Source organism: Gallinula chloropus (assembly GCF_964237585.1).
Source record: "Gallinula chloropus genome assembly, chromosome: 22".
Classification (NCBI taxonomy): domain Eukaryota; kingdom Metazoa; phylum Chordata; class Aves; order Gruiformes; family Rallidae; genus Gallinula; species Gallinula chloropus.
In genome coordinates this window covers 7,666,485-7,774,021 of record NC_140107.1, presented here as the reverse complement: position 1 = coordinate 7,774,021, position 107,537 = coordinate 7,666,485, and the positions used below count along the sequence as shown (strand labels likewise).

The 107,537-nt window shown below is 54.6% G+C and overlaps 4 protein-coding genes across 5 annotated transcripts; all 4 read left to right on the top strand.

Moving 5' to 3' along the window:
* Positions 1-22,301: 22,301 nt before the first annotated feature.
* ARID1A (AT-rich interaction domain 1A) lies at positions 22,302-80,704 on the top strand (the record flags this gene model as incomplete). 2 transcript variants are annotated; one of them, XM_084274083.1, is made up of 20 exons in its annotated part: positions 22,302-23,447; positions 45,245-45,457; positions 46,456-46,917; positions 47,856-47,969; positions 62,243-62,483; positions 62,850-62,939; positions 63,624-63,791; positions 64,415-64,730; positions 65,516-65,661; positions 65,804-65,913; positions 68,170-68,379; positions 68,898-69,105; positions 72,763-72,895; positions 73,241-73,413; positions 73,577-73,727; positions 73,871-74,008; positions 74,116-74,212; positions 76,211-76,451; positions 76,763-76,893; positions 77,708-80,704. In XM_084274083.1, the coding sequence occupies 20 exons, from the start codon at positions 22,302-22,304 to the stop codon at positions 79,430-79,432; spliced, it is 6,213 nt and encodes a 2,070-aa protein (XP_084130209.1). In that variant the 3' UTR covers positions 79,433-80,704. The 2 variants fall into 2 exon arrangements, with proteins under 2 accessions (XP_084130209.1, XP_084130208.1); XM_084274082.1 differs by having other exon boundaries at positions 75,578-76,451.
* Positions 80,705-83,911: 3,207 nt separating this feature from the next.
* On the top strand, positions 83,912-87,277 carry PIGV (phosphatidylinositol glycan anchor biosynthesis class V). Its single transcript, XM_084274310.1, has 4 exons — positions 83,912-83,985; positions 84,090-84,243; positions 85,012-86,163; positions 86,921-87,277. Exons 2-4 carry the CDS (start codon positions 84,157-84,159, stop codon positions 87,221-87,223), a joined length of 1,542 nt encoding a protein of 513 aa, XP_084130436.1. The 5' UTR covers positions 83,912-83,985; positions 84,090-84,156; the 3' UTR covers positions 87,224-87,277.
* Positions 87,278-88,457: 1,180 nt separating this feature from the next.
* Positions 88,458-99,584, top strand: ZDHHC18 (zDHHC palmitoyltransferase 18; the record flags this gene model as incomplete). Its single annotated transcript, XM_084274215.1, has 8 exons — positions 88,458-88,714; positions 90,797-90,957; positions 93,386-93,535; positions 94,906-95,043; positions 96,130-96,176; positions 96,530-96,634; positions 98,046-98,155; positions 99,356-99,584. 8 exons carry the CDS (start codon positions 88,458-88,460, stop codon positions 99,471-99,473), a joined length of 1,086 nt encoding a protein of 361 aa, XP_084130341.1. The 3' UTR covers positions 99,474-99,584.
* Positions 99,585-106,563: 6,979 nt separating this feature from the next.
* SFN (stratifin) lies at positions 106,564-107,304 on the top strand (the record flags this gene model as incomplete). The annotated part of the gene is made up of 1 exon (XM_084274218.1): positions 106,564-107,304. One exon carries the CDS (start codon positions 106,564-106,566, stop codon positions 107,302-107,304), a length of 741 nt encoding a protein of 246 aa, XP_084130344.1.
* Between the last annotated feature and the right edge of the window lie 233 nt (positions 107,305-107,537).

Genomic DNA, 107,537 nt, shown 5'->3' with positions numbered 1-107,537 from the left:
CCGGCGGGAAAGGGAGCCCTTTCTGAGGGTCGCTGCGTTGCTTCCCCCCCCTCCCAAACCGGGCTGTCCCTCCCCACCCCCCTCCCCGCCGAGGGACGAAGGGCTCCTCGTGCCCTCGGCCTCCCCCGCTCCCCGGCGCTCTCCTACGGGTTATGAAGGGGGAAAAGGGGTGCCCGCACCCACTCCCCTTCCCCAGCCCGCACGGCGGGTCCGAGGGAGTTTATCCCTCACTTCTCTGCGCTCCATCTGCACAGGAAGAGGGGGTGGGGAGGGGGGAAGATCGGTTCGAGGGGTGTCAGCGGGCTCGGGGCCTGGCCCGGCTGCGTGTGCGCGTCCCCGATGAGGCGGCGGGGAAGGGGCCGTGCCGCCGCCGCCCCCCCCGCCCGCCCGCTCCCGGCCTGGGACTCTTTCCCTCCCTCCCCCCCCTTTTCGTTCCTAAGCGGGAGTTTCCAGGAAGCGCTGAGAAGAGCCGCAGCACCGCGCAGCCTCTCGCACAGTGAGCTGCTTCCGCCGAGACCGTGGCAGGAACGCCAAATAGTCCCAACCGCCTCTTTTTTTCCCTCAGCCGGCAAAACGCTCCGTCCCGCTTTCCCTTCGTGGGGGTCACCTTTCCAGAAACTGGAGGAGAAGAGTTTCTTTTCCCCGCCCTCACCCCCCCCCTCGGCCGGGATAAGTCAGGAGGAAGCGGGGAGGGGGAGGGGAGGTGAAAAAAAAACCCTAAGCGCCGGCTCCGGCGGAAGAGTCCGGAGGCGCGGAGGAGTGAGGAGGCACGGGGAGCTGTGCGCGAGGGAGGGGGGTGAGCGGGAAAACGCGGCGCGGAGCCGGGAACAGCGCCCCCCCCTCCCCCTCCCGCGGGGGGGGGGGGGCGCTGAGGGGGCGGCCGGTGCCTCACGGCTCCTCTCCCCGGGGCGAGCGGCAAAGTTCGGGGAAACTTTCCCCCCGGCTCCGGGTGGGGGGCTGGGGTCGTGTCTTGGGCACACCACACACCCCCTTTCCCCCCCCCACCCCGCCTCAGAGACCCGGCGCTCTCCGGACAGGTGAGCGCCGTCGGAGCAGTTTCCACACGGGCCCCGGGGCTGTTTCCCCCCCCGCCCCGCCTCACCGCCCGCCTGCGGGTCGTCGCCCCCCGGTTCTGCCCGCGCGCCTCAGGCTTTCTTCCCCCCCACACACACCCCCGGCCCTCGTCAGCCTGGGGGGGGGGGGAGAAGGGGGGCCGGTCTCCTGCGCCCTGCAGATAAGGAGCCGGGCTTACCCCACCCCAGCCATGGCCACGGGCAGCGGAGTGGCGCCTCCTCGGGGCTCGGCAGAGGCCTGAGCCGCCTCAGCGCACCGCCACGTTTAGGGAAGTTTGCCCTAGATCCTTCCCAACCCCTCCCCGCCTTTCCCCCCCACCCCCGGATGTTTGACTCCGCACAGGACCCCAACAGCTTCTACAGCCGCCCCTTCCACCAGCGCTTCGCATCCTCCCGTTAACCCTGCGGGGAGAGCGGGGCAAGAAACTCTGATCCCAGGCCCGAGAGCGCACACATCCCTTCCCCCCCCACCCCCCATCCCCTCCCCCTATCCCGGTTCCTCGGGCTTCGTGTCCTCCTATTAACCCTGTGGAGAGAGGACAAAAGCTAAACTATGATCCCGCTCTGCTTCCCCCATCCCGTTCCCAGCTACATGAGCTTCACATCCTCCTGTTAACGCTGAAAGGAGAGGAGAACAAGAGCTGCTGATGATTGTAAGGCCTTGCTCGGCTTCTCCCCACCCCCTCTGCCAGCCCCATCCCCCACTGCAGCTCCCATAGACTTCCATCCCTCCCATTAACGCTGAAAGGGGAGGACAGGAGCTCTGATGGGTTTTTCTCAGGCTTACTCTCTTTTCTCCCCCCCCACCCCCCAACCAACCAATATCAGCTCCACAGCCCTGCATAAGTGCAAAGCATGCATCTGGCTCAGCTAGCACAGCGACTGAATGCCCCCCTTCCTCTCAGCTCCACAGCCCTGCAAGGGAGAAAAAAAAAACCACCCTGATTCCCTTCGTTTTGCTTATTCATTACAAGGGGCTGGTAGCGTGCTTTTTTAAAACGTGTGAGCTCTTGTTTTAGAAGCATCTGTGCGCACAGAATAAGGTTTTTTTTTGTCTTGTATCATCTCGAATGTAGCTCTTCATAATAATCTCCCCAAGTGCTCCATTTTTGTCCTTAAAGTTCTATTTTATTGCCTCTTCTGAATCGGTGAAGGTCAGTTTAACCCTTTATGTATGAAAACCAGCAGTCACTCTAGCAAAAGGTTGCCTTTTTCTTTACTGATTCACGGTTACAATAATATTTGATGGAGTGAGGGCTTTTTTCCAGACCAGTCCTGATGCATGCTGCTGAAGTGTGTGCTTCAGCACTGATTAAAGTCATGTATGAGTTAATGAGAAGCTTGCAGAGTATGTGAAGCAAGAGAAAATCTTTAACCAGCTCTGCTGTTCCTTCTACATACCACAAACTTGTAAGCTGTAACCAGAAGGTGGATTGAATATGTGTGAAATGCTGCAGTAGGAGCCTCTTGTAACTGCATCACAGGTGGATGCTCACTCAATTAATGCATTATCATTCTCAGAAATACTTTAAACTTGGGTGGGTTTTGGGGTTTTAAAAGGTGTCCTGAGACTTCAAAGTATGTTGAAATCCTTGGATCTCTGATGCTACAAACATACCAGGTATTATTCTTCTAGTTTGCTTTTTTATTTTAAACAATCTTTGTCTTTTTTTCCCCCAATGCTGCTTCCTGGATTAATAGAGGCTCTCAGGTGCTGGAGGAGCAGTAGCAGCGGTGTCAACATTCCAGTTGTGGGACTTCTAATTTAAGAAACATATTGTCATAAGGAGTAAGACCAAGGCAGAATCCTGCTCACATTGAGGTCCAAATATAAAACACACTTTGGAAGGAGTCCCCAGCGAACACTAAAAGTAATTAAGTAAAAATAAAACCTTTCACTTCATCCCCTGCCTGCCCCTTTTAACACAGGAAAGCGCAACAGTTTTCACTCCACCATTTTCACTGCGTGTCCTGATTCCTCTATCGCATCTCAAATCCTCAAGTGACTTATCAATTCTGGGATTTGGGGGTGTTCCTAGACCATGCCTTTAAAGAAGTCATCTCCCTGTGTCCCAAAAGGAGTTCTTGAGCACTCATTCTCATAAAGAGGACTAGACTTCTTACAGCTTTGCCTTCACAAACACCTACCCTTTTATTTCCCCCCTTGTAATTTTCATACTTAATTGTTGAATTGCTCTTCCCTTACATTAAGTACATATTTATTAGTCCCAGTTGGATTTATTTTCTTCATCTGTTTAAAAGAACAGAGCCTTGTCACCCAGACAATCCCTTCCCACCGTGTTGAGATGACATAAAAAAGGGGTGAAGGAGGGGGTTGTCTTGTGCTGGGAACGTCAGTGCTGTTTTTGGAAGACAATACTATAGGAAATGGAAATGAAAAATAGATTTTATGCTGGTGGGAGCTTGCAATGAGGCTAAGAGAGGATTTGATGCCTCAGAAAAGCAATCACTGGGAAGGGGAGAAGCGAGACTTTATCATCCATTTGTAAAAGTTCTCTGGTTGAATTATCCTTTTGGGGAACTGAAATTTGGCTCAAGCCTGCTCATGAACATCTGTTGAATGGAATTTTAAAAAGGCATAGATTATAATCTTAGTTTCTGTTGACTGTTTAGGATGATAGAAAAAAAAAACCCAAATAAATGTGTCTGCAAGTACAGTTTTTAGTTGGTTGGGTTTTTGTTTAATAATGAGCTGGATGAATGTTCAGTGTATATACTGATTACCTGGTCATAGGTGAGTTTTCCCAAGGTTTTTAGCATATAAAATACAGCCTTAAGCCCTTTCTGCAGCTGTTTAATTCCATTTAAACTCTTTCCCAGCAAGCTTTCAGGTCCCATTTTTGTGCAACAGGAGGCTCTTGGATTGGGGGTGTCTCTGGCACTTTTCTCCCAGAGAGTGCAGCAGCGTGTTGGAGGGGAAATGCTGAGAGCTGTTGGGTATTCCCAGAACTGTGGCCGTTTGCTGAGGTTCACATCCTGCCCACCTGTCTGCTGCTGGGTTTCTGTGAATGCAATCACTTTGTGTCCACTGTCTCTGGGTAGTACTACTCCAGCATCTCTTTCTGCAGTGTCTGTGACCTCCTCTTATTCAGGGAGGTCTTCACTGCAATTTTCCTTCCTATTATTTTGCCTCTTTTTGCAGCCTGATGTGGGTTTGGGTTTGTTTTTTTTTTTTTGCTGTTGTTTTATATTCCAAGCAAGGATCCTCTGAATGCTTCAGCTCAAAATTTAGGTCACTTCTGATGGAAGAAGGAAAACCTGAAAAGTAAAAATAAGGTTTCAGTGTGCCTCCAAAAGTGACAAATCTGTAGGAAATGTACAGACTCACCTGTATTTTGTGACTGGGTGGACTGGGCAGAGTTGGGGGTGGGAGGGTGAGATGTGACATTTTTGATTCCAAAATGAAAGCTGAGTGTTTTCCTGTGAGTGTGGTTTCTTCCCCATGTGCTTTTTCCTGGTCGTCTTCATTTCCCCACCTGCCTTGAGCTTTAATCACTCAAATTATTCATAGACTTGCCCTGGAAAAAGAAGAGAGTGACCTCTCCCCATCTGGAGTAGATGGATTTACCATCAATAACTGTAAATGGACTGGGATGACTTAATAATGGGGTTTATGCCTAAAATTTTTAATCCTGTGATTTCACTGTGCTGTAAGAATCCTGCACGTGGTCTCTGCTGAACTGAGAAGATGAAGTTACACCAGAGAGGTTTATTTTTTGTGAATTATCTCTTAGCATTGGGCTCCCACCTACGAAGATCCCCCCCCATGAACTGCTGACTCATCAAAGAACATGCACAACTTACCCAGGCCTGTAAGTCACAGTCATCTTTTCTTCTGGAATTACACACAACATCTCTCATGACAAAGAACCCCCAGACAATTCATGAAATCAGGAGCCACAAAGGCAACATGGTGCCTGTTGTTCACATTGGTTATGATTTAGCAGCCCCTCAGCCTGTGGGTATCTAAGGGGACGTAGAGCCAACTGCTTCTCAACTCACTGTTGCTACCAGCAGCAAGCTGGAGTTGATAGATATCTGTTGCTATTGCCAGCAACTCTTGTTTTTCTGTTACTTGAGTGGCTTAATTTAAATTATTAAGAAACTTGTGAATCTGTTTTCTTTGTTTTCTGCTCTTCCTAGCAGCTCTCTCCAGTTTTTTTGTGTATTAAATGTGCTAAGCTTCATCTGGCCTAGATGTGTAATAAATACCTTTGTAAATGCTGTTAAGTCCAGTTTCCTCTATTAACTCAGAAGAGATTTGTTTCTTATCTGGATTGTTCCTCCATTCAGAAGGAGACTAGCCTTGTGTAGCCAGAGTTCCTCTCATAAATCACCTGGGCAAGTTGAACTTGGGGCAGGAGAAGATACAAAATGAGAGTAGTTGTGATGTAGAACTTTGTGGGGTTCTGCTGTGAAGATGTGCTTGGTGTGAGACAACCAGAGAGAGCTGACTGTGTCTTCCTGATGGAAGGGGGACCACGAGGGTGACCTCAGTGGGCTCAGCAGTGTGTTTAGGTAGTTGTCCCACACAGTGCTGCTGTTTTCTCTCAGTCACTCCTGATGCACAGAATGCAGTGGGATGTTTCACTGGCTGCTGGACAGTTTGGTGTCTCCTCATCGTGCTCTCTGGGCTGGCAGGGTAGGGTATGGTACTTAGGGTACCAAGCTCTGTTCTCTGCAGCTGCTGGAATGGCCACTTCAGAGATCAGCAGCTCACCAGCTTCCCAGCTTTTATTAACTGAATTCAACCTTTGGTGGTTAGTTAACAGACATGTTAAGAAAACCTGTGGCCCAGACATTCCTGTTTGCAGTTCCTGAGACCTGTCAACCAACCCCCCCTCCCACCCCTGCCCATCTATATTGCAGTGGTATTGGTGTTTCTGGCTTTCTTCACCTCTAAGGTAGCAATATTTGTGGTGCAAAGAAAGAAGATGCTTTCAGCTTCTGAATGCAGGAGCCAGGTTCCTTTCCAAGACCAGGTCTCTAGCTTCTTCCTTCTCCCTGCCTCCCATATTTGATAGAATATTCATTGGGATAAATTCCAACAACTGTATGTATTTCACAGGCCTGTCAATGACTAGAGGAAATCCTGCAGGAAAAGAGAAAGCTACTACTTTTTTTGGTCCCAAATGTCTATGAACTGTTTGAAATATCAATGTTTAGAATAGTTACTGTTTTCCAGCTGGTCATCTGAACTGAAGTCAGCAGCTAAGTCCCACATCTCCAGTGTGCCACCCTTCACCCTTAAATATCCTCTACATTAAAGTAGTATTTGCTGCCTTCCTTTAAATGGCATTGGTCTGTTACTGATAACTTTTTAATCAAGAGATTAGAAAGACCTCCTTGGGCATCACCCAGACTCTGCTATGATATGCAAATATGCCATAATCTACTCACTAATTTTTCAGGCTGTATTGCAGAAGACAGGGCTGCCAGACAGAAATCTGTGCAGCAACAGTAACTCATAACAACTTGGAGTGCAGGTTGTGTATGGAATGATCCTAACTCACAGGTTACATCTCTTCCTCACCCCTTAGTAACACTGTGGCTGTTTCTGGTGATGAGAACTCTTCCAGTTCGTTAGGAAGCTGCTCACTCTTTGCTCTTCTGCCCAATTTAAACAATTCATCCTGTCTTTACTCAACACAAGGTTATTTTCTACTATGAGCTCTTCTGTAATGTCTTCATTACTTATTGATGACAGTTGTGAAATACTTGGGGGTCGAGGGGGTTCTCTCTGATTCAGAGAGTGTTTGATGAATCTGTCTGCTGCCACCTGCAAACTCTGTCCCTGTTTCCTCCACCCCTTCCACATTTACTTCAAGGACCCCTCAAGATAATCTCAGCTCCCCCAGTTACCATGGGTCTTCCCTTCTGGTAGATTAGAGCTTCCTGTTGGTGTTTTGTCATTTCTGAGTAAGGAAAGGCTGGTATCTTTGAGCTCAGTTGCTGCTTCATCTCCTCTGCTCTCCCAGGGGTCCTGCACGCACTCCCAGCTCTGCCTTAGGTTCCTGACCTTGTGAGGTTCCCTACTATCCACATTTCTTCACGTATATCCTCTTCATACCATCTGCCACCTTATGTTTTTTGCTCATCTCTGAAACTCAGACACCACACTTCATGCAGTGCTGTTCCATGTCATTTTCTTAAAATTTAATTAAAAGGTTCTGGAAGAACAAAGCAAATTAGAATTCACACTTTCCATGTAGGCACCTAAACTGATGAGGGGAAAAACCCCATAAAGACCTTCAAATGCCTTGACACAAATTAATTTGTAGCCAAGATTTTGTACATTGTTTATCCAAAAAGGTTTGTTATCAAATCAGCTGGGAGAGTTTGCTTACTGACAGAAGTTAAGGTTGTTATTAAAGAAGGTAGTCTTGTCTGTAAACTCTTTTTCTTTGGAATACAGCAGTTCTTCTGAGTAGTATTTACTTTTGAGTGAGCGTGTGGCTGCGCCTCCTTTAGATAAAAGCGGTGTTACTAAGACTGTTGTACTGAACTTAGCTCCTGACCTGCCTTCTGAGGCCGTGTCTACAAAGGGACGACACATCAATCCCGGCTGTTTGATCTAATTACAGCTATTTAACTACCCTGAGCACAAGTAGGCTCACCCCACTTTGTTATGCTGATTTAAGGTATTCTCACTGTTAATCGGGTGCAGGGTTCCTTCTTGTATTAATTTCCCTCTCAAGATATCCTGGGCAGTTATCCCATGGGGTGCTGTTCTGCTGCTCAGCTGTATATTTTGGGGGGGTGTGTGGGGGGTATTTTTTTCCCCACAGTGTTCTGACAGGGAATTCTCAGGAACTTTGGGAATTCTGTGCATCAACCTGACAAATGAGTGTTCCTTTTCTCTTGGCACCCATTGATTTCTGCCCCTATGTATCTTCTTTCTCTAGGCACAGCAAGGCTGCATGAAGAAACTGGCAAATCCACGAGGATGCATTTTCCTGGGAGGTTGAGCAGGTGGAAGGATTTAACTCTGCAGCTTCACTGAGCTTTTTTGCTTCTTTGATAAGGGAAGAAATGCCCAAGAAACAGTAAGATGGAACCAACCCGCTCCTCTGTAGGGGATTTATCTGGAGCAGCTTACTCAGTGGTGTACTGCTTCTGGGTGCAGGCAGTGTCTGATAGCACAGGGGACTGGTGCAGAACTGGGATGGCCAGTAACGGCAGCCAAACACCAGGATGGCAGAGTGGCATTCCTAGAAACCTGCCTGGGTCTCAGCTGCAGAGGCAGCACACAGAACAAAGACTTCTGAACAGGCAGAAGCCCACTGCCCTCTGAGGAAGAGCAAAATCTCTGATCAATTCCACCTGAAAACCAGCCAGTTTTGTGTTGGGTATTTTCATGGGGTGTTTTTTTTTTGTTGTTGTTTTCATGCCTGTGTCTGAAGAAGGTGCTGATCTTCTGTGTCATAAAACTTCTCAGTGCATAAGAAATTACCTAGAGCTTTTCCCCAGGTAAAGTCCATGAATCAAATAAGGGTTATAGGGGTTCAAGGAGTAAACACGGTCTGTGGAGCCAGGAGAAAGGGTTTATAAACAGAGAACAGCTTCTGAATGGCTGGTTGTACACAGCCTTGCTTATCAGTGTAGGTGATTTACCATGAATGGATGTGGAAGGAGATTAGGATGGTGCTGAAAAACCTCTTCTGAACAAGCTCATTAGAAACTTGAGCTTGCCCTGATCTGTACAACACCAGGAAGGGGCAGGGGAAGGTACTGAAAGGGGGGTAGGAGCAGGAATGGAGAGACACTTCCAGTGTTATGGGTGTCCAGTGAAGAAACCTCTGCAAAGTAGCCATTTCCTGAGGTAAAACTGCACTACACTTTTATGAATGAGAGGTAACAGAGCCAATTAATCAAAGAAACAGTGTTTGGCTTTATTAACAGTTCCTGTGGGTGATGTCATGCTGCTGTGGGCTGAGATGGAGCTCCGTGAGGTCTCCAGCAAAAGTCTACCAAAGTAGTTGGACAGAGCAAAATGAAATGAATGAAACAAGAAACATTTAATCTGAAATGCCTGGTAAACTTTAAACCCAGAGTGCATGTGTATTTGCATAAGTGATGCACTTAATGCTCTCCCTCATCTCTTCTGGAGCTGGCAGTTGCTAGAAAGAACCCTCCAAGTAACTTACTGAGATGGTAGCCTGAGACAGTGGCTGAGAACGGTGTGTTCATCATCTAAAAATCCACTTGTCTAATTGAAATATGCCTTTCTCACCAGTATTTTTCTTGCTGTATCTGCTATAATAATAAAGATAGCTGTCATAGAGACATCAGGAGGTCCTTAGGTCCCATCCTGACTGAGAGATGTTGATCTGTATCCCATACAGATGTTTGTGGATCCTGTCCTTAAAAAATCTGATGTGCAGGGCATTCTGTACCTCCCCATACTGGTGTTTTCATTGATTAAACTTTGCTTTTGCTGCTCTACCAAATCTTACTGTGAATTAGCTCTGTCACCTATCCCACTGCCAGTGGATGTGAACATTTGATTGCTGGCCTGTGGTGTAACAGAGTGAACTACTGGTGTGTTATCCCCTCTGGATTCACACATGAGCTCCCTCCTTTTTCTTGTTTCTTATTTTTATTAAGCAAATCCAGTGTTTCAGTTTGTTCTGAGGGGTAGATTCCCTCAGCCTCCCAGCATCCTTCTCTTTGTGTTCTTTACTGTTGGTTTAGATCTGGGTTTATTCCATATGTGGTGCCTGAACATGAATACAATATCCCAGCTGAGATTTCACCAACACTGAGTTGAGCCAGATAATTGCCATGGGTGTCCCATGTCAAGCAGCCTTATTAAACAGTTCTGTGATGTGTTATCTTCATTGGGTTGACTCAAATTCAGTTTGTGATCCATTATAACCACTGCTGGCCAGCCAGTTACCCCCTTCCTCATGCATGTCATGATCCTTGGCTAAAAAACCCCACAACTCTCTACTGAAAATGTCACCCCTGAAAACAAGGAGGGGGGGAAAGATCTGGGGTGGTTTTCCAAAAGCACCATTCTTGGGAACTTGGAGTGGGTCAGCCCACCAACAGAAGGGGAATTGTGAGATGTTGGTGCTCAAAGTTTTGAATATTGGATGGAAATTACAGTATGTTTTGTCTTAGAAAGTCTTAATTTAATTAGTTCTGATATGAGCTGGAATAGGATTGCTTGCAAATGGGAAGCCACACAGTTACAGTAGAGTCTCAGGTTATGATTTCCTTGATAAACTTTTTCATCTCTCCCACTATTCACAAGGTGAGCAGAATAATTCATTAATGTCACGTTTAAAAAATCATAGCCATGGTTGCTAGAGTGGAGATGAGCCAGAGCTAGGACTGAAAAGCATCTGAAGGAAGGAAGGAAAAAACAACAACAGAAGTTATGGAATTTTGGGTTTGTGCAAAACACTGATGACAGGAAGATGCAGTTTATGGATAAAAGGTGTCCTCCTCTTCATCTTTCGTGCAGTTATCTGGTCAGAACACTGAAAAAATAAAGAAAAAGGAAAAAAATATTAAAAAAAAACCCCAAATCCAAAGCTGAAGATGCTTTTTGGCTCCATGTCCCTGCCTGTTAATTGTTACAGAACATAAGAGGGGGCAGGCAGATGGAAGGAGTCTGACAGCATGGAACACAGCACGTTTGGAACCATGGAAAACATCCCCAGTAGCCAAAGAGTTAAGAAGGTCCCAAGAAGGGCAGCCATGGCTAAGGGAAAGGATTGCTGGAGCAGGTATGTTTTGTCTGGAGAGATTAAGAGACCTGAGGTGGACAGAAAGAGGGGATGCACATTCCTGGTGATGGTACTGAAGATGGAAACAAAAAGCCACCAGCCAAACCTAGAGCTGTGGTGTGGGGCTCCCATGGGCATCTGGGGAGGTGCAATACTTGGGCTTTTGGGGAAGCTTCACCCTTGGAAAAGCTCATTCAGTTTTGCCCATTTTAATGCAGCTCCCCCACCCCACGATGCAGACTCTAATTACAAATCAAATCATATAACCTGCCTTCTCAAGCCCTGTCTCACTCAATGAACGTGGGGTGGGTTTTTTTGTCAGATTTCCCTTTTATCCTGGTTATTTGATGTTTGCTTACATATTTTATTTATTGCACATAATTCAAATGCTGCAGTAAATACAGAGTTACTAATTGTAATGGATTTCTGTGATGCTTTCCACTATATTATTTGAACAGTTTTAAGCCACCATAAATAATATCTTCATGATGCTACAAAGAGATTTTCCTCTCATTTCACTAATGCAAAGGAGGGAAATGAATGGCCAAGACAAACCCCCAAATTTCCAGCTTTGCCCCGTTAAACTAATTGCCAGGATCTTCATCAGTCATCACCAGGCTGCAGGTGAGCTTTCCAAAGGGGGTTGTTGATATCAGCCCTCCCTGCTTTGTGGGCTTTCCTGGCTGGGCTTGAGGAGCCTCCCTTGGCTGCCAGACCTTTGGAGGGAATTCTATCTCATTCTGTCTGGAAGGACATGGAGCTCCAGCAGAAAACCAGCGGGTTCCTTTCAGCCTGGTAAGCCCCAGCAGAAGGAATTTTTAACTAATTTTTCTCATAATAAGACATTCTTTCCTAACTTTCACCTTAAATGTACCCAGGCCTTTATATTGAGTGCCAACACAACCCTTTGGTTTAAACACCTGTTCAGGCTGTAATTATGAGTACAAACCAACCTTTCTTTAGTTGGAGTTAGCCAGAATAAATCATTGGTCTTGTCTGGTGATGGGTTCTTTGCTCTCAGACCCATCTGAGGAAGCGTTTTCCATGACCACTCCAGTTTCCACATCCCATCCTTGGGTATAAACTGACCCCAGAGCTCTGTGATGGAGCTGGTGCAGTAACACCTGGATGTGCCTTACCTGGTCCTTAGATCACCTTTATCTTCTTCACTTCAGTGATGTTTAGTCATTTCTGTGGCTAAATAACGCTGCTTCATCTTCACCCTTCTCTGTGAACCCTGATGAATTCCCAGTTTACAGGGGTTTTGGCTGTGGGTCCCTGTGTGAGCAGCCTTGTGATCTGCAGTAATCTCATTACTGCATTCCACCAGTCCGCTCCTGGGGATCCCTGTGCTGCTCCAGCACCTCACCTGCTGCTTCATGTAGGACAGTCCAGTCTTCTGCATTGACCCTTTGGGACTTTGTCAGTAACTGGTTATATGAACGCTCTTTTTCTTTCTCAAATCCTTGGGATCCTGTCACTTAAAAGCAGTAAATAGCACCAGTTGTGAGGGCAGTGCTGGAGCTCTTGCTCTGGCTCAGAAGTTCCTATTTCAACACCAATCACCATGGGGTTTTGTTGCCATTTTTTATCCACTATTCCCCAGTTTAACTGGTCTATTTGTGTGTTCCACCAGACCAAACACTTTACTGACTTCTGGGGGGTGGTGAGATCAACTGTATTTGCCTGTACCAAGAAAAATCTGCTTTCTCACCAGAGACACAGATGAGATTTCTCTGGCCTTTGCTAAACTTGCATTTTATCTGTTCATTTCCCTCCCCATCTTTTCCTCTCCAGGGAGGGGAAATAACTTTTACATCTCACTGAAGTCACACTAATTAGTCTCTACTTGTCTGGACGTTACTTTCCAAGTCTTTGGCTTGATTTTGTTTTGTTTCCCCCCTTTCTCCCCATAGTTGGGTGTCAGTTCTAGATTATTCTTGTATCCTTAGAGGTGGTAGGGAAAAGAATCCCTCACCTCACAGCCCAGCTGTGGTGCTTGGTGTTTTGTTTGGGCTTTGTTGCTGGTGGATGGGGGTTTTTGGGGTGGGGATTGTGTTTTTACAGAAAGATGCTACATCATGGCTGATGGCTACTCAAGGCACAAGTATGAGGGAACCCTTGAGGAAATACAGTCTACAATAGGGAGGTAATGAATGCAGAGGGTCGGGATTACCCAGGGAAGGCTCTGGGTGATGACATGAAGCCATGGCACTGGGAAAGCCAGGTCATGAACTGTGTTTCCTGAAGGGAGGTAAAAAGAATGTATTTAAAGAGTTTGTTTCATGATATCTGTAGTTTCCCTTCTGACCAATTCATGTCATGAATAGGATCTTTCTCAGCAGATTTCACTCAGGTACCTAATTATAAAGACAGGATTGTAGGCAGCAGCCATTGAGTGGAGTTGGGTTGGGGGGTTTTGGGGTTTCTTTATGATTCTAAAGTATGTCTGGAGTCAGGATTCTCACACTCTCTGTCAGAATAACTGATTCTATTGAGGCATCACCTGGCTTTGTACACCTTAAATGAAGGGACATGACTAAGTGTTGGCCCCATAGCAGAAGTCTGTTCTCTCCCTCTGCACTGTGTGTGCCTCTACAGGAGCAGCAAAACCTCCTGAAATCAATTTTTGCAAGAGATTTTCGAAGCATGTCATACACTTGAGTCACAGTGCCGAGGAAATGAAGCTGTTGTAGGATTTCACCTAACGAATTTCCCAAATGATGGCATTTCACAAGCAAGCCTGGATTCAGCCAACTTCCCCTAGAGATCCGAGTTCAGTTTGATCTGAGTTCCCAGCACCGACCAACTGGTGTCCTGCAGGAACCTCCAGCCCGTTCCAGAAGAAGATTCTCCTTTGTTTTCTCAGATGTGCAGATACTGGTTCTCTTGAGCTGCTGTGAGTATTCTGGGTGGATCCTGCAAAGTGCTGAGTACACGGTTAACTTTAAGGGAGTATATGCTGAAAATCACCGGGGCTGCTGATGTTTAAAATTACACATAGACTTAAGTACTCTGATGGCCTGAGGCCAGTGACTTCTGCATCTTCTAGGACTGAGCCCTGCGCAGGCTGCAGCGCACGGCTGCAGCTGAATTCTCTCTCCCCGATTTAAATATAAGGTTTAAAGCTCAGAATCTGGCAGCTGTTTAATTAAAAATACCTCTTTTTAAATAGGAGGAATGCAGTGCACAGAGCTGATACGCCTGGTTTCCTCCTGTCTCTCCCAGCATCCGCGCTCGCTCCTCTCCCCAGCAGCGCCAGCGCAGGGCTTGCAGTTTCCAGCGCTGCTCCGTTCCTGCTTCATCCTCTTCCATCTTTTCCATCTGCTTCATTCTGTTTGGAAAATGGCAATGTAGAATGTGTTTGGTGTAACCTTAATCCTGACCAGCATCTGGGCTCCGCTTAAAGGGGGGGGGGAAGAAAAAAGCATCTACTGCAGGCAAAGGTTTCTGTGGATGTTCCCAGCTTCAGTGAAACAAAGTTGGGGGGAGAACAACCAGAAATAACCAGAGTGAAATTCTATTTGATTGACACATTCATTAATACACAGGTTTTAATGGGTTTTAATGTTTTTACACAGACACGTGATGCTCACACTTTGCACCTCGCTTCGACCCTGGGGGGTGTCCTGCCAGGGCTAAAGGGGGTTTGCACCGTTGTGGAAGAGGGGAGGAAGGGAGAGGGGTGTCATGGTGAAATCTTCACAGCCAGGCTGTTAATGACTCCCGAATGGGTGGAAAGTTAATGGCACCACACGAGGTGTGATGGCCTGAAACTCCTGTGCGCTGCCCCACGACGTGTCCCTGGGTAAACTTTTCCAGGCCCCTCGGGGGTCCCTGATGGGGAGGTGGGTGCACTCAGCACCCCAGAAGAGACTCCTGGAGATGGACCTGTGGTGACCCGGCCGTGGCTGCTGATGCTCCACCAGAGCCATCCCGTCCCTATGTCACCCTCTCCCCCACCCCCCCTCCCCGTCGGACCCGGGCAGACCGGAGCCGCCAGTGAAGACGGGTGTGTGTGGGGGGCTCGGGGGGCTCGCACCCCGGGCTGGGCCGGGAGCCGCTTCCCGGGGACTCCTCCGAGCAGCCCCGGTCCCGGGATATTTTCAGAGCTCAGCGCGTCGGGCTCCCGGCGCCTTTGAAAATCTGGCGCTAGATGTCTCCAGCACCTGGAGATCGCGCACATGCCTCGGTAATTGCGCACCCCGCGGAGCATCATTGTGTTCAGCCACACGTGAGAGCAGCCGCTTCAGAGCCAGTTCCGAGCGCTGGGGTGGGACTCCTCATTACACCGCGCAGAGCAACGCTGCGCAGGCAATTGCGCTGCCCTAGTGGGTGCCCCCCTCCCCGCCCCCCTTCCCAATTTTTATTTTTTTAATTTATTTTTGCCGTTTGATTTCTTTTCCCGACCCCGAAGCCGGCGGCACCGGGCAGCATCTGCCCTGCGCGCCCGGCTCGGGCTGCTCAGCATCCTTCCCCCAGCAGCCGCAGAGGTCGCTTCTGAGCAGCACGAAGCTGCCTTTTGATTTCATTATTTTTAACGCTCCCCCCCGCCCCCAGCCCTCGCTCCCCCCCGAGAGGGGAGCAGCACGTTTCAGCCCTGGACCGGGATTTCCCACGTGGAGTCCCGCGGAGCTGCTGGCCGGGCCAGGCTGCGCTCTGCCCTGCCCAGGGCGAAGGGGCTTCTCTGCTGAGAACGCAGAAGGTGATTAACATTATTCATCAAGCAGCGTTTTCAGGACACCACACTGAAACCCAAACTTGTGTGGAGAGCTGGCTCTCCTCATCAGGCTCCTGCTCTTTGAATCCCCCACCCAACCCACAGAGGACGAGGCGATTAAAGTTCCACTCCACCTTCCACGGGTGACTGTTGAAGTGAGGGGTGTTTGCCAGCGCTGGGAGGGTTAATTCGGACCAGTTTATAGTGTTTGGAGCCCCCAGTCCCTTGTGTACGTGCAAGGACCCTGTGTGGTTCTGGAGTGAAGAATCAGCAGTGTGTTGGTGGAGACAAAAGCAATTGTCTGGGTGAATATGGGGTAGATGGGGTACGTGTGGAGCGGTACGCTGGGGTGGTGCTGGTGGTGTGCGTGGGTTCTCTGGGTGTCTTTTCACCCCATTCAGAGCTCATGGCCATAGTATGTGGTTTCGACACTCAGGGGGAGAAAGGGAAACGGAGGCGAGGCGGGGGAATACCCGACGCTGCATCTGGCCTTCAGACCTCCCCGTGATTTCGAAGGGAAGGTGTCCCCTACCTCTTCGTTATTTAGTTTACACAGCCCTGGAGCACGCCTGCTCTCCAAGGCCTTTCCCCTCGTGTCTCTAGGAGGCACCCTTCATCGAGCCAGGAGAGAAAACCTTGGCAGAAAGAGCCCTGAAGGATGTGAACCCCTCGGAAAATTCCACTTCCTGCACAGCACTGCCTGTCCTTGGGTCTCTCCCTCCTTCCCAGGCGCTTCACAAGGGGTTTCTGCCCGGGGCTGCCACACCAACTTTCCGAACAGACCCCGTGCTGCCGAGCTCACCCCAGCTCGGGGCTCGGGCAGTGAATCTCAGCTCGGCACCATCCCTCTCTCCCCTCTTCCTACTTCCCTCCATTTTATTTCTCCGCCGGTTTTTCCTCTCCAGCAGACTCCCAACTCTCTCTCTCTCTCTCTCTCCTGCTGAACTTGCCGGGAACAAAAGGCTCCGTTCCAGATCCAGCCCGCAGTTGCCGTGAGAAACTTCCCTGCGAGCGCTGTCTGTGGCTCTGCGCTCCCTCCCTCGCTCGCTCCCTCCCTGCCTGGGTAAAATGGCAGTGCGAGAGCTTTATGAAAAGGGTGAAAAAACCTCTCTCAGCTCCTGCCTCTCCCGCAGCAACTCCCCCCCCCTCTTTCCCTCCCCTCCCCACCGCCCCGGTCGTGACGCCTGAGCTCAAACTTCTCTAAAAATACACTTGAGGAGGGCAGGATTTCAGGGGAGGGGATATTTGTTAATTTTATGGGGTGGGTTTTTTTTTTTTCCCCCTCTCCTTTTTTACACTCCCTGCAGGGAGCAGCTCGGGGTGGGAGCAGCCGAGGGGGCAGCTCGCTGGGACCCGCTGCCTTTCCCCGGGCTGGAGCCCCCGCGGCTGCTGCCGCCTCCCCGCCCGGCATCGCCACTTCCCAAGTACTTGAAGCAGAATAATAGTTTTGCTTCAGTGGGAAAATCCAGGCCCAGAGTTGAGCTCTTTCTCTTTTCGCAGCTTTAAGAGCCTTTTTTTAATTTTTTTCCCCCCTCTCTCTCTTGTTTTTTTAACCCTTCCGAGCCGGGTTCGCAGCGCAACGCGGTGGCTCTGCCAGCCCACCCGACGGGTCCCCAATCTGGTGGGCTTCAGAGGGAAATTAGACGGTTGGCTCCCGATCCAGTGCAGGGGTTTGGACAGACTCCGCTCCGCGTTTTGTTCGGTGGGGGGCGGGGGGGTGGTGGTTTTTTTTTTGGGTGCAGCAGCTTTACTCTTCCTGCGCCGGGGAGCTGCTGTGTGAGGGCGGCTCTGGAGCCCGCTGGGTGAAAGAAACGCGGCTTTGCCCCTTTCCCCGCACTTTATTCTTGTTTCCCCTCCCCTAGTTGCCCCTTCCTGAACGTCTCCCCCCTCCTCTGGAGTTACTGGGTCCCAGCCCCAGCCTCGCTTTTCCTCCCTGCCCCTGGCTGATGCTGAGCCCTGCTCCCCTCCACCAGCCCCCATCCGCACACACGTGCCCCAAAACTTGCTCCTGCTCCACTTGTACCGCGCCGGGGATGGGGTGAGGGGGGGGGGTGTGGGGTGTGGTGGGGGGTGCGGACCGCGGAAGAGGGGGTGCAGCGACCTCCCTTGAGCGCGGCCCCGGCTGCCCCCCCCCCCCCCCTTCCACAGCCCCCCCACCCGATGCCGGGTGCGGGGCTCCGCGGCCCCTTCCCCTCCGCAAACTCCGCTTCGCTTTTTACTCCTCCTAGCGAGGGCTGCGGAGATAAATTGCGTTTCCTCGAGTCGGGGCCGAGGCCACTTTCTCAACGCGCACCCGAAGTTTCGCAGCTCCCGGTCAGACCCGGCTCCAGCGGGGCGGCTGGGAAGGGGCTCCATCCCTCCCCCCCACCCCCCCAATAACCTTTGGTGCTCGTGTGGGGGGAGCAGCAAAATCCCCTGTACAATCCACTCCTGCCTTTGGGCTGTGCTGCTGCGTTCAGCACAGAGTTCCCTTCTGCTGGGACTGGGCTCCAGCTCGCTGCCGGCCCCGCTGCTGCCATTGTGTCAGGAAGGGAGATTATACAAGATCTTGACTTTTTATTTATATATATATATATATAAGAGGATAAATAAGCATTGTCTCGCACGATGCCCGGCACAACAGCCCCTCGCAGCAAACAAATAATTCAAATAATATTAATCCCAGCGCTGATGAAGCTGCAATGAGAGTGCTTAACCTAGATACAAACAGGGGCTGAGATACTGGAAGGCATGGCCCGGGTAAATACAAACATATTTACAGGAAATAGGATTTTTTTTCTTTTGCAAAACCACTCTCAGATAAGCTGAGGTGCAGCCGATAACCCTCCCTCGCTCCATTCCATCTTTTGCAGCGTGCTCCATGAATTGTAATAGATGGGTCTCTTGTTCTTGGGTCCAGTCTGCATATCTCAGCATACCGTGCCTTTCAGCGACATGGAAGAGCATCCTTCCTCACCCAACTCTCGCCAGCCCTTCTCAGCTCGCTTCGTTCCAGCTGAGTTCCTGCTGGTGGATACTTTTACTCCAGAAACTCCAGCCGGTTCCCCAAGTCCCGATCCAGTCCACGTTTGTAGCGAGTTGGGAGGCTGAGGATAATGATAACTTGTGTGTGTGCGAGCGTGAGGAGCGCGCCTGACTTCAAGTCCGGTTTCCATGTCAACGATTCAGTCCATATTTGCCATCACACAGTTGGCAGAGCCTTTTTTTTCCTCCCCCCTTGGGGGGGGAAGGCACCGCTCCTGGTTCTCCTACTCTAATCTAGACCAGGTTTCCTACGCTGCCTCGGCGCTGGGTTAAATGGCACGGCCACCTTCATGAAGGAGACTTCCACTCCGGAGGAGCCAGCCCGGTGGTGGTGGTGGTGGCCTGTGGTGCCATGTGAGAGCGCAGGGCTGGTGCCCCAGCCTATCTGAGCAGCCAGGGGCTGAGCCTGTGCGGGATGGAGGGACGCGTGCTCAGCTCTGGGGGAGATGGGCACGGGAGGGTTTGCTGCTTCGCAGGGATCACCCGGGCTGAGGGGAGAGCATCAGTGCAGTGAGAAGTCTCAGCCGGCTCTGTGGAGCTGGAGGGATGGCAGTTCTGACACAGGGGGTGCAGGTGGGAGGAGGATTTTCAGCTGTGAGATGCAGAGGTTAAGGCCGGGACTGTGGTTCACCTCCCAGCGCCCATAGCTGGCACACCATGGGGTGCCTCGGGGTTTGGTGAAGCACCTCCTTGGTGAGGCATGTTCCGAAATCTGCTGCAGCTTCCACAGACATTCGGTGAAGTGAGTGTCTCTCCTCCTGGTGTGGGTGGCTGGGGAATCCACTCTGCTCCTCACAGTGCCATCAGCACCACGTTGCACAGTCTGCCATAGCGCTCTTTGACGACCACTCCACGGCTGACACGCAGGGAGAGGGGGTGAGCGTGGGGTCTTTGGCAGGAGGCACCTGAGCTGGAACCTGACCCTCAGCTCTGTGAGCTCTGGGCATTGCACTTGGTGGTGCTCAGCTGGACGGCGAGGCCCTGCTTCCTGAAGCAGCCTGTGGAGCTTTGGGGCTGGGGGGGGGGGGTTGCCTGAGGTGGTTCTGGGATTAAATGGCAGAATTCTCTCCAGGTTGTTGTTCTTTTTCAAGTTTAGCATTAATGAAACCTCTGAAGAGGGGTGTTTTGGTGCTGTGGTGCACTATACCCCTCCCCACAGGCATTAATAAACCCACTGGGCCTCGCTTGTGAGAGTCTGGCCTGATGTGCCAGAGGAGCTTTTCCCTCTGCTGCTCCTCTGAAGGGAGCACGTAGATCAACTTCTTGTTCTAGCGTGTTCCACAGTTGTCAGACTCTTCTGAAGAAGAGCATCTTGGTGGCTCTGCTGCTCTCTGAGCCACACACACACCAGGAAGGCCACAGAGCCTTCGGGTGAGATCCTAGCGCTCTACTGGGGCTCCAGCCTTCACGAAGGCCTTTGGGTACTATCACAGTGCCAGTGTCATCGTTTAGTACCCTTTTCTTTCTAGGACTTTATTTACAGCTGTGGAGAAGGACCGACTGAGACGGGATCAGCTCTGGGTTGCACAGCCCACTGTACAGACTGTAACTGGCCTTTGTTTGGAACCCACAGGGCAGTTTATTGCTCTGGAATACATTGCCAATTTCGCTATTTATTGCCCCGTCCCACCTCCCCTCCCACTTCCCAGCTTTGGAATAACTCCCTTTGTTCCACCACCTGCCTCCTAGATGATAAATATTTTATATTTGAAGTTTAATAATGAGTGTGAGGGTTGAGTTGACAGCAGTAGACACCGAAATCTTCACCTGTAACAGGCATCCAGCGCTGGCAGGGATGCAGTCCCTCTACACGTTGCCTTGCCTCTTGCTCTGGACTCAGGTTCCCCCACTGGTTGTCATCAGCCTCATTAAAATGGGATCTCTTGTGCTGTGCTGTTAGACTTGGGCTGAGCCCTGGGCCTTTTTTTCCCCATACAGCTGGTAATCTGCCCTGGTTTTTGAGGTGATGTTCTGAAATGGTAGCCTCAGAAGCATCTTCTGAGTCTCCACCCGTTGTTTTCTGGTATTTTCTCTCTCCCTAAAATTGTATTTACTGAAATTCCACTTCTCCAAATCCTTCCTTATCCCAGAGGAGCCCCCTGCCCAGGTTCAGTACGTGGCACACGGATCAAAACAGACCCATGGCCACCATTTTAACTAGGCAGCTGGGTCCTCCTTTCTGTCAGCTTGGGGTTTAGGACCCTAAGAACTCATCCTGTGTTCTCCAGGCTCTGCTGCAGACCCGTACCACTTGAAGTACCACCTGAAGTACCACCCGCAGCTACAGCACCTGCTGGCGTGGGACAAGCCGTGGCCAGGACAGAGTTCCAGGTATGTTTCTCTCCTCCCTTTCCCCGCTCTGGGTAAGGCCGTGGGGATGGAGGAGGTGGGAATCTGGGTCTGAAACAGTTGCAAGGCGAGCCTGGCCTAATTCTCAGCTCCCTTCTCGACAGGTCGGGAGCTTCAGCACCGCGTTGCCCTTCGCGATTGCCGGAGCATCCTGTCCCATTGCTCAACGTGTTGTGTCTAGACACGTCCAGGTGGTTTTGGTTCTCCCCATCCAGCCACCCCCGGGGGAGCTGCTGGTTCGGTGCCCGCTGCCGGCGCTCTGGCAGGAGCAGGAGCCGGACTTTCTTGGATGTTAAAAGAGTTCTGGCCTGCAGCCAGCCCCTTTTCCAGAGGGACACGGCCAGCGGAGAGGAAATGACAGCCGCTAACAGTTTGCCGAGGCTAACTCTAGATGGAATTTCTAGGGACAAAGAAGAGGCGCTTGGTTAACCCACGGGCCATCCCCCCGCCGACACCCCGAAGCCGCTGCCGGCCCTGCGGCCTCGCCGCTCTCCCGCAGGATTCCCGCTGCAGGACGTCGCCTCGCTGCCCTGACAAGTGGCCCGGCAAGGTGAGGCGAGCCGAGCCACCCCCCCCACACACCCCCGCCCCCAACCCCGAGCGGGGCCGGGCCGCTCCCCCGCCCCGGCGCCGCCGGCTCCCCCGCCGCTCGCTCGGGTTCCCAGCCCCGGCCCCTCTGCCTCCGCTCTCCGGCCCGGCGCCGCTGCCCCGCACGGCGGCCGAGCTCGGCTCCGCGGATCCGCTGCGGGTTTTGCGTGCGGCAGCCTCCGCCGCGCCGAGCCGCCCGCGGCCGGGGCCGGCCCGCTCCTCCTTTGTGACGGGGGGGAGGCTCCCGTCCGGGCCGCGCTCCGCTCCGCTCCGGGTTTGGCAGGCGGCCGCGGCGCTGGGTAAAATGGCAGTGCTGAGCCTCGTGTCGGAGTGAGCCCCACTCGGCGGACCAGAGTCGGGAGCTGCCGCGCGGCTCGCCCAGCCCGGCCCCCGCCGCCGCTCGGCCCGGCTCCGGGGACGGCGCCCGCCCGCCCGCCGTGTCCCCCCTCCCTCCCTCCCGCCTCTCCCGCACCGGGAGCCCCGTCCCGGGTCCCCCCCCCCCCCCCCCTCCTCCTCCTTCCCCCCCACTCCCTCCTCCTCCCCTTTCTCCGCCGGCTGCAACCGAGGAGGTACAGCGGGGCCAGGCCCCGGGAAGCCCAGCCCAGCGGAGCCCTCCCCGCCTCGCCAACCAGGCCGGGGGGGAATGAGCCCCCGCTGCCCTGAAGAGCCCGCCGCCGCCTGAGCGGGGAGCAGCAGAGCAGCGAGGCCTCACGCCGGCCGGCCAGGCAGGGAGCAGCTCGGGGGGGACCGGTCCGGGGGGGGGGTGGCTGGGTGGGGAGGGGGGGGATCATGGCCGCTCAGGTCGCCCCCGCCGCCGCCAGCAGCCTGGGCGCCCCGGCTCCATCCGAGCTGAAGAAAGCGGAGGCGCAGCAGCGGGATTGTCCCCCGGAGGAGGCGGGGGGTGAGGCGGCGGCGGAGCGCGGCGGCGGCGGCGAGAAGCAGGCGGAGAGCGAGGGCCCCACGGGGAAGGAGCTGCAGGACGGGGCCGAGAGCAACGGAGGGGGCGCAGGGGCCGAGTCCGACCTGAAGAGCTCGAACGGGAACCCGGGCCCCAGGCCCGCCGCTGCCGCCGCCACCCTGAACAATAACCTCCCGGAGCCGCCCGGTGGCGGCGGCAGCAGCGACGGGGTGGGGGCGCCGCAGCAGCAGCAGCCGCCGCAGCAGCCTCCCCCTTCCCACCCGGCCGCCTTGCCCCCGCCAGCCTACGGCTTCGGGCAGCCCTACGGCCGGGGCGCCCAGGCTGCTGCCGCCGCCGCCGCCGCTGCGGCCGCCGCCGCTGCCTTCCACCAACATGGCGGACAACAAAGCCCTGGCATGGCAGCGCTGCAGAGCGGGGGCCTGGAGCAGTCCTACCCGGGGCCGGCGGGAGCCCCCGCGGGGCCGCCCCCTCCTCAGAACTCGCACGGCGGCGCCGAGCACGGCTTCCCCAACCACCAGTACAACTCCTACTATGCGGCCGGGGCCGGGCGCAGCGCCGGCTCCTACCCGCCTACCCCCCAGGCCTACGCCCTGAGCTCCCCTCGGGGCAGCGCGCAGAGCTCCGCTCCGGCGGCCGCCGGCGCCAAGTCCCCCGCCGCCGTCGCCTTCCAGCAGCAGCGCTTCGGGGTCATGGGGCCCTCGGCCGCCGGCGGCGCAGGAGGAGGGGGCGCCACCCCGCAGCCCACGGCCACCCCCACCCTCAACCAGCTCCTCACCTCCCCCAGCTCCGCCCGCGGCTACCAGGGGTACCCCGGGGGCGACTATAGCGGCGGGCCGCAGGACGGAGGAGCCGCCGCCAAGGGCCCGGCCGCAGCGGAGATGGTCTCGCAGTACGGCGGGGGCAACAGCCAGGGCTGGGCCGCGGCGTCCGGCGGGGCCCCGCCGAGGAGCCACCACGCGCCCATGAGCCCCGGGAGCAGCGGCGGCGGAGGACAGTCCCTCGGCAGGAGCCAGCAGGTAACCGCGGGGCCGCGTGGGGCGGGCGGCTGGGGGAGGGGAGGGGAGGGGGGGGGGGGGAACACGGGACCGGGCCGGGCCGGGTCGGGTCGGGGGGCGAGGGGCCCGGGGTGGGGGGGGGGACGGCGCCTCTCCCGCGGGTTCCCCCCGCCGGGCCGGCGCTGCCGGGGAGCTGCCATTGTCTGTGCCTGCTCGCTCGCTCTAAAATGGCTGCCTCGCCGCCTTCCCTTCCTCCCTCCCCAGCCTTTGTGCGGGGCTCCCGGCGAGCGGCCGCCGTCCTCCCCTGCGGTCCCGGCCCGCTCCGGAGGGGGGGAGCGGGTCGGCCGGTCCCGGCGCGGAGGGCTGTGAGGGGCAGCCGGGGGCCGGGCGCGGGGGGCCAGGGGCTGCGGGCGGGCCCGCCCGGGCCAACGCGTGGCCCCGGCAGCGCCGCCGCCATCCGCGCCGCCGCCCCGGCCCGGTCGCCCGGGCTCCCCTCGGCGGCCCCGCCGGCCCCCGCCCCGGGGGGCCCGCACCCCTCGGCGGGGCCCGGCGAGGTCCGCCCGGGTGGCCGCGGCTCGGCCGGGCCGGTCGGGGCCATCTTCCCCGTCGGGCGGCCCGTGGGGCCGGTGGCCGGGGCCTGCGGCTGCGAGCCGCTGGTAAACAGCTCGGCGATGGGAGCAGCGAGTGCAGATCGCTTTGGTTTGGGATTTGAATTATGGAGGTAAAATCCTTCTGTCAAAGCCAGGAGACAGTTGGTCTTAGGTTGACATCCTATCTGTGATCTGATTGGCTCCCCATCTCCTGCTCTTGGCCATTTATAATTGCCTCTGATGTAATGGTACAACAATCCTGATGAGCTCATAAACTTTTACACTCGGCTTTTCTGCCAGCCCCGGACCCACGGCAGCCCAAGCCGCTCCGCTCGCTGCCTCCTCGTCCCCCCCCTTTCTCGCCGGAACCGGCCGTGACCTTGAGGCGGTTGGGTGGGTGGCAGCCCCGCACCGGCGGGAGCGGAGCCCCAGACAGCCTGCCCTTGTTGCATTGTGCCTGAAACAAAAGAGGAGGCGATGGCATTTTGTTTGTACCTTGGGGTTTATTTTTGCTGGTGATGTTTTATGCGGCCTGGAATAGAGTCTGTGTTGTCGGGACAGCGGCAGGGCTGCTCTGCACAATGGGCTTGCTGTTTATTTTGGTTATGTGATTTTTTTTATACACACACCCCCCCCCCCCCCTTTTGGCATAAACGATCCCTTTGATGGGTCTGAGGATGCGTTTTGTTCCTGGCTAATTTTGTCCCTTTTCAAAAACTGGGGCTGTTTGGGTGCTTTATTAGATGGAGAACGTGGGGATTTCTGGGGTACGTTGCGGCCTGAAGAGGAAAAGAAGGCAACCAAACAATAAAACGATAAAGCCAAACTTGTGGCTGCAGCATCGAAAATGGTGAATTACCAATTCACGTTCCATAAGGCTCTAATACAGGGTGGGCCTGAGCCTCTGGCTGTGGGGCTCGGGGCACATTTTGACTAGTTGTGAGTAAGCTCTGATATGTCTCCTTCCCCCAGTAAAGAAAGGGGTTTATGGCAGGACATTCAGCTGCTGGTGGTGGTGGGGCCCAGCAGTGTCACAACTCTTTCCTTTTCAGAGGAGTGAAGATAGAATTGAGCTGGAGAGTTCTGTTTGTTGGGGTGTGTGTGGAATTACCTGTTTGGGGAAATGTGGAGCAGAGAAAGGAGTGTACAGCGTGTGCCTCAGACATTTTAGGTTTGGGGACAAGAGGTGCTGGGCTCCAATATCTGGAAACCTCCAGGAAAAGCAGGTTGCTCTCTCTGTTCAGGTGTGCATCTCCGAGCCCGCCGTGGCCTCGTGCGGCACTGACAGGCTTCCCTTCCCGTTCTGTACTTTGCTCTAACTTCAGGCCCCGGGTCGGGGACACTGGATGCGGTGCGGTGTGACATGCAGCCTCCAGAGCTCCCTCCTTGCTCCGTCCTTCTCTTGTGTCGATTGGAAAACGGCTTCATTTTCGTTCCTTGATTACCCAAGGCAACGTCTCCTTCAGCGTCTGGAGTTACTTAATTGTCTTTTCTGTCAGATTGAGCTAGTGCTCTCCAGGAGAGTGGATCTTCTCTCTGCTGTGGTCATCAGACTGTCCAGCGGTGACCGGCAGCGAGTATTCCATCATCCTCAGCCAGGATTTCAGCCTCACAGGGACATGTTCATGTGTTCAGCCTTGTGTCCAGACCAACGTCACAGACACGTATGTGACCACAGTGTGTACTCTGTCAGTATCCTCATAAGAATTTCTTACAGGAGCTTATTTTGTCTTGGAAAATGAATTTGACTTGGTTCCACAGGGTGCTGACACGTAGTGAGTTAATAGTGTCTGAGTAACTAGTCCCATCGCCTTCAGTTGTTAATGAATAGTTGTTCAGAGAATTAGTTGAACTTCAGGTAGTGCAAATAGTGTATATAAAAAGGAAAGCACTGATACCCCCATCCCAAAACCCAAACAGCTCCCCCAGTCCTTTTTGTGGGCAGAATCACTGGACTCAAACTGACAATTTTAAATCTTTCTCTGGAAAAAGAAAAGCACAGCCTTATCTATCAAGATGAACAAAGCTTCCACGTGTCATCTGTGCTGCCCACAAGAAATAGTTGATTAATAATAATACTCCAGTCCTAAATTGCAGCCTCTTTTCACTCTGCCTCTCGTTAAGTTCCTTAGATTGGGAAAATTGAAAGCTTTGTGTCTTTCCTTTGTCTTGTACAGTGATGAGCAGAGTGGGTACTTACCACCTAACTTCTGAGAAACTCTGGGAGAGCGAGAGGAGCGTCTAATCTATCCAACCAAACACTAGGAAGAGAAGCTCTCTTGGTGCAGGCTTGGAGCAGATGATGTGGGAAGAGTCTGGGATGGTTCCGCTCCGGAACCCTTGGGATGGGAAACCTGAGGGGTTGGGGACAGGAAGCAAGAAGATGCAGAGAAGTGCCTTTAATTCCTGTTAATTTCTTAGCATTTGTGAATGCTGCCTTAAGGGGAGTTTCATCACCTTGCTGGTGAAGAAAGGAGAAGTAATTCCTGGTGGAATCTCTCTTGCAGTAAGGTCAGAGTGTAGTGACTTGCATGGGGTAGACTCGGGTCTGTGGCCCTCAGGGACAGCCCCAGGAGGGTGATGCAGAGAGGGAGTGGGTGTGCTCTGCTCTTGTAGGACCAGCAACAGAGGAATTTGCTTTTATTCCTCTTTTTTCTGATTGACTTTTATAGCTGGGAAACACCGAGTAGGATCGAGAGATCAGGATGGCAGCTCTGCAGCCTGTGGGATGAGAAACTGGAGGGTTTCTGTGGGAATGACTCCTTAGGAACCAGGCCAGGGATCTTCTTACTCAGTTTCTCCAGCTCTACCATTCATTCCCTTCCACCCCCCCTTCCCCTCAGAGCATGGGTAATACACTGGCTTCCCCAGTGTCTTGGGAGCTGCTTGAAAGGACTTCCCTGCCTTTCTTAGGCATTTCTCACAGTTCACACTTTCGCTGCAGCATCTCCTGTAACGGGAGATGTCTTGGGATCACATTAAACTTGGATAACCTCCCCATAGGTGCACTGACATCGCTGGGCCTCGGATGAGCCCAGTGTAGGCACTTTTAGAATCCTAGCTGAAACAAAACACGCTTTGGGCCTGTTGCCATACAATAGCTGGGTTTTGTTGACTTCGATCTCCACTTCAGTAGCGAGCGAGGCATAAAAAATGCTGTTGAAAATATGCTTTTTTAAACTAAATTGGCACCAAATGGCTCTGAGCTGCCAATGAGCTGCGATATCTTGGAATCGGAAATTGAGACCTGGCTCCTGTTGGCTTGTGTTGCAGGGTTTCTCCTTGCTTAGCATGGTAATGCTAGGAGCCCCTGCATCGCTCACGGGGTGGAGTACGCACTGGATCTTTCCAACAGAGAGGAGAGCGGTGCGTCTGCTTTCTCTGGGGTAGGGTTTGCCTCTGAGACAGTGGGGGTTTTAGGCCTTTTTAGAAGTAGGAGAATTCTGCTGGTTGAGTTTTGTCGTTGAGATCTGGTTAATGCTGGTGTGGATGCTGAAAGTTTTATGCTGGCGTTGCCTGTGTGAGTAACCTGTGCTGGGCTGATGGGTGCCTGATGCCTGTAAAACCTCTTGTGTTCTGAAGTGCTGTCTCCCTGGTGCTCCGTGCTGAGGTGAGTGATGTTTCCAGGCAGGATACGTGTGGCACACAGCACAGCAAACCTCAGGTCTGGCTCTCAGATGGGAGTTTTTCTGGGAAACTCGGGATGAACCACGTGGTTGCTCTGTAGTACTTCTCTTCCTGGGTGAAGTGGGGTTAGCAAGGCTTCCTACCTGCCTTTCACAGAGTGTAAATGAAATGCCCTGTCACTCCTTATTTATTATCTGGGCTAGGGGAGGGCTTCTCCATATGGTGCCTCTTGTAGTTGCAAGACAGAAATGTGATTTGTGAAAGGTTCTATGTTTAACTCTCAGGCCTCACTGTCTTTGGCTGGAATACTTTCTGGTTTCCTAGAACTGTCTGTCCAGTTTAATTCCTTTTACCTGCTACAGCTTCTGTTTCCTGAAGCAACTGCTCAACAAACAGGCGGAACCTCTTCCCTATTCTTAAATAGCACTCGAAACTGGGGCTGGGGAAAGCATGAGAATCAAATGTTCTGCTTCGTAGCCTCTTCTTAGTGCTCTCCTAAGCTTGGTGTGTTCCTAACACTTTGGGGTTTTATCACTAGTCTTATTATTTGAGAACACTGGCCAGTGAATGCTGTGCTACAGAAGTCTGACACCAGACCCTGTTGAGGGTCTTACATGAAGACTGTGTTAAAAAACCCAGCAGCTTTCCTTCAGAGAGAAACTTAACATCTAAAATTAGGCTAAATAGTGCAGCTGTTCCTTTTATCTGTTGCCTCATATGTGACTTTTCCACCATTTTTCTCCCTCCTCTTTTCAAAGGAACACCACCGACTTGGAAATCCAGTTTTTACCTGGTGAATCCGAACCTGTGATCTCAGTAATTAGAATATTAGAGGAGAAAGATGCCCTTTCCAGTTTTTACTCTGTGTATTTGAAATTCTTTGTCTAGTCAGTTTGATTTCTTTTTTGAATTGCAACTCCTGTGTGTGATGGATTGCTCTGGGGAAAAGCTCATCAGCATGCCATTGCCCAATTCCTGCCAAGAATGTTTGAAACTCTCAAGCAGTAGCAGAGGAGAAGCTGAAGGCAGCAAGCGTGATTGCAGGGGGAGGAAATGGAGAAGATAAGCTTGTCAGTGCTGAGCCTTGCTGGTACAGCTACTTGGGTTTTCTTTTGGAAGTGTCCTTAAAATCATCAGTGAGGGTGTAAAGTCAGATCTCCCCTTCTCTTCAGATGGAAAACCTTCTTTTTTGTGAGGTTCTGCGTAAGCTTTTGTGTCCTGTGCTGCTCTGAAGAAGCCCAACCTTGAATTTTCTCCGGAAGTTTTGCATGTGCAGCAGTAAAACTCGACCAGGTTCTGCTCACAAAGCCATAAATCTCCAGCCAGAAGTGGGTGTCAGGGGAATTGGAGGAAAAAAAAGCCCTTTTCCTTGGCAGGCTGGACCCAACCTGCCCTGGGTTCTGCCCAGGCCCCTGCTGCCTGTTCCTGGATGATGTGGGAGGAGTTGATGCCTTTTTGTTTTTCCTTTATAGTGGCTGGAAAAGCAGAGGAGTTGGTCACCTGAAGAGCGACCACGGGTACTTTCTGTGGCCTCAGGAAGACAGTGCTGTTCTGAGAAATTGATCCCAGTAAAGTGCCAGCTGTGAATCTGTTGCCATCCTCACGGTGCTGAGCGTGTGCCTCAGTCTTAGGGCTGAAGTTCTCTAGGAACTAGCTTTCAGGCAGCCTTCTGTTTCACCCTGCTACGTAGAGGAGGAACAGGAGGTATTAAGTTCTGGGGATGACTGTTTTTCAGCGGAAGCAGCTGAGATGCTGATGTGGGAACTTGCCAAGGTGAGGTACTAGGGCTGGGACAGGGTGGAGAGCGGGATAGAAGCCGCCTGAGTCCCATCCTGTGGTGTGAGCGTGACACAATCTTTCCTCCATGGTGTGTGGCTTGAGCTGAATATATCGTTAAGACCCTTTTGACGGAGTCCTGCACTTAAGGAAGCAGCACCCAAGCCTGCCCTTGGAGGCTTGTGGAACCAAAGAAGCAGGGCTGGAACAGGAGGAGCCGCTTCTCTCAGCACTGAGCTCATGTACATATTTTCCCAGTTCCTGTAGTGTCTTAATCAGATGATAATATTTATTAACATATGGATGAGGGAGGGGTTCCCATTTCTGACTCTTCTTCTGTGCACCTGCACTCCCAGGGTTGTAACTCAGCCGTTCCCTCGTGCAGCTTGAGCAGTTCTGGGGCTTTTCGAGCTACGTCGGGGGAACCACTTCCAGGTTTGCCATGGGTTCCTTCTGGAGGATCTCTGAGTTCCAGGGGTAGCTCAGGGGGTATTTACACAGAGGGGGCATGAGCTTTCTGCAGTGAAATGTAAAGGATGCTACGTAATGATAGGTAAACTTAATCAAAGCTACTTCAGAATTTCTCAGCAAGTGATTTTTGGCTTTATATGTTGAGAATGGAATGCTGACTGTAGCTAGAGTCTAACTTCTAACAAATGATTTTGAGGGGGAGAAAAAGGGACAGAAGTGGGCAGGAGGAGGTAAAGAAGGGGATCAGTTCAGTCTGTAACTAGTCACAGAAAAGGAATTTCTTTACCAGGAGGGTAAGAGAGTGGAGATACAGAGTGAGTGTGTGTGTTAATTCCTGTGAAATTCCTGTGAAAAATCAGTTTGTGTAAATATCTCTGCAGAAGCTGCTGCTCCATTACAGTTACTGGCATCTCATGCCATAACCAGCATGTCGTTATTCCCTTAAGTTACCTACTTAAGAGTAACTGAAACTCTTTCAAGGACGAATTCAGTTGCTACTGACGTGTTCTCCCCCATCCCCAACCCCCAAAACTCGAGCGACTTCCTCTTTCTCTTGGATCGTTAATAATTATGCCCAGGAAGCTGCAAGTGAGACGTGGGAAGGAGTTCTTAGAGAAGCCAGGATCCCTTGTGTGGAGCAGAGCCCTGCCACTCACCCCTGCTGCAGGCTTGCCCTGTGTTCCCTGGGTGCCTTTGGCCATGTGGTGAGCCAGGGTGGACCCAAAACCACTTTCACTTTTTGTGATGGGATGTGATGGTGACCTCCTGGCTGTGACTGGGAGGAGAGAGCGTTTCAGTGGTCACTGGTGTGGAGCTGTGGTCTGAGGTAGCCGTGAGTTTCCATCCTGATTTGATTCTGTGACTCTTTTCAAAGGAGAAATTCTTGGAAGTTCAGAGGACTCTGGAATTTCCACCCTGGGGAGAGTTACTGGGTTAAACGAGTACTCCCCCCCCCTCCCCCCCCCCCCCCCCCCCTTGCCCTTTGTGAGATTTCATTCAGTTTTGACTAAGAGAAGCCCTGAAAATGACTGTTTCCCTTCTGATGTCAGCACCGTCCTGGCACCCAGCCTGTGAATGACTGAACAGGAATGTGTAAAACCTGTGCTCAGGCCCCAGCTGCCCCTCCAGACACCCTGGTGGGAGACCAGCCCTGCCCAGCCAGGGCTGAGATTCAGGATACGCTCAGACTGGTGCAGAACACGACCACCAGCTCCAGTTATCAACAGTGGGTTAGTACCTTCTTGACATTCTTAGTGTCCAGAGGGGTGAGTATGGGCTGAGAAGCACAAGGCACAGAAGTTGGGGAGGGTTCCTGCTCTGAAAAGGGCCATTCTGGTTTGGGTTTGTGGCACTAAACTTGGTCTTTGTGGTGAGCAGGACGTGGCAGCATAGTCTGTGCTGCCTGCAAGCCTTGCTCTTGGTGTTTGTTACCTTGTCTCTGTAGGGGACTCCGTTTTTCTCGTTGAGCTGGGGACTGGATCTGAATTGAAAAGGTCACCCAGGCTCCTGCCCTGCTTCAGGGCAGGATCAGCTATAGCTGAGAGCAGCGCAGAGCGTGACGGGTGCGACAGGGCTGCCTTGCTCCTGGCTCAGCCCTCTGCTACCCTTGGCACTGGACTTGAGGAAAACCATCCCAGCTGAAACAGCTTCATTATCTCCTCTGCTAGCCTCTCTAGGTATGGGGAGCAGAGGCAAAACCATATGGTAACCTGCTTTTACACGTGTGGCTTTCTGCCCATCCTCTAGCTCCCTGAGGTAAACTGCCTGGTGAACTTGCAGAATGCCTCTGTCTGCTTCCAGGTGACCTGGGATTGTGGTGAGGGGTTTGGACCATCCTGCTTTGCCACCTGAACTTCTCCCAGCGCCTGGGAGCTGAGTGGGCTCACTCTGTACTTCTCTGCAGGCTCCTTTGGAGTTTCATACTCTGGAACAGTCTGACGGTGGATTTAAAGTCCAAGTGACTGTAGGACTATGCACCCTGTACAGGCTTAGAACGAGAATCTGGTACTCATTAACTCAGTGTAAATAATTAAACCAGTGCCAGGCTGGAGGTGGTCTTCTCTCCTTCACTCCTTGTGAAGTGGTTGGGAGAAAAGTTCTTCCCTCTCTATAGAAGATCATGTTGGGACTGTGGAAGTGCTGGAATTAGTTGAAACTTGGTTGTAGTTGGGTGTTTTTCTTCTTTAAATGAAATATCTCTGACTTTGGACCTGGCATTGCTAATCAAGGGGAAGGCTCCTCATTCAAGGCCAGTTTACTGAGCCTGATCACGTGTTCCCAGAAACTGCCTTTTCTGTGGTGCTGTGGCTGCATGTGCAGCGCTGGGCTGAGGAGCCCCGGAGCGCTGCCCTGCCCCTGGGGGTCATGGGGTTACTGGTCTTACTGAAAAACCCCAAACTCAGTTCCCTGCTGTCGCGTGGTGACTGGGGCTTGTGGTGGCTGCAGCTCTCTGGATCCCCTGGGAAGGATTCAGGGCAGCGCTGCACAGGGCAGATTTGGACCTTATTTTTGTGTGTGTGTGTGGATAATTGAACAGTATTGTGATGGGAAGTGTTAATTACCAGAGCATCTCTGTTCTTTTTCCTGACGCAGCAGTGAGGGTAGTGTGAGCCCTGGGTGCACGGGAGCTGTTCAGAGCTGTTCAGAGGAGGTGCTCCAAGCCCTGTCTCTCAAAATCAAGGTTAATGCTCTGAGCACTCGATCATACTTTCTCTCTGGACATGGGGTTACACCTGGAACAGTTTCCTTTGGGTTTATGACAAATCATCTCCCTGGAAATGCTGCTTCTGGCTGCCCGTGGGCAGAATGTGGCTCCTCTGGAACAGGGTGTGGTACTGGGGAAGGGACTTGGGGATCCTGGGTGAGGGCTCAGGACAGAAGCAGTGGAAGAGCGGTCGTGCTCAGCTCCTGCTCTGGAGGAGAAGCAGAATGCCTGGCTGGCTGCTGCCTGCTCTGGGATGTGCAGAGGAGACCGACAGACCTGTCCCGAGTTCTCCCACCTGCCTGTACTTCCACAGAGCCTCCTGGCCTTCCTCTGCAGTTCACAAGGCCCGGCAGCGCTGCAAAAGCTTGTTCCTACGTTAATTGTGATTGATTACCTTGCAATCTAGGACAAGGTTTCCTTTGAAAAGCTATGTGCTGATTTGGTGTCGGGAATTAGAATCAGATGGAGCGATCAGTGTTCTGTGAGACACCCCAGAGCAATTGAGTGCTCCTCGGCTTCGAGCCGCGTTCCGGCCCTTACCCCTCACCTCCCCTCTGCTCTGAAGCAAGGTGCTCAGCCTGTTGTCCACACACCCAGGTGAATAACTCGTTTAAGGTGTTTGGTACCAGGAGATCAGGGTGTAACTTGTGGCTGAGCTTCAGAGCGCAGGTTCCCTGGCTTTAATGAGGAAGACGGAGCGTGTTGGCAGCGCGGTGCCGGGGCAGCAGCGATCCCTGTGCTGAGCACTGAGCGTGCATTAAGGTTAGCTGTAAATCTGATCACTCTGTAAATGCCAATAAACTGCTCAGAGTTGTCACTGCTGTCAAGGCACAGTCATGTCTCATCTCCTCTTTCTCATATGAGTTGTCTCTCAGTTTCTTGTTATACCTGTTCCTGAAACCAGTGGAGACTTTGCAGCGTTGGCTGTTCCTCCTCCCCCCATGGCATTGGCACAGTTAGGAATTTCTCTATCTTCTTGCTGCTGCCAGCACACTCCTTTTAACTTGCTGAGCAACTCCCCACGTTGCTTTAAAAGAAAGCTGGGCTTTTCTGGGCGTAGATGGAATAAAAGCCTAAGAGTTTGCAGACCCAGGCCTCAGAAATCCCTATAACCCATGGCAAAAATCACTACACCCAACCAAAGGTGGGCTACTTTTGGCTTTAAATCAGTAATTTTAGATAATGACCTTGTGTCACCGTGGGGCTGGGGTTTGTGTGGGGCTTGCCAAGTGTACCAAACCCAAATCACAACATCACTGGCTTGATGAAGGCTCCAGCAGTGCATCCTCACCGCTCTCTGGGAGCTGCCGTGCCTGCAGCTCTGAGCTTCTTGCCTACGTAGTCTTTTCATCTCCCCCAGCCTCCTCTCTTACCAACGCAGGCATGACAGCAGCTCTGCTTTCTGGATGCAAATAGATCATTTGGGTATAAATACTGGAGATTGGTTGTTGCTTTCTACAAAGTTAGTGAGTGCATCCTTGGTAAATGCAGATGGTAACTTGTCATTACTGCAATTTTAAATATTTTTGGTTCTGTGGAGCTGAAGTGGAGTCTTGAAGGCAGAATTTTAAGGCTAAAATAAGGGAAGGCTCAATAAAATTCACCAAAATAGCATCTGAATTTGTCAGCTGCTGTAGTGGGAAGGGAAATAACTTCTCTTCTTCCTATTAACACAACAAAGCTTTGTTACCTTGTGTCATGTTGGATCCCTCCTATAAAATGGGTCACAGGGGTCAGGAGGGATGGGTCAGGGTTTAAGCTATACTAAGTTGCTCCCTAATGAGGTGATGCTGGGGCTAACCCTAGTGCAATACAGAATGTGCTCTGAACTCTGCTGCTGCCCTGCAACCGAGGATGTCTGAATGCTCCTGAAGTGATTAGCACAGCGCTACCCCAGGGCTCCTGGCTGGGGTAAGGACAATGCCCGTGGGCAATTCCAGCTGGCTGAGCCCCATCACCACATCTCCCTGCAGAGGTGATGTCCACCACTGAACTGTGAGTCTGAATTCAAGGTCTGGGAGGGGAGGGTGATGATGGAGTGCAGAGTTCTGCACCAACTTACACTGAGATTACCTGTCCCTTCCACAGGCTCATTCCAAACCTCAGATTTCTGGGATTATTTAGCTCTTCTTTATTTAAAAGCGTGTGTAATGCACCATGAATTGAGTTAACTCTGCAGAAGCTGGGGAGAGCCTGTGTAATTGTGAAACGTGGCTTGTGGAACTACAGGCCCCGACATGCAGCTCTTATTACAGCAGGCAGCTGCTCTGGACAAGATGGAGCTGTGCTGCTGAGGGGAGGTAGCTGTACCTCCTGTACCACGAGCGTGGCTGTGTCCTCCCTCATCTCTGTGTTGTGTGTGCAGTAGGAGAGCTTGGACTGCTGGAGACCTGGTGTGGTTGAGAGCCCTGACCTGATCTGGAGATGTCTCTTGGCTGTGCCCTGTGACCCTGGCGTGGGAGGAGGTGGTGGGAATTTGCCTGGCCAAGTTGAGTCTCTTCAGCCATCATTTAGTCAAATTTCACAAGGTGATGGGATGCTCAAACACACGTTGAACGTTGGCAGACACGAGTGGGCAGAAACCTGCAGCGCTGCCTTTCACGGGTGGGGAGCTGAGCAAGGAGCTGGTTTCAGGATGCTGGGAGGCTGTGCTGGAGGTGCCTTACCAGCTCTGGAGCACAGACCAGGACCCACCGTGTTCTGAGGGCTTCAGTGACTTGGTAACACTGACTTTGTTCTGGCAAGTGAGCTCCAGTGAGCCTCAGGCCAAAGGATTTTGCAAGTGTCCAGCCAGCCTGTGAGATCTGTGGTGCTTGTTTTAGAGGGAACGGGAGTTGTGGGGGATGAGCTGGGTGGCTGAAGTTTGCTACAAGTTGCAGTTATGTGAGGGTGTTTGTGGGGCTCCTGGAGCCCTTTGGGGCTTTCAGTGGTGCTCAGGGCAAATCCTTTGCATCTTGCTGGTGCTCTGCAGCAGCTGCTCTCCTGCTGATCGAAATCAGATCACTTGAGCAGTGGTGACACTGGGTGTAATTCTGCTATTCCATCCTGGCCCTTCCTCCTCCTGTGTTTTTTTATGGCTTGCTCTTGGCCCAGTCCCATCCTTGTGGTACAACATGAGCTTGCTTGCTCCTTCTAGTGTATAAGTAGGCCTGGAACGAAGGCGCTGTAATGAGACACTTCACTGTCTTTTTCTTGACTTCCCTCCAGTTCATTAGAGCAGATGTAGGAGGTTGGCTAAACTTAAAGCCTGATTTAATATTCAGGAAGGAAGTTTTCTTTCCATCTTAAAAGGAACACCACCTCATTACAACTATTGCATGTTCCCTGGGACCATCTCCCATGGAGCTAAGACGCAGTTTTCTTTACATCTTGGTGCTGCTTAGATTTTGGGAGGAGTCAACAGGAGCACTTGGGAAATGCTGGGGCAGATTGGTGGAATAGTGTGCTTCTAGAGTGAGCTGGAGTCTGAGAGTGAGGGGATGGCTAGTTACCTAATTACTTAGAAGGAAATTACGATTTCTTCCTTAAATGTAAGTTGAAATTCCTGGAAGTGCTGAGATCATGCTGCCTGTCCAATGGCAAACTGTATTCTGACTCCAGCTACCTGGGACTTGTCTGGAAATGTCACTGGTCTCCAGCTATTGCAGAAGAATGGGACTCCTCTGTCCGTGCTGACTGCAGGTAGCTCAGTGAAGAGTGTTTGTCAGGCTCCTGCTTCCACACCAGAGTGTGCTCGATACAGAGGCACCCGACTGCCCAGCCAAGTCGGCTCTGGGCTGAGCTGGCACATACATAGGGACGACAAGTGTCATCCAGCCTGCTGCAGAGAGTGAGCTGTGCCACGGCCAGACTCAGCCTGGGCTTGGGCTTTGGTCTTCCCCAGCATTCAGAGCCCCAGCAAAGGCATTATGTGACTATTTGGAACCGACATGGATGTTTACTTACACCATCAGTTTCCAAACAGATATGGAGAGAGAGGGAAAGGAATCTTGGGGCTGTTGTCTAATTGTCAGGTGCAGGGCATCCCTCGTGCTGTTTGCACAAGGATGTGTGCTGAGCCTGCAGACAGGAGAGGGGTCTGTGAGGATGAGGGGCCTGAGAACCTGGCTGTGGGCACGGCTCGGCCTGGGCTGACTTGGCAGAAGAGCAGAGTCTCTCCCTCTTCCAGGTCAGCCCAGCTCAGTGTTCACAGTGTAAATCTTCAGGTCCTTTTGCACTGCAGCTTTCACAGGTCCAGAAGGATGCCCCGTTCGTGTGAGCACGCATCATCTCTGAGCAGATCCCCAAGCCTGCAGAAAGCCAGTTGTGTCCTGTCTTTGGATGTGAGGGCAGTGGTTGGAATGTCCTACCCAGGGTTCAGAGAGGTGCCTGACTAATGTGGTTGTGTGCTGGAGAGAGCAACTGACTGAGGAAAGGGGCTGAAATCCAGAGCCTCCCTTTGCTGAATTGGTTAAGGTGGGCTTGAAGTCAGGCTGGGAAGGAGAGATGGGATTAACAAATGCACTTTGCTTAAAACACAGGTAAGCTTGGCATCTTCCTGCCCTCCTCCTTCAAAAAACCCCAGCCCCCTGCTTGTGTTTGGGCACGGATGCTGTACCCCTGATGGGTTATTTCCAGTGGGGGTTGGAGGTGGGGCTCTCATTTCACATCCCCACCAGAGCACCTTCTGATTGACTTTGTTCAGGAATAAAACGTTCCATAATGATACATCCTGTAAGCAAAACTCTGGTCAGTTTTAATCAATTTGAAGAGTATTAGTAAGAGTGGTGCTTAGGAAAGTCCTCAGAGATGTGTGGACTGGCCTCTTGCTGAGAAATGTTAATAGGGTAATTACTGAGTGGTGTTTAGGCAGAAGATGCAGCTCACAGTGCAGCTGCTCGGAGAAAACTTACTCATCTTTATTTTTTCTACTGGTGAAACTTACTGTCCTGGAAGTACAGAAGAATCTCCCCAAAGGAACCAGTGTAATGAATGGATAATCGAGGAAAGGAGCAATATTTCAGGGCTGATTTTAAGATTATGGGGGGTCCAAATCACTCCTGGTTGGGAGCAGGTGACATTCAGAAATCGTCCCGTTTTCCTTTGGTACAGAGCGTTGGCTTGTGCTGAAGCTCTGTGTGTTAGCAGGAGATTAGAGGAATAGAAAGTGTCTTGGGTCAAACTCTGACCTACTGCAAGAAGTCAGAAGAAAAACCAGGCTCCCTCTAGTTGCAGAACTGAAACTGTTGAGCAGAGGTCAGTTGTCTGAACGCTTGGACAACTGGTAATTTCATCTGCAGTGGCCGTGGATAACGAGATGATAATGACACGGTGCCTCTCAGCTCTGGATTAAAATCCCAGTTAGATTCCAGGTCTGTGGGGGCGAGATGGGGCGGTTTATTTTGTGTAATTTACAGAGAAATGGTTTTTTTTCTGCAAACTACCCCAAGGGGGGTTTGTTTATAACGCTGGAACCAGTCCTGAGCTGAATCCAAGTGTCGGGAGTTGGTACTCCAGGCTTACAGGTACGAGGCGCTCTCCTGGAGCAAGGTGTAGGTGGTTGGGGAGGACAGTACGTAGGGAGCCCTGAAGCAGAGGGTGTTTCTTTGCTGGTTTTGGCCTTGTACTTGTAGGAGTCTTTGTGCTGCCTCACAGAAGTGTTGGCTTTGCTCTGCTCTGGGTCCCTGTCTCCCAGAGCGATGAGTAGGCCGGGAGGGAAACCATCGGGTGCTGCGCGGTGTCAGCCCAGGCCTGGCTCATGCTGAGGGACCGAAGGAAGTTGGTGGATTTCTCAAGTTTAAAAAAGGGAGGGGGAAAGTAAAAAAGGAAGTGCACATTTCTGAGATGATCTCAGTAAAAGACGCTTGTTGATTCGACTGTCCTGGTGAGACACTTGATAGGCCTCAGCCTAGTGTTTACCACGGGGTTTTCTGGGTGTCCTCCCTCTCGGGAGCATCTTCATCTATACTACAGAAGGATCTTTCTTTTTATCTTAACTGCATTCCCCCCTCAGCCGCTTCCAACTCTCTTTTAAAGCAGACCACCATCAGAGGAGAGGCAGTGAAGTATGACCCAGTGTGCTGGCCCTTCAGAAGGCTATAAAAGGCAGCGAGTTCAGGCTGGGATATTGACCTCAGCACAGCCAGTTGCACCTTAAATAGATCAGATGAAAGTGTTCCCCTCTGGAAGATGAACCCTGTTTGCTCCCGAATGAGGACGGTTGTTAGTTGGTGCTGGTTTCTCAGCCTGAACTCTCAGGACTGGTTATGGAGCAGTGGGAGTCGCTTGTGCGTGGAGCTCAGGAGCTCCTGAGGCACCAGAGTGACCAGCTGGATGGAGGGTTTGCTGAAGCATCTCGCTGGATGTCACCGTGTTCCGCCCTCCCCGTTAGTTCTGTTTTCTCAGGGGCGTCACGGTGTTGCCGTGGTTGGACAGTGTTGCAAGGGAGTAACTGCCTGTGTGTCAGTCTGTCAGTGGGTGTGAATCGTGAAGAGCCTGGTGGGGTTTGGTGGTGGGTTTGCCAGGCCTCAGGCCAGCTTGGGGCCATCCCTCCTGTGCCTTTCATGCTTGTTCACGACTGTCTGTGCTTTCTGTGCAGGTACCAGACGTAGCTTAGCGCTGGTGAGGATGTGAACATGGGGTTTGTCTTGCCCAGGGCACTGGTGTCTCCATGCTGCAGGCAGTGTACCTCTCACAGTGCCTTCTGAGCCTGAAAACACGGCAGAGGTTTAGTCTGGGGAGAGGGCTCAGAGGTGGGAGCTCAGATCCCTCATCCCTGGAGGATGTGTTGTGTTAATGGTGTTGGGACCTCCAAGACCTGACCCAGCCTTGGTGTCTCCTGGCAGCCTGAGCTCTTGGTGGCTCCAGAGGATGTGGAATGTACTAGAAAAGGCAGAGGTCAGTGCGGCCTCTCTGCTTTTTAGGAACATTAATGCTTATTTGATAAAGCCTGATGATGGAGACTAGGTGCTTCTCCTGAGCAACTCTGTGTGCCATGCCTCTCACGTGGGGGCTCCTCTGCCTGCCTGGCATGGCTGGTGTTTCTCAGTGGGGTGGAAGGCACTGGAAGACGGGCAGGGAAGGCTTCTGGGTTTGAACCCTGGTCTTCCTTATCAGCCACTCTGGGTCTTGCCAGCCCGTTACGCTGGTGCTGCTGTCGCCGATTTTCTGCTTCATGCAGCTTGTTGATTGGGTTAAAAATGGCACAGAAAGCTTGAGGGGGGAGTATGGGTGAGTTTATTTTCTTGCCTGTTTTCAGTGATTACATCCAATATGACCATGGTCCCAGGGAAGTAATCCTTAGGGAAAATGACTCCCCTTTTCCCACACTGTCCCATCACTAATACCATTTTTATAGCCAACGTGGCAATCTGCTCTGTAACTTCACTGGCTGTGGAGACTCCTTCCCCTTGCTTTTGAGTACCCAGGGGTTGGAGACAGGAGGAAAGAGTGTGCTCTTCTCCCAAGACCTAGTAAGTAAGATCAGTAAGATCCCACCGGGCTTCAGCCTTGGGGAGGTGAGCAGTTCACTCTCTGAGCTTGTGGAATGATGTTAACCAGCACTGGAGCCAGTCAGCATCTTCTCAGCTTGGCGACTTCCAGGCCCCCAGGGTTTGACGGTTCAGTGGTACCAATCCTCTGGCCAGCCCGACCATGACAGAGGAGCAGCTGCGGCCTCGGGCTGAGCTCCCGGCCAGGTCGGGCTGGGCTGGGCTTTGTAGGGGCGCCCAGCAGCGGAACAATAGTTGGTGCTGCGGGGCCATGTGGCGCGTCACGTGCCGGGTGTTTCTGCGGGGTCCTTGCCCATCTGTTCCCAGCTCTTTCTGGGTTAGCCGGCGCGGGGCCAAGTCCTCGCAGGCAGCCAGCTCCATGGCCAGAGATTACGAGCACTAACCTTCCTGGCAGGAGTGGGGTGGCTTTGCTTTTATGCAGATTAGCCATGTGCTTCTCACTTCAAGGCGTTCCACAGGAAAAGACGTTTCCTGTGTTTGGTTCTCGGTGGGCGGCTCCAGCGCCTTGTACCGGGCCGGGGCCCAGCCTGCGCGCAGCGAGTGGGCTTGGGAGAGGGATTACGGCGAGCTGGCCCCCCCTTCCCCTTCCACCTCCACCGCTACGTCACCACAACACAACCACACGCGCGCTCATACTGTTGGTGTCATTCATTCAGTGCCAAGATTGCTTTAAAAAATTCCCTTGGCCCCAGTTCAAACAGGAGTACAGCTGGGATGTGTTAGATTTTAGGCAGTCTGCCCTCAATTTGAGATGAGTTATAAATAGCAGTGCCGACTTCCTTAACTACCACTCTCCGAGGTAAAATGCAGGTTAATTACTGTGGGAATCAATTAGGGCTTCTCTCGGTTAAACAGCCAGTAATGCTTTTTATTATTTTTTATCACAAAAAACGGACAGCAGATCTGGGCAGGAAAAGATTTCAGACCCAAGGTGAGAGCTTAGGGTGATTTTTGGGGGCTTTTTTTTTTTTTTTTTGGTTTTTTTGGCCTTTCTGTTTCTTTTGGACAGCTGAGGAAGCCAGTGGTGGCCAATACCCACGTTTGCCAGCAATTGAATGATGCTGATTTGAAACTGGAGAGTTCGGTAAATGACTCTCCCTTTTCTTCCTCTGGCGTAATAAAACACAAACATGGAAGAAGGTAATGGGGAAAGTCAGAATTGCATTTTTCTGTTCAGCTGGGGAGGGTTTGGCTCTTGCTTCTGGAGTGGGATTTGCCTCTTCCCTTTACTTGTTTTCCTGCTGGGCCCATTAAGCAAGTCCCCTCCAATTTAACCAAACAGCTCTTTCCAGAGCCCAGATTTCTCTTGTGCTGGACAAAACGTGCAGCGAGCTGTTTGTGGAATCCTCTTGCTCTTGTCTGCTTGGAACCCTGTTTTTTGGGGGGGTGGTTTTTGAAGGATAGCTGGTTTTCACCGTGCCCTTTGGTTGTTTTAAGGGCCTGACATCCTTCACACTACATGTGCTGATGTGGAGAGCTTTTGAACTTGGCAATTGCAGCTCGCTTTGGGCTTCTTGTTACCAGCTCTTAGCCTAGAAATACCTGAAATTTTCTTGAAAGCTCAGCAGCTCCTCTGGAGCACCAGCTTTCAGCTGCTCTCATCACACACCATACCAAACAACTTGGCTTTTCAAAGTTTGACTGGTGACAGGACTGTGTTTTGCCAAGTTTTGGTACTTAACAGTGTTACAAAACAGCAGAGATACCCAGATTGAAGGGAGAATAGAAGCAATTTCTGTGAATGCAAGGAGGTGTAAGCAGGGGGTCTGGACTTCAGTGATCAAGGAGCAACACTTTCTCTCAATTATGTCTCCCTGTGGCAGGGCCTTTGCTTTTGAAGTGTAATCACAGTAATCTACTCCTGTGGTGTCCTATTGAAAGGATTTCCCATGTATGGGTCCAGAGAAGAATCTCCAGCCCTTTACTGTCAGAGTTTGCTATTTCCTTATTTACCCTGAAGTGTTCTTGCTGGTGAACAGGCGTCCTTTCCTCTTGCCTTACCCAGCTCGTGTCACAGGGGTGCTCAGAGGAGCTGAGCAGCACCCCTGCCCTCCCCAAAGTCTTTGCTGGAGCTCTTGGATCGATCCGCACTTGGACTGTTCTTTTCTCGCGGCACGTGTAGTTAAATCACCTAAAAGGATTGAGATAGCACATTCAAGGAGACTTCCTGGTGGTAGGCTCTTTAAGCCAGAGCAAGGCTGCTAAGAGGAGAGCAGTTAAAGCCCTGTCAGCAAAAGAGATGTGTGTCTTTAATGGGAGATTCTGAAGGGAGAAACAATGCGATGCAGGATTTGAGATCCACACGGCAGCCCCAGGGAGCACGAATTAGCCTGTTGGTTTGCAGGAGTGTGTGTATGAAATAGTTCCTTCATTAGAGATTAATTGGCGTTTACATTTCTTCTGTTTATAGAATTTTATCTATAAGGCTGTAATTTAGAGTGATGCTCTTCATGTTTGTTTTTAGCATCCTCTCTGTGCTAGGGCCCGGTGGAAGAGTGGCAGTTCAAAGCAGCGCAGTTTGGAAGCGTGTCGGGTACTCCTACGCTGAGCAATCAAGGTGACGACTTGGTCACATCCTGGAAATATGTTTGGGGTTTGTGTGTGTTGAGCTTTTTTCTTTTCTCTCTCTGGTTTGTGTTGTTTTTGGGTTTGTTTTTTTTTTTAACGGCTTCATGAACAGCTCCAAATGTGTCTCCCAAGTTTTTTAAACAGCCACCGTGCTTCCTGTAGGAGTCATGGAAGAGTTGGATCTTCACCTTGTTCCTATCCCTCCTGAAGACATGGTTAGCTTTGTGGGTGACCACAGGCAAGAAAATCTGTGCAGAGGAGGCAGCGTGTGGGATGTGTGTGTTTAAAATGTCAAAAAAAAACCCAACCCCAAATGCCCAAGCCAGGAGTGTGTGTGTGACACTGCCCTTGGTAGCGGTCTGTGAAGGTGAGGTAACGACCGGGAGGAAGCGAGTGACAAACGGAAAGGATGCTGAAATGCTCAGTGAGTAACCCCGAGGCTGCGCTTGGTCAGGTAGGAGGAGGAAGGAGGTGTAGGGTGTGTTTGGGGGGTGACTTGTCAAAAGGTAGGGGCTGCGAGGTGTTCCTGGTGGCAGTGTTTTTACAGTCCAAAGAAGATAAGAGATGCCAGTCATCTCAGGTGGTACCCACAGGGCAGGGCTGGGAAGCACCTAGGACAGATGTGAACACAGTTTGCATCCGTTGGGGTGTGAGAGCTGCTCGCTGGTGCTGCTGTTCAGGAGGTAAGACACTGGAGCACTGAGGATTCAGGCTACAGGTCATTTTTTCCCATTCCCCCTGGATGGAAGTTCCTCCTCAGAGCACAGTACAAAACCCTCTGAGGGCACATGGGGTATGTGGGGTATTTGGGAGCACAGCGATCTGGGGCTGCTCTGAGGTCCTGCAGCCTCTGTCTGTGTTACTCCTCAGCAGTGGCATCTGCAATAACAAGCATGAAACATGAAACAAAACTTCTCCAGAAGGGTTTTAGTATCCGTATGGATCAAAACGGAAACATGAGGCACAACTGAGCGTGGCAGGGCATCTACAGTCTGCCTCGATGGAGAGGATCATTTGTGAACAGCTTCCCTGGGATGGCAGGGGCTGAACTGGAGTGGAGGAGGGGGCTTGGACCTGGTTCCTAATTGATTTGTGCCATATTTCTGCTAATTTCCCTAAGGGAACCTGATTGCAGTGGAGTGGGTAGCCCCCCTCTTGCCAAAACTGGGGTGCTTTTCCTGCCATCTCCACTAAACTCCCTCCCTTGCCCCACCATTACCTCCCCGTTGCGCCCCTGCTTACTCCTCCTTGGCGTGGGCTCGGTGCTGTGTGCCTTGCCTGGCAGGCAAGACAGAGCAGACAGCTGGTCAAACAAATGTTTGCAGGGTCTGTGTGTTGGGACTTCAAGCTGTGCTGGCTGTTGGGGTAGGATTTTCTGAAGTGTAGCATACTGCACGGGCTTTTTTTCTTCCCTGGGAGGGGTGGATTCTGCAGACCCCACGGAAACACCGCGCTGGTCCCTGGGATCCTTTGGGGTTTCCAGCAGGAGCTGGCTTTGTGAGATGTTTGCTTGTGCAGGCCTGTAGTGCCACTCCTCAAGCACCTGATCTCAGCAAGAGAGGGTGGATCTGTACAAATACCACCCTAGGGCTAGTTGCGGGAAGGAATGGTGTAATAGAGTCCATTGTCATGGTGATCTGGTGGAAAACATCTAATTGGTATTAGTTAGGTCATCAGGAGATCAGGGAACAATTCTCATTCAGCCAGTGATGGAGGTTAAAGACTTTGCCAGGGATTCCTTTAGAGGTCACTACGCCAGAAGAGGCTGATGGCAGCCTTGCTTCAGCTCAGAGTAGCACTGCCCAGGCAGAAAGACTCTTTTGGGGTTTATAGCATTTTTGGCTGCTCTGTCTTGGCTCTGGGCAGGGTGGTGCAGATCAGGATGTCCTAGGAAACTTGCATTTAGTCACTCATCGTGTCTGCTCTCAAACTCAGGGACCTGACTTTCAAGGGTGACACTTCCCCATGCATCTGAAGGAACTTGATTTAGAAACCTTTATTCTACCAAAGGCAGGGGACACAAGGCACGTGTTCAGAAAGGGGGGCATGGAACTGCAGTCTGGAGTGCTGTGAATGGCAGTAACACTGCCCGGTGTTGCTACATCAGTATGGATTAATTGAAATGCATAAGTGTAAATTAACAGCCTGTAGTGTTTTGGGAGACCTTGTTATATGTGAAAGGAGTGGTGTTTCCTGTGAATATTTAATTTTTCAGGCAAAATTTACCTTGTTGTGGAATATCTGAACATTAAACTATTACCTACTATGGGGAAAAGCCACTTACACTGATAATTCACCTTCTTTAATGATACTTTCCCCCCCTTCTTTCCTGTCCTCCGGCCACAGGAGACGTGTCAGCATAAAATGACTCCTTCTCATTGGGTTTGTTTTTTGTGAAAAGTCCAGGTTTGAAAGGGCAGCAGGAATCCTGCTGTAATTCAGAACAGAACTGTGGGGTTTAGCACCTGAGACAGCTGAGCTTCTGCTGCTCTGTGCCAACCTGTTAAAGTTTTCTCCTGGGGTTTCTGGGAAGTTGTGAATGATTCCTGTACGTAGCTGGATGTACATTGTGTGTCTCAACTTGCCTTGCAGCCTTCAAGCCCGATGGATCAGATGGGGAAGATGAGGCCTCAGCCATATGGAGGAAACAACCCATATTCACAACAACAGGGACCTCAAGCGGGGCCACAGCAAGGACATGGCTACCCAGGACAGCCCTACGGGCCACAGACTCCCCAGAGATACCCCATGGGAATGCAAAGCAGGACGCAAAGTACAATGGGCAGCATCTCCTATGCACAGCAGGTAGAGCACCCGGGCTTCTGTAGTCTCTGTATACAGCAGGGGCAGGCCGAAGAGCATCCAAGTACTGCTTCTTCTGCAGGACCTCCTTCAGCCAGATTGGCAGCAGTTGCTTTAGGTGAACTGGCATTTCTTCAGGCTCTGTGTTGCACCACACCTGGGCCCAGGTGTGAGCGGTGTACTTGTGGAATCTTTGCTTCTGAGACAGGCAGTGGCAGAGCAGGGAATCAAACAGAGGAAAGAGAAATAGCCAGGGGAGTAAGATGCTCTCTGCACTGTGTTCTGTTAAAGACACAGCTGTTCTTTACAGAAGAAATAACTTCAGGTCAGTTTTGGCTCATCACATGATCCAAGTGGCTCCTGCTGCACTGTTTGCAGGATTCAAAAGGCTGCTGTTCTTCTAGAGCATGCAGTCTTTCCTTTCAGTCTTGTGTCATTGAAGGGTAGTCATATAGGCATCTCTAAACATTTTGCTGTGGTGCCTATTAAAGTTTTGTTCATGGTAAGAATAATGTCACCCAGGAGTGACTCTTGCTGTTGCCTGGGAAGTATCTAGGTAGTGGCATTTCCCATACATTCCCAGTTAACTGCTCTGCACAGGTCTGAATTGTTTCATAGAATCACAGAATCAGAGACTGGTCTGGGTTGGAAGGGACCCCAAGGATCATAGAGGTCCAACCCCCCCTGCCACAGGCAAGGCTACCAACCTCCAGGCCTGGAGCTGCACAAGGTTGCCCAGGGCCCCATCCAACCTGGCCTTGAACACCCCCAAGGACGGGGCACCCACCCCCTCTCTGGGCAGCCTGTTCCAGCCCCTCACCACTCTCTCTGGACAGAACTTCCCCCTAATATCTAATTTAAACCTTCCTTCCTTAAGTTTTAATCCATCCCCCTTGTCCTGCCATTGCCTACCCTGAATCCCCTCCTTCTTGAGCATAACCTTACTTTGTGTGTGATGTAAAATACCTTCATAACAGGTGTAACTCTGTCTTGTTCTGTAGATTCCTCCTTACGGACAGCAGGGCCCCAGTGCGTATGGGCAGCAAAGCCAGACTCCGTATTACAACCAGCAGAGCCCTCACCCCCAGCAGCAGCAGCCTCCCTATTCGCAGCAGCCTCCATCCCAAACCCCACACTCTCAGCCTTCCTATCAGCAGCAGCAACAGCCTCAGTCGCAACCTCCGCAACTCCAGACGTCGCAGCCCGCGTACTCCCAGCAGCAGCCCCAGCCGCCCCATCAGCAGTCCCCGACTCCATACCCCCCCCAGCAGCCCACAGCCCAGCAGCATCAGCAGACTCAGCCTCCCTACTCGCAGCCGCAGTCGCAGTCCCCCTACCAGCAGCAGCCCCAGACCCAGCAGACAGCGTCCTCCGCGCTCTCTCAGCAGTCGTCTTCATACCCTCAGTCGCAGCCGCAGCAGCAGCAGTCTGCCTACTCCCAGCAGCGCTTCCCCCCTCCTCAGGTAGGCACCTTCCTGCTTTGCTTCCTGCCATAAGTGATTTTTAAAGGAATTTGGGCAAAATCCTTCTCGTTAGGCAGTAACGTTGAGTGAACCACATGTCAGCCAGCTGGAGGGAGTGATTGTGGCAATACATGTGCTGCCTCCTCTGTCGGGTCTAGATCTCTCTCTGACAGAGAGAGATGCTCTGGTGGTACCACACTAAGCCACGCTAACGAGGCAATTTTGAAGACTAGTGTGGAGTAAATGCTGCTGATTGGCAATACCAGTCCACAGGATTTTGTACTGGAACGGTTTTCAATGGTTTCCATGCTGTGGAAGTTCTCCAGGTGGTCTCCAGAGCTACTTGGTTTAGCACAATAGCAGAACACAGTCTGCAGACACGGAGATGGTGGTAGGAGAGTTTAAATGTAAAACTTGGCTTTAGGGAGGAGGAATGAAGCAGCAAACGCCTGGAATTGAAGGAAAAGCCATGAAGGCGTTTGCATTTTTAAAATCCATGTAATATTTTCAACATGGCTTCCCAGGGTTTTGCTGGTTGTGTGGAAAGCTGGCTGGGACCTTCCAGCAGACATTGCAGTGCATGGAAGGGAGCTTTCCAAAGCTGAAGGGTTTAATTGACTTGCCCTGTTGTGTAATGAAGCCCTTCGAGCTGTTAGAAGGTGTTACAAGACCAAGAAGCCAAGTGGGCAGCTCCCAGGACGTTACTGGTAGTGGTGTGTTGGAGGCCTCGTCCCCAGGGTGCTGAGCAGGGGCAGTGTGTGTCCTCCTGAGGAGCAGGAGGTGTGTTGGCTCCAACACTTCCCTCTCTTCTTTCCTGTTTTGGGTCACCCAGGGTACATAATTCTTCCACAATGTGAGAGTATACCAGAGTGATTCCAGCAGAGCCTTTACTTTATTCCCATTTGTGGGATATTTTTTGGTGTTTCTTGATGTTTCAGGAGTTATCTCAAGACTCATTTGGGTCCCAGGCATCATCTGCTCCCTCAATGGCTTCCAGTAAAGGGCAAGAAGACATGAACTTGAATCTTCAGTCCAGACCTTCTAGCCTGCCGGTGAGTGGTGAGCCGATCTGGAAGTGAATGGGGCGAGGGCAATCAGAAGCACAGCAGGATAAATTAGCACTGGTAGTATTCCACATGGAAATGGGAATGATGGAGGCTGCCTGTGCTTTTTACTAAGTCATTAGCTTCTGGCTTCCCACTGGAGATTCAATGTAATTTACAAAAGTAATGGATTTGAGAGTAAAGTTTAACCCTGAATACTCTGGTCTTGCACGTTCTAGCTAAAATAATCTTAGAATTACTTCTTTTTGAGCTCTCTGCTTGCAGTGGCTGAAGCAGATGATCGTTCGAGGTCCCTTCCAGCCCCTGCCCCTGTGTGATTGTGTGATACCTGGCTGGTGGCAGGGTAGATCCTGTCCTTCTGGGGGAAAAGTCTCATTTTTGGCTTAGTTTCATGTTCTTCAGCCCACTGCTGCGCTGGTGGTTTGCAGACTGGCAGCTCGGTTCCCTTTACGTGTCGTCGTATCCTCACACTGCTGATTTCAGCTGCTTTGGTCCAATCTGACCGAACAGTTGGTGAAAAAGACAAGTTTATTAGTACCTGGAGTGAGGAAGATCACTCACAGATAGCTCCTTCCTTGACAGATGGAGAATTATGTTTTCTTTTGCATTCTAAATCTGCTTGCTGTATGTACAGCAAAAACAGTTGGGTAGGAGATGACTGCCCAGTGTCCCAGCAGGTTTGGGGCCAGAAGAGTTTAACTTGGGGCTAAAACTTCCTCAGGAAAATGGTGAAGGGTTAAAAGTTTCCTTCAGTTTGCATAAGTTGGCCCGTGCCTCTGACTTGGAGGGAAAGTTCTGAGCTGCTGAGTTCTGATCTTGCTGGTTCCTGGAGTGAGTGAGCTTTTATATTTTTATTTAGCCTCTGGCTAAGTGAGTTGTTGAAGCTGCAGTGGCTGGTCAGAGGAGAGTGAGCTGTGCATATAGCAAAGTTATTTTTGCTCTCAGCAATGAGAACAGCTTTGTTGTGAGCCCCTTGGAATAATTCCTTTGGATTGTGGGTACAAATTGTCACCCAAAATACAAAGTTGATTCTAGTCCTGGCCACCTAATGGGACTAGTTGTGGGTTGTTTCTTTTTCTTTTTTTTCCTTCTTTTTTTTCCCCCCCTCCTTTTGCACCCTGATTACAAAGATTTAATTTGTTCTGAGGCCTGAGGGGGGAAAAAAAAAACCCTTTTAAATGGCATTTTTCTTTCCACTCTGCCTCTCCACAAGTTCTTCCATGTGACCCATCTTCCGGCAGAGAACGTAGGAAAAGTGAAGCCACTGAAGTAATTGAAGAAACTGCTGCAGCAGGAGCGGTGGGAAGTCCTGTTCAGCAGCATTGTTGATGGAGCCTTCATGAATCCTGCCAATCAGCGCCCTCTGACTCAGATTATAGGAATTAGTGGCTCTGCTTAGCAGAAGTGGCTCCTTCTCAGCACCAAGTGGGAGTTTGGTTTATACCTTGTGGTTAAATGCGTTTGGCCCCTTTTGAGTTTTGCCCTTTTTCCCAAGCAGAGGAAGAAAAGATGCCTCTGTCTGCTGGAAGAGTGAAGGAATGTGGAGATGAGGGAATTTGAGCCAGTTCAAAAGTTTTCAATGCCCACAGGTCTCTGCTTGGGTACTTCACAGGTTTGCTGAAGAGAAAGTCAGGGTACAAACAATGGGCCCAGCTTTTAGAATTGCCAGCTATAAAGCTTGTTGCTGTTTTAAACAGACTTTCCTGACTTTATCACCAAATAATTTGCATTTAAGAAGTCAAGCAGCCCTTGGCTTACCCAACCCCAGTGTACTTTTGGGCCTTCTCTTCCTTGGTAAGCAAAAAAAAACTAAAAGAAGGGAAACTCCCTGCAAAATCTCCCCCTTCATTCATCCTTCTTTGTCCTCTGGCAAGGATCTTGTAGGACAGGACCAGCACCCTTGTCTGTAAATTAAAAATGCATCAGCTGGTGAGGTGGAGTGGTTTAAAGGGAGAACCTCTGAGGTGTACAGAAGCCAACTCTTTGTTTCAGTGATCAATCTGGTGCGCAGGGTTTGGCCAGGGGGTGCTTAGAAACAGAAGAGCTGTGTGAAAGGGTGCTATCAATTTCTTTTATCTGCCTCATATTGCTCAGTCTGTCTGGTTTGGAAAGTTTTATCCTACTCAGGAGGATTCCTGGATCCCTGTTTTGCCATTCTCCATGACTTACAGAAGCAGAGTTTGTTTGTGGGCTTTTAATTTTTTTGTGGAGTTCTGAGCCCTTTTCCAGGGCTCAGTGTAGGGGTTGGAGCAGCTCACTGGTTATCTCAGAGTGGGGGCAAATCATGCCCTGGATTGTCTTTAATTAAACATAGATCTCAGCTCCAGCAGGAAAAAGGAGGTTGCTGCTTTGTAGGTACTTAGGAAGTGTTAAATTTATGTGCCCTGTGCCTTTGGCCTGTCCACATTAATGTTGTAGATCAACATAGATGTTGGAATTCAAAGCAGTAAGGGAGGGAATGGGCTGATCCCATCACAGCTTCAGGAGGTGACATTGTCAGGGTGTTCACCTCCTGTGAGCTCTCACTGGCTTTGTTAGGATCTGCCTGACAAGTGTCATGTTGATGGGTCTGGGTGAGGGGCTTCAAGGTCCCTTCCTGATAATGACCTGTGTGTTACCACCTCGACTTCTTCCTGATGATGTTCTGTACTCCAGCAGAAGAGTCAAATCACAGAGATCTCTAGTGCTTTGCTCATCTGTAAGTAGCAAAATGTCTGGGCTTCCATGCCTGCTGGTCTCAGGTGCTGTCCTAGCTGAAGTGTTTCCTGCTCTGTTGCCTCCTTTCTGAGGGCTGTACTTGCTGTATTTTGGGGGAGAACTCGGGGTGCCTGTTAAAGAGGGGTCCTGGCCAGTCCCTTTGTTCTGTTCCTGTGCCAGGCTGGGTGAGGAGCTTCTCTGAAGAATGTGCTGCTTCCCTTGGGAGGCTCTGTCAGGACTGTGCTAAACTAAACTGAGATTGGGAGAAGTGAAGTGTAGCCCTTCTGTGTCTGGGTGTGATAGAAGAATAGGAATCCTTAGTATAAATCTCTTTCTCCCAGGAGATTCTCTATAGTCTCTTCTCCTTAGCAAAGAATTCTTCCTGGCAAGTCGTTTCCAGTTTATTTGGTGTCTTTACCTTTTGAGGCTGGGATTCTGAGTCTGTAGGAGCTATTAATTACCTCCTGCTTAGACATGGAAGGTGCTGGTAGCAAGTACAGGGGTGCTAGGACATCCATTTGGGTTTGGATTGCAAATGAGTTCTGCTGCAAAGCTCTCTGGGGTTTTAGGTTTGTTAGGAGGAATTTTTTTATCTCATTATAGAATGCAACAGATTGTTGTCTTGCCCCACTCTGTCTTCTGGGCTGCCTTGAAGGAGCTGAATGCAAGTTCATGGTGTCTTTGAGATGGATGTGAAGTAGAGCATCGAGGCAGCGCTTGCCACACCAGCCTTTTCATACCTTCCCAACCTCCCCTGTGGTGTCAGGGCTGCCACGTGGGCTCCAGAAGCCATTAGAGAGCAAAACTGATTTGATACCAGTGTATATATTGGCTTGTATTTGCCTTTCACTGGATCTCCTGGGGTTTCTTCAGTGGAGCTTTCCCATCCATGGAGACCAGAGCTGTCGTGAGAGGTGCTGTTTTCAGCAGTGCTTTGTGTGAGGTGTGGGACTTCTGGCCAAACCAGGGGGATGGATCCTGGCAAGGTTTTGGAGGGCCTGAAACAGCAGGGTTGTGTTTGTCACTGGGAAAACTGGGACAGCTTGGACAGCAGTGTCAGGATTCCCATCCTGGTTTGTTTTGGTCAGTACTGGTAGCCTGAGGGGGACACCCCATCCCTGTTCTGGGCAGTTTATTTTCATCTCAGTGTGGTGTGGAAATGGGTTTGATCTCAATATATTGCACTGTTGGGAAATTAGTTTAATTCAGCTGCATTTCACTGGTTCATCTTCAGCTTCAGATCTGCAGTGTCCTGTCCATGGCAGCAGGGATATAACCAATGGAAAAGGAATTCCTGATCCATGTGTGACTTCCAGACGTGTGTTCTGCTCTGGGGTCTTTGCAGATGGAACTAAATCAGGTTTTGTGGGGAGAGGAACGAGGTTGCTGAGGTTTTACTGGCACAGGGAGAACCCTCCTGTGGGTATCCTGGGCAGCAGTGGGTATTCCTGTTGGATTACCTCTCCCTTTCTGCAGTCAAGTCTGAACTGGGAGGCTGGAGGTTGCTGGGGAAGCAGGGTTTGGATTCTCCATCCTTAGGAAGTGGCCTGTTCAGCTTGTGCTCTCTGGGTGCTTGAAGTGGAATAAAGTTGAGCCCTGTCAGCTGCAGCCCCTGGGCTGGAAATAATCAGTGCAACAGGCTGAGATGCAGCAAAACTGCCTGGGAGCTGCCCTGGGCTGCAGGGAGGTGCAGCCCAGGGAAGGAACACTCTCTTAAACCCTCTTTGAGCTCAAAATGAATCATTTTGACAATTTCTTTGGGGAGAGGGGGACAGCACCTTTTATAGTTGATTTTGCCAGTCACTTTGGGCTTCCCCCCCCCCCCCCATTATGGGACTTCCTGCTTCTGTTTGGTTTGTATTTGGCCTTTTAAGCTTGTCTTACTGCCTGCCTTAAGAGAGGGATTAGTGATGTGTGCATTTCCAAAGCAGGGGAGCCGCATGCTGTGGTGCTTGGGCATCCCTGGATGTGCAGATAAACACACCAGCACCCAGCAGCTTGCCCAGAGGAGCACAGCACCCCAGACCCTGGTACTGGTGGTACTGGAGAGATGGGTGCATTCCAGTATGATGGTTTCTATCCCAGGCTACTGTGATATGGGGTTATTAAAATGGGGTGTTTCCTGACCAGGGCTCCTCTGCCTGAGCTGCTGCTGGTGGGTGTTTTTGGCTGCTATTCCTGTGGGGTCTCTTGAGAAGCCTCTGCCTTCTTTTAAAATGAATTTATCTCTTTATCTTACTAATACCCTCTGCAGCTGTGGGGTGCCAGTGGTGAAGCCACCCCCCCCCCAAGTCCTCCAGCCACTCCAGCGACATGTCTCACACCCGTGACCCGCTTCCCAGCGTTGCTCAGCTCCTTGTCCATGTGGCAATGTTCCCTCCTCCCACCCCTTCCTCCCGGCTCTGAACTGAGCTAATCCCACCCGGTGCCTGGGAGGAAACTCCCCACCCCTCTGCATCACTGGGGGCTACGAGGAGCCCGTTGCCTCCAGCCAGCGTCCCTTGGCGCGCGCGCGCTGCCGCTGCGGCAGGGCCTGTGCTGGCAGCAGGCTGCAGCTCTGCGCGGTGCCGGCCTCGCTTCCTGTTTCTATTCTGGTCTGGAGCGGCTCAGCGCTGCTTCCTGCCTGCGCACAGATTCCCCTCACCACCACCACCCCCCACCAAACCCTGGCCTGACATTCACTCAGGAGCGATTTGGGTTACAGGGACCCTGCTGAAAGAGGAGAGGTGACCTCTGCGTGGGGCTGGGCAGCAGGGATGGCGGGCAGCTCGCTCCGGAGAGGACGGGCTCTTGTTCTTTTAGGCCCAGCAAGTGCAGCTAAGGCGGGTAGGTGTTTAATCAGGAAATTGCTGTAGGATGACCAGTTCTGCTCTTGGAGTCTGAACAATGGTCTGAGCTCTGTCACACGCATCCCCTCGAGCTCCTTCGCGCCACGCCGGGCCGCCCGTTGCTTTTAAACGCTCTCTCAAGAAGCTCGTGGTGGTAGGGCAGGGAAATCAGTTTTTCACTTCCTTTCTGCTGCTGACTGGCTGCTCTGCAGCCCCTGCAAAACGTGCGGAAGCCGCTTGTCGATCTGGTATGTCAGACGTGCTGGGCTCATCCTCTTCCCTTTCTTCCCAGCAGAACTTGGTGCTGCCAGAGGTCCCCCCCCATGCAGGGAGAAATGAAGGTGTTTAACTTTCTCTGACAGTGCTGCACGTGTTTTAAACGCTGCCACACCTGAGCTTTGAGCTTACAGGAATCATTGTCCTGTTAAAGTCCTTTAGGCACGCTGGTTTGATGCGTCCTGGAGATGTGAGTGATGCTAGACGCTGCAGAGAAAGCTCCTTCCACATGGAGATTGAATTTGGGGCATAGCAGGGGCCTGAGGAGGTGGGCTGCTCTGTTCCTTCCCTGCCACAGCCACGCTGCATGGGTGAGCTCGTGTCCCCACCACTGTGGGTGCAAGGTTTGGGCCCTGAGGTCAAACAAGTCCTGGTGACAGTAGGAGAAGCTGTGTGACTGTACTTGGGAATCGGGCCTTTCCCAGGCAAGTGGAAACCTTTATTTAAGCAAAAAAGGGAAAGAAAAAAGTCCTGAAGTGACAGGAAGCCATGCCTGTGGCCCCTGGGAGCTGGGGGTTCTAGAACCTTCCTGACCAGGGCGTCCGTTAACAGCCCTGGCCTGGGCTGCGTCTCCATGGTTACGTTCCCTCCTTGGGCCCACTCCTTGCTTGGGAGCCGTGGTGAGAGGACAGCCTCCTCGAGCCTCCTCAGACACATCTCCAGTGTCTTGTCCCACCTGGATCAGCGTTCCCTGAGCGCAGCGTTGCCGACGGGGTCTGGCCTGGACAGAAGTGGCTGCTCTAGAGGCGCCTCAGCCGTAGCCCTTGGGTGTTGCTCCGTCGCTGCCTGCCCACAGGTATGAGGGGCTCTGGGAGGGCCCTGCCAGCGTTCCGCTGCCTCTTCAGCAGCTTCTCCCAGCACGAGATGCTGCAGCCAGAGGCTTGTAAATACCAGATCCCTCCGAAATATTTTCTCTCTTAAATTCTTCCTCCCTTCTACCCTTTGAGAAATTGATCCTGTGGCTTGAAATCATTTCAGAGAGGTTGGCAAAGGTACTAAAAGCTGAATTCTCCTAAAATCCAGGGTGGTGGCCTGAACAGGGGCCTTCTTCATTTTCTGATGATTCCAAACTCCTGCTTTGCTGTGTCTCCTTGCCCACCCTCACTCCTGTGGTTGGCATGGTGGCACAATCACATGCTGAGATGACTAAATGCTTTGGAGTCTAAATCGAACACACCGGAGCCTGGGAAGCGCCTTCCAGAGGAAGCGCTGCTGGGGAATGGGATGTCCTTAGGGCTGGCAGTAGGAGGGTCGCTTCCTGCCTCATAGGGGATGGGGTGTTTTGTACGCTCAGGGGGTTGTCTTCACACTGAAGCAGACTACTTAAAAAACCTCTGGAAGAAAAACCAAAGCTCTTTCAATAAACAGGTTCTGGGTTCTCAGCTGCACGTGCTTTCCCCAGCCCTGGTGTCAAACCAGCTGGTCTGATGGATTTTTGCACCCTCAGCACCCTCCCAAAAACTCGGTGCTGCTGAGAGCATCCTTAGATGCTGCTCACCGTGCCTTGGTTCCCCCAAGCTTCTGTCTTGCAGCTTGTCTGAAGGTCAGTGTTGCCATGAAAGGTTTTATCCTCCCGTGTGGCAACGCTGCTGCTGGGTGCCCGGCCCAGCTCCTCTGGCAGCTGAAGTGAGCTGCAGCTCAAGCTAAACTCGAGCATTTCCCACTCCTGCTTTGAATACTTGGTGTTACATCAACACTTAAATAAACCTGGGAGTGCTTTTTAGAGTCTGAGCAGCTTTCAAATGGTTAAACAGAAACTCTTCTGGAGAGTTCTGCTGCTGCAGCATTTCCCAGGGTCCCCCAGAAGAGCCCAGTGCTGCTGGGTGGGTTCTGGCCTTGCACACAGTGGGCCTTCCCTCAGCGACATCTTGTTCTCTGGATGAATCCTGTTACTCCTCCTGTACCTCGTGCTGCAACTCCAGCTCCTGAAGCTCTCCAAAGACCGAGACTATCAAATCTGTGCCTGCTCGGTGTTTGGAGGGCAAAGAAAGCCCCCACCACCCTTTTTTATTATTACTAATTTTATTTGGAGGGGGAAGAGGAGGAGGGGGGTGGCACAGGGCAGGAGCAGTGGATGTGATTAAAGCTCCTGCCGAGTGGATCTGTGGGAGTGGAGTATCGACCTCTGAAAAATCAATGGCTGCTGCGGTAGCAGCGCTGCTGCTCTGCAAGGACTCCTTGCAGGAATGTAGTACAGCCACAGCGCTTCCAGCTATCGTCCCCCCCTTCTATTCTGTACCTGCTCTCTGCCCAAGGACCAGGCTCACCTACATTTACCGAGGTGGATTAGAGCAGCAGCTTATTTTTGCAATGGGAGTAGAATTCCGTGCGTGACAGCGAGCCCCTCCTCCTGCCTGCCTCCTTCCCCAAAGCTCCTTCTCCTGCAGTGCAGCTCGAGCCAGCAGCTCCTATCGGTTTGTCTGAAGGCAGCCTGGAAGAATGAGCTTCTCAGCTGCTTCTTTTGAGCAAGGAAACTGCACGAATCTCTCTTGTATGTTCTAGTCCCCATCTTAGGTTTGTAATTGTCAGCGCTGATGCCTGAGAGGAGCTTAAACTCCTTGTAAGGGAAGGGAACATGGACTCCAGCTAGCAGAGGCTGAAGCCTCCATGGTGTTACCTCCTTGATATTTGTTTAGTGGGCAGGTGTTTTTCCCTTGAAGTAGTAAAAGCCTTGTGCTTACTTCCTTATTTCCTACGGACCGCTCGCAGAAGTGGCACGTGATGTGCCTGCTGGCTTCTGGAACCAGGAGCTTGGGGTTCCCTCCAGAAGAACCTGAGAACTGTTCTACTTTGTAGTTGCTCACGTGTGGTCCTTGCTCAGACCAGAGGTTGAGCTTCCAGGGACGATCTGAGTGGCCAAACCCAGTGATTTAATTGCATAATTAAATCCCTTTGTTCTTTCCAATTGCTGATCTTGTTCCATTTTGAAGGGGGATATAAGAGAAGGGGCAAGGCCACAAGTTTAGAAAGCTCTCCTAAGGCACACAAGTGTGGCAGGGATCTTTCTGGGCATTCCCAATTATTTTTCAGCCAGAAGAAAGTCACCTTTCCCTTTTAGACTAAAACCTTTCAGTGTCTTGGAGAGGTAAGAGCTACGTGGGAGAGGGAGAACACTGTGTGTGGCCAAGGGGACACCAGGTTGTGTTGCTGGGCTTTGGGTACATTTGATTAGCCACTTTGGGTAGCTTGGGGATGTGATGGAGACGCTTCCCAGACGTGTATGAATGGAGACTCAGTACCTGGGAGCTTTGTCTCTTGTCCAGCCCATGCTGCACACCAAGAGGGATGATCACTGAGAAGGTGCTTTTAGTGCTGTGAAGATGGACTCATTATCCTCTGCACAGTAACCAGCCAGTGGTGTAACTTTGGGGATGGGGAGGATTTGAGGTGTTTTGAGTGTGGAAAGAAAGGGAAGGAAAGGACAAGTTTTTAATTTAAAAGTCTTGGGTGGCTCCTGCACAAGTGGAAAAGAAACTGCAGAGAAAATGAAATCTTAACAGAAAGTGGGTATTTCAGTTAGTGAGAAGCAGTGAGGAGGCTGTTTACTTTTCAGAAAGAACCAGAGATTAACTTTAGCCATTGTTCTCTGGTCTTGCTTGTCAGCATCTTGGTGAACAACTGGCCCTACAGAGTTTCCAAGTTCCACCACACGCTCATCACCAGGTCATGATTTCCTTGAGTGCTGTCTAGTGATCTGCCAGTGCCTGCACCAGCAGCCTGACTGCACCCCTCTTCCCCCCACTTTTCATACCCACTGGGGCTGGGGATGGGCTGGGGAGTAGTGGTGGAAGGCTGTGGTCCCCAGTGAGAGGAGTTTGCTTTCTGGTCAGTCTTCCTGCTCTTCTGGATCAGTGGGATGGGTCGGAGCAAAGCCTTGAATCTCCTCCTCTCTGGGGTTTTGTTACCTTGATCTTAAGTATTTCTTGTTTCATCTTTTATGTTTGTTTAACAAATGAGCTTGTATCAGATAGTGAAATGGTGGTTCCTCTTTTCAGATGAAAGGAAACCTTGCCTCTTCCAGCATAAACTAACCAGCTCCCTTGTGTTGGTCATGCCAGGACTTGCAACCCTTTCCCTGCGATAGATGAACTCCTCTGCCCCCTCCTTTGGGTACCAGATTGTGTGATTTCAGGCATGGGTTTGTTGTGGTGTGAAAAGAAGGTGTTAGCTGCCGAGTCCTTGTTTGTCAGCAGTACTGACAAACCCATGCTGGCACCAGCCAGGGCTGGGCAGCCAATCGCAGCTGGAACAGTTATCGTTCCAGGGTCCCTGTGGGCTTCCGCTATCAGGTCACATCCCAAAATAACACTGGGCAGTATTTCAAGTGAAGAAACTCAGGCTTTGGGGCTGCAGCCAGCCTGGAGTGTGAGATTCTGTGTGAAATAGTTGGAATCCCTCCAGCGTTTTTGATCTGCATGGCAGATGAGCAATAAAATGCATAAAACCCACATTGGAAACACGTGAGGAAATTCTCCAGCCCCTGACGCTTCCTTGAGTTGGCAGAGTCGCTGCTGGGGAGCCTCACCTCCTGTCTCGGCTCCATTGGCTGCGCTTGCTGGAGGAGGGGAGAGGAGAGCCCTTCTCCTGGTGCTGCTGTGATTTCCAGGTCTCCTCCTGATGCTCTGTGGGAGGCAAATAAAACCTCCCTGGTCCCCTCCTCTTGGGCTTGATCCAGAACCCATTGACGGGCTGGAGCAGCTTCCCTACGAAGAGAGGCTGAGGGAGCTGGGCTGGGTCAGCCTGGAGAAGAGAAGGCTGTGGGGGGACCTTGTTGCAGCCTCCCAGTCCCTGAAGGGAGCAGAGGAACAGGAGGGGAATCAGCTTGTTAAAGGGCAGAGACTGGCAGGACAAGGGGATGGAGTGAAGCTGGAGGAGGGAAGGTTTAAATTAGATATTATAGGGAAGCTCTTTGCAGAGAGAGTGGTGAGGGGCTGGAACGGGCTTCCCAGAGAGGGGGTGGATGCCCCATCCCTGGGGGTGTTCAAGGCCAGGTTGGATGGGGCCCTGGGCAACCTTGTGCAGCTCCAGGCCTGGAGGTTGGTGTCCCTGCCTGTGGCAGGAGGTTGGAGCTCTGGGATCCTTGGGGTCCCTCCCAACCCAGACCAGGCTGGGATTCTATGGCTCTATGACAGCAGCTGAGCTCCACTAGTTCACTGAGGTTTCTTTTTTCTTTCTCTTTTTTTCCAAGGCTTCTCCACTACCTCTGTCCTTACAATGAGCTGTGGAGAGATGACTTTTTTTCTCCTAGTTTGTGGTGCACTTGAGTAAATGGGATGTCAGAACTGGAGGGTGTCATTCAGGTTTAGGTAATAAAAACCCAACCCACAAACCCAACACTGTCAGCCTTGGTGGTTGGCAGGGTGAGAAGATAACTGGATAGCTTCTTACTGATCAGCACTGGGGCATTCCAGTCCCTGTGTCTGTCCTTCCCCTTCCTTGCAGGAATCACACTGGGAGAGGCTGAGTCCTGCTGGAAAATGCTGCTGTGCTGGCAGAGTGTCTCTCTGCTGGGAAATGGCAGTTGTTGGAATTCATTAAACTTGCAGATCTTCAGAGGTGAAAGACACTGGACGAGTTACTTGATTTTGATGGTCCCGATTCAGTTCATGTCCCAACGTCCCAGAAAGGCTGATCTGTAATTCACTTGTTGCTTAAACAGATGATCTGAGAGCTGATCACAGCCTCATAGCTAGAAGGCCAGCTTCTGCTGTGTGTGAGGCTGCAGAGGTATGCCAGCAATGCAGAGGGGCCCTCGCTCGCACGGCCAAAGCAACCCTGTGTTAACCTGCTTAATTAAAGCTGAATGTCTTAAATGACTTGCAGTGCTTGGGTTAAGCTTTGATGCATGGGCAGGTCGAAGGCATCAGCTTCAAAGGTTGCTATCCAGTCACCTAAGAGTTAATTTTCAAAGAGCTTTTAACATGGCTGCGTTTGTGTCTTGCAGATATTCCTGTGCCCAGCATTACCAGGTCCTGTCTCAGTCTGCTGGGTTTGTGTAGGAATATTGCTCCTGCCATGTGGCAGGCAGTGACCTCCTCAGATCTGGAGGCCAAGCTTCTCCTCTGCCTCTTGAGGAGCATGTCACTCACTCTGGTACCAGGAGGACACTGTCACGTTCCCCTCACACGCTGGCTCTGTACCTCTCCTTTCCTGCCCCTGTTTTCTCTCAGGTGTACATGTAGATACAGTTTATCCTTGGAGCCTAAAACTCTGTCCTGTGGGTAGCTACAGGCTCTGCCCCTCGGGCTGAAGGTTTAACTGCTCTGAAATGCTGTGCCCATCATGGGGGTTTAGAGCTGCGCAGGGCTTTGGCCTCCAACTTCACTCCAGTGATGATGGAAACCCTGTTTGGGTGCATTTGGGGATTCAGGATAAAAGTACCATAACATATTTAAGGGAAATCCCAGTATTCCCACCCCATTTTCCTTTGGGCTGAGTTGATCTTGGGCATTCTGACCTCTCCTTTGACTTAGAAGAGAATCTAAATTGGATGGGTGGCTGAAGTTGGAGGCAGTTTGTCTCAGGAAGAGGGGTGTTTTGCTCTTGAGTGTGTTGGTTGATGCTTTTTCATGTAAAATGTTGAAAATACTGTCTCTTTACTCCCACTTCAGATGGTTTCCACAGGAGGAATGTGGGGTTTGTCAAAGTTGTCCAGGGGAAAAAAAAAACCCAAGTAGCTGCATAAAGGAGCAGTGCTTTTGATGTTACAATGGGAAGGTAGTGAAAATTGCAAGAGCTCTCAGACACTATTTTTAGGCTTTTTGTGCAGTTTTTTAGCTTTCATTGAAATAAAACAAAGCTCTTTTTTTTCCCTCAGGAAGATAATACTTCAGCAGTAAGCAAATATACCTCTGAGACTGTCGTGCAGGAAATGATCTCTCAAACAGAAGCAGTAATGGAAGGGGAGGAAGGACAAGCTACGCACTCAGTCATCCTACCAAGTGACTGGCGTGCTCAGCTCAAACACAGCCTTTGCCAGCGTTTGTTAGACACGTTTTGATGGTGTTCTGCTCTGAAATAGGCAGGATGGTCCTGCTGCAGCAGACAGCCCAGCACGGTGCAGCTGATGCCCCACTGTCCCCTCTGTCATTCTGAACGTCACTCCCTGCCCCAGGAGCACGATGAGGTGGTTGGGTATCTCCCAGGTTGCTTTTTATTCTTCCCTAACTCCAGTTTTCCACTTCCCAGGGTGTGGTGATGTTTTCCAGCTTAGATGAGGATGAAATAGTCTCACACATCACCTGGCAGACAGGTGTTAGGGAGTGACAGGGCTCTTGCTTCTGGAGACCGGTAAGTTCGTGGTGTCTGAGGTCCTTGTGCGCTGCTGTTACCCAGCTGCTGCTGACCAAGGCACCATCCAGTCAGTGTAAATGAGACCAGGTGTCCAAGTTCTCTGTCAGCTGGCTCTGCCTTGCTGCCTGGTGTTTGGAGGTTGGCTGTTCAGAGGCTGTTGATCTGAAATGCCTTCAGGGCTCAGGCCAGAGCCCTTCTGATGCAGGGCTGCTGCTCTGAGAGACTTGCAAAGGACAGGTGAAGTCTGGGTAGGCTTTGCTCTGCCACATCTTCATCTCCTGTGATCCTTTGAATCTCTGGCAGAGATTTTTCACAGGAATAGGTGCAGCTTCCCAGCTTTCTGTTCAAACACACCACTGCTTTCTCTGTCTTGGACTGTTATTTACTCCAGGCCAAGCCTGGAGCATAGCTGATGCTCGTTATCAAACAGCTAGTGCAACTCTGCATCATCTTGGAATTATCCCTGTTTCTTAGACAAGCCAGCTGATTTTTGGTGCTGCTGCTTTGCTCATGTGGTGAGGCTCACTCAGGCTTGTTACTCCTCTGGATGGGGCAGTAGGAGGGGCGTTTCCTGGCCTTGCCTTCAGGAAAAGCTGAGTTTTATTCACTGTAACTGTGAAGTTGTGCTGTCTTTGAAGAAAGAGAAGTGTGAATCCTGAAGAGTACTTCATGATTTTCCTTTAAATCTCTGTTTTGTTTGGTTTTATCCATCTCAAGTGAGTAGTTTCCCAGCTCATAGGAGGTCTATGAATTAATGATGGTCAGGCAGGCTGTTAGTGTCTTTCAGCGGCTGAGCCCCGTTCCTCTTCCAAGCCCCATCACACGGGCTCTCTCCTCTCTTTGCAGTTGTGTGTGTGTATTGTTGCTGCATGGTTTTGATCCTCTAAAACTGAATTTAAAAAAGCAAATAGGAGAATTAGCCAGTTGTTTGGGCCATCAGCAAGCACTCAGCAAACCAACTAGGGAACTCTTGGGTTCAGGATGAGAGACATGTGGCAGTTACCTCAGTCTGCAGCAGCCTTCGTTCCTGACAGTGACATGAGCAGAGTTCATTGATTTCTGTTTGTAGTGTGCCTAAGGGGGAGCTGCACTCTTCCTTGGTGGAATGTGAGAGAACAGTCCCGTGTCTTTTCATTTTTGCCTGATGTGTTTCTCTGTGTATTGCAGGACCTGTCTGGTTCAATAGATGATCTGCCCTTGGGTACAGAAGGAGCCCTGAGTCCTGGAGTAAGCACATCAGGGATTTCCAGCAGTCAAGGAGAGCAGAGTAACCCAGCTCAGTCTCCTTTCTCTCCACATACCTCTCCTCACCTGCCAGGCATCAGAGGACCTTCCCCATCCCCAGTTGGATCTCCAGCTAGCGTTGCTCAGTCCCGCTCTGGTCCCCTTTCACCTGCTGCAGTACCAGGTAACGCTACTCGGCTCATGTTGGGACTGCCTCATGCAGTTGGAGAGCGAACTGAAATGGCCAAGGCGGGTGGTTAGCTGGTGGTTGCTGTGGTTCTGTGTGGTTATTGAGGTCCTGTGATCTCATTTGTTTGCTTTAAAACGCCTATAACTTTTAAAGGATGCAGTAAGCTGGGTGGGATGGCTGGTAAACCAGCAGTGTCATTTTGCTGGGTTAATGTGACTGATCTGGCTCTTGCTTCTCTTTATTGTGGCTAACATACCCTGCTCCCAAAGTTGTTTGTAGTTCTGGTGTTTAATGCTCTTGCCTCCTGGGTTTTGTGGTGTGCAGGTTTGGTGATTAACCGCTCTCCTCTCTGTGGTGTAGGCAATCAGATACCGCCCCGACCGCCCAGCGGCCAGTCGGACAGTATCATGCATCCTGCCATGAACCAGTCGAGCATAGCGCAAGATCGAGGTGTGTGGCACGACTTGAAAGATTGCATTATAGAGCTAGATGTGTAACTAAAAACTGCCTGACCTGATGACATGGATTCTGTGGTGAGATAGCATTTAAAAGCCGCCCCAGCTTTATAACTGCGGGTGTTCAGACACCTTGCAGTGAATTCAGGTGTTGCTCCTTGCTTGGCCGCTCAGTGTTCTACCTGAGCTGGTAGTTTGGCTTGTAAAAATGTTTTCCCTGGCTTTTGACAAGCTTTTCTGTGAATGTTGCTTGTCCAAGGCCTGTGAGTGTCAGCCTGCAACAGCACTGCGTGCCTTTCGCCTTGAGAGAGTAAGGTTGGCATGCAGAGTGTCAGCTCTCCTGGCTGAGGGTATAGAGTTGTCACCCTGAGAAAACAAACAAACAAAAAAACAACAGCAAGAAGCCCCTGGGGTTTGCAGAGTTATGCTATCTACTCCTGTGACACTAAGGGATTGTTGAGGGGTTTTTTTTCTGGTTAAAACAGGAAATTGGATCTGTTATCTTAGCAGATAACACCAGCTCCTTAATAGCAGCCACTGTACAATCTGTCTAGGCTGCAGCTGAAAGGATTCTGTTAGTGGGTCCCAGGGGTTGCTGTTACCTAAGAACATGTGTGTCCAGTGGCACCTCTGGATACTTGGCACTAACGACTGTCTGCTTCACTCGCGGGGTGACCAGGTTACATGCAGAGGAACCCTCAGATGCCTCAGTACAGCTCACCCCAGCCCGGCTCAGCCTTATCTCCCCGTCAGTCTTCTGGAGGACAGATGCACGCTGGCATGGGGCCGTACCAGCAGAACTCCATGGGAAGCTATGGGCCCCAGGGGGGGCAGTACGGACCTCAAGGTGAGGCACACTCAGCTCCTCCAGGTGGGAACTGAGCTCAGCAAACACAAAAGGCTTCTCTCTATTGTAACATCTCAGCTTTGATAAAGTGTTTTTGTTTATCCCCTCTTGATGTGTGGGTAATACCAAACAGTGTGCTGCTGCTGTGAGCTGGAAGCAGCCACGCCTTGTTTGTCTTGAGCTGGATGAAATAGGATGCTCTCAGGGCTGGTTGTACTTCTGCACGTAGGAACCTTCCTCCTCTAAAAGGATGCAGGTTGTACATCCAGCACAGTAGAGAAGAAGGGCCTGCTTGCTTTGGAGAGGAAGAAAATGGAGTGTTGTATGTTCTGGAAAGGGTTAAGCGAGTTTCTTACATCCCATCCTGGACCGTTCAGCTCACTCTGCTGGGTTGAGGTTTGGGAGAGTTTCAGGCAGCTTTTGAATCGATGTTGTTACTTGGCTGTGTCAAAACACATTTTCTGTGGCTTATATCCAAGTACTTTGACTTTTTGTTGAGGTGTTAACACTCCCCCTCATCTCTGTTAGTGATCTTTAAATATTTGCTGATAGAAGATTTTCATGGTGATTCATAAACTAACTAGCTGAATGATGTTGTTCTTCCCCTCTTTTTATCTCCTCAGGAGGTTATCCCAGGCAGCCAAACTACAATGCCATGTCCAATGCCAACTACCCCAGCCCGGGAATGGGAGGAAGCATGAACCCCATGGGAGCAGGGAGCCAGATGCACGGTCAGACCGGTGTGCCACCCTACAGCGGGCTTCCCCCAGGCCGGATGAGCCACGCAGCCATGGGCAACAGACCCTACGGCCCCAACATGGCCAACATGCCCCCCCAGGTGGGCACAGGGATGTGCCCCCCGCCCGGCGGCATGAATCGCAAAGCACAAGAGGCGGCCGCTGCCGCCATGCACGCTGCTGCCAACTCCATCCAGAACAGGTGAGCAACAAGGTTTCCCCGTGCTCAGGTCACCATCAGGCCTTGTGGGTGGAGTGACACAGGTTTGGGGGAATCCTGAACACGGGTTTCCATGGCAGTTTGCCCTCCTGGACAGCTTCTTCATCCCTCTTTAATTTCAACAGGGACGAGCGCGCGGACAGGCGGTGTGTGGAACACATCATTATCAGCACACTTAGGGAGTTTTTAATATCCACAGGGGAAATCTGCTTGACTGAGACCCCTTCAGTTGTTTTCCCTTTTGGATCTTCTGGTACACGAGTGATTCCAAGGATGCTGTGTGTGTGGTGAAGCCCATAAATCCAGCAGCCAGCCATCCAGCTGCGCTGCTCTGATCCAAGGCTTGTCTGGTGTCATGAACTTCTTCCTTTTAGGGCCAGGATGAGCTGCTGTGGGGAAGGGAGCTGGAACTCAGCACTCAGCTTGGCCACTATTTTCTGTGGTTGCTTTCTTTTATTGCACATTTCAAAGGAGGTGTATGTGGCCTACCAGAATGCCACCAGAGCCATTGTTTAGACACTGGGTTCCCCCAGTAAAGCTCTTAGATACGTTTGTTGGCTGACTGGGCATTAGCCTGACTTAAAGGCAGCTTGTGCTGATGTTCTGCACCTGATCTTTGGTCTTCTGCTGGAAAACTGAGCTGGAGAAAGTCACTTCTCCTCTTCCTTTGCATGAGGTTTCTGTTAGCAAACCTGCTTCCTTAGGAGACAAGGTCTTAACGCTTGGTATTGGGAGGTAAATGTCTGTTCCTTCCTTGCCTTTTCTAGGCCTCCTGGTTACCCCAACATGAATCAGGGGGGAATGATGGGCACTGGACCTCCTTATGGCCAGGGAATTAACAGCATGGCTGGCATGATAAACCCCCAGGGCCCACCCTACCCGATGGGTGGCAACATGGCAAACAACTCTGCAGGTAAGCTGGTGTGGCTGGTAGCCCTTCCATAGACCGATCGGTGGCTGATAGCCCTTCCATGGATCGGTGGCTGGTAGCCCTTCCATGGATCTCTGCACCATGGGATTGACCATTGGTGTTACAGGTTCTTTCTCCTTCCCAGGGATGGCAGCCAGCCCTGAGATGATGGGCATGGGGGATGTCAAGTTAACACCTGCAACTAAAATGAACAACAAGGCGGATGGGACTCCAAAAACAGAATCCAAGTCAAAGGTAAAGTGTTCTGGGGTTTGTTCTATTGACTCCCATACTCTCCAGCATCCAGGGAGACAAAACCATTGCATGTTAGCTTGGGGAAAACAGTGCATCTATCTAGTAGTGCATCATCCTCCTTACCCTGAGCAGCCTTCTCACTAGTGTGGTTGTCCTTGTAGCATGTGGTTTACCTGCTACTTGCAACCATGGCTCTACCTCAAGAGTGTGGCCAGGGAGCTGGGGTATCCCTTCTTTTGGCACCTTTCATGGTTTGGAGTGTAATTTCAGAAATAAGTGTCTCAAAACGTTGTGTTTCTCTGCCATTCCCTACAGAGACCCAGTAGCCCCCAGTAAGGCCAGGAAAGGGACTTTTCTGTCAAGATTCACGTGTCCTTCCCTGTTTGAGAGTTCAAACCTCTACCTAGAATTTCTAACAGCTGCCTGGCACCCCTTATTTCTGTGTTCTCCTTTGAGTTGTGGGAAGTCTTGCCTGGATCCTGAACAGTTGTGCTTTCTGGGTCAGCTTTTTATCTCTGGGTCCTGTGAATAGTTAATTAGGCTGTTGCTGGAATCAGAAGTGTAAACATAGAACCACAGTTGAAGTGCTCAGAGTAAGGAGCAATTCAACATGAATTAGACCTGGTGTGCCCAGCCCTGGCAGCACCTGAACTGTGCCAGTGGTTCCAAGAGGTTCTTCAGGAAAATTCAAACAACTGAGGGTTTTACTTCTGGGATTCATAAATTGCTCAGCAAGGAAGGGGAGCGATTCCCAGCCCTTTGGGAGTAATCAGTTTTACTTGCAAAAACAATTTAGTTTTTAGGAATTAATCACCTGCCACAGTGAAACTGCCAGAAGAAGAGTAAACAAACCTGAGTTTGTTTCTGGTGTAGGCTTGGAGTTACTCAGTTATCACCTCTCAGCTGGGAGGTGGTACGCTAAAGTGTTGCAGTTGTTTCACAAACAAACCTCTTACTAATCCTGTATTAAAGCCAGAAGAGGGAGGCAAACAAGTTCTTCAGGGAGTGTTTTCTTGTGTTCTTGCTAGCAGTTTCAAAAGAAGCACCAAAAAAGCAGTTTCTGAGCCTGTAGTCTCCTCTTCTGCTACTTGAAGGGAGAGAAAAGCTCTGCAGGTTTGATACCTGTACTTGGCTGCCTGCAAGAAGATGTAGATGACCTCTCATTTCTGCCCATGTGTTCTGGCATCTGCCTTTCTGTTCATGACTCCTGTGCTCTTGGGCTGGGAGATGCCAGAAGCTACCAGTGAGGGTTGTCCTGTCCTCCTGGTCTGTGCTGTTCAAGGGTTATTTCATTCTGCCTTGTGTCTAGGGCTTCAGCTAGAACATCATTGGATTTGAAGTTTATTGTTAAGTGAGTGTTTGGAATGCTGGAACATCCCTGCCTCTGCTCCAGGTGCCTGTGAGCCAGGTGGTGAAAGGCAAATAACTGGGCTGTGCATCAGAGCCTTGGGGGGACACAAGGTGCAGGACCAGGGATGTTCCCTCTGAACAGAAGCTCAGTCAATCAGATGTGTAGGAACTGGTGTGTGATGCTTGTACCTCACAGCTGTAAGTCTGTATCCCAAATTCCTGTGCTCCCTTTCTGTGTCTCACTGGATCCTGATGCACCAGCGACAGCAAACCAGTGTGGAGCTTACATCTACCTGGGTAGCAGGAGAGTTCTGTGCTTCTGTCTCTGAACAGGCAGGGGAAGAGAGCTGGTCTTTGTGGGGACCCTTCACATATGCATCAGACAGTTCCCTCTAATCTTAATTTTTCTTTGAGGTCTGTTTATTGTTACTCCTTTGCAGTGTTTAGTGTCAGTTTAACCTGGCATCTGCCACTTGGGGAGGAGAAGAAGGTAACAAGAGGGCAGTACCTGCCCTGGCAGAGGGCAGCAGTCACAGGGAATCTCATTTGCACTTGAATTAGATTTTTTTCTCCTATATTTTAGCAAATGAGCCCACAAAGGATGTCTCAAGGAGGTGGCTCTCTGCAAAGTCTCCTTGAGGTTTGTTTGGCTTCTGTAGCATTCCTGAAACCTTTCACTTTTTAAAAATACATACTCTGTGAATTCCCTAGTAGCAGCTGGTTTTGTGATGCCTGGGTCAGGTAATCCCTGCCTGATGCTGAGCTGAGACACATGTAACTCTACCAGAGCTTCTCAATGTGACAGCAGAACTCTGAACTCTCACCTGATGCTTCTCTGAAACCATCTGGGCTGTCATGTAGCTGCTTTTGTGCTGCTCCCTCCTGATGCCTCTTTCCCTCTCCTAGAAGTCCAGTTCATCCACGACAACCAATGAGAAGATCACCAAACTCTATGAGCTGGGTGGTGAGCCCGAGAGGAAGCTCTGGGTGGATCGTTACCTGGCCTTCACTGAAGAGAAGGCCATGGGCATGACCAACCTGCCAGCAGTGGGCAGGAAACCCCTGGACCTGTACCGGCTCTACGTCTCCGTGAAGGAGATCGGAGGATTGACTCAGGTGAGTGCAGGAGCCAGCGTGGTGCCAGGGTGTTGGTGTTCAGAGCTGCCCAGCAGCCTCAAGTCTTGGCAACACAATTCAGAGTTAGATCTGTAGTTAGGGGCAAGCTGTCACTTTCATTAGCTGGGATTCTTTTTATTGTTTAAAATAAAGTTTATACAACTCAGCATCCTTTGGGTGAGCCAGATGTCTGCTCTCCTGTTGGGAACAGTCTGTGGGGAGATTCAGATCAAGTTCTCCTCTTCCCTGCTTTGTCCAGTACAAAGACTGGTGCTGTTGTCTCTGTCTCTGCATCAGGCTGCCCACTGACCTCGTGGCCAATGTGCTTCACAACCTGTCCCTGCTTAGAAAGTTTTGTCTAGGTGAGGAGGAGAGGTCTCTAGGGTTTTGGTTTGAATGTAATAACTGCATCTGCTGTGCTCAGCCCTTAGTGCACCCCTTGGTTTAGCTGGGAAGGGGATTTCTCCCCAGAAAAGTAGCTGGGATTTTGAGTTGAGAGCCTCTGGTTTGGTGTGCAGGTCAACAAAAACAAGAAGTGGCGTGAGTTGGCCACGAACCTCAACGTGGGCACGTCCAGCAGTGCAGCCAGCTCTCTGAAGAAGCAGTACATCCAGTGTCTCTACGCCTTCGAGTGCAAGATCGAGCGAGGGGAAGATCCTCCCCCAGACATCTTCGCAGCTGCCGACTCCAAGAAGTCTCAGACCAAGATCCAGCCTCCGTCTCCAGGTGAGTTCAGACGCTGGTTTGAGGTCTGTGTTGAGTGGTTGGACCAGAGGAGCTCTGGCACTCTACACCCAGTCCCATGTGCTGTGGGCAGACAGATCCCCAGCTTCACAACCCCCTCGTGTGTGGTTCTCATTAGACGCTCTCTGGATGTGTCAATTAAACACTCTGGTGATGTGGGAGTGGATGGTACTGGGAGTAAATCAGCTCGGGATGGTTCAGCTTCTCTGTGTCCCACCCCTGCATTAAGCTTAAGAAAAGGGAAAATACAGAAAGAGGTTTATCCACACCCCCCTCTGCTCACTGGTGTGTCGCTGCCTGAGGAGAATCTGGTCTGGAGTCACTGCAGGGGGATGGCAGCAGCCTGTGTCCTTCCTGCGTGGCTTGGGGAACTTGTTGGAAAAGTTGGGCTTGTTTTGACTGTGCAGGTGCTGCCTGATGAGAGTAAATGCTCCATGTGGGTGTGCACTCATCTTCCTGTGAATTCATTTCTTTCTGTGTCAGGAGAGAGAAAGAACCTCCTGAGGTTTTGTGCCCAGAAAGCTTCATAAACCTGTCACAAGCAGGATGCTTTAGACTCCAAGCCCTTCAAAATCAACAGCTGCTGTGGTTTCCAATTTGGTGGGATGCTCCAGTTCCTGAGTGTGGAAGCAGTGCTCAGTTTGGGACAGGGAAGGGGAAAATGTCCAGACCAGCAGTGTGTGCTGGACCCTTCAGTCTTCAGAAAGTCCCATCCTTTCTGTCTCACTTGCATCGAGTTCACTGCCTGAACTGCTGCTGTGAACTTGCCAACCCTTTGACCCTCAGTTTTCCAGTTTGTCTTACAAGTAAAAGCTTCAGGTGCTTTTTCTGGTCAGGAGCCTGTTCACGTAGGTGAAACAAAAACTTTGTTTGCCTTGAAGTTCCCATAAGGTCTGCAGAAAAGCCCCTTTTTGGTTCAGAAAGCTGGCGTTGTCCTTTCTAGCTCCCAAGGAGTGGAATGAGGGGTCCTTTTTCTATCCTGCCACAGCTGATCAACAGTGTGCTTGTCCACATACTCTGTTGCACCTGCATTTATCTGTCTGCTCAGGTAGATACAGAGTGGGGGTGTTTTACAGAACTAAATCCTGCTTTCTTACAGGTCAGGAAACCTGTCCCAGCTCAGCTTTCAGCCTCAATGTAGTTTGCAAGGCAAAGCAGCTTCAGTGTCATCACTAAAGTGTGTCTGAGTCCTGCTTAAGCTGGGCCACAAATCCAGCCCCACTTTCTTTTCCAAAACCTCTTTCTTGCCCCCCTGGGATACAAGGCAGTGGAGCAAAGATGTTCAGAGCATTTGGAGTTTGTTTGGAGACTTTCAGGAAGCCACTTAAAACCTGTTGTAGCACCAGGTGCCTGTCAGCATGGATCAGGCAGTGATCAGTGCTTGGCTGCTGTGGTGGGTGTGAAGGTCGTGACTCGGTGCTGTGTGACAGGTCTCTCCTCAGCAGGAGCAGCCTGTGGGGCTGCTCCCCCAAACTCCACACCCGTGGGCAGCTCCTGTGACTTAGCCCACAGGTTGGGTTCCTGCTGTGAGCAGACTGTGCTGTATTTCCTGTTTAAACTGTTTCTCTCCACTTGTCTTACTCCAGACTCCTGCAACTAGGAATATGCAGAGGCAGCACTGAAGCATGGTTGGTTGCTCTGATCCTTTAAGCTGTATCACTCAGCATGTTCCTGCTCTGCTTTTGCTTTCCTTTCCCTCCTTTCTCTTGCTCCCCTGGATAGCCAGGAGCTGAGGGTGTAGGGCACAACACAAACTGCTTTCTCAGCCTCAGCTCCCAAGTCAAGAGCCTTAGTGCAGCAGTGAGTCCCAGTGAGTGCTGCTGTCCCAGGGGGTTTCTGAGGCCCTGCTGACACAGTGACCTTCCTACTTGGGTGCACAGGAGCCTGTCTCCCAACAAATCCCCCTTCCTGGGGAGTAACTTCCCAGTTTGTGAAAGCCAAGTGGAGAACAGTGGGGTATTCAGTCCCAAAACACCCAGTGGGGTATTCTGAAGTCCCATCATTTGAGTGAAGGGCACAGTCATTGCACACACACACACACACACACACACACACACACACACACACACACACATGCTTTGCTCTCCTTGCAGCCTGTTCTGCCCAGTGAACTTCTGCACAACGTTGTGGATGATGAGGATGGTGCTGCATGGCTCCATTCACTGCCTGCTGAGGCTGCAGAGCATTTAAAGGCCTCGTAGGACAGTCATCTAGGTAGAGCTCTGGGTGCTGGAGCTGCTTTCTGTGCAGGGTGTGTTCTAACCCTCCAAAGCCCAGAGTGGTAACAGAGGGGCCGTGGCTGGAGTGGGCCAGGTTTCCTGCAGACCAGCCCGGGATCGCGAGCGGCAGCGTGTCCCTGGGGAGCTGTAATCACTCTGCTCTTGGGTTTTCATTCCCAGAGCGTGGAACTGGCCTGGCTCCAACTGTGTGTAAATTTGTGAGTGGGAGGGACAGCGGGGGGTGGGGACAAACACCAAATGGCAGCGACGCGGGGAATGTCTCGAGGCCTCTTCCTGCCTGTGCCAGCATCACCAGTGGTGAATTCCTGGGGGAAGGAGAGCGGCAGGGAGGGCCCATGAATGAAAGTCCCTGCTGAGCTTGCCTCTGCCCTTCCTTCTCCAGAGACCTCCCCGGGCTGGGAGGGAGTTGCAGAGAAGAGGACAGGGTGCCAGGAAGGTGGGGTGTAAACAAACATGCCCTGGATGTGACCTCGGAGGATTTTAATGAATAGCTGAAGTGACTCATCAACCAGCAGGGCTGAAGCTGAGGGATATCGGGTGCTGGGGATGGTAACTAATGGAAACATTAATTAAGAGTTCAGCTCTTGCCAGCTGCCAGGAGCGTATGAACCAAAGAGCCGACAGTGTCACAGCGATCCCGGGGCAGAGGATTGCTCCCGGAGCTGTCGGCACAGCTGGATTACACATGAGGGCCTGAGATTCTTGATGAAAGCCTACTGTAGTGTAAGGCAACCCGTAAAGCAACCCAAGCAGCCCATAATGCAACCCCTGCAGAGCCAGGGAACTTGCTGGACGAGTTTTGTCATTCAGAGAAGGATCCGGCATCTCCTGCATTCCCTGTTCAAGGAATCCTTGGGAGTGGTGCTTGAATTAACCCCTCTCCAGGGGCAGAGCAGACAGAGGAGCCTTGGTGAGAGCTACTTGGTGACATCAGCTGACAGCCCAGAGTTTCCATCCCTAGAAGGGCTGGGAGGTTTCCAACCTCACCTCCTCTCTGGGTAGAAAGAGAAGGTGAAAGTGACGGGTCGATGGCTGTCACTTGGCAGGAGGAGGCTTCGTGGTGCACTGCAGAGCATCGTGCTGGAGCTGCCCAGCCTGGGCAGCAGAGCACAGTGCCATAGTGGTGTCACGGTGCCTTAGAGGGACCATGGTTAAGAACAAAGACATGATGAGAATGAACACGTCCTCCCAGCTTTACGTTACTGCACGTGGATCTCCTGAGAAGTCTGGCCCGGTACGGCCTCACAGTGTTGAGCTCCTGGAACTCTTCTGGGCAGGGTTCATCTGTCTCTTTCTTGAAGGACTCTCTGTGCTCTGTTCTTGAGGCTGATGTTCTGGGAGGTTCTGGGTTGCACCTGTCAGGTACAGAGCTGCTCACAGCACGTTTCTGTTGTTTCAGCGGGTTCAGGCTCCATGCAGGGTCCTCAGACACCTCAGTCCACCAGCAGCTCTATGGCGGAAGGAGGAGACCTGAAGCCACCAACTCCGGCCTCTACGCCGCACAGTCAGATGCCCCCTTTGCCAGGCATCAGGTATGGAACCACTGCACCCTCCTCACTGCACCCTCCTCAGGGTGCTGGGTGCAGAGTGGCTGTGAGGTTGGTGCTGGGTCACTCTCACGAGTGGCTGTTTGGGTGGGACTCCTGTTAGTGGCTCACAGTGCCATCACTGCCTCTGCATCTGTGTGTGAACAATCCTTACCTTGGGGATTGGGGTTGAGGACAGCATTGTGGAAGGGCAGCTCTTCATGCTGCTCTTGGAGGACCCTGACTGGTCCCTCTAAGGCACAGCAACACTTGAGGGGGAACACATGGGGAAGAGTATCCTGAGGAGCATCCTGGACCTCTTTAATTTTGTGGGTTTGTTTTTTGAATCAGGAGTAACTCAGTGGGCCTTCAAGATGCCTTTGCAGATGGTAGTGATCCTACGTTCCAGAAGCGGAACTCCATGACTCCAAATCCAGGGTACCAGCCCAGCATGAATACCTCTGACATGATGGGTCGCATGTCTTACGAGCCAAATAAAGATCCTTACAGCAGTATGAGGAAAGGTGAGGAAATGGGGTGTGCTCCTTTCCCTTTTCCCCTTGACTGCTAATCCCTGTACCTGGCTGTACAGGGAGACCCCCTGTTTGTCCTTCTTCCTCAGAAGACAGGACTTGCCTTTCAGTGCAGAGGTAGACGTGTTGATTGGTCCTTCTTTCAATGTTGCAGCTCCAGGAAGCGATCCCTTCATGTCCTCAGGGCAGGGCCCCAACAGTGGTATGGGTGACCCTTACAATCGTGCTGCAGGCCCAGGGATGGGTAACATGGCCATGGGACAGCGGCAGCACTATTCCTACGGAGGTCCTTACGACAGAGTGAGGTGGGTACTGGAACCTGGTGACATCCTTGGTTCACACCAACTGACTACTTCTCACTTGGAACTTACCTGCTTGTCCTTATTCTTTGGAGGAGCAAGGGTGAATTTAGTGAGTTTGTGGGGTTTCTGTGTTTGCTCCCATGTAGGACGGAGCCCGGCATGGGACCTGAGGGCAACTTAGCGAGCGGCACTCCGCAGCCCAACATCATGCCTTCCACCCCGGAGTCGGGGATGTACTCGCCCAGCCGCTACCCGCAGCAGCAGCAGCAGCAGCAAAGGTCTGTGTGGGGTCTTGCCACAAGCAGCTCTCCCCAGTTGAGAGCTCTGAGATGCTGGAAGCACAGTGTGCACCTGGTCAGGCAAGTAAGGCAGCTCTCTGTTTCTCCTCCAGACATGATTCCTATGGCAATCAGTTCTCCACTCAAGGCACATCCTCGGGCAGCCCCTTCCCCAGCCAGCAAACCACCATGTATCAGCAGCAGCAGCAGGTGAGTCCTCAGCAGGTCTCTCATTTGAGTTTTAGCTGTGAAATGTGTGGAAAGAGGAGGATGAAACTCTCTGGGCTTTGTGTTTGCTTTAGGAATGTCTAGAACTAAGCACCTTACACAGGACACTTCTTTTCCTTCCAGTTTCCAAATAGTTTAAAACAAGTTTTAATTGGTGATTCCAGTGTTGTGTTCGATCCAAGAATGGGGGTGGTATCGTTTGTGGACATGTGCATCTGGTCAGGCAGCAGGAGGTCAGGAAGCTTTGCTGGGCTTCTCTGCCCCTCTGAAACTTTGTGAATCCTGTCCTATTCCTGTAACACATTTGGTCCAAACATCAGATGAGTTTGTTTGGAGAAAGTCCTTGATTGTTCTGGGGAGCAGGGATCACTCTGCACATCCCAGGGTCGGGTTTTTGGGTGTCTTTGTGTTCCTGAGTCTGCAGCTTCAGACCTGCCCCAGCTGCCTCCTGCTTGGTGTGCTCAGAAACACCAGGTTTGTTTCAGGACAGAGTTTGAATGAACATACATCACTTTCCATAATCCTTACATACCACTTGCTCTTTGCATCAGTGCCAAGACCCATAATGTTTTCCTGATAATTTGGAGTCCTCCAGTTTAGGGGAGTGTGGAGAGGGCACTCACTGAGCTGTGCTAAGAATAATTCCAACTGCTCTGCAGTTTGGCTCTGCAACCAGAGCCACAGGGCGCTGAGCCAAGAGTTCCAGTTACTCTGGTACTTGTCATCTTTGAAGCCCTAGAGCTCCATCTGAAGCCAGTCATGACCGTGGAGCTTTGGAGGAGACTGTAGCAGCCAGAGCATAGACCCTTGGAGGCAAGGCAGAGCTTGGGTCTTAATATTGTCTCAGCAAATGACTTTTCTTCCAGAGAATGGGGAGAATAGTTCGTGCTGCTTTCAGGGCTGTAGGATGTACAACAGCTCTGAATGCATCTTGTTTAGTGCTTTATCAGCAACCTGTTTTCTGGGAAATCTGGGAGGAGCAGAGGCCGATAGAGCTGTGGAAGGAAAGAAGGACCTGTGAGCAGTTTGGCTTGTGGTGAATGTGTAGTAGAGCTGAGTCTTTTCTAGAGGAAAGTCCTCTCTGTGGGCAGACTTCTGCCCCCAAGGCATCCTTTAGAATCCAGGAGGAAACTACCCAGCCAGCCCCAAGGAATTGGTCTTGGCTTGTCAGATTGACAGACCCATCCAGCTTCTCGTTGGATACGGCTAATGCTGAGCCTTGTCCTGAGCCTCGTCCCTTGCAGGCCGTGCTGTGGGGCATCTCCTCGGGCTCTGAGCCACTGAGGTTTGGTAGGTCCTGTGTGGGTAGATCACCTTACAGTGTGGGTGCCTTGGCTCTCCCTGCAGAACTACAAGCGACCGATGGATGGCAGCTACGGGCCGCCCTCCAAGCGGCACGAAGGGGAGATGTACAACGTCCCGTACAGCGCCGGGCAGGGGCAGACACAGCAGCAGCTGCCTCCAGCACAGACCCAGCAAGCCAGCCAGCAGCAAACTGCACAGCCCTCTCCCCAGCAGGACCTGTATAACCAGTATGGGAGCACGTACCCTGCTGCTGACCGCCGATCTGCCGGAGGGCCCCAGAACCAGTTCCCATTCCAATTTGGCAGAGACAGGGTCTCGGCTCCCCCGGGCTCCAATGCTCAGCAGAACATGCCTCCTCAGATGATGGGTGGTCCCCTGCAGTCCACTCCCGAGGGCCCGCAGCAAGGTGCCATGTGGCAGGGCCGAAACGAAATCGGGTACAGCTACCCCAACCGGCAGAGCAGCGGCTCCGCGCCCCAGGGCCCCGCGTACCACGGCGTGACGCGAACCGATGAAATCCTGCATTCGGAGCAGAGGGTCAACCACGAGGGACCATGGCCTGCCCACGGGAACCGGCAACCTCCTTACGGCCCCTCTGCCCCCGTGCCCCCCATGACCAGGCCCCCCCAGTCTAACTACCAGGCCCCCCCTAGCATGCAGAATCACATTCCTCAGGTATCCAGCCCAGCACCTCTGCCCAGACCTCTGGAGAACCGCACTTCTCCCAGTAAATCTCCGTTCCTGCACTCGGGGATGAAAATGCAGAAGGCAGGACCCCCAGTCCCTGCCTCTCACATAACACCAGCAGCTGTACAGCCTCCCATGATCCGACGGGACATCACCTTCCCCCCGGGGTCAGTAGAAGCCACGCAACCTGTGCTGAAGCAGAGGAGGCGGCTGACGGCAAAAGATATTGGTAAGAGGCAACTCCTGCTTTGCTTTGCCCCTTGTGCCCGTGGAGGGGGGGTGGGTGCTGCTGTACCCTGTGTGGTGCAGCACTGTCCAGCTGAAGGGCTCTGCTGGCTTTGAAAGAATTCTGGCCTTGCGGGTTCTTGTCTAGTCAGACATGGTTCTGGCATCGTCTGCAGAGAGACTGCTGGTACGTGCAGTCTGTACATCCCCTGAAACAGGCTCTTCCTGGGTCCAGAAAGCAGGATCCAGTGTCCAGCAGTATCCTTTTTGTTTTGAAACTCCAGGCACTGCAAATACTATGTGTTTATGTTACAGGAACTCCTGAAGCCTGGAGAGTGATGATGTCTCTGAAGTCTGGGCTGCTAGCTGAAAGCACGTGGGCCTTAGATACCATAAACATCCTGCTCTATGATGACAACAGCATAATGACCTTCAACCTCAGCCAGGTGGGTGCAGATGCTCTCTGATGCAGGTCTTTGAAGTGCTGATTTTGTCAGGTTTTCTGTCAGTGAGGTCCCAACAAGCAGCTCTCACCCTTGGAGAGCCAGACCCCCAGACATCCCTGTGCTGCAGAGCACTCCTGGTCTGAACAGAGCCAGGCTCTGAGTAGCTGCACACTGGTTACTCACCAGCCCATGTCAGTTCTGTTGGTGGGTGTGCAGGGGTGTGTGATCTCCTCTCTGGTGAGATGTCAGAACTCTCCACAGGGGAACTCAGTACCGGTGGGGAGGCTGTGAGGGACTGTGCAGCAAAGTGCTGTGTGAGGCAGGAGGCTGCTTGTGCTTCGGCTGCTGATGGGGTTGTTACCCCCCTGGCTAGGTCTTTCCCCAGGACAGGGCACAGTGGGGCTGGGATGGCAGCCCAGAGGAGCCTCTCTCTGTTACTTGCCACGTGCTGCTGTGGCCATTGTAAAAATGGCTCAGTGAGGCTCTAAAGGCTGTTGGGCTTAGTGCTGCCCTTCACCTCCCTGTGCATTCACCAGAGGGGAGATGCAACGTGTGGGTGTTTGCACAGGTATGTGTGTTTGGAGGGTGGGCAGCCTGGATCCTGGCACTCAGTATCTGGTTTTGCCTTGTTCCTTTTCTCAGAGGACAGTGGACTCTCCTGCAATTAATTGTCAGCATAAAAGAACCTGTTAATTACCAGCACTGCTTAGATTCTCAGCTCTTTATGCCCTGCTTTCCCAGTTGCTTGTGTTGACCTAAGTTGTTTTCTGATCACTGTTCCCTTCCTTCCCCTCCTGTTTCTCTCCTCCCTCAGCTGCCAGGCTTGCTGGAACTCTTGGTGGAGTATTTCCGGCGCTGCCTGATCGAGATCTTTGGGATCCTGAAGGAATACGAGGTGGGAGACCCAGGGCAAAGAACACTATTAGATCCCGAAAGGTTCTGCAAATCTTCAGCTTCCTCCTCCCATGAAGAAGGGGAGGAGGAGGATGAACCACGGAGCCTCAACTGCGAGGAGGAAGAGGACGAGGAAGAGGAGGAGGCTGCGTTTTCAAGCAAGGACAAAGCACCTCTGGAGACCAGCGAGGAAAAGCTAGTGAGTAAATTTGACAAGCTTCCAGTGAAGGTGGTGCAGAAGAACGACCCCTTTGTGGTGGATTATTCAGACAAGCTGGGGCGAGTGCAGGAGTTCGAGAGCGGGCTGCTGCACTGGCGCATCGGCGGCGGGGACACCACCGAGCACATTCAGACCCACTTTGAGAGCAAGACCGAGCTACCCTTGACTCACAAACGAGCTTCTTGCAACTCTGGCTTGAGGAAACGTTCAGCAGCTGAGAGCAACCTGAGCACTAGGGAAGGAGAGACTCCTCCATCCGACAGCTCCTCGGAGAAGAGGATAACTGCCACCATGGATGACATGCTTTCGGCACGCCCGGGCTCCCTGGCAGGGGAGGAGGAAGAGGTCAAAGCTTTGGAAACGGCAAAGGAAAGCGCCAAGTTTCCCTTTGGCATCAGCCCAGCTCAGAGCCACAGAAACATCAAAATTTTGGAGGATGAACCTCACAGTAAAGATGAGACGCCCCTCTGCACCCTCCTGGACTGGCAGGACTCTCTGGCCAAGCGCTGCATCTGCGTCTCGAACATCATCAGGAGTTTATCGTTTGTGCCGGGCAATGACTTTGAGATGTCCAAACACCCCGGGCTGCTGCTGATTCTAGGGAAACTGATCCTCCTACACCACAAGCATCCCGAACGCAAACAGGCCCCCCTGACCTATGAGAAAGAGGAGGAGCAGGACCAAGGGGTGAGCTGCAACAAGGTGGAGTGGTGGTGGGACTGCTTGGAGATGCTGCGTGAAAATACGCTGGTCACGTTGGCCAACATTTCTGGCCAGCTGGACCTCTCCCCTTACCCAGAGAGCATCTGTTTGCCCATCCTGGATGGACTCCTCCATTGGGCAGTGTGTCCATCGGCAGAGGCCCAGGATCCCTTCCCAACCCTGGGACCCAACGCGGTCCTCTCCCCTCAGAGACTGGTTTTGGAAACACTCAGCAAACTCAGCATCCAGGACAACAATGTGGATTTGATTCTTGCAACTCCTCCCTTCAGTCGCTTGGAGAAGCTGTACAGCACCATGGTGCGGTTCCTTAGTGACAGAAAGAACCCGGTGTGCCGAGAGATGGCTGTGGTACTACTGGCCAACTTGGCACAGGGGGACAGCCTGGCAGCGAGAGCCATTGCTGTGCAGAAGGGCAGCATTGGCAACTTGCTGGGCTTTTTGGAGGACAGCCTGGCCGCCACGCAGTTCCAGCAGAGCCAGGCCAGCTTGATGCACATGCAGAACCCTCCCTTCGAGTCGACGAGCGTGGACATGATGCGCCGAGCTGCCCGGGCGCTGCTCGCCCTGGCCAAGGTGGACGAGAACCACTCGGAGTTCACGCTCTACGAGTCGCGGCTGTTGGACATCTCCGTGTCGCCTTTGATGAACTCTTTGGTTTCACAAGTTATTTGTGACGTACTGTTTTTAATTGGCCAGTCATGACAGCTGTGGGATCCCAGACCCTGTGTGCGTGTGCGTGAGTGGAGAACTTAGAAACTGACTGTTGCCCTTTATTTATGCAAAACCACCTCAGAATCCACTGTCTGCCCTGCGCTGTCCTGCTTCTCCCTGGGGAAAGATGTCCCCGTTCCCTCTCCCCTTCCCCCCTGCCCTTCAAATTTGTCCTGAATCCCTTATTAAAGGAGACAAAGTTCTGTCTACATAGAAGACTTTTTTTTTTTTTTTTATTTTAACCAAAGTTACTGTCGTTTACAGTGAGTTTGGGGAACGACTTTGCCGTGTATCACATTGACAGGCACCACTTTCATAACTGTTTTTAATGGTAAAAACTCTGAAGGACAAAAAAAGTGACTGCTGAACTCTGTGTGGTTATCGTTGTACATTCACAATCTTGCAGGAACCAAGAAGTTACCCCAGTTGTGAACAGCCCTTGTCCGAGGGAGGCCTGTGCAGTAGCGTGTAGGACTCCATGTACTGTACACCTTGAAGCTGTAAACATCCTGTAATCATGTCTCACATGGAAAAAGGAGAGAAAAAAAAACAAAACAAAACCAACCAAGCGCTGGCTCAGCAGCAAGCTGTAGTTTTTAAAAATGTTTTTAGTTAATGTTGAGGAGAAAAAAAAAACAAAAAAAAGGCTTTTCCCCCAAAGTATCATGTGTGAACCTACAACACCCTGACCTCTTTCTCTCTTCCTCCTTGATTGTATGAATAACCCTGAGATCACCTCTTAGAACTGGTTTTAACCTTTAGCTGCAGCCCGAGCGCTGCCACGTGTGTATATATATATGACGTTGTACATTGCACATACCCTAAGATCCCCTGCAGTTTTGTCCCCCTCTGCCCCCCTCCCCTTTATAGTATGACGAGTTAACGAGTTGATGACCTGCAAAAGCGAGACACAATTATTTAATCTCTTGCCAGACATCCCTCCCCGGAGGACGATGCTGTACAGGTCTCTGTGTATAAAGTCATTGCTGTCTCAGCAGCCAATCAACTTATAGTTTATTTTTCCTGTTTTTGTTTTCTTTCTAATCGAGGTGTGAAAAAGTTCTAGGTTCAGTTGAAGTTCCTGATGAAGAAACACAATTGAGATTTTTCAGTGATGAATTCTGCATATTTGTATTTCAGACGATGTAGCTAAAAACTTGATGTAAATTCCTCCCTTTTTTCCTTTTTTGGCTTAATGAATATCATTTATTCAGTATGAAATCTTTATACTATATGTTCCACGTGTTAAGAATAAATGTACATTAAATCTTGGTAAGATGTTTGTAAGGGTTTTTTTTAATTAGCAGAATGGGGTAGGTCCCTGCAGAGGGCTCAGGTCGTGTCCATGTGATGGTGTCGGTCAGCTCTTGTCGATGAGGTGGTGTAAGTCAGCTCTTTCTTGTGCAGAGACCTCCTGGGTCCTGTGTGTGATGGTGATGGCTGGGGATGACCGAGTCCCCTTAGTGCTGTGTGGTCTGGCTTCTGGCTCTCTGGCCCAGCTCAGCAGTTGGGGCTGAGGCTCGGTGCTGCTCAGGAGCAGCCTCACGCTGCGAGGCGAAGCTGTGGTGGAGAGGTGTAGCTCGCAGGGTGGAAAAGGCCGTTTGCTGGGAAGGGAACGAGTTCTTCAGCTCTGGAAAAGGGGAAGTTTTCCACTCCCCTGACATTTCTCACATTCTCTTGGCGCTGGGCTGTGGGTTTGGGCTCCCTTCCTTGGATGGGGCTTCCCAGCGGGCAGCCCGAGTTCAGGCTCTTGGCCTGACAGTCCCTGTGTTGTGCTGGGCTGGGACAGGGCAGCACACTGAGCCCCAGCGTTACCCTCAAACGGTAGGAGGAGCAGGGTGGCTGGAGCTGCACCGGGCTCGTTTCAGCCATGGAAGGAAAAGGAGCCGCTTTTCTAGAGGTAGAAACCATTTCTGGTCCTTGTTTTACCCCACTCGCCCTCTCCCAGGAAGCTGTCAGGTCCCTGAGCTCCCTTTGCTGGATTCCTTAGACCGTGTTCCGGGGGGTAACGGTGCCAGAGTCAGTCTGAGTGTGAAAACTCCCCCAGGAGCCGCAGCCGCTCCGTGCCCGGCTGAAGGAGGCTCCTGAGAGGGGCTGGAGGGCGGGCACCGGGCTCCCCTGACCCCACAGCGCCCTGAGAGGAAACCCAGTGGTGCCACAGGGCTGCCGCGCTGCCGGATTCAGCCCTTCTCTGGCGCCCGTTGAAACCCAACTCCCCCGCGAGTCCCAGCCCCGTGTGCCGGGAGTCGCGTCAGGCCGGAGCCCCGGGGCGCGGCCTCCCGCCCCGCCCGGGCCCAGGCCGCGGGGAGCCGCCCGCCCCCTGCGGCAGGAAGCGGCTTGTGCCCGGCCCGGCCGCGGGGTGGCGCTGTGCTGGCACGCGGCTGGCTGCCCCTCCTCCCGAGGGCCGGGCCCGAGGAGCGGCCCCGGGCCGGGCTGGCCGGGGAGGGGGAGAAGCCGCCGTGCCCCGCGCGGAGCCCCGGTGCGGCGCCGCCACAACCGGAACCCGAGCGGGCTGCTCCACGCGGGGTGAAGGAGCCGAGGGCAGCCGCCACCGCCGCCGCCGCCTCCACCCGCCCCTAACAAAGATGGCGCCGCCCGCCCTCAACAAAGATGGCGCCGCCCAACCCTTTTCCCCGCGCCGGCCCGGCCGCCGCGTGACGCGGGCGCGCTACCCCGGAAGGAGAGAGAGGCGGCCGGAAGCGGGGGCGGGGCGGCGGCGGGACGGAGCCGGCGCGGGAGCGGCGCGCGGGGCGCTCAGGTGGGGGAGGGGGAGGAGGAGGGAGGGGCGGGGCCGCAGTGGCTCCTCCCCCTCGCGCGCGGGGCCCCGCCCAGGGGCCGGGACCGGCCGGGCCGGGGGGATGGACCCGGGGAGGAGGGGGGGGTTGTGGGGCCCTTCGCGCTCCGGCCCCGCCGGGGATCGCGGCAGCGACCAGCGGCCCCGGCGCGTCCCCCGAGGGCTTCGGCCGCAGCCCGCGGGCTGGGGGGGCCCCGCGGAGCGCCGGGTGCCGCGGGCCGGGCCGGAGGCGGCAACACGCGGGGCAGCGCCGGGGGCCGGAGCGCGACACCCGCCGCGGCTCCGCCCCGGGGGCCGCCGGTTCGAGTCCCGGGCGGGAGCGGCTGCGAACGAGCTCGCACAAAGCAAAGCTCGGCCTTAAATCTCCGCGTCTGCACCGCAGCCGGGCCTTCCGGGTCTGCGGGGGGTGCCGAGGGGTGCCCAGGGACAGGCTCCCCCCTGCCCGCTGCCGCGGGGCCGCGGTCGCTCCCCCGGGGAACCCTCCTGCCTCTGGGGGCCTCGAGGGCTTCGTGTGTCCACTCACAGCCCCGTTCTGCGCCTCTGCACATCCCCCTCCTCCAGCCTGAGCGAGCCCCTTCTGCAGCCCGGCCAGAGGGCGCAGAGCAGCCCCCGGGCAGCCGCTGTGAATGCCCCGGGCCAGCAGCACAACAGCAGCAACCCCCAAACTTCTCCCCCCCCGTCGAACAGGGATCGTGATCCCGTGTTTGGGACCGTAAACAATCCCACCGCTGGGGTGCTGGGTTTTCCCTCGCTGCCGACCCGCTCCCAGCACCCTGGTGCTGGTTTTAACCCGGTTGGGGTTTCTCCCTTTTCAGCCAGTGAAACGGGGGGTGGGAAAACCTCTGAGTGTCCTTAGGCGGCTCAGCCCTGGGCTGGGGGAGCTGAGTGTGTGCGGCAGGGGGGGAGCAGGGGGGAGCAGCGCAGGATGTGGTGGCGTTGGAGGGCGGTGAGAGCTGCGGGGCTCCTGGTTCTCAAACCCAGAGGCAGGTGGGGGCTGGGGAACCAACGGAAGAAACGTGTTATCTGAAGGAGCCGCTTCACAGACACCGGCTGCCAGTCGTGGCTCTGGGCCAGTGGGTTTCACGCTGGTCCCAGGGTATCAATCGCACAGCAGAGAGAGCAGTGATGCTCCGTGGAGCCGTTTGAACCTTGGGGGTGAGGTTTGCAGGGCTCAGCAGGCAGATCCCCTCAGGCTGGGGAGCAGGACCCCTGCCCGGATCCTGGAGAACTGCAGGTGAGGAAGGGGGAGCAGTGGGAGTGTCACGTCCCCACCTTGGCCTTAGACTGATGGAAGGAGCTCGTGGGGTCGGTGCCATGGGGCCAGCCCTGAGTAAAGCCCTTCTGGGCTTCCCAGTGGCAAAGGTTGGGCAGAGAGAGGAGAGAGGAGGGTGTGTGAGCCCACATCAGCGAGCTGCTTACACCGTGTTATGCTCAGTCCACGTTTTAACCCCACCTCTATTCCAAACCAAAGCAAAGGTTGAGATGCTGTTCAGCAGTTGGAACCTGGATGTGTGTGTAGGGGCTGAGTCCTGCTCCAGCTGCTGGTGTTTGAGCACCCATCTGCTCCGGGGAGCTCCGCTGGCACAGCGAGGACGGGGCTGGAGTGCAGGTCACAGCCTCTTCCCTCTGCATCCCGGCTGAGGGGGGGAAGTCAGGGAGATATTTTTCTCTTCACAGAGGTCTCCAAAGAGTTCTGCACCTTCTCCCAGGGCTGCACTCCCTTTCCCCGGTGACTTTCTTGTTCACAGAGGTTTGCAGCCCTTTGCAGCGCTGGCAGCAGAACGGCACATCGCTGCCAGCTGTGGCTGAAGCCAGAAGTACCTCCCCATGTCTGTCCTCTCTCTATCAATTCAGGTTTCTGAAACCGGAGGGAGAATTTCGCTGGCACCAGTGACCTACGGAGGCAGCTCTGGGGCTCAGGATGGAGCTGGTGAGCAGAGAAGACCCCCACCTGCGAGAGGTGGCCAGGTTCGCGGTGTCCTGCCGAGCCCTGACCCTCCTGCTGCAGGCAAGTCCCCTTCCTAACCCAGAGAGACTCTCTGACACGGGGTGTTTGCTGCTCCAGGGCTTCGCTCCTCGGTACCACCGCGTGTGCCAGGAGCCAGCTGCTTCCACTCGACTGGGAAATCATCTTTCCCTGCAGAGAACCAGCTGCATCCAGGGCTGCAGGTCCCTGCTGAGGAAAACCCCACACGTTTGCTCCCAGCTCCACGATGTTTTCAGGCAAGAGGCTGGTTGGCAGCACAAGAGGCTGCGGCCTCCTGAGAAGTGTGGCAGAGCTCAGGGGCTCGCTCCACCCTACCTGTGGGTGTCCAGCAGGGAGTCTGGCTGTGGCCACAGCCCCCCTGAAACAAAACGGGCTGAGAAGGCTCTCCAGCAGCCAGCCAGCTGGCAGGTCACCCTTGTGCAGGGGAGTGGGACCACCGGCTGTGCTGGAACGCTCCACATGGCAAATACCAGAGGCCTGGCTAGGCCAGATGAGGCATTGTGGAATCAGCTGCTCTCAGCCATGGAGTACACAGCTGGAGGTGCCCCAGCTGCTTTCCCTGTCCGGTTCCATGGGGATTTGAGCTGGATGTGTTCCAGAGCTTTCCTCAGTTCACATGTAAACGCCCCAAGAGATTGTGTTCATGCCTTTTCACAGCCTTGCAGGCGTCCCTGCTGCAGAGCCCCTCACCCTGGCTGCCGTGCTGCTCCTCCCCGACGTCCAGGAGCCCACCTCCTGCTCGGTGCTCTCGGCTGGGTAACGAGAGGATCTTCTCTCTTCTTTTCCCAGGCCCTGTTCAACCTCCTGATCCCGGATCACGCTGCAGACGCCTTCTCCCCGCCTCGCCTGCCCGAGCCTGGCGCCTGGGACCTGCTGGTGGAGCGGCTGCTGGGGGGCCTGTCGCGCTGGGACGCGGAGCACTTCCTCTTCATCGCCCAGCGCGGGTACCTGTACGAGCACAACTGCGCCTTCCTCCCGCTGTACCCGCTGAGCCTGCGGGCCCTGGCCCAGGGCGCTCTGTGGCCCTTGCAGCGGCTGCTGGGCTTGAGGAGCCGCCTCCTGCTCTCTGCTGTGCTTCTCAATTCCCTCTTCTCCGTCCTGGGCGCCGCTGCCCTGTACCGGCTGGGCTGCGCCGTGCTGCGGTGCCGCAGGGTGGCTTTCCTCGCCGCCCTTCTCTTCTCCCTCAGCCCTGCCAACGTCTTCATGGCCGCTGCCTACTCAGAGAGCATGTTTGCCTGCCTGGTGTTCAGTGCCATGTGGCAGCTGGAGAAGGGGCAGAGCTGGCTCGGCGGGCTGCTCTTCGCCCTGGCTTCTGGGGTGCGTGCCAACGGGCTCCTTAATGCCGGCTTCTTCCTCTACTCCCATGGGAAACGCTTCGCCTTCCAGCTCCAGGTGGGGTCAGGATCGATAAGGGAGCTCCCTCCGTTAGGGAAGCAGCTCCTTAGTGTGGCAGCTCCAGCCAGCCTGGCGTGTGCTGGGATTTTCCTGCCTTTTGCTTTATTTCAGTATTACTCCTACGTGAGGTTCTGTGGCCCCAGCCCGGAGCAGAGCGTTCCCCAGCCGCTGCTGCAGCTGGCTCTGGACAAGGGCTATCGCCTGGCAGCCACAGCCGGGCCTAAACCCCCGTGGTGCTCCCAGCGATTCCCCGTCATCTACTCCTACATTCAGGATGTTTACTGGAATGTGGGCTTCCTGAGGTACTTTGAGCTCAGGCAGATACCCAATTTCTTGCTTGCTTTGCCTGTCACACTTCTGGGCTCCTGGGCTGCCTGGACCTACGTGGCTGCAAACCCCCGGCACTGCCTGACTCTTGGTCTGGAGAGAAGAAGGGGTGAAGAAGAGGGTAAAGCCAGAGCTGGATTTTGCTGCCCTGCTGTCTTCGTGTACGTGGTCCATGCCACGGTCCTGCTGGTGTTTGGATTCCTCTGCATGCACGTGCAGGTAGGACGCTGGGAGCAGCACACAGGAGGGAGTTCACGAGGGGAATGCAGTGTGCTGGCTGAGGCAGTGGCAGTCACAGGGCACTGCACACCAAGAGCTTTGCCTTTCTGCTGGCAGAGCTGCTTCCACAGAGAGTTTCTGAGGCCAGTTTAGTCCCTGTGTTCAGCTGGGGCGTTCCTGAGGAGAGCTTGCCAGGGGCTCAGTGCGATGAGGACAGTGGGATGGGGATCAAAGCGTCTGGCTGGAGTTGGGAGGTGTTTGCTGTGGGCTCCAGGCCAGGCTGGCCCAGCCCAGCTAATCCACTGTCAGGGGTCATTATCCCCTTGGGCTGAGCTTCATGGATGGCAGTGAAAGGATGCAGAGCCTGCTGCTGGTCCCTGGAAGGTGTGGGAAGGTCTCTTTAGGACACTGCCAGTGGCACTTAAGGTTGGGGCTTCCAGTGAAAAGCAAGTGAAGGGGGAGATCTGAGTGTCCCCTGAAGCTGCTGCCGCTGCCTGGTCCCTGAGCCGGACGGTGACCGGACCCCAGTGGGGTGGTGACAGCTGGGTACCCAGCTTGTCCGAAGCCACAGGACCCCCTGACAGCTCCCATGGATGTCGTAATGAAGCAAGCAGGGTGAGCCTAGGGGGGGGTTCCGTGAGGTGAATCCCAGCACCATGAACTGGGGCTGTGTTTCAGCCCCCCCTTAGCAGCAGCCTGCTCAGGGCGGGTAGAAACCTGGAACTGATGTGACTTCTCCTCTCCCTGTCACCTTCAGGTGCTGACCCGGTTCCTTGGCTCCTCCTCTCCCATCCTGTACTGGTTCTCTGCTCACCTGCTCCACGAACACGAACCTGTGCTCCGGAGCACAGGGACTGATGATCCAAGAGCATCACCCCCCTCCAGGCAGCCTCCTCTGGATGGACCTCCCAGCTCCCACGGGACTTGTGGAAACCCCCTTGTGCGGCTGCTGCGGGGTGCTGCCTCCATCACCCCCCTCAGCAAGTGTGTCCTCGGCTTCTTCTTGTCCTACTGGCTGCTGGGGCTGGTTCTGCACTGCAACTTCTTGCCGTGGACGTAGTGGGGGGGGTGTTGGTGTGGACACGCCGCGGGGCAGAGGCACCACTCAGGACTCCTTTTGCTAAAAACACTGCTGTGTGTGGAAGGATGCTGGTGTCGTGGTTCCAAAGGCTTTCCTCCTGGGTTACTACGTATGTACAGAGCTGTCACGGCCAGGGGATGACTGAAACAGGCACCTCGTGATGCTGCAGCATCCCGGGTCCTCCGGTGCCGTTCCTGATGGCCGGTGTTCCCGTCCCTGCCCGGTGCTGGGAATGGGTCTCGGTTCCAGGGCCTGTGGGGCAGCACAGCCGAGCCGGGGTCTGCAGTGAGTGGGTGTCCCGGGCCCTCGGCTGACAGGGTCCCCTGTCCCCTGTCCCGGAGCCGCCCCGCCGCGGGGCCGGGAGGGCCGGTGGGGATGCAGAGGAGAACGGCTCCGGTGGCTGCCCGGGGCTTGTGGTGCTGCGACTTGGCAGGTCGGGGAGTACGGGGCCGGTGGCTCAGCACGGGTGGTTACACGGCCCTCAGCCCCCTCCCGGGGCCGGACCGGGGCTCCGGGGGCGGTTACACCCCCCGTCCCGGGGCCGGTCCCACCTCCCGGTCCTGGGGCCGGTCACACCTCCCGGGGCTCCGGGGCCGGTCGCACCTCCCGGGGCCGGTCACACCCCCCGTCCCGGGGCCGCTCCCACCTCCCGGGGCTCCGGGGCCGGTCACACCTCCCGGGGCCGGTCACACCTCCCGGGGCTCTGGGGCCGGTCACACCTCCTGGGGCTCCGGGGCCGGTCACACCTCCCGGGGCCGGTCACACCTCCCGGGGCTCCGGGGCCGGTCACACCTCCTGGGGCTCCGGGGCCGGTCACACCTCCCGGGGCCGGTCACACCTCCCGGGGCCGGTCACACCTCCCGGGGCTCTGGGGCCGGTCACACCTCCTGGGGCTCCGGGGCCGGTCACACCTCCCGGGGCCGGTCACACCTCCCGGGGCTCTGGGGCCGGTCACACCTCCTGGGGCTCCGGGGCCGGTCACACCTCCCGGGGCCGGTCACACCTCCCGGGGCTCCGGGGCCGGTCACACCTCCTGGGGCTCCGGGGCCGGTCACACAACCCGTCCCGGGGCCGGTCACACCTCCCGGGGCCGGTCCCACCTCCCGCTGCCGGGGGCGGTGCCCGGCGCGGCCGGCAGGCGGCGCGGCGGGGCGGGGCGGGGCGGACACGTCCGCCGGGCGAGCGGCGGGGCCGGGCCGGGCGCTGCGGCGCCATGAAGGACTGCGAGTACCGGCAGATCCCGCCCGGGGTAACGGCGCCGGGCTCGGGGGTCGCCGCTCCGCGCCCTCCGTTACCCGCCGAGCCGGAGAGGCCCGGCGCGGCCCGGCGGCCCCGGCGGAAGTGGGAGGTGTTCCCGGGCCGCAATCGCTTCTTCTGCGGCGGCCGCCTCATGCTGGCGCGGCACAGCGGCGTCTTCGTGCTCACCCTCGGCCTCATCCTGCTCACCAGCGGCCTCTTCTTTGCCTTCGAGTGAGTCCTCGCCGCGGGACGGGGGCTGCGGGGCGCCCGTGGCGTGTGTCGGCCGCGTCCCCCCTCCCTCCGCTCCCCCCCCCCCCCCCCGCCGCCGTGTCCCCGCGTCCCTCCGGTGCCTGGGACCCCCCCCCTCTCGGGCCCGGGTCCCCTCCCACGTCGGGTCAGCCCCTCGAGCCGTTCCCCGCTTCCTTTAAGCCTCCTCCTTCCGCCCAGAGCCGCCGGCATCCCACCCGCATCCCCCGGGCTGGGGGCACCGGGAGCTCCGTTATCCCCTCCCCGGCGATCCCCAGCAGGGCTGGGCAGGACCGGCCCTGACCCCCGTTCGCTTCAGCCGGGCCCCGGGAGGGGGTTTCGCATCCCCCCGGGATGGGCTCCGTGTCCCTGAACCCGCCCCGCCGGTCCCCGCTCCCTCTCCGAGGCCAGAAAGCCGCGAGCCCGCGGGCTCGGCCCGTGGCAGCGGCTCTGGGCTGCCCTGGGGTCCCGCCCGGAGGGTCCGCGCTGGAGCTTTGCCCTCCCCTCGCTGGGGAAGGAGGGGGCTTCATCCCCCGGCCCCTTCCCTTTTGCAGCGCTGGCTCGGGGGGGCTGCCCGCGGGAGGGGAGAGCCCGGAGCACCCCGTTAGCACCCCGTTAGCACCCCGGGAAGGAGCGGAGCACGGCGGGGCACTGACAGCTCCGCGGCCCTGCCTCGGGAGGGGCTGGGGCGATGCCCGCCGGGGGATCACGGCGTTATCCCCGCGGGGCTCGAAGCCGCCCGAGCCTGCGGGCGTGGAGATGGAGAGATGAAGGCATCTGATGGGATTAGAGGCTCTGAGAAGTCAGATGAGCTGGAAGGGGCCGGCAGCCCTGGGAGGCTGTAGCAGCATCCCGCTGGGAAGCTCCTCTCCGTGTCCTCTGTGCCCCTTCCATGGCTTTCCCAGCCGTGCCCGAGGCTGCCGGGCAGCTCCAGCACATCTCCGGGCCGGGCAGAGGACATCTGCTCCCCCCCTTTCTTGCCTCGTCACTGCTTCTGGGCTGAAGATACCCTGGGGCTTTCCAGGGTGTTATTTTAGCAGCGCTTCTGCTGCGTGGGTCACGGGTGGTGGGCTGGGTACCAGAGGCATCTTTGCCTGAGCTCACTCCTTGGTTTGAAAAATTGGGATTTCTTGGTGCCTGGGGGGGTGGAGAAATGGGATCCAGAGATCATCCCAGGGAAGGGATGGCAACAAAGCTCACGTCTGTCCTTCCCGAGCCCTTTCTGTGTCGGGGAGATGGCCGAGGGGGCTCTGCAGCAGCGTTGGGCTCAGGCCAAAGGGGTTTTGCTGCTTTGTTCTGGCTGGCTGAGCTCAGGACTTGAAACAAAAGTTGCCTAATCCTCTCAAACTGCCTCTGAGCATTGCTGAGGCTTAGAGCTGCCCGCAGACAGCGGGGCTCAAGCAGCCTGCCCGTCTGCCTGGGCTCTGGGTACTTAGCGGTGCTTACAATAGCAAATCCCTCTGCGGTGGGAGGGTCGGGGGGGGGGGGCTCGGGGCTGCTTCCTCGCTGTCCTCACCTGTCCTGCTGTGAGTAACCGGCTGGTCCCCACCTGTGGGAAACCAGCCCCAGGTGATGGTGCAGCACGGCCAGGCACCGGCATCGTCTGCTGAGATGCTGGGACCCTGTCCCAGCGGTGTCTGCGGGGTGGCATCCTCACCCCAACATCTGGCACACGGGGAAGGGCACAGGAGTCAGCTGGAGGCAGCCAGGTGGTGTTGAGTGGAGGCCAAGCTCCCTCACAGCTTCGTGTGTTGGACCAGTTTGGATCTCTGGGGTTTGATTCCCAGCGTGGGGTGTTTCTCCACGTGCTCTTGATGGGGCTGTTACAGGGGCCTTGGGGCAGCTGATGGGTTTGTGTGTGCAGGGGCTTGTCCCTTCGTGCCAAAGCCCTCATCATCCCTGAGCTGCTCCAGCCTTCTCTGGGCTGGCTCTTGCTGTTCCCAAGGTCTCTGCAAAGCAGCAGGTTTCAGCCCACCACCCCGTGATGCCCCTGTGTGCAGTGTCACAGCTGACAGCCAGTCCTGCTGGTAACAAGGCTTTTTTCTTCTCTTTTTTTTCTTTTGGCAGCTGCCCCTTCCTTGCCAGTCACCTCACCTTGGCCATCCCCATCATTGCAGCCATCCTCTTCTTCTTTGTCATCAGCTGCCTGCTCCAGACAAGCTTCAGAGACCCAGGTATCCTGCCCAGAGCCACCCCCAGTGAGGCTGCAGACCTGGAAAAGCGGATCGGTGAGAGTCCTGTGTGTGGTCTGTAACTCTGGGTGTGTGTGTGGGGGGGGGGGGAGCTCACACTCTGTGAGCCTGTGGAGAAAAGGCCAGAGGATCAGATCAGGAGGCTTGATCGTGTCTTAGGAGCCCTGGTACAAGAGAGGTGTGACGAGTCCTGAGCACAAATCCCACTACAGAGCATGTCTCAGCATCTGGGGGGGCACAGAGTCCCCCTCCCTTCAGAATCACACTGCCAGGCTCTAGAAGTCTGAGCATTTTGGACTTGATGATCTTCAGGGTCTTTTCCAACCTTGTGATTCAGTGAATCTCCCAGGCTGCTCCATGACAGCACGTTAGAGAGTGTGAACGCTGGTTCCTCTGCACAGTACCCCTGGTGAGGACTTGGGGTAATTAATTCAGGCCTGAATGCTCTGTAAGGTTATGATTTACCATTGAGCCTGCTGTGCTGAAAGGTTTTCTCCCCTGTGATGGGTCATCCCCAGCTGAAGCTGCTGTGCCACGCTGCTGGTGGTGGCCATGGGGTCTGTACCCAGGGCCTCTGGACCCAGAGTAACAAATGATGTGGCAGAGCTGAGGTGGGACAACTCAAACCTGCCTCAGTGAAGACAGTCACAGGGTGGTAATTCTGCATCTGACTGGAGGAATGGTTTAAAATACCCAGGGGGGGGTTCTCCAGGCTGCTATTTATAAGTGCCTGAAGCAGTAAGCTGGCTGCAGATGCTGCCTGATGTGCCAGCTGTTCCTGTTAACATAATCCACTTATTATCCTCTTACCGTGCTGGCTGCTACATCTCTCTCTTCAGAGGCTTCCCAGAGCTGGAAAGGGGCTTTTTTGAGAGTGACTAAAATAAAGGAATAACCCCCAAAATTGCAGTCATGGTACAGAGGTTTTCCAGCTCATGCCTCTGCTGAGCAGAGAAACAGCTTCCAGCTGCCGGTCTGCAGCGAGCAGTGAAGTGCCAGGGCACACAGATACAACCTGCTGTGTGCCTGGAAATCCCTGACCTTGAGGAGGAGGAGGAGGAGGAATCCTCCCCTGCTGCACAGCGTACACACGCCAGATTTCAGTGGAATCCACCTGGGGCTCTTGAGACCTGCTCACAGCTCTTCCCTGCTGCGTGGGAATGAGCCCCTGGAGCCTGGTGGTGCTGCTGGCAGCACTGGGGGTGGCTTCTCCAGAGGTCACCCCCGTTCCTGTGACTTGGATGCACTCAGGGGAGGAGGAACCACGTGTGTGTTGAGGGATGGTGTTGCCTCCTCGTGTTGGGATCACACAGAGATGAGCTGGAGTTCCTGGGCACTGCTGCTGTTACCCTCACTATTTATCAATGGCTTTATGCTCCCCAAGTGCTGGGCAGAGGTTGCTTCCTCTTGGCATCCCAGCAGTGCTGCCATCAGGCAGGGAAACGATAAATAGTGCTGCGAGGAGCTGGCTGGAGCTTCTGGCTGCTCATCCTACAGCAAACCCCCTGGGCTGGGGTGATGGAGATCAGGAGAGCACGTGCCGATCCCTCACCCCACTCTGGGTGATACAGGAGGGTGGGGGGCTTGAGTTTCACCTGGTGATACAGGGTGTGGGGGGCTTGAGTTTCACCTGGTGATACAGGGTGTGGGGGGCTTGAGTTTCACCTGGTGATACAGGGGTGGGGGGCTTGAGTTTCACCTGGTGATACTGGGGGTGGGGGGCTTGGGTTTCACATTGTGATACAGGGGTGGGGGGCTTGAGTTTTACCTGGTGGTACGGGGGTGGGGGGCTTGGGTTTTACCTGGTGATACAGGGGGTGGGGAGCTTTGGTTTTATCTAGTGATACAGGGGGTGGGGGGCTTGAGTTTCACCTGGTGATACAGGGGTGGGGGGCTTAGGTTTTACCTGGTGATACAGGGGGTGGGGGGCTTGGGTTTTACCTAGTGATACAGGGGGTGGAGGGCTTTGGTGTCACCTGGTGATACAGGGGGTGGGGGGCTTGAGTTTTACCTGGTGATACAGGGGGTGGGGGGCTTGGGTGTCACCTGGTGATACAGGGGGTGGGGGGCTTGGGTGTCACCTGGTAATACAGGGGTGGGGGGCTTGAGTTTCATCTGGTGATACAGGGGTGGGGGGCTTGAGTTTCACATGGTGTTACAGGGGTGGGGGGCTTGAGTTTTACCTGGTGGTACGGGGGTGGGGGGCTTGGGTTTTACCTGGTGATACAGGGGGTGGGGGGCTTGGGTGTCACCTGGTGATACAGGGGGTGGGGGGCTTGAGTGTCACCTGGTGATACAGGGGGTGGGGGGGCTTGAGTTTCACCTGGTGATACTGGGGGTGGGGGGCTTGGGTTTTGCCTGGTGTACAGGGGGTGGGGGGCTTGAGTTTTACCTGGTGATACAGGGAGGTGGGGGGCTTGGGTGTCACCTGCCCCCCTTTGACTGCCGCCCCGTGCCCTTGCAGACAGCATGGGCACCTCCACGTACCGCCCGCCGGCGCGCACCATGGAGGTGGTGATCAACAAGTACGTGGTGAAGCTCAAGTACTGCTACACCTGCAAGATGTTCCGCCCGCCCCGCACCTCCCACTGCAGCGTCTGCGACAACTGCGTGGGTAAGGCCAGAGCCTGGCAGGGTGCTGCTGGCTGGGGAGGGGTCTTGGGGGGTGGGTGATGGCCTGGGGTTTGCTCTTGCTGCTTGCCAAGGATCGTGAACCGACATGCCAAGTGGATGGTCATCTCCCTGTTCACACCAGTGCCGTGGCTCAGGGTGAGGGGGGCAGCACCCCAAAAGCTCCATCTCTCTGCTGTCTCTGGTTCTGGGGGGGGCTGTACTGTGAAACACAGCCCAGGTGAACATGAGGTTTGCTGCAGGCTCCTTGCTGCTGCCAGGCTGGTGGAGGCACCACTGTAGATGCTGGTTGAGCTCTTCTGTGTCCTCAGACTGCTGTGGGCAAGAGGGAATGGACAGAGACCTGAGGAAGAGGCCCTGCTGGCCTCAGGCAGGTGTGGGGCAGCCTGGGCAGGGAGGTTCCCAGTGCAGCCAGGCTGCACCAGAGCGACTTAAACTGGGGGCAGAGCGGCATGAGATTTAGTGACATGCACAAGGAGTAAACTCTGAGCTACTCCTGGTTGTGCACTGAATGGATGCAGAGGCTGCGCTCTACACCGACTGCTGGAGCAGCCCAAGGAGCAACTGGCCCCTGAGCAGTTGCTCAGGACCCTGGGGCTCTGATTGGGAAGTTTGGGAGTTGCCAAGCATTACCTGTTTGGGGGTGGCTGTGGGTAGCTGTCACTCCTCACTCTGGAACAGCTCCCTGGAAAGCAGCCGTGGCCAGGGCAGTGTTTGGAGAGGAGCTGTCTGGGGTACAGCCGTGCCCCTGTGTTGTGTATGATGGGTTTGTCTGCCCTTGTACCCCCAAAAAACCTGTTAACACCATCCCATCACAGTGAAGTGCAGCCCTGTTGCTGGGAGGGGTCAGGAGAGGTTCCAGGTACATTGTGCCTGCCCTGGGTTCCCAGGGGCTCTCCCTGCCTTTGGAGTTGTACCTTTATAACTCTGAAAATAGCTTTTTGCCCTGAAAAGGGTGGGGGGAGCTGCCCTGCAGGAAGGGAGCAGCAGTGGCACACACATGCAGTGCTGCTGGGTGCTGGACAAACCGCCAGGTGCTGGACAAACTGCCACACTCTCCCTCTTCTCTTTCGGTTTTAGTAACAGGAGGTGTCACCAGTCACAAGGCTTGTGGTTGTGTGGGGTCTGGGGAGAGGAACAGGTCAGCTTTTCGTGATGACAAACAGGCCTGTGAGCAGGCACGAGTGCTGCCTGCACACGTCTTCCTAACGTCCCACGTGGGTGGGTTCCTGTCTCTGGGGGGTGGGTGGAAGCACCCTTTGGACCCCTGGGTTTTTGGAGGCTGCTCCGAGCTCGCTGTGTTACGGGGTGTGGGGGGTAGCAGGAGCCCTCAACCCTGTCCCTTTGTTTCAGAGAGGTTTGATCACCACTGCCCCTGGGTGGGCAACTGCGTGGGGAAGCGCAACTACCGCTACTTCTATGCCTTCATCCTCTCCCTCTCCTTCCTGACAGCCTTCATCTTCGCCTGCGTCGTCACCCACCTCACCCTGCGTAAGTACCCGGGGTGCTGGCAGCCCTGTGTGTGCCCTGTCCTGCCACTGAGCAGCACCGGGGCAGCGTGGGGAGGGGGGACAGCGTGGGGAGGGGGACAGCGTGGGGAGGGGGGACAGCGTGGGGAGGGGGGACAGCGTGGGGAGGGGGGCAGCGTGGGGAGGGGGGACAGCGTGGGGAGGGGGGGCAGCGTGGGGAGGGGGAGCAGCGTGGGGAGGGGGGGCAGCGTGGGGAGGGGGGGCAGCGTGGGGAGGGGGACAGCGTGGGGAGTGGGGGCAGCGTGGGGAGGGGGGCAGCGTGGGGAGGGGGGCAGCGTGGGGAGGGGGGCAGCGTGGGGAGGGGGGACAGCGTGGGGAGGGGGACAGGATGGGGAGTGGGGGCAGCGTGGGGAGTGGGGGCAGCGTGGGGAGGGGGGGCAGCGTGGGGAGGGGGGCAGCGTGGGGAGTGGGGCAGCGTGGGGAGGGGGACAGCGTGGGGAGGGGGGCAGCATGGGGAGTGGGGGCAGCGTGGGGAGGGGGACAGCGTGGGAGGGGGGCAGCGTGGGGAGTGGGGGCAGCGTGGGGAGTGGGGGCAGCGTGGGGAGTGGGGGCAGCGTGGGGAGGGGGGCAGCGTGGGGAGGGGGGCAGCGTGGGGAGTGGGGACAGCATGGGGAGGGGGACGGCGTGGGGAGTGGGGGCGGCGTGGGGAGTGGGGGCGGCGTGGGGAGTGGGGGCAGCGTGGGGAGTGGGGGCAGCGTGGGGAGGGGCGTGCAGAATTAACAGGGGCTCAGGCTGCTGGGAACCCCCGATCCCCCCTGCACCTCACTGCAGAGAGCCGGTGACCGGGTTATCCCCCCCCTACTCCCCAGAGCAGGGGAGCTGGTGGGCTCAGCAGCTCCCAGCCTGGTGGGAGGGGGATTTGCCCGGCAGCCCCCGGTCCCCCAGCGCTGTGTCCGTGCTCTGAGGGGTCTGCCCTGGTGCTGCAGATGCTCCCAGGCAGCGCGTGGGGGGCGGCTGCGTCCTTGGGAGCGACGTGTTGGCTGGAGGCACAGGGCTGCCTGACAGCACATCACATCACATCACTTCTTGTCCTTGCTTTGCTTTGCAGGCTCTCAGAGAGACGGATTCCTCATCACTCTGAAGACAACCCCTGCCAGATATCCTTCTGACGTGGGCACAGTGACACAGAGAGCTCTGTCGTGTCACCTCCCTGTGCTTCCCACAGCTCAGTCCTCTGCTTGGGCAGACAGGCCTCTCCTCCTCTGCAGACTGAATTAGGAAGACCCCTTAACTCCTCATTTAGCTCACTGCCAGAGTGTAAAGGGGGGGCACAGACTTGTTTCCCAGCGTGGAAGGGGCAGTGGCTGGGCCTTGGGTGCCTGCGGGGGGGCAGGGGCAGTGGGGAGCTCGCTGGGGTGCTTCATGGCCTCAGCACACACCTCCCAGAGCCGCCCTCTGCCTCTCCTTGCAGGGTGACTTTGTTCCCCCAGGTTTCCTTGACTTGGCTCACTGTGCTGGAGCTGGTGATCTGTTTTTTCTCAGTCTGGTCCATTTTGGGCCTCTCAGGTTTCCACACTTACTTAGTTGCCTCCAACCTGACGACGAACGAAGACGTAAGTACCTGGGTGCTGGTTCTTCTGTGGGGCTGGCCCTGGTGCCCCCGAGGCAGAGGGGAGGTTTTTGGGGGGGGTCCTTGGCTGCTGGCCTCAGTGCAGTGCCTTGGCAAGGCGTTGCCTGTGATAACACCCTGCAGTAATCCCCTGCAAAGCACACAGCCCGTGCCCAAGGCCTTTAGGCTGAGAAGGGAGGAGGCAGCACACAGCAGCCTGGGCTGCTCAGCAGTCTCAGGCTCAGGGGGGGTCACAAGCTGCCACGTGTGTGTTTTTTCCAGCCTGCCTGTGGCCTCACCTAAAATTAGGAGTCCTGAGATGAAAAAGGGGAGGCTGGCCCCAGAGATTTATTTGGGTGTCAGCCTGGGACTTGGGCGAGCTTAATTCAGCATCCCACATAACCACAGGTTTCCTCTGGGACCCTGGGCAAGTCCCTTTTGTCTCTGCCAGTTCCTCAGGCCTGGTAACGTGCAGACATCTCCCAGTGTGACTTACCTTAAAGCCTGGGGTGTGTGCAGCCCCCGAGGGCCGAATGAGCACCCTGAGCAGGGCAGATGGCATGGCAAAGCAGGATCTGTCTGATCCTCAGCACCCAAATTCACCCTCCTGGCCAGCAGCACCTGTAATCCTCGCGGGGAGCTTCCAGCCCCGCGGCAGGCGGGTCTGCACCCTGCTTTGATTTTCTGCCGCTTCCTTTGTGCCCCTCCCTTTCCTCTCCACCTTCCTGCTCCGCTCAGAGGTGTCGGCAGAACCCTGACAGGCTGGGTAAGGGAAGCTCATGGGGGTCCCACCCTGGAGCACCCCGAATCCGGAGCACCCCGAGTCCGGAGCAGCTCGTGGCTGCATCTCCCCCCCCCCACCCTGTTGCTGCAGCCGGGGAGGGGAAGTAAAAACAAAAGGAGGAAATGGAGGGGTGAATGGTTGGCTGCAGCCGGGGGCCTGAGGCCAGGTACAGCATCTGCCCGCTCGCCTGTGCCCACGCTCCCTGTCAGGGGGTTTCGAAATCAGCCGCCCCGTGACAGCTGCTCAGGGTGGGGGCAGAGGAGGATGTTTCCTCCGGTCGCAGCACCTCGTGAGAATCCCCTTGCTGGGTGTTCAGGCTGAGGAGCTCAGGAGGCACCATGAGCCACAGCCCTGCTCTGATGAGCCTTCAGCCTAGGAGAGGAGGAGGAGGAGGAGGAGGAGGGGAAGGCTGGCATTGAAGACAGGCAGCACAGGGGAGGGAACAGGCTGTGAGGCTGAACCTCGGCAGAGGCAGGAGCAGTGTGTTGCTGTCTCCTCTGGCTGTTAAAGCAGAGAGGGAGCACGTTTGCCCTGTGCAACCTCACCCCTCTTGAGCAGGGTTTGGACCGAGTCCGGTGCCGTGTGGTTACCTGCTGACCCAGCTCAATGTGCCCGTGTCCTTCCCTTTCAGATCAAAGGCTCCTGGTCCAACAAGAGGGGCTCGGAGTTTGCCAATCCCTACAGCCATAAGAGCATCCTCACCAACTGCTGCGCGGTGCTGTGCGGGCCCTTCCACCCCAGGTAGGAGCCTTTGACCCCCGTGGGGTTGGGAATTGCATCTGGTTCAGTGGGAATGGTCTCGGGATGGATGGATGTGTCCTGATTTGGGGGAGCCTCTGCCAGCACAGACGTGTCTCCTCCTGTGATGATGGGGAGAGGGTTTCCCAGTCTCCGCAGAGAGCAGCTGGAGGAGGGTGTGAGATGTAACTGCTGCTTCTCCTGTGGTGGAGCCTGAGATGTTGGGGTCACTTGGAAGTGTTTCGGGGAGCTCAGAGGTCAGACCCATCCTGTGAGGCGCTGAGGGGAGAGGTGCAGTGCCAAGGGACACAGCAGCAGCTGGTGAATGCTGGTGCTGATGTAATTCTCTTGTCCTCCTGCTCTCTGAGGATGGAGCATCGTGCCCAGCAGCCAGTGGAGACCCACACCGAGCAGCGTGGAAACCCTGTGTGTAACTAACACCTGGGTTACCTGAAGCCCGGAGTAGCATCCTGCTCTGAGCCTGAGTTACCCAGAGCCCATGTTAACGCTGTGGGTGTGGGGAGTGCTGAGCCTGAAGCCCGGGGCTGGTCACAAGAGGGTGCAATTGGGCAGGATCAGGCCGTGTGCCCTTGCACCCTGGTGCGCTGGGTCCCAGCTCTCAGCAGGTCCCAGGGTGCACAGGGGCCCCTCAGGGAAGTTCATTCACTGGATCCAGTTTGGATTGACACAGAGCGTGGTGGAGATGCTGGTTGGGGGTAGCAGGAGGGTGTCTGTGGAGGTGGAGCTGGTGTGGTTACACCTCACACCCTGGCCCCTCTCTGAGCACCCCTGAGCCTTCTGGTGGGTTCAGAGGTGCCGAAACACCGGTGCTGCTGCTCGGGGATGACGGGTCTGCAAGAGCCTGAGCTGTTTGCTGGGGGGTCCTGGGGAGAAACACAACAGCAGAGATTTCTCTCCTCAGTCGTGGTGTTTTCCTGCTGGGAAGAGCTTTTGCCAGTTCAGCTCCAGGTTTGGGGTGGCCCAAAGCTTCAGCTGCCCAGAGGCTGCATGGTGGCTTGTGTGATAAGCTGGTGACTTGTGTGATAAGCTGGTGGCTTGGGGAATGGGCAGGAGGCTGTTACCCAGCACACTCCAGCCTGGGCTTTGGGGAGCAGCTCCCACAGGGAGAGTCTCCTGCAGCGCAGGAGCTCCTGTCTTCACCTGACCTCCTCTCCTCTGCACCCTTGTCTTTCTGCCTTCCAGTCTGATAGACAGGAGAGGATTCATCCAGCCAGATGTCGGGACCCCGTCCAGCCCTAAGAGCGAAGTCCCTTCCTTCGGAGCCAAAACTGACACCAGCATGGTAGGAGACATTCCCTAGCAGTGCTGTGACATAGCCCAGTGCCAGCTGTGCCTACACCTCACTCCAGCAGTACCTTCCCTCTGCCCATCTCCCCAGCCTCAGGCTGGACAGCCCTGGGACACGGAGCTGCCAAAGACTCACTTGAGCCATGTGTTGCCTTTTTTTTGTTTGTTTGTTTTTCTTTTTTAAAAAGATTTATTTATTGGTTTTTTTGTTGATTTTTCACTGTGATGTGGCCTGTCCAGCCTGGTGATTGATAGAGCCCCAACAGCAGGCCAGACCCTCAGGCTCGTGCAGAGAGCAGGGGGGAGCAAATAGGTCTGGGGAGCCACCAGCCCTCTGAGCCCAGAGTGTCTGCTCCCAGGGGGTCAGCACTGGCAAACTGTTCCTGCTCTGAGCTGGGCTGTCATGCCCCATCTCCTGGGCTGATGGAGCTGGAAGTTACCCGGTGTCCCTGTTACCTCCACGTCCTGCTCCCCTGTGCCAAGCTGGAAGGGCTGTTCTCTCCCTTAACAACCAGGTTCTCCCCTCAGCTGCTGCCAGAGCAGCTCAGCCTTTCCAGAAGCTTCTTTGCCTTGGTGAGTCGGGGCTGTGTGGCTGGGAGGACGCTGGTTCCCAGCAGACAGGGGAGGCAGCCAGGTGTCCCAGCTGTCGGTCCTGTTCTCTGCTGGTCACTGAGTGGGTGCTGAAGGACTCGTGGTGTTTCAGCCCTGACAATGTTTTGCAGCAAGGACCCAGCTTGGGATGATCCTCCTTTGAACGGGGGAGAAGGAATGTGCTGTGCTCTGTGGCTCTTGCCATGAGATGCTGGTTGGCAGGGCTGTAGCTGTAAGATCCAGGGACCTCAGCTTGCTGGGAGAGCCTGGTTCTGTCCTGTCTGTGGGAGGCCAAAAGGCAGCAGGAAAGTGGGTGAAGCCCTGGGGGTCGTATCCTTCCCAGCTGGAGTTCCACAGAGGACACAGTGAGCAGGTGCTGGTCCCCACCAGCCTCACGCTGTGCTCTGGGTTTGGCTTTCTGGCTGGCTGGTGAGAGCAGGGCTGTGCCCAGGGGTGACAACCAATGTGTCTGGGCTCACCCACGAGCATCACTCCCTGCTCAAGGTGCAGGGCTGGGTGCAGCTCTGCCTCAGCAGCACAGCTGAGCACCAGGCAGAGCGCAGCCCTGGTTAGCAATACTTGAATCATGTTCTTAAAAGCTGCTGGATATTTTTGCACAATTTGTAGGGTTTTTTCCCCTCTGTTTTGTTCTGTTTTGTCCCATGTTGAACGTTTTCCCTTCAGTGAGGCAGTGTGGGCTGTGAGCACCAGCGCAGGGGCTTGCAGGGCTCTGTGCAGGGTTAGGGTGCAGTGGGTCAGGAAGGGCTTAGGGGGGCAGCCTGTCCCCCCTGAATTCACCAGCGCTGAGGGTGACTGTTCCAGCCCCTGGGCAGCGTCGGGCTGTGTTTGGGGGGGGGTGGCAGCAGTGTGGGGTTCCCCTGGCTTCACCTCTCTGGCTGGGGGCACAGAGAGCTCGGTGCTTGCTTGCTGCAGCCACCATCTCTGCCTCCCCTTCCACAGAGAGCAGCTGAGGCCGCTGGAATTCTGCAGCATCCCAGCTGTGCTGCTGTGGAGGGTCCTGGTGCTGCTCTGCCAGCCTCCCCAGCCCTCAGCTTCGTGCCATCCCACGGGCTGGGTGTTGTAGTGTGTTGACTGGGGAGAGGCCACCCTGCCCTCCCCACTTCTCCTGCAGTGATGTCCCAGGCAGGGCTTGTCTGAGCCTTCAGGGAGCCTCAGCGCTGCCTTCCAGGCGTGGAGCCGGGGTGAGCCGAGCGGGTCTGGTGCTGGGGGGTCTTACAGGGGCCAAACTCCAATTTCCTGTTTTTATTTAAACCAGTTTCCTTTGTTACTCGACATAAATAAAATTCTATTTTTAAAGAGTGAATCGCTTGGGTTATTATTTTACTCCCTGAAGACAGAAGAGGGCAGGTGGCGCCGGTCAGATGCTGTGTGAGGCCCAGGACCTGCTGCAGGATGGGGCTGTGAGGATGCTCAGGACCTGCTGCAGGATGGGGCTGTGCAGGATGCTCAGCAGCTGGTGGTGCTGCCCTGGCTCCTGCTGGAGCAAAGGGGTTTTGCTGTCCCCCATTGCTGGGCAGGGTCTCAGCTGCTCCCCACTCCCCTTCCTGCAGCAGCTGTCACCTCGTGTCCCTTCCCCACCCACCTCTCTCTGTCTGGGGCTGTGCCCAGATCTGGGGTCCCCCTGCCTCGCCCAGCCCTCTCCAGCTGGGGTGTGTAACCTCTGGTGTCTTCCCCAGGAGGATGCCTGCCAGGACTTTGCCATTTCCTGCACAGCCTGACGGGATTTGCCCCCTCCTGGGACGTTAGCTCTGCTCTCTGGGGGTTGGCTGGTAAGAAACTGCTTTCTTCACCCCATCACCCACTCCAACACCCCATCTCATCTCTGCATGACCAGCCGTGTCCATGGAGCCCGTCACCCTCCAGTTCTGTGGACATCCATGTGCCCCATCCATCCCACCAGCATCCCACCAGCATGAGGGGGATGCTGAGCCCTGGCCTGTGCTGCTGAGGTGCAGAGTTGGGTGGCCAAGGGGCTGTTGGGGCTGTGGGGAGCAGGGGGATGGTTTCTTTTGGCTTTGGAGCACCACGGTGCTGGGGAATCAGCGTGGCAGGGGCCTGGCTCTGGGGCTGGGTTTGGGAGGCTGCCTGGCACGTGGTGATGGGGTATGCTTGGTGGAGCTGCTCAGATGGGCTCAAGGGAGCCCCAGCTCATGCAGGGATGTAGAGTTTGGTGCAAGCTGTGGCCCCAACAGAGGGCTGGGAGCTTGAGGAGGTTCCCAATCCCAGCTCTTGGGCCAGGCAATTCCTCCCTCCCCCCTCCTGCTTTCCTCTTACCCTCCTCCATGGTGTCTGCATTCCTTCCTTCGCATGTTGTGCTGAAGCCCTGCTGCCCCTCTCCCTCCTGTGCCCCCCTGGCCTCCCCACAGCACCCCGTGAGCTCCCGCATGCTCCGTGGCAGTGATGGATGAAGGCTGCCCGCACTCCTCCGTCCTGGACTGTCTCCCTTCTCCACCACCCAGCCAGTGTGCCCCTCTCTGCTCCCTGCTGCTCCTTGCTCGTGTATTTCTGGTGCTAACCCTCTCTTTTCCAGTGCTAACCCTCTTTCTCTTCCTCTCCTCCTCTCCCTCGCCCCGGGCCGATGCAGTATCGAGAGCCCAGGTGGCCCACAGCCCTCTGCCCCCCTGGAGCACCCTGCGGGGAGCCAAGACACCGCGGGCAACACCCGAAACTACAGCCATGACCACCACCAGTGCCTCTGCTTGCCAGGGCTCCACGGCTGCACCTCCCTCCCTCCCTCCCGCCGCAAGAGAGGGGAGGAAGAGCTTTTCCAGCCCCGCTGCGGCACCGGGCCTGCCGTCCCGCTCAGAGCCCAAAGCCATACAGCCCAGTGCAATAACCAGAGTCCCTGCTGTCTCCTGCCTGGATGGACTCGTGTGACGGAGCTGAGGCTGCGGGGGCTCCCTGGGACCACCAGCCTTACCCCAGCGACGGGCTCTCCCCTCCCGCCGATGCCGGAACACAGCGGTCAGCACCCCAGGGCTCACAGCCGAGCCCAGCAGCCCCTCGCCGAGCCGTGGCCGTGTGCCAGGGGCCTCCCCTCCAGGGGCAGGAGTTAGTGCATGGTCAGAGTTTACCCTCCAACCTTCCCTGTCCCGTCTTAGCGCGGCTCTAGTTCCAGGGGCAGCACCTTGCCCAGCCGCCCCGGCACCCGGCGTGGCCGGAGGCTGCGGCACAGGCCGGCTGGGAGCTGAGCTGCCCAGCCTGCCCAGCCCGGTAGGATTCACCATCTATTTATGCCTTTGACTTTTGTAAGGAATAAAAGTTTCTCCTATTTACTGTTGGGCGGCGTCTGGCTGCTGCGGTGCCGGCGCAGGGGAGCTGCGCCCTGCGGCCCATGCCTGGGCATGCCGGAGCTGCGCGGGGCGGGGAGCCCAGCAGAGCTGCACCCCTGTGCCGCCAGCTGCGCCGGCCACCGAGCCAGGAGCTCCCTGAATTCCACCGTGGCCTTGAGGGAAGGGTTACCCGGCCGTGGCTCTGCACCCTCCTGCCCAGTGGGGAGGGCACAAGCCTCAGTGCTGGCGTGGGGAAAGGAGCGCTGGGCAACGCCCGTGGGACCTGAGCACCCCTCAGTAAAACGTGTCCCCCACCAAAGTGCCAGGAGCTGGCAGCATCCCCACAGCCTGGGGAGTGGCTGGGCTGGCTGGGTGAGGAGCAGTGGCTGGGAGCATCCTTCCCACTCCGCTGGGCATGGCCATGAGCATCCTCTGCCTGCCGCCTGCCCTCACGGAGCCGCTCAAGCACCCAGCCTGCAGCATCACCCGCTCGGCTCACGGGACAGGAGACACACGCTTGGCCAGGGCAGCATCCCGGGGGCTGGGGCTGAGTGCCCCTCTCTGCAGGGCGATGCACCTTCTGGTGCTGCCCATGGGCATCTGGGGCACCCACGGGTGCTCTGCGGGGCGATGCTGCAGCCCAGCTCACCCGCAGCCCGGTGCAGCGCTGGGGCTCTTCCCTTCGCCCCCCTCGTGGTTCTTGGTGAAACCGGTAGAGCAGAATGTTTCCACAGCCTCCCCAGCCTGTGACAGCCAACACTTGGCAGCAGCTCAGCCCCTTTGGCAGAGGCTGAGCCCTCACACACCCCATCCCAGCTCCCCATCCCGCTGGGCGGGCCGGGGGTCTCCCCCCAGGACCCTCTTGGAGCAGAGCTGGCACATCAGGCTTGCCTGTTCGCCCCCAGCCCCTCCGTGGGGTCTTCTGTGCTTGGTGGAAGCCCTGAGCAGCTCTCTGCAGGGCTGTGTCCCCCCTCCTCGTCTGCTGGCAGCAGTGTTCCATGTCGGGGCTCCTTCCTTCCCCAAGTGCTGTGTCCCACCTCGGCAGGACACACCGGCTCCCAGGGGAAGGAGCTGGGTGAGATGCTGCGTGTGGCTCCTGGGGGCCCAGGGAGGGGCTGCGGGGCGGCTGGTGGGGCTGGTGGTCCTCATGCTGCCACTGCTTGCGAGTCCCTTGATGGGCAGGGGTACCCCAGCCCCACCTCACACCTGGGGGCTTGGCAGAGAGGGGACGAGCAGCCCCCAATCCCCCTTGACGGGGTGGGGAGGGGGCAGTATGGCTGCTGGGGGTGTTTTCTGGGCTGCCCATGGATGGGAAAAGCTTCCACGGGTCCTTCCCACATCCTCCATCCCCAGCATCCTCCATCGCCCCGTCCTGGGACACCCGAGCGGGGCAGCGAGAGGGATGGTGAGGCTGGGGGTGGGGGCTCCAGGCTGGGGTGGCACCGGGGGTGAGTGAAAGCAGCGAGTCACCACAATTTAAACCCCAAAACCCCCCCAAAAACCCCCTTTGTGCCTTGGCCCGGTGCCAGGGGCGCCCGCCCCACCCTGCCCGTCCCGCTCGGCAGCGCAGGCCGGGCTTGGCGCAGGCCGGGGGGCCGCGGCTTCGCCAGCGCCCGGCGTGTGGCAACAAGCTGGAGCAGGCGGGACTGAAACTGCAGCGCAACACGAAGCGCAGATCCTAATCGGGGCAGCGCGTCCCCCCCGCAGCCCAGCACCCACAGCACCCACAGCTCAGCACCCAGCCCAGCACCCACAGCCCAGCACCCAGAGCACAGCACCCACAGCCCAGCATCCACAGCCCAGCACCCAGCCCAGCACCCAGAGCACAGCACCCACAGCTCAGCACCCAGCCCAGCACCCACAGCCCAGCACCCAGAGCACAGCACCCACAGCCCAGCACCCAGAGCACAGCACCCACAGCCCAGCATCCACAGCCCAGCACCCAGCCCAGCACCCAGAGCACAGCACCCACAGCCCAGCACCCAGCCCAGCACCCAGAGCACAGCACCCACAGCTCAGCACCCAGCCCAGCACCCACAGCCCAGCACCCAGAGCACAGCACCCACAGCCCAGCATCCACAGCCCAGCACCCAGCCCAGCACCCAGAGCACAGCACCCACAGCTCAGCACCCAGCCCAGCACACGCAGCTCAGCACCCACAGCTCAGCACCCACAGCCCAGCACCCAGCCCAGCACCCAGCCCAGCACCCACAGCCCAGCACCCAGCACCCACAGCCCAGCACCCAGCCCAGCACCCACAGCGAGTTCCCACCTGCCAGAATTACCCCCCCCTCCCCAAACAGACCACCCCAAAACTCCTCAGGGTCAGCCTGAGAGCTGGTGGGTGAACCCAGTGCGATGCTGGGACAGGGAAAGGCAGCGCAGGGCTGTGGGGGGTACTGGGCTGGGGGGGGTCTCCTGACAGCTGGCTGGAGCCTGGCTCACACCCACAACGGGTGCCCCATTTATGGGCCCTTTTTTGGGGTGGATCAGGCCGGTTCCGCCACGCGGCAGCTCAAAGGCGCAGGGGCAATGGCGCCCTGCATTGGGGCGGCCCCTCCCACAGCGCCTGGGCGAGTTGCTGAGCCTCCCTGCCTCAGTTTCCCCACCTGTGGGAATAAATACCTGCCCGTCAAGCCCTGGCAATTACCAGTGGAGTTAATCACCATATAAAAACGACAGTGATATGATTCTTGGGGAGGAGGGGGGGGGGTGATTTTTACGACCAGACACACCCCATGGCCCGTTTCTCCTGGGTGGGGCGGGAAAAGCTGAACTGCTCTTCCCCCCCCCCTTCCAAATGATAACCCACCCACTGTCCCCTTTCCAGCACTCGTAGCTTTCATGGGCATCCCCTCAGACCCAGGGTGGGTGTTGGCTGCAGGGACATCCCCAGGAGCTGCACCCATCACCGAACCCTCCTGGGGACCCTGGGGAGAGGGCAGGGCGTTGGCCACCCCCCTTCGCCCCTTCCCCAGCGCCTGCGGGCAAATGATTCACGGCAATTTTCCTTTTAAGGCCGGGCTCGGCGGGGAGGAAGCAGAGGAGGAGGAGGGAAGAGGGAGACACTCCTTGGGCTGAGCTGGCTCCTCCTGCTCTCGCTCGAGGCTCCGACGCTCAGCCAAAAGCGAATCCCGGCGGCAGCGCTCGGCAGAGGCTCCGACAGCTCCCGGCCCGGCTCCTCGCCCAAGCGTCTGCCCCGTGCCCCGTGCCACAGCCATGGCAAGAAACCACCAGGTGCAGAAGGCCAAGCTGGCCGAGCAGGCCGAGCGCTACGAGGACATGGCGGACTTCATGAAGGCGGTGGTGGAGCACGGCGACGAGCTGTCCAACGAGGAGCGCAACCTCCTCTCCGTCGCCTACAAGAACGTGGTGGGCTGCCAGCGCTCGGCCTGGAGGGTGATCTCCAGCATCGAGCACAAAACCGAAGAGGGGGACGACAAGGCTCAGCTGGTCAACGAGTACCGGGAGAAGGTGGAGCGGGAGCTGAACGGCGTCTGCAAGAACGTGCTGGCCTTGCTGGACAAGTACCTCATCAAGAAGGCGAGCGACGCTGAGAGCAAGGTCTTCTACCTGAAGATGAAGGGCGACTACTTCCGATACCTGGCCGAGGTGGCCACGGGGGACAACCGCCAGAAGACGATAGACGACGCCCAGAAAGCCTACCAAGAGGCCATGGACATCAGCAAAAAGGAGATGCAGCCCACGAACCCCATCCGCCTGGGGCTGGCCCTCAACTTCTCCGTCTTCCACTACGAGATCGCCAACGCCCCCGAGCAGGCCATCTCCCTGGCCAAGACCACCTTCGACGAGGCCATGGGCGACCTGCACACGCTCAGCGAAGACTCCTACAAGGACAGCACCCTCATCATGCAGCTGCTCAGGGACAACCTCACGCTATGGACAGCCGAGTGCGCCGGGGAAGACGGCGGCGAGGCTGGAGAAGAGCCCAAGAACTGAACGGCCCCCCCCCCACCCCCTGGAGCCGGGGACTGGTCCCCCCCCCACCCCACCTACTCCCCCCACCCCACTCCAGTCCCTTCAGCATCTCTTCCTGGTTTTGGTTTGGTTTTGTTTTTGGTTAGTCTTTATTTGGTGGGGTTTTTTTGGGGGTGGGGTGGGGAGGGGTCTTGGCTCCCCCACGGTCCCCCAACCTGGGCACCAGGAGCGGGCGCAGCTGTGTCCGGTGTTTG

Coding starts and splice junctions, on each gene's coding strand:
- PIGV (XM_084274310.1), top strand. CDS start 84,157: ATGGAGCTGGTGAGCAGAGAAGACCCCCACCTGCGAGAGGTGGCCAGG. Junction 84,244..85,011: donor CCCTGACCCTCCTGCTGCAG/GCAAGTCCCCTT, acceptor TTCTTTTCCCAG/GCCCTGTTCAACCTCCTGAT. Junction 86,164..86,920: donor TCCTCTGCATGCACGTGCAG/GTAGGACGCTGG, acceptor TGTCACCTTCAG/GTGCTGACCCGGTTCCTTGG.